The 144179-nt window shown below is 24.3% G+C and overlaps 1 protein-coding gene across 1 annotated transcript; it reads right to left on the bottom strand.

Annotated features, from left to right (window-relative positions):
• Positions 1-34927: 34927 nt before the first annotated feature.
• On the bottom strand, positions 34928-133411 carry LOC129612770 (homeobox protein araucan). Its single transcript, XM_055526531.1, has 5 exons — positions 133285-133411; positions 116902-117372; positions 72816-72922; positions 36840-37132; positions 34928-36682 (listed from the first exon to the last, which is right to left on the bottom strand). The coding sequence occupies exons 1-5, from the start codon at positions 133285-133287 to the stop codon at positions 35655-35657; spliced, it is 1902 nt and encodes a 633-aa protein (XP_055382506.1). The 5' UTR covers positions 133288-133411; the 3' UTR covers positions 34928-35654.
• Between the last annotated feature and the right edge of the window lie 10768 nt (positions 133412-144179).

The raw sequence follows: 144179 nt of genomic DNA, 5'->3' as shown, positions 1-144179 counted from the left end.
TCTTTTTTTTTCTCTCCTTCATTTTCATAATTCTCTTGTTGTCTTTTTGTTTGCTTGTTTGTTTTTAAATCAGCCTAAGGATTGCAACAACAACTTGTTAATAATAAAAATATGAATATTTTTGTGGAGGATGCGTGAAAAATTTATTTAACATGTTTAATTATTCTAATATGACATTTTAAAAGCTTGAATTTAGAGAAGCATGATAGAGTTTTGGGGCACTTTTAGAGGGATAATTTTAAATATGCTTCAAAAAAAATCTGTAAAATCAGAAAAAAATTATGAAATTCTGTAATTCCTGAAATAAAGTTTTCTAAAGCCAATTAGCATTTCACCTAATAAATCAATTTCATTAATGAATGATACTTAATTCCGAAGACATGGGTGATAATATTGAAACCAGCTATTGTTTTTCTGCAAAAATTAAATCTAAACTTTAAATTCAATTCAGTTGAAGCCGAATTTTTCGGCCCTTAAAGCGTATATTAAGAAAACAAAAATATACAATTTTATGTATGAAGCAGCAGTACGATAACAGACTACATATTCAAATGAAAAGCATGATACCATTTGTTTTATCTTATATTAATTACAAATTTAATAATATGAGGATAACCAACAGACTTTGTACTTGTCCAACTATTCTTAAAACAAAACTGAAAATTATTACCACCTATTTTATTTGTTTAAGAATTGGGATAACACTCAATTTTCATGCTAACAATAGCTAAAGTTTAACAATTTTTGGATTCATATCAAATAAATCTGAACGGTATTCACTTTTCCAAAATGACAATGTAGTTTATTCCAAATTTTATAGTAAAACAAAATCACCATCAATAGTGCAGCCTTCCATCATAATATTTATTAATAAAATTTTTGTAAAACAATATTGTAAATTATATTTATTATACGAAATTAAAATATTTCAAAAAAATATAAACTGAAATTTAATATTGTTGAAAAATAAAATAAAATTTCGTTCGTGTAAATAACTAAACTAAAATATTAAATAATTAACTATAAAATTTTGAAGAAAAACTCCTCAAAAATTCTATGACACTCAATGTCAAATAATATTTTGGAAAATTTTCCCCAAAAAAAAAAAAACGATTTCCCGACACCATATTTCCCGCATCAAAATTAATTGCTACTCATGCTGTGAAAAATATTCTGGATCATCCAATTTTTTTTTTGTCTTATGCATAAAAAAATAAATTTACCACTTAATTAATGATCAATGATATGATGATTAAAAAGTGTAGAGCATACACAATCAACACTATGTTATAATAATGATCATCAAAATATCACTAAACATAATTTGAAACTAGCTGCGCATATTTACAAGAAGTTGTTGAATGCAAAAAAGGAGAACAAGAATAATAAATGATTATGACTTCTTCATTCTGATTAAAAAAAAAAAATGCAGGAATATGAAATAAAACTGACAAAATAATGTCAAATCAACACCACATATTGGTATAAAATAAAATTCAAGAAAAAAAGTGATGTATGCAAGGCATGTACCGAGTGTTTCTACACTATTTGTGAATTGAGTCTGATTTAATATTCAATGATAGTGTGAGCCAGAAGAAATCAAAAAAACAATAATTTTAATCGATATTTTAGTAAAATTAGTCGCTTTCTTAAAACTTATTGTGTTGGGGAAGAATAATTTAAGAAGATTCCACTGATTTGAAGAAAAATCCCTGAATTCCTGCGATAATAAATCCATAACCACTTAATACTTTTGTTGCGCACCTACAGCTTTGGGCATTTTGTGCGTAAAATTCCTTCCCTTTGTGAAACTTAGAATTAACCTGTGAAACCAGATAATAAAGCAGGCAGTTGTTTGTGGAAGTTACATTATAGTGAGCAAGCAATAAAGTATCTTTTAACTATATGACAAATTTCGTTTCCAGAAGAATGATAAATACAACTAAAGCATTAAGATAAACACACCTTATCCAAAACCATAAAACGAAATTTTTAATTCTAAGACTTTCTCTATATACTTTTCCATGTATAAAATGAGCACAAGTTTATCCAGAAACCCTGAAAAAGAAACAAAAAAATCAATTTTATATGTAAAGGTATTCGTTTCATTTCTCCAAGAATAATAATAATACTCCTCCATATGATAAATTATTATGTTTGTGTATATTATTCAATAATATGAGTCCCCAGGCGGTGATGATCGTGACGATCATCATTAACTATTATGCTCATAAACTTTATAACTTAATGGGACATCATCAGTAGTATATTTTCATGCCTGCCTGATGTTTTTTTCTTCCTTTACATGCAACTCCATAAACATTGTATTTCAAACGATATTATGTATAGCTGGTATTTATAAAAATATTAAATTAAAAGAAAATCAAAAATTTTCAACTTTTAGCAGTGTTTTGTTTTTTTTTTATTAATTTTTCACGATATTTTAATGTCAGCAGAATACAAATGATCACCCATCATCAACACCACTCTGTAATATTCACTATACACTAGTTTAACTTATGTATTTAGTGTTTGTTTTGTTATTTTTATAATAATAAATGGGGGGATGAGTGCAACTACAAAATTATTACAATTTTGAAGTTGATAACTTATTGAAGGAGAAGGTATTTTTCGAAATTTGATATTTTTAATTGAATTTATCTATAAATTAAAAATAAGAAAATGTTTGTTATAGGACAAGTCATTTAATCGAATTGAATTTAATTTAGAATTTTTTGAAAAGGAGTTTTCAGTAGAAGTAATATGTTAAATATAGAGGCTTATCGATTTTAACTACCTAAGGCGGCCTGGCCTAGAAAATGGAGGTGTTTGCAGATTTTTCAGACAGGACTAGGAGACCTCAATACCCGCCCTGGAAGAAAGCCGAATACTCGCCCATTGAAGAACAAGAAATACTGGGAAACTACGTGCTAACTCCGGCGGAGTAGTAATCTGCCGGGCCTTAAAAATTACTCGAATTCATTAGTGGGGTGGATCTCAAGTGATTGTAGTAAGGTCTTGTCCCACACCGAGTAGGGGGAATAATTAGATCTTTTAAGCTGGTCACGGCTGCACTGTTATACCCCTTCTTTTCAATCTACAATATACAATCTAAACGGTAACACTTCACCCAATGGAAACGGTGACAATTTTTTTTATTTTTGTTTTAAATTTCTGTAAAACGTTCCTTATCTCGAATTATTTTTATCTATTCAATCACACATTAGTCACATTTAGTCACATATCGATCACGTTAAGGTATATACAACTATCTATGATAATGAGTGACTATATATGAATGAATGAAAAATAATTTTTAAATTTGTTGTTATACTCAATTATAGGCTCAATTTAAAGTTTTTGTTTTCAATATGAAACAAATTTTATTCATTATATTTTTGTATATATGTGTCATGTGTTTCACCTTCACTAAAAAATAATAACAAAATGAAATTGGTACCTCATATAGCTCTCGTCAAAAAAATAAAAAAACATTATTTTTTTTAGTTAAAATTGTTTCATCTTGTAATTTAATATTCCCCGCTATTAAAGAGCGTGATAAATTTTTTAGTAGTTTATTTTTTTTTTTTTTGTAAAATAAACATTTTTAAACGCGATAGGCATGTTCCAATGTTTTTTTTTTTTCAAAATATTGGGAGTAAAATTTTACTTTTTTTGTACATTTAATTTTTCTGTTACTTTAATCGAACACGAACTGATATGAGATGGGTGATAAAGTTTTTTTTTTTTCAGTTTAACATCTGCTTCTAATTTTAGGCGATGATGATTGGTATCTCACTCTCTATATCTCTATATGTATTGTTTATGTGATTCTAAGGTAGCAAAATGACAATAATCAAAAATTTTATATAAAACTATAATAATATATATAAGTTTTAGGTGTGGTATTCTATTTCATTCTAATAGATTCTAAGTATTGTCGTATTGTATAATTGGTGTTTGTACATAAAAATTTCAGTTGATTCCATTTTAAATTACAAATATTTTGATTGTCGAGAAAATGTTCAAAAAAAATAAATAATGAGAAAGAACATTTTATGTTTTAGCAACTGTTTTATTTATATATGTAGTTGAATACTATAGAAAATTGATAATGTTCAGTATTTTTTTCATTTAAGATAAAAATCATATAATTTATCATGAACAATAATAATTAATGAAATTTTCAAATTATATTCTTTTTATATTTTTATATTATTTGAAAGTTAGTTTGATGTATTTTAAAAGTACTGTTTTAGTAAGAGAATACAGAATTTCATGATGTCGAAACCATAGAGACAATGCATTATAATGTAAGCAGTCCATGCAAGCTCCTCATATATTGATTGCTCGTGCAAATAGAGTAGTCGAGCTAACAGCTGAAGTATAATACCTATGCATATTACTCGTACAAGGAAGTCTTATTTATTGCTCATGCATGTTGATAATACATACGGGTCATGCATATTGTTCATACTGATTTCTTATACAAGTTGGTCATGCAAATTGGACATGTAAGCTCACCATACTAATTGCTCATAATACTGGTCATTCTATGGTTAATCGCACGATTGTTCGCGCATGTTGCTATTAGAAGTTGGTCATGCAGGTTGGTCATACAAGTTGGTCATGCAGGTTGGTCATACAAGTTGGTTATGCCGATTGCTAAGTTTATCATGTAGGCCTGTCATGTATTGATTGCTCATGCAAGTAGATAATATAGCGGATGGTCGCGCCAACTGTTAATGCATATTTGATATGCAAATTATTCGTGCAAAGAGCAATACACCAATTGCTCATACATGTTTATCACTTAAGCAGTTCATGCCGATTATTTACACCATTACAAGTGTATGATATGCCGTTTTTTTAAATTGCACGTGTAAATATTCAATAATTCTGCCAATTACTATACTGCCATTTAATCAAAAACTTTGATTGGTGTTCTTATAACTTTACTTATACCCAATTTATTTTACATATTTTTTTACCTATACATTTCACAAATGAAAAAAAAAATACATTTTTACAACCTAATAACTCTAAAAGTAACTACCAGAAAAAAAATATTTAGAACAAAAAATTTTAGCAATTAAACAATTTAATTATATAGGATTAAATAAAAATAATATAATGAAAAAATAAAATTTATAAAGAAAACAACAAAATTATTTAAGAAAAAATTTTCAAAAATCTTTTTAAATACTACTATATAAATTATTATACCGTATAATAAACAGGTCATTAACACATTATACACACAGTAGACATATTATTAGGACCATATAATATTAAATTAAGTACAAAATTGTACATACGTTCTGATTGTTTATACATGTGAAATGTTAATGTTTATACACTCATGTACTCATTTTGTTAATTATATAGGTGAATTTCTTTTTATAAATTTAAAGAATTTTTGTGCTTTCTAGTGCTTTCTTCCAAAAAAAAATAATTACAATTAATTTTATTATTCCCTTTGTGAATTTGAAATTTTTTTATTAAGAGAAAGTAGAATAAATTCTAAAAAAACTGTTTTCTTATACATACAAAATATTGTATTTGAAATGAGCATTTTTTTTTGGTGTAAACTTCTTCTGATTGAAAACATTTAATATAGAATTTTCACAGTTTTAGCGAAAATAAGAAGAAAAAGATATGAAGAGGAACAATATATATGTTTATTGTTACGCTTGTCAGATATTATGTCTTAAATCCCTAATTACTGTCCATATTCCTTATCGCAATAAAAGAAGAGAAATAATCTTTTAAAAATTGTGTTTTTTTTTTTTTCATTCTGAATTTTTAATTAAAAAAATATAAATAAATAAACCTACCTATTACTATCATTATAAAATACACGTTTGTTATTCTCTTTTAAGAAGCTGTCTTTCATTAACCTACAACCTAAATTTTAATAATAATATAGAAGTGTATACAATATTTTGTGTGTATAATCCAGAAAATATACGATAAAATCTTGAAAGTATTGATAATTAACGTAGATGAGAAAATAATAGTGTGTTTATTCAAGAACATACTTTTGTAATATCAAGAAAAAAAAAAAAGCGTAAAAAAACCGAATTTTTTCGAATACAAAAGATTTTCAAAATAAACAAAAAAAAAATTAAAAGAAAAACGAAACCTAAATTCACAAAAAAAAAAATTAAATTTATTCAAATTAGCATTAAAAAAAAAATTTTAAAAAATTCATTTTACGAACAGTTTTTTTTTTTCGGAGGAGAAAGAGTCCAAAAAAAAAATATTTTCTTAACACCTTACTGTGTTTTGTATAAAATTATAATAACAATATAATGATAGGACAGTGTTCAAAAATTGAACTGAGAGCGGGCAAAGCATGACCCAAAATTTTTTAAAAATTTATCAAATTTCGGGCTTAATCAAAAATTTCGGGATGGAAAATTTTTGTTTTACAAGGTGTTGAAAAATAAACACAACCTTTGTATAAATTTAAGTCGACAGTCCTTACAGTTAACTATAATAAAGCAAAAATATATTTGTCTTTTATTGACCGAGGCAGACGATATACAAATATAGTACTAAGCTCACTATAACTTGGACTTATGGTGAACAGATAAGAATTTTCATTGAGACAAAGTGCCTATTCAAATGTTTTAACCTACAAAGCATCTACTATACGAGTGTGAGACATTAAAAAGCAGCTCAATTTTATCAGATATGGATGAGGAATGAGAATACTTGCAGCTTTTGCAACTGAAGTTTTAGAGCCTGATATATATGGAAAAATATAAAAACTCTTGTGTGTCTTTGATAGAATCACTCATGCATGTTGGTCATGCATATTGCTCATGCCGATTGCGTATGCAAGTTGGTCATGCAAGCTCATAATACTGATTTGCTTTTAATACTAATCATACTGGTCGGAAGACGATGCAATATAAGACAAAATGCCTATATAGAAATGTTTTGAACTACGGAGCATCTACTGCAAGTTTGAGTAGATGCAGTCTTCTACAGCGAGTGTGAAACAATCAATAATGTATTTGCTGCTTAATTTTATCAGATGCGGATGGCAGGACAGAAAACTTCCATTGCAGCTTTTGCATCAGTAGAGCCTGATATATACGGAAAAAATATAAAAACTCTTGTGGATCTTTGGTGAAAAAACCTAATTATAAATTGACAATAATTCTTTGCGTTCAAAATGGTTGCCTGTATCTGATTTAATATTGCTTTGGCTGGTAACTCTTACATTATTTCTATTATTATAATTTTTACTCTTTTATTTTTTGTTTTCTTAACATAACCATCGTGATAGTAAAAAGATAACACTGTTGTGATGAATGCTGTCATAGCGGAAATCAAGTAGATATGTAAATTTTAACCGAAAAAAAAAAAAAAATAAATAAAAAATCCAAATAAAACAAATAGCTAACAAAAAAAAAAAAATGATTTTTGAAAACATGCTAAAAAACAAAAAGAAAGTCATCAACAATTTTTCTTTATTTTTTAATTTTTTTTTATTCCGATTCTCTTTACTTGCACCCTCGCTCTCTTCTCTAACATTTCTTAAGAAAAATTTAGTTTATAGTTTTTGTTTTTCGTTAGCCACTTTACATATTACAGTTAGTTTCTTTTAAATTATGCAAATAATAGTATTATGTTTTATTTTTCTTTCCTCTCTCCCAAATTACTATCATGCCAGTTAAAGAAAGCTAAGAAATTAATTTTCGAAACAAAAATTGCGGATAATAATTGAAAAAAAAAAATAAGAAACACAGAGAAAATTTTTCGTTGAGGGAGTTTTGATTTGGAAGAAAAAGAAGAAAGAAGAAGAGAAAGAAGAAAAAAGTGAGAAATTGTTAAAAATTCTAATTTTGAAGGTATCATCAACAATAAATTTATACCTATGTGCGCATAAAATAAAAGTAAAAAAATAAAATAATTGTAATACTGCCACCAACACACATAATTTTTAGTATTATAAAGTGAGGCTAACACAGTAAGCGCGTAAGTAGCTGTAGTGTACAAGATATCAAAACATTTTTGAAAAACAGAAAAAAAAAAAATTACTATATATTTATTGTCTACACGAGCAACAAAAAAGTGTTTTGTTATTTGACATAAGATCCGACAAACCATCAACAGATAAACATGAAATTAAAATTTATATACAAATTTAAATTTACATACATATATACTACCAAATCTGTATATGACGAACATTATAATTGTAATACATAATTATATGGTAGCAAGATCTATAGTTAACCTGTATAATAATAGTATAGAATGAGTGATCAGTAAGGTGGAAACTTAACTACGAATACATAAAATACAATCAAAGAAAAAATTGAGATGAAGAAAACAATTAATTAACATTTTGTTATCATACGTTGTCGGATCAGTAATGTTATATAAGACAACACAAATACGATAGGGATATGCGATTAAGAAAAAATACCAGTAGAAAATTCTTCATCTATAGCAAGTTATGTAGGTACATAGTTAGTTAACTATGTTGATTATTTAAAATCTTATTGTTATTGAATAGGAAAATTTCCATAAAATTGTTTCTATTGTAATAATTTCGAATTGTTATTGTATTATTCAAAATTTAGATTTTTTTTTTTTTTAGGTGTCTTGAAGATGATGAATTTTGAACGGAATATAATTTTGATATTCTGTTTTGCCCTTTTGCAGTATTAAATTGATGTTAAAAGAAATTTTGTTTTTTTTTCTGAGTGTAATATACGGAATCGCGAACCAAATACACAACCGTAAGTATATGTGTGGTTTTAATAATAAATTTTAGTAGGTACTTATTTATTTTATTTATTTTTGATAATAGAAGTCATGATTTGTGTGTATACTATGAGCAGGGACTTATTTCAGAAAATTAGAAGACTCTGTGGACAGAATCAGAAGTAATTATTGGGCAGTCCTTGAAAATCTTTGGTAGTCCGAGATCACGAATATGTAAGTGAACCTTTAATATTATACAAATTTTATTTTAATACTTCACAATTATTTAAAATAAACTCAAACCGTAATATTAAATACGGATTAAATAACAATGTCTACTTATCGGGGCCTTGTATCATACAAATATAATTTTGATACAATTATAACCGGAAATCGCAAATAAAATTAGGGTTTCATATGCAAAAATCTCAACAACGAATTGCATAATTATATTATTGCATATAATTTCGGGACAAAACTTATTAACTAGAGCTTATGAAGACTTTAGCAACGATATAGCGTATGACTATATTTGATGATTATATAAAGTACTCTTTGAAATCCTTCTCGGGGTGAGTACCCTTACATAATCGAAAAACTTTACATGTCAAGTCACATTGACGACGTTCAGAAAATATTGAAAAGAATACGAAAGGGATTTGCTCTCTTGCTTTTTCAGAACTACATACCTGTGTTTTTTATACGCCATAATTTGCGAGCGGTTTGTACTCCACCAAAAGTTTTTCTCTTTGTAAGATTTGGTCCAACTTCCAACAAATAAGAAATGTTACAATTAAACAATAAGTTCTTAAAAAAATATGTTTTTTCCGCGAATATTTTGCAAATTCTCGCTCAGCACACATACTTCCTGATAAACACAATGTTACGGATATCCTCATATTAAGTCTTTATCTCTCCATCCTTAAGTCTTTAATTCAACAAATATATTATGTAATTTATTTCTTATACTAAAATCCACTGACTGACACTGACGTATACCACATTTTGTCCCCCTTAATCCATTTCTGTTATTAATTACAGGTTTCAAATGTATTTTAATATTACAATTTTTGATTTTTTAACATTTTGCCTTGTATACCATTATTTTGTATAATATTATGTTTTTTCATACTTTCAAACAAAAAGAAAAAACAACCGACAATGTTAATGTATAATCACTCTTGATAGATTTCAATCTCATCAAGATCTAATTTCAAGTAATTTTTCAGCGTTTTTTTGGTAATTCTTTTGAATTTCAAATTTTTTATTTGTTTTTTTTTTTTTTGAATTTGAAATCTCCAAAATAAATTTTAGGGCTTTTATATTTTTATACAATAAAATGTAAGTTTTAAGTTCAAATGAAGAAAGAGGAAAAGTGTCTGAACGTATACAGGGCTAAGAAATGATTAAAGTAAGAAAAATACAAAAAAAGAGAAAATTAAAGTAAATTTGCATAATAATAGTTTTGGAATGTTAAAGTTACTGTTTCGGGTTTCTTGTTTTCTTGTTTTATTCAATTTTCATCATACTAGCTGTACATTTTAATTTCCTTTCGGAAATTTTTTCAATTAAATAAAAAATTGTATTTTTAAATCGAAATTATTTTTCTCATCTACACTATAATTTTATAGTAAGAAGCTGCGGTATATAAAGCTTTCTTAAATCTAATAATATTGGGTATGAAAACTTTTAATTACAAAATAATTTGTTAATGAAATTTTGAAAACGAAAACGTTTTGTTGAATATGAAATTAAGAAAACTTAATTATAAAATTTGAAATAGTTAAAAATTTCGCTATGTCATGCACTTAAAATGTCATAAGTTGAGATTTCCGATTAAATTCAATTTTAAAAAATGCTTGAGTAAAATCCTGTATCATAAAAATTATGGAGAATTTTTACGAATTTCCTTTAAAACTTAAGCAAGTTTCATTAATTTCGAAATAATATGGTTAGATAACAATAGGAGGTATTTTTCATAATCATACTGATTCCGTCACAGGTACTAAATCTACATTGAGCACAATTTCTTCAAAAATGGCTCATTATAGCTCATATGGGCTTACTGTAAAAAAAATTAACCTAAAACATAACAATAATAGCAAGTATTAATAATTCAGAAATGTCTAAGAGTTTAACATTCAATAAAGGGTGTCTTATATGTTATTGAGCTTAAAGCTCAAATATTTTCGCAATATTTTTAATGTTATCTTTTTGATTAGTAAATATATTGAGCGAGATTAAAATTCGTTGCTTACACAAATTCTCTTTGAAGACAAGCACCGATGTATATTGAAATAGAATATTGTGCAATAAGCCTGTGGTAAAAACAACTTGCTGAATTAATTATGAAGGAATAGATATCGCAAAATACTTCAAGTAAATTTTGATTTAATTTAAAATTAAATAAGAAAATTTGAATAAGGAACAACTAATTGTGAAAAATTCATGTGAATAAAATATTGTGAACAATTCACGTAACTCAAATTAATTTTTTTTAGAAATAAGAAATGGGTACTGTTTCAAATAATTACTGACATGTTGTGTAGTTTTTGCATATGAGTGCAGAAAAAGTAATGTGAAAATTACTGGAAAATCATTTCTTTTATTATAATCTGTGAGAACAGTACTTGTTTTCTTAGGTTCTTAGGTTCAATACCCATTTCTGTAAATCAAAACAATTCTTAACAAAATTTTCTTAAATAAGGTATAAGGTATGAAAATTGAATTGTAACATGTTTGAAAATTTTTGAAATATTTGACATTTTAACAATTTCTCATTTCAATTATCATTCTAAACATTTCAATTATTTTTAAAAATTTTTAGCAATTTTACTTTCAACAAGATTGTTTTCCTTCGTATAATTTTACCCCTACTCAGGGTAAAACACCGGGAAATTATTTTCTCGTCTACAGTTTGTCTGGAGGCTGACGCAAAAGTTTTCGTCAGAAATCCACTATCTAGATCATTCCTATATCTAAATTACTCCGATTAATTTATCAGATATGGGGAATGATTTCTTTTTTTAAACGAAATTATTGCGTATTAAATTGGTAAATTCCTGATAGGAGAAGCATAGTTTCGATTGCCATATTATTATGCTATTTTGCCAAGAACAAACTCTACCTACTGCGAGTTGAAATATTTTATTATAGACAATCGTATCCTTTGTTATAGAATTGTCACGCAGCGGATTTCATTTAATTTTGTTGGCAAGCACCTTGCATGCATTTCACATACAATTTTTTCTCGTGCTAATCAGTTTTGAACTTCTATACTTACTAACATGTTTATTACTTTTTTTAGTAAATATTTATAGTTTAAGTAGGATAAGTGACTACTTATATGCTATTGCAACTCACCTATACTATATACTTAATCTTGCTTACAATAAACACATTTAAAGCACGCTAAACTATTTGAATAAATACAGTAAATAAATATTATAAATGAAAGGGTTATTTGACTATTTACAATATTCTCGTTAAAACGTTATTTACATGGCAGAATTATACCCCTTCCCCTCAACCCCCCCCAGCCCTTAATTCATTTACTTCCCTCTTTGTTTATTCAACTTAAAAGTAGAAAATTATTGCTACTACTATTGTGAAATGTGTATTCAAAAAAATTAATTTATAACGCTAGAATTAAATTACATAGCACTATATAGAAAAACCCCACATCCCATACATTCCATACTATTTAAATATTTATAATATTATATAACAAGTAATATAAAAATATTAACATGTATTTATACTGTTACCTTCATAAATACATGTACCGTTATTATAAAATTTAATTTTCTTAGCATACATTTTATATCAATATTACAATATTAGACTAGAAATATGTATAACAAAATATCCTTAAACAAAGTATTATACAAGAATAAGATAATAATAACGAAAGTATAACATTATGAAAAATATGAAAGGGTGATGATGATAACGATTCACGCTTGTTTTTCAATTGTCATAGCTAATAGCAAGTTAGGTAGGTAGCAGTTAAAAAATATGCTTGGCAAAATGTGCTGTTAATGATATGTCATATTGTATGTTATTATTAAACATTATACAACACTAATTAACATGAATATAACAATAATAACATTTTTGTGTATTTTATTGTTTTGAATTAAATTTTATTCAAAAAAAAAAAAGAAAATAAAATTAAAATATAAAATCTAACTGTTCTACATGTCATAGGTTTTTTGACACAATATATACAGAGTGTATTGCGGGAAATTAAAATATGGAACAATGAGGAACAAAACCAAAGGGGAAATCTGAATTTTTGAGCAAAATTCATACTTAATGCATAAATATACAATATTTTCAAAAAAAGTTTTTTGAGATTCATTGAAAATTTCAGGATTTTTTTGAGGCAAAAACAGGATTCCTTAAAGAACTTTAAAGAACATTATAAACACTTAGCCCGAGTAATTAATTTTTAATCTTAACTAATACAAACAGATAGTGCAACTTAATGATTATGATTTTGAGAAAAATAAATTAAATGTAAATTGGTATACGGGGCGTCCAGGGCGTATAAGGCATCCAGGGAATCCGGGGCGTCATAAATTCCTGATGCCTCAAATTGCGTGCTTCAATAGTATTAAAGAAAAGGATAACAGTTTACATTATCTTTTCCGAAGGCTGACCGAATGACCTTTATGGAATGAGAATTAAATAATTTAGTTCTTTTCAAGAACATGTGAACTTAATAGTAACAATACTTGCTATATTGTTATAGTAAGTTTATACACATTAATTTCTAGACAACCCTGTTCTCCTATCTAATATTGTGTTGTAATATAATATTTTTCTAAAGGCTAAGACAAGATTCAATTTTATTAAAAATATAACTGTATTTAACGGATAAACTTATTATGAGAGCACTTATTTGTATAAAATCAAAAACAACTTATTTTTATGTTCATACATAATATTATTATGTGCTTATACACACACGTATACATATAATATACGTACGTACCTATGAATATAAAACACACGTCTTGTAAATATAAGAATATTTTGACATTAACATAAATATTGTAATTCTTGTATTTTACTCGTTTTATTTTCAATAACTGTTATATGGTGGGAGTTAAAAATACAAAATAATTTTTTAATATAAAATAAAAAAAAAAAGGATAATATTATTATTATGTAGGCTAAATTATAATTTTATAATAAATTTTAGAGTTGCCAATCAATCACTAAAACTATATCACGAAGTATTCCTCATAAGAAAGTGTAATACACATACAGTTATCGTTCACAAGGTGAAGTAATCCATTCTGAATTTGCCAATTTTACAAACGGAGCAAACTCTTTTGAACAAGTACTTTTTCTTTAAACAACTGAAGAGCTAAGGAGGCGACAACAAGAATATATTCGAAATCAGAAAAAATTTCTTTTAATTTTTTTTTTGCTCTGACCGGATTTTAGCCCTTTTACTCCCTAAACTCGCCTAATGTCAAATGCACTATGAGCAATTCAAGAGTCATTTCTAAACTTCAATTTCTACTGGATAATTTTTTAAGATTGCAATAAAATATAAGGGTTTTAATATTTTGAGGGGATTCCCATAAGAGAAATATTCACAATATTATCGAAATCGAATTTTTATATAATTTGATTATCAGATCTTTTCGGATACGTTAAAATTTCCTGGATAGCATTCAAGTAGGAGTATTTCTGTTTTTCTTCAAAAACACTTCAGTAGATAATAAGAAAATTATTCTCGTAATTTGCGCATAACTATGCTACAAAATAACTTCCGTGTAATAAAAATTCTGGCAACACTTATTTAAGAATTTATTTACAAATGTTAATAAACTTTAATGTTACAAAATGCCTGAATATATTGTAAATGTCGCACATGAATTTAATGTTTCATTTACAACAACGTTAAATTAAAAAAAAAAAAAAATTTTTTTTTCTTTCCAATATAGTGTTCATACTGTATGACATAAAACCACCGTGCCATTCTTGCCTTATTTTCAATTCTCAACTTTTTTTTGTTCCATATTTAATTCACGATATTTTATTAGCACAATATTAACAAATAAATATTTTGAGAAATAAAAGAAATTTAACAAATATTGAAATTAAGTAATAATAACATTACAGACCTACAACTCTTTTTATTATTATACGTTACGTTAATGCTAAATATGTGCCAGGAAGGGTTATCTCTGTATTGTAAGGGTTAATAATTAGAATAATCAGAAAAACAAAAAAATATATTGAAATATTGAATGTGCTAATATTAAAGTTTACTTAAGTAAATGAACACATTGGATATAGCAACAATTATGTTCTTACATTATTAGAATAGTAAATTAAGATTTGTTCTAATTTCAATCATTATACTACAAGTATGTACATTAGAAATCGTTTTCCACATTATGTTGGGTGTTAATGTGTAAATCGAATTCAACGTTATAATAAACGAGAAAATAAAATCAAGAATTTATGGCAAAACTTTGGATTACCTTTTAGGTATTATGAAACAAAGCCGGCAAAGCTATTTGCTTACGACAAATGTCGTAAAATTTCGAACCGGTTGAAATAGTATGTACACATTCATATACATTTAGGGTTCACTCAAATATTGGAAAGCATATTCTATTATACGAAAGCTTCAACTTAACTATAACATCCTATTTAATGGTATACTTCACCTTAAACTTATAAAATTCTAGATTCTAGATGAATAGTGCTACTAACTAGACTATCTAATAAAAACAAGTTTTTGGTTGGTTGAAAAAAGTTGTTATGCACATTAAATTCCAATAAATAGCTTAAAATTTTTATTTGACAGATAAACATCAAATTTTCAACATTTGGTTTCTATTTAGTTACTCTTTAATTCCCTGTAATCCAAGATAATTTTAACATTTCATTCGAAACTGTTTCAATTTATTGGAATATAATTATAATCACTCAACTACCGTAGAGTTGTTCGGAGCGCTATTTTTTTTTAATTAGAGGGCATATTTTGAGATAACTAAATTAGAGTAAACTATAGACGAAATATACGGGCATTCCTTGATTAATTGACGGTCAAATTCGTGTGAAAAATTCATTGTCTTATGCAATTAGTAACTAATGTGCCATTTTCCTACTATACTTCATAACTAACAGGTTCGTCATTGAATATTCTATTGCAGTTAGTGAATCTTTTAAGGATATGACCCAATTCTTTCAAGCAATTTGTCTAAAACACTGATATAAATTTTCGATATCTTGTCTGAACCACGTTTTTCTGCTCCATCTGGTCAATCTGATTCTGCTTACAGCCAGAATTAGTGATTTCAAAACATTTACTGTACCATTTGCTTAATTATAATTGATTTTTATCTCTTCTACTTTAGAACTAAGCCATCGTACAATATTCTCATTTTTTTGTAATGAAATTTAATAAACTGACTTGTACCCTTCAGAATGCCTGTTTTAAAAGGACGTGCATTTTTCAAATATTTATTGTATAAAACATTGTATTAGCAATTCTTAACATAATTATTTTTTCTCGCTGGTTCTTTTTTTTCATATAAAAAAATATTAAAATGTTTAAATGACATGAAATTTTTAGTTCAGAAAAAAAAAACAAAGATTCTTGATTTCATAATTAAGTTACAAAATATTTATAGAGTAAAGAACAAGGAAAACACCAAAAAAACAGAACTAAAGAACCTATTAAAAGAAATCAGGACACTTAAAATCCATATATGAACATTAAAAATCCATAATTTTCACATATTTGTAGTCTGTGAAAAAATTCCGAAAATATTTTTTTCCTCTTAACTACCAAGTAATTTTTTTTTTGATTTTTGCACGTCGTGCTTGTTTTACTCTATAATAATTCGTATGTAACCATACCTAATTGACAATGACATAATATAGAATTGTATACAAGGACAAAAAACAAAAACGGAAAACAAGGAGAAGTTGGAAGCTGAAAAACATATTTTCAACAACATAAAATTTCATCTTTGAAATTCTTGCATAAAAATTTAATAACTCATCAACTCTCATAACCTTTTTTTTTCCTTATAACAATTTTTTTTTTTTTATAATAACTGATGTTACCTTTTTTCATTGAAGACTTGAACCCACCATTTATTATATTCATTTAATATTCTATAATACAATAGAATTATTGTCGGTTTTACTGACTACTACAAAATCATTCTGTTCAGCTGTTGCGAGTGCTACTTTAGAGAGTACTCCAATGTACTGCTGAAAGTATGAAAGTATGCTGTACTGATTTTTATGGAATGAAAGTGCTATTTGAAAAAATTTGAAGATAGGTTTAAACGGTTCACTCTTCTTCAAAAGAAGCAGTGCTATTATTCATCCATTTATAAATTTTTTTTGAATCAATTAATATTGTCTCTAATAAAGCTTAAATTGTCTCCATATAACAGTGCTTGGCTTTACAAAAATTTACATAAATTTTTAAAAAATTTTACTATACAATGAAATATCGGAGTTTTTTCTTCAAGCTGTAACCACTCTCAGAACTCTCAGTCACGAAATTTTTAAACCCTTTTTGAAAAGGTTATAAAAATGCCTGAAAAAAATAAACTACAAAATTTTTTTGGCAGGCACTTCGACCTGACAAAGAGTAATTCAAAAATTTCCTCATCGAGCAATTCTTGAAATATAGTTTTATTATTTTGAGAGACATTAGCGCTACACTGGAATGGAAATTTTCTGATTTTTAGATATTTGTTAAAATAGTACACATAAACTTTTTTTTTTCGGACGGCAACTACAAAAAATCGTCGCAGTAGTGGGATGATTTTTTGTAGTGGGACAGAAACCTTTTAATAATTTTTTTTATGGCCGCTCTTTGCAGTAATATGACAGATATTTTGGACTAATCTGGCAGTGAGAATGTATTTTAGACGGAATTAGGCGAAAATCATATGTGATAATACAAGAATCTATTATCATGGGCATAAGAAGCAGTTTTCTGCAAAGACGCTATATAAAATCCATGCATTAACAGCGGTGGTATATGAAGTGTTTGGCAAAAATTTCATTTTCATCAAACTTTCGGATTGAATTACATAAATTTGCTTGGAAGTGTTATTCTCCTTATTCTCTTAGTTCCAAAATCCGAAATCCATAACACTGCACCAGCATCAACACCCTAGTATGTTGACATTGAACAAAGTTTAGTTACTTAACTTTTATTATTCTGTTGTTCATTTCTTTCAGTCAAATACCAAATAATATTTTGTGCGCATTGTGAAAACATAAATTGAACAAGGAATTAATAATACAAAAAAATTATGAAAAAAAAAAATTAAACCACAAAATGTGAAGTTATTATTAAATTGCAACAACTTGAAACATTGCCATTATTCAGACCTAAAAACAACATTTTTTCTTGTCTCTCAAAAACTTACCTCATAACATTTCCTTATTAAGAAGACATTATATAGCAAATAATTTTATGGTTATAAAGTATTTTCAATTTCTATACATTTTTTAGTTTATTTGCGATTTATGTTTATTTTTTTGGTCGTTCCCAACTTACTTATACACACTAAAGTTAACTTTGGACACCAAAACAAAAAATTGTACAAAAAAAAAAAAAAAAACGCGAAAACTCAAGTTAAATTACGAAGTTATATATAAGTTGTTAGGAGTACGCAACTTCTATCTAATTACATGATAACATGGAAAATAAAAAGAAAAAAATGACAAAGGTATACAAGAAGGTTAAAAGGGTACACAATAATAATTACAAAATAAGAAGGAAAAAATTAATATTTACAGTATTTGGAATAAATATTCAATAATTTCAACTCATAATGAACTACAAAAAATATTATTAAATTCAAGAAAAACAAAGCTGATACAAATGACAATAGCAGATATAAAACTCTTCTCATACCCGAGTACCGATAGTATACAATGAGCATATTATAGATACTATCGGAAATATTGCGCTACCCATTTTTGAAAGTTAATTTTTTGTGTTATTTTGTCTGTTTTTCATGCTTATTAATAGCAATAATTATTTTAATCGTAATAATTATGAAGTAGGGCGAACGTTTAGAATCTCGGGAACAAATAATAAGGATTCTCGGAACACAAACTATATGCTATGCGAGTATAATGTCTAACAATGCGAAATTCGAATAACATTAATTGTTACACTAGTAGAATTCTAGAAGTTTTGCTGGAATATAATCTTTAAGTAATAACTCAAATTTTTATAATTTTGACTTAGGATGTCTTACCTTTTTCTCAATATAGGTAACAGAACCTATATGGCTAAAAATTTTCTACCCAAACTAATTCGATACCCAAAAAGAATCATTTTTCAGCCGAGAAACTATAAAAAAGAATTTTAAAAGCGAGCTTACTATAAATGATTTCATCGTAAATGACAACACATACTTAACTCATATATTTTATGTTTCATACCATTTTGTTGTACGGAACAACTCTCATCCATAATATCATGTATGTGTATGTATAAGTTATTCTATTGTTTTTATTATTGTTTTTGTTAATTTATTTGCAAAATATTAAAAATGAATTTTTAATAATTTTTTTTTTATTTTCTTCTGCTTCTTTTTTTTTTTTTTTGGATATTTAAGCGCATCTTTTTATAATATTTTTAATATTTGTTTTGTGTCGCCATTCTATATCGCACCCTCAAATCTATAATATTACTTTATTGTATTTAAAATTAAAGAAATTTACAAAAATTTCATGCAAATTTAGTCAAATTTTACTGGAAATCAATACAATCTCCAAATAATGCAGTGAATACATGTCCAATTTTGTGCAAAAATATAGATGTTTCAAATTAGAAAAGCGATTTTCAATGAAAATTTATAATTTGACATGGAAAAACAAGCTCATGCTAACAATTCATAATCAACGGCGGATTTCAGGAATATTCTAGTTGTCGCATTCAAATTTTATGTTACGAATGAATAGAAGGCCGTTTTATTCTCAAGTAACTTTAAGTGCCCACCTCTGATTTGCTATCATTAGATGTAGTACCTAACTTTCCAAGTAAATTTAGAAAACAAATAAATTAAAATTCGAGGAAATATTAAAATTTATGAAGCTAGATAAATGGACTGGTCGATGAAATCATCAACAGGACGTGTTTAGGGTTACGTGCTTTTGTTTGAAAAACATTATAGCGATAAGGAAATTGGAAGATGGGGAAACTTGCTTCGGTATGGCGCGCGGAATTGTGCAATCCTAGGGGTCCTGTGGCTGAAGGGGAACGATACAAGGACGAGAGAGCTACTGGCACTGTGCATCGAGATTTCAGTTTATTGGGAAAGACGCCTAAGAGGCTGAGCATTTCTTTATCGGATATCTGGATACGATGGACTTTCCACTGTCTTAGAGTTGGGTGACAGCGTTGAGGCTGCCACCTTCCCTCTCTAACTAGCCAACTAGTCGTCTTCATTTTCATAATTCAAAATTGCATACTATTGCGGGTGCAAAATCATATTATTTCTTATATAGCTATACCTAAATATTATTTAGTTTTCATTTTTAAATAATAATTCCTTATTGACTTAAATAATTGCCTTTTGTTGTCTCACATATTATTACAATATCCTTCATTTGTTCATTTTTAACAGGACTTATCAATCGAAATATACTTACATAAATTCTTTAAATATGAAACATTAAACATGATTTTATTTATATACCTATATCTAACCATACCTGTCCACACTAATCATTAGTATATTTTGTATAAATTTAGGTACCTTAACGTACCTTTGTATAAAAAAACTCCAAAAAAAACAAGTCAATCAAAAAATATTCTCGTTCATCAAAATGTTGACCATAAAAATCAATCGATCAATTAGCAAAAATCGATTACTAATTCTGTGATTCTTAAAGCAAGAGATTTTTTTTGGTTTTATGTATTCAGAACACGATCACAAAAGTGAATGATGAATTTTTCAGTTAATAACTTTATAAAAATTCTTATTATTATTTGTAATTCATTGTTGTTGTTGTTGCTTTTTTATTGAAAATATTCTCATAAATAAGTCATCTTAGTTATTCGTATGTCAGTCAGTTGTTTTTTTTTGGTTTTTCTCTTCTGTTTTTGTGATTTTGTAGTTCTCCTTTTTTTGATTCTGGATTTTTGTTGGACTATTGTTTTATTTCAGTGCTCTTTCAGTCTAATACCCAAATAGTTTAGAAGCTTAAGTTACAAGTACAAAAAAGCCCCAAAATTAAACCAATTTTGTGTCTTAACACCATTGGAAACTTGTTGAGGTTTTTATACAATTTTTAAAATATTCCTTTCAAGATCTTTATCTTTAATAGCTCAGTCGGAAAACGCATTTAAAAATGTCTCTCCTTGATGGAAGATGACACGACCGCTATTCGTCACAAAGCTATACAAGGTAACATGGATTTGCTTAAACTTACAAAAATTGCCTTAATTAACTCTTTATCTTCTTTAGTTTAATCGGAAAATGCTTTAAAAAATTTTGAAAATTAATACAAAATTTTTTCAAATTTTTTTTTCGGCTTCTTAAAACACGAAGAAGAAATTATAAATCGAACCTCTAAATACGACTTCTTATTATAAGAACAATCTGAAACTTTTCAACTGCATTCATGCTTGAAAATTTATTGTAATAGCTATCTTTTTCGGTGTAATTAAACAACAATACACCAAAGCGAAGGAACAATAATAGTTTACTTTGCATTTTGCAACATTATACTTTGCTTTCGCTTTCTCAACCTACATATAGGTATCTCTTTTTTTTCCATAATCCCTTCTGTTCATTTTCCCTTCTCTAAATGCGCCTTTTAATTCTTCCGACTGTTAATCAAGTTTATTACAACTTATACACGTCCAAATATACGTAAGGTAAAATGATATCTAAATGTGTTACAAGATCTCTACATCTGTATTTAACATACATCGCGTATACCTATAAGGTACCTATAATATAGTACATGAATATATTCAAGAAATGTATTAAAACATGTACAATTTAATTGCAGAACTTACTTTAATTTTTGCAAAACAAGAAGAAATATCAATAACTGAAAAAACAAAGTGAATAAAAAATTGGAGATCAAAAGCGGTATACGAAAATTTACATAGAAGTACTAAGTAAAATTATAAACCAAAGAAAATTTACAATATTTAAAATTAACAGGAAAAATCTGATGTGAACAGCATATAAGCGATCAGTATGGTTTTGTTTGAAGATTATTTAAAAATTGCATCTACAACTTCTAATAGCTTAGGGAAAGAATTCGTTTAAGAGTAAGTTGATAATAACTTTTGTGTGCTAATTTCAAATTTTAATGTAGACCGTTTTCATGATTCCCGTATTGAAATAATATAAAATTCCCAACAAATACGTTGTATTGTCTTAAATTTCAAAAATTTAAGGGACAAAATTAGTTCCCTGCAGTTGGAATCCACTTTCCAAGATCTAATTTGGCTTAAGAATTGATTCTATCGGAAGGAAAGTCTAGATTAGGTGTTTTAATCAAAAGCTGCTTAAAGTTCTTTGTATAACACCTATAACTGAAGGAAAATATAGGTAGTGAAGATTACCCAATAGTTATTGCAAAAAATATAAATTTTTCTTACAGTAAGAATCTCGAACTTATTGGTATACATTGTATATCAAAAAATTATAATTGAATTCCTTCGTCGGCAAATCTCATTCAAGTAAATTCACTGGAAAAAAAATTCACTGCATAAATTTTCATTCAAATTAATTGGAATATTAGAAACAAGGAGTGCAAAAAGGCGAGAATTCGACAGGCGGCCATACTTAATATAATTTCCTTCTTCGCAGACCTCGAATCCGGCGGGATTTATTTCTACCGCAATTTCAACATGCTAATCTCGATATTGAAAACAATACTTTCCATTTTATAAAAAATTCAGTGAGTGAGAATATTTATGAAGAAATTTCTGGTTTTTGTTTAAATTTTCGAGAATTTAGCGAATATTTTGCATTCAAATTTATTCGCTATTTATTTGCTTGAATAAACTACAAAAAAAACTGCGTTTTTCTTTTAGCGCTACCTTCACGTGTGCAATTTATGAAAATATGTCACAATAAATTATAAAAATATCAATTCGAAGAAATATTATAGTATTTTATGTGATGAAAAAAATTAATTAATGAAATTTTCATGAAATGTTTTTGATCGCAATCTGGAAAAATTAACAAAATAAAAAATAATAATAAATAAATAATAGATGATTAAAAATTATTGGGTCTACTTTTAATACAATTTGGGTTGTAATCAGATGCAAGAAACTATAGGTAGAGTCTTGTATTAGGAACAGACCTGGCGTTCTGCTTGAATAGCAATTGAATTTGAGAGGCTATTGAGGGATGTTATCATACCGGTTCAATATCACTTGCAAGAACTGGGCAAATCGGACTCCCATTTGTGTTGGTTGTGTGGAAGTGATGGGGAGATGACTATAAATATTTTGTGTGACTAATTTTCTCTAAGGTGCGAACGGTTTGAGCGAAGCTTTCTCTGTATTGGGGAGCTCGCGTGCATTTCTCTGGATATCATTTGTAACTGTGGTAGTATAAGCTGGATAGGAGAGAGAGGGACAATAAGTTATGGCTGGCTGCGGTTGTCGGATGTGCTACATATGATTTACATATCTTCTATATAATTCCTCTACCCATATCTCTCTTCAATTATCTAAAACTTAAATACTTACTTTATTTCTTCATAAAAAAAAATTCGTAAATTGGTCTAAAACAGTTGAACAGAAATAGGCTGCGTTGAGTCGTCTAGATTTACCGTTATTAGTTATTGTGATTATTGGGCATTTTCTCTTGATGATCATACTAAGAAGCATATGAGCATAATTAATATGAGAACAATTCTCTTCCTTTTATTATTATTAATAGTATTGAAAATCCAGAATATTAAAATTATATTATATAACTTGAATACTAATCTACTAAAATAATTTACTTAAAAAGTACAAACTGGTTTTTGAATTCGTGATAGAGACTCTACTACTCGTACAAATGCATATTTATTTTTACAAAAAATTTCATTTAAAATTACACAAATAAAATAAAAAATATTATACCTTGACGTCATTACACAATTTACTTTGATGATTTAATCACATAATTTTTGAGGCAATCAATTATAGTAACACATTAATACAACACTTGATCCGAATTAAGAAAATATCAAAAAAAAACAAAATAAAACTATTCTCCCCCCTTTTGGTTTTTCTCTCTATAGGTGTCAAAATTAATTCATTTTTTAATGATCTTAAAATTCATTGCGATAAATCTTCTTATAAAATCTTCATCATTTTAATGTGTCTGTATATAATTTGCAGAAACTGTTTAAAATATTTCATACATGTGTACTAATACAAATTTCTATATTAAATGTTATTTATCTTACCATACATAATGCCATATAGAAATGAGGTGCCAATATATAACAGGTGACTTTTTGGGTCATCTTGATTTGTTTTTTGATCATATGTCTATTTTTGACACTACTTGGCTCACATTTTCCGCAATAAATCGTTCCATGCTGTCATTTTTGTTAACATTAAATCGACTCATTCCGCTAGAAAAGCGACTGGCGCCCGAACATTGGTTTAAAATTATTAGCATTTAAGGTAATACTAATTGAGTATGCATATTGAATTTCTGTATTTTGAGCCAAATTGATAAGGCCGCACAATTTTTTACGCATAAGAGCATGAAATCACTCGTTCATAATATGAATTATATGCATTATTGACTCCAGCAATAAAAATTACTAAATTGCTAGATATGTAAAAGCACCCATTATAAAAGCGAAATGATGCGAATGAAAAATTATAAAAATATGATCCTCTTATGCAATTTCACTGAATTGAACTTTTCATATACGTTTTGAGTAACAATTATAATATAACGTACGCATCTATGTGTATGTGTGCGTTTGTATTTATGTTCTCAAACTGAGTGATTTATGAGTATTTTAGATCTTTTGACGCTTGCATATAAGAAAATTTTTTCGCTTATGATGTGAAGAGCGCCACTTTTTCTCTTCTTTTTTCTTTATGGTTTTGTTGATTATTATTGTACATACATACATTATATTTTGATGGATATCTTAATTTCCGCTGTCGCATTTATATTCAACGGCATTATTACAAAAAGGCTAGATGGATTAATGAGATAAATTGCAGAGAGGAATTATTATTGTATTTTTGTTCTCATTTTACTTTGATCTGAAAAAAAAAATATTACGAGTATGTTGTGCAGCATTTTTATAGATGAAAAAACGTTGTGCTGATGATGATGTTGCTAAATGTTGCAATTTTGTTGTTATTATCAAGTGGAATAATGTAAAACGAGGTCTTTATTTTGTATTTTTTTTTTTTCCTTTTTTGCTTAATTGCGAATTGAGATCATTCTTCTATTTATTTTCATATTTTTTTTTAAGTATTCAGAAAATTTTTGATTTTTCCCTGGTTTCTCTTCTCTATTCCCGTATCTCTATGAGGAATCTAAAATTTTTGACAGATTAAGAATATTGGAATATTTTTATATTCTGATTAATTTCAAAAATTATTTTTTTTGAAATCATCGAATTATTTTAAAATTAATTAAATTTTTAAGACTATATTGAAAAAAATTAAATAAATAATTTATTTGTAAACTTTTTTTTGACGAAATTTAGAATTTCCTTCAAATTACAATAATTTTATTTATTGTGCCAAAATGTAAATACGAAAATATGTTGTATTTGTAATTTAAAAATTTTTATTATTTGATCATTTGAAGGAGTCTCTCTCCATTGTGGTAAAAATTTTAATGATATTATTAGAAAAATGAAAGGTAATTCAGGGAAATCTAACTCCGACAAGGGTATAGCGAACAGAGTTCCAACTCGGTAAAATCAAAATGTATCGAATTTAGAGAAAGAAATGTATCCAAAACATATCCAGCCTCGTAAATTAGAATTATTATATACTAAGTTGTCCTATTTAGTACAAATTAACTCATAATTAATATTTATTTGCTTTATTTAGCATAATGTGAGCGTTATTATTTATGGTGAATTTTATTATTTAACGTATAGGTTATTTTAATTTTAAAAATTTAGATCAGAAAATATATGTTCTTTAACTGCTAAATTATATGCGGTAAAGACATAAGATACACCTTGTAAGCGCACAAATTTTGAAAAATATGTAGAGCTAATACATTTTCTATAACACCTAGCTTACACTGAAATGTTTCCAGTACGTTCTTGTCTAAATGTTGTAGATTTTAGCACACGGAAAGGCAGTTTTCATTTAATATAGTATTTTTCATACTTTATTTTGAAAAATTTGAAAATCGGTTTAGTAAAGCCAGCAAAAAAAATTTCTTTTATTTTTAAAAAATTTGTAAAACTGCTAATGAGTTTGTATGTTTGTCGGTCGTATACAGTAGGTTGATTATTAATTTGTGTATAGTTAACTGAAAAAAAATCACTGCTTATGTTACGGCTGATTCTTGAAATTAATTGAAAATTTTGATGATTTTGACTTAAAATCTATTAAACAAAAGGGGATTTCAAACCCCTATTTCAAATAATATTGAAGTACTGCAAAATTTCATTCGAAAAATTTATTTATCAGTCCAATGACTGCAGGGTCTAGTAACTTTACTGGGGCTTCAATTTCCCACAAAATTATTACTTTAAAATTCAAATTAAAAAAGCTTTCATTTCTTTTCTCTTTTCATTTAAATTTGATTGCTAAATGTACAAGGAGACCCCACAGAAACAAAAATCCTGATAACTTCTTATAATATTTATGACCTTATATACATTTAAAATTAAATTATTTAAAAAAAATATTTTTCTCATTAGCCTTAACATAAATAATGATAACATTTTCCAAAAAAAAAAAAAGTTCATACAAAATGAATACATGCCTCATTAAAATTGTTATTATTATCGTATTTAAAATGACATATAATAAACGTCAAATTGAATGAATTTTTTCTGTAACCATAATTAACTTTTAACTTTATACTTTTTGCTAACAAGAACATACAATCAGTTCATGTGTATGTGCAAACATCATGTACATATATACCTAAATGAAATTATAATGGTCATTGTAAATTAATTGAAAATTCACTTTTAATATTTTTATTAACGATTCAATATAATAAATAAATTTTTTTTTATATGAACATGTGAAAAAATCAGATCAAAATCTTATAATACTAATAAATGATCATGTTTTTTCGAATATCCTTTGACATTGAAATAAATATTCAAGTTAAAATATTAATAATGAAATCATATAAAAACTAAAATTAACCCTTTAAGTAGCGAAAAATTTTTTTTGTGAAAAATTGCAATTTATTTTGAGTATTTTTTATAAATTTTAAAGTCCACAATTGAGTTTGGATGACGCTAAGGGATCAATCTAAAGCACACCGAAATACTTTGACTTTGAATGTCAAACTTGAAGAAAAGAATAAAATTAGAAAACAAATATAGAGAAAACTATCTGGGTGTTTTCCAAGTAAGTGAGGAGATAGGAAACTGTGCAAATAAAACATAGGGCGCGTTTGGAACAGCATGTAAATGTTAAGGCCTCCCGACTTATAGGTGAAAGGGTTTAGAAAAAAAGGATTGGAGCTAACCCGACCTCCCGAATTATCCTTAAGTGCAGTGAGAGCACTTTCGTGTCGTTTTTCACGGAATATAGATAGAAAAACACGATAGAGTAAAACCAATGGTTAGTCAATTTAACTAGTTTTAGTAGTTTAGGACTATTCAGGTTTTAGGTTGGATTAAAGTCCCAAACTATTGATAGGTCTTATGGCTGGTTGGGTCCGCCCATTTTTGCCTTTCGATGATTTTTAACACCTGTATGAAACAAAAAATTTAAAATAGAAAAATGTACAATTTAGTCGGACACTATTAATATTGTTAGTGATTTTACCTACACTAATAGCGACAGAATCCCTAATAATAAGGGGTCAAACATGATCCCTAATAATTAGGGGTCAGACAGAACAGAGCAAATAATTTATAGTTGTTATATTCTGTTTAAGTTTAACCTCCTGTATAATAATATTCCTATTATTAACATAGGCACAACAAACAGTTTTGAAATTCATAATGTTGGCTTTAGTTGTCTAATAAGGCAAGATTAATAAATAAAAAAATAAAATATTATAAAGTATTGCAATGAATTCGAATCCAAGATTTTTTTCCCAATGCATGCCCATGTATTATATTTTTTACCCTATAATCAGTATGTATTAATTTTGTTTCTTTGCAGCAGACAGGCAATCAACCAATAGAATTACAAAATATGAAAACACATACACAAAAATTAATGACAAACGCAGATCATTCTCACAATATTCCCCATATTTCACAATATTTCACATTCATTTACACAATATTCCACACTAAATTCACTCAATTTTAAAGGGTTAATAAAATAACATATTGAAGAACACAAGAAACATTTATCATTAAGATATGCGCTCTTTGGCGGAATGTAACTAACAAGAAACAAGAAGTTAAAGAACACAAATAACAAAAAAAAAAATATAAGTCAAAAGACATGGATTACCCCACATAAGATAAGACATAATCATTATTTTTGAACATAATATGAAAAAGTAACCGCGTCTCATCATCATCGTCGTCATCATCACAATAATAATTATGTACACAAAAACGGAAAATAACATAAATTCATCATAAAACAAGAAAAAATAAGATTCGATCATAACTAGACATAAATTACATTGTTATTCAGCTTTCAAAATAAAAATCAACTGAAATTCACATTATTACAAAATTATATTGGGAAGAAATTATTCCATTATGTATACCGAATCGGAAATCCATTGACAAAAGTTGTCCAAAGAATAAATTTTTTTTTAATTTTGCAACATTCAATATGCGTTCAAAGCAACAAAAAAATTTTTTATCAAATAATGCTATCAGCAGTTTCGAGAGACTCAAAAGAAAAAAAAATATTGTCATTTTAAACCCAGAGAATCTTGAAATAAAGATTTTCGAATTCAGTTTGAAGAAGTATAACAAATGATTTCAGTGAAGAATATGCGATCTCTGAATAATATGAGTGAAGTTAGAAAACTCTAAAATGTCATTCGCATACACAAATTCATTTATACGAAATATGCGATAAATTAAGATCACAGAAATTCTGTTTATAGGTATTGTATGTTTGTATGTATATGAATTAAAGGAAATGATGATGTCAAAGAATTATGTCCAGAACACAATATTACAACATTAATATAAAATTAGTAACATACTCTCTGTCTACAAGCAAATATAAAATTGTAAATTTAGAATATTGTGGTAGCGACAGAAATAATACGAGTAATAAGTTGGGTTTGATGTACAAGAGAATATTGACAACCATAAATGTTATTCAAGATATTTATGTATGTATGTTCCGTTGTCATAAACTCAAAATATAGGTATGAACTTAAAAAAGTTATTTTTAATTCATTATGTTGTTAGTATGGGTGTTGTTTTTTTTTCTTTGTATTTTGCAGCTATGTCAATTATTATTGAATTGAGTTTAATTCCCAAGATTGAGGATTCATTTTAAATGGCAAGAGTTGAGAGAGTTACCATAATACGATGAATAATATGAAAGTATATTGCCATGTAGTTAAGATTTTATATCAGTTTTCGGATATTCGAGGTGACCGTTCTTAATCATTTTATTAATATTTCAACAAATTTGATATAGATTATATTTTCCTTCTAAAAATTTTGGCAAACATAACTAGGTTTTGAGATTAGTACAATACTGAATGAGTTTCGTGTAGCATGTCAACGGAACTCTTGTATGACTAAGATGAAATCTTATATAGAATATAGAGTATACCGATTTTGACTCAACGAGTTTGGTTATAGAACAGTTTATTCCACAAAAATCTGTTGCCTCTCAAAATTTTATGCAAAAAATTGTAATATTGTTATTAATAAATTGTAAATTTTTGTCTTTTATTTTATTAGTAACGAGTTCCGCTTCAATCCATGGTATGGTAGATTATTCAAAAAAATACAATATAAGTAACTAACCAAAACACCATATACAGAATCTATATAATATTATGCAGGAAGAGTTGTATACTGTATACATATATGTATGAAGGAAGAATTCAAGTAAATTAAGTATAGTACTGCTAAATATGTACATAGAAGCAGGGTAAGTGAATTAAAATTGAGTGATTTATGAAGATGTGATCATTTTTTTTTTCCATTGCATTCAATCATCCTTTTTTAACTTGTATCTATATAGTCATAAATACCATACTTGACATAATTACATTGAAAAGTGAATTAAATCAAATTAATGGTGGAATAAATTTGTGACGGTCATAAATGTTCATTCTCGAACTACATGAGAAAATACCTAGTATTGGGTACAATTACTATGATTGTGTAAAACATAATATTAATTTGAGATTTTTTAATTATAATAAAATTATAATTAAATTATTGTTAAATGACCAATAACTTGTATTTGTACTCGAAGAAAAATAAGTTGTTATTAAAGATTTTAATTTTTTATGAATTTTTTTAATGATTCTTAGTAATAATGGTTTAGTAGTTGTAACAGGATTGTAGTAAGACATGGAAAATATCGAAACACAAGAGATTATGTCGCGCAGTAATGAGATATTACCATTATATCTAACCATAACATTCAATATGGTATGGTATTGGAGAAAATTTACATTATATAAACGTAAATTTTTTTTGAAACATAAAACAGTTCTAAATTCCAATTCAATCTGTAATACACTTCATTTTATAGATAGGCGTTTTGTTTTTTTTCGCCTTCGAAAACCGAGGGCCTTAAGCCTCTTTCACGTCAACCTATACGATATTTTGTGATTACCATCCCCATCTACATTAGCCTTATATTCAGGGCCATTGGCAAACCACAGTATAGCAGCCACAATAAGCTGCGAGATTCTGCACCCTTCCCCCACTGCTCTCCCCGAAACACCCCAGCAGTTCCAATATTCAAATCTGGCCTGCTCATCCCAGTCAATTAGAGCAAGCCGGACCGTTGTCCTTGGTACCCCGAACCATGTCTCCGGCTCAATGAAAGGAGCCGCCGCTACCCCACTGGCGAGTCCATCAGCTATCTCAAACCCGTTACAGATAGGCATTATGCAAGATAGAAATAATAAAGAGATGATACAGTAACTTCTAGCAACGGGTTTTCAGAATAATCCACTAGATAAGTGTTCAATGACATTACAAAGTATTACGTAAAACTGATCTCAACTAAGGCACACCACTACCTGTTATTCTGCCTATAATACTTACCTGCGTATCATACAGTTCGAGACGGTATTATCATCAAATTTGTATCATACAATTTATGTTTAATAATTAAATTTTCGAATTCTTAATTAAGAAATAAAAAACGTGCATTTAAATTTTTTTTTTTTGTTCATATTTTATTAATTTTTTTTGTTTTTTTAATTTTCAATTTTATTTTGTCAAAATTGATTTCAATAATTTTTTTTTTTTTTGTTTTTTTATATTTTTTTTTTTATTTTCGTGTTTTTAATTATTTTTCATAATTAATTTTTATTCTTACAAAATATTTTTATTTATTTGCATTAAGTTTTATTTATATATTTTTTTCTTTATTTAAAATTATAATTATATCTACTTTGTATATATATATATATTTATATTATATATATATATAAATGTATATTTTATATAATATTTTTAATAATTTTATTATTTATTTGTTTTATTTTCTTTAAATTTTTTTTTGCTTTTCCAATTACAGTTTACTATAATAATTGTTATTAATTACTAAATTTATTAATTATAATATTAATTTTATTATCATTATTATTTTTATTTCTTTTTACAATTTTCATTTTGTTTATTTAATATTATTTATTTATTTATTCATTTTATGTGTATGTGTTTTAATATTTTTTTTTTTGTTATGGGTAGCATTTACCTAATATTTACATAGAAAATTATTATTATTTTTTTTTTCTCTCATTTATTTATTTATTTATTAATTTATTTATTTATTTACTTTTTCTTTTTTATATTTTTTTTAAATCTATAATTAAAATAAAAAATATTTCACTTAATTTTATTATAATTTTAATAATTTTATAAGTATATATGTATGTAATAATAATTAAGTAATAATTAGATAATATAGGATGATTTAATTTTTTTTTCTGTTTTTTTTTTTTGTGTCTAATAGAATTTATTAAGGTTAAAATTAAAATTAATAGGAATAATAACAAATTAAAAAATAAAAAAATTTTATTTATATATTTTGAAAAAAAAAAAAATATGATTTCAAATTATTTGTTTTTCCAAAAACAATAAGCGACATCTGTTGGTTTCAAAAAACTTTCTAAAATTCATTTCAATTAGAGAGATTTTTGGTTTTGCTTTAATATGGTAAAAATATTAAAATATAAACATTTTGAAATTTTAGTGTAATAACTTAAAATATAAACGATATAGCTGCAAGATATTGCAAAAACTTTACCAAGTTTTTGTTTCATATTCTTTTTTGCTTCGAAAAAGAGAACAAATATTCAATATTCTATTCGGTTTTCACTAGTTCCATATTCGGCTTTCAAATAGTCTTTCACATGTAGAATCTATTTTCCTTATATTATAAAACAAACTGTCTGTGATAAAAAAAAAATTGAGTTAAAATTTAATGTGCCGAAATCATGTAATAACGAAATGTTTTCAACAAAGAACCAAATACAATGCCATTTTTAACTTTGTGGGATGTTTGAGCTTTACTGGTACATAAATGTATATCAGCTGGGTCGAAAGGGTTAATAGAGATAATTTAAAAATTTTGTTCAGTAAAACATTAATTTTTTTTTTGTAAATTGTAAAATAAGAGAGAGTATACAGTATAGTAGGTATTAATAAGAGCAGGAGAGAATATGCTCTCAATTTTCTTAATTAGAAAATTTTACAATAGATGTCACTTTATTATAGTTTATTAATTTTGTTCATCAAATAAGAATAGAATGAGAAATAATTTCAATTTTGTATTTTTAATTTATAACAATAAAATTAAGAATTTAAACAACCTGTATGCATTTTTGAAAGGAAAAAAATTTTTCTTTTCAAAAATTTTTAATGTAATTTTTATACAAAGTGTTCCGTTTCTTTGTTTTTTTTTTTTTGGTAATAAACATAACAAAAAAAAAATTATTTTTATTTATTTTTGAATGTTTTTTTTTAATTTCTTAATAATTTGTTTTGTGTTTTTCTTTTTTACTTTATTTTTTATACTTAAAATTAAATATTTCCTTTGTATTTATTTTCTAAATTAATTTATTATTTTTATGTTTTTTGATAAATTTATAGGTATATATATTTGTAAAATAAATTAAAAGTTTTGGTGTATTGCTAAGAGTTGTTTACCATTTTAAATATTTGTTTTGCTTTTTTTTTGAATAATTTTTTAACAATTTTTTTTTTTGTTTCATATTCTTATTCAAAATTATTTCAGTGTTTATTCATTGAATACAGAGTGTATCAGTTTTATTAATTTTAATACTTTTTCTATGATTATTTTTTTTTTCAATGTATTTTTAAATTTCTTTTTTTTTTCAAAAAAAATTAAACAAATTAATAGAAAACTAAAGAAATTGAGAAAAATTTTCGAAATTTGACAATTTTCCGAAAAAAAAAAATGCTTTTCGATTTATTTAACAAAATTTTTAATTAATTAATTAATTTGAATTTGAAATAAAGAAATTTTTTTTTTTTTCTATTACAAATTTTTTTTTTTTTAATATTTTATCTTATTCTTTATTCCATTTTTTATTTATTTTTTTTTTTTATAATAATTGTTATTTAAATTTTTATTTAATAGATTTTTTTTTCGTCTCCTTAAAGTTATTTGTATTGAATTAAACCGATTTTTTGGGAGGGGGAAATAAAATTTAGAAACGCGCTTTCATTTCTGATAATTGAAAAATATTATTGTGAACTGAAGTGATTTAATAATAATTATTGTGAATTGAGGAAATATTAAAAGGAAATTTGGGTTTAAAAATCAGATTTTTCTTGGGGGTTCTTTATTTTTCATTTCTCTTTTTTATTCTCGTTTTTTTTTTTTTAATTTTTTCTTTTTTTTTATTCAATACAAATAAATCACATATAAATTATTGTCCAAAATAATGCATTTTATATTATTTTTTTATTATTATTATTTTTTTTATACCGCTACAATATTTTCTTTTTTTCTTTTTAGGTGATTATTAAGTTTTTTATTTTATTTTTAAAGCATTTTTATAAATTCAAATAAATTTCCTTGTTTTGAAATTTTTATATATATATATAAAAGTTGTGTGTATTTAATTTTATAATTTTGAATTTAAAAAAAGAAATACCCGAAAAAATCCCAAAAATGAGCGAAACAAAAAAACTGAGCGAAATTTGACGCTCAGAAGCACAGAAACTGTACACAATCAAAGAATTCATAAGAATGTATAAGAATTAATTTATTTTCACTAATCAAAATTCGGAATTGCCATAAAAATGGGAGCAACTTCAAAGACCGGATTTTATGAAGCAACTAATTTTAAGTTTAAATTACAAATTATGGAGGAAAATAGAATAATGTGTTACCTTTGAATACCTTGTGCAATAAAATACTTACGGGTACTTATAATGTAGTACGACATCTATTGTTTGGAAAATATAACAAACGGCTAATATTAATATTAACCGAAATTCAATACATAATTGAAAACAGCAAACAAAGAAACTGAACAAAAAAAATCTACACACAACTGTTATATTTTTATAAATATTTTAATTTATTTATTTTTTTTTTTTTGTTTCTATTTTGACATATTTGACATATTTGACATAATAATATTATAGTAGTATAATATGATTTTGACATTGTTGTGACTGTAAATTTCTCTTCTTGAAATTGTCAAATTTAATATTAATGCATGTGTGTATGTATATACATATAAGTATATAATATTAAGTATATAAAAGAAATAAAGAATTAATAGAAAATTTCACTAGCGTATAAGTGTGAGTGAGTATATTTTTATTTTTAAATATAGAACTCACACAAATACATACACACATATAAATCATTTATACATTTTTTTTTTTTGTAAAGTTTATTTGCAACATAAAGCGCTGATAACGATTTTTTTTAATTAATTTTGCTTAGATTCTAAAAATTTTTTTTTTTTTGCATTTTTATTTAATTTTATTTATTTATTTTATATTTAATTAACTTAATATTTATGTTTATATAATAATATATTACACTAAATAGAATTTACAACATACACGTTCTAAAGAAATCACACATTTTTTTTTTATTTTGTTTACATTGCATCGGCCAGCGAGCGTAACGCCCAAATATTTTATTTTTTTTTCTTTCTTAAGATTTTCTACATTAGATTTGAGAAAATTTGTTTTATTTTTTTTTTTTAAATTTAATTATTTTATTTATTTATTTTATATATTTTTTTTTTGTTTATATAATTAAAAAGTTTCTGTTATATACAACAAATTATTAAAATGTTGTATTGACAAAATTTTGTTTAAAGATTAATTAAAATTTTGAGAATAAGAAAAACAAATTATAAAAAATTAATTTATAAATTTTGTGATTGTAGCTTTTTGTGAAAATATTGATACAAAATAAGAAATCTAAACAATAATTAAAGATAAAATTAAGAACTCACAATTACTTGAAAAATTTTTTATCCCATTCAGCTTTATTTCTATGGTCTCAATAATAATTTTGTTGTTTGTTGTTCACGAAAATTAATTAATTGTGTAAAAGCTGATGTTAATTGTATCGGTCATGGTTTACTACCATTACTACTAATACCGGGTGAAATACGACCAGATGTTGAACCAGACGATGTTGATGAATTACCAGAGATATGTTGTATTGAATTTTGTTGTTGAGATGAACTATTATTATTTATTTGATCATTACCACCAATTGATGATGATGTACTTGATGCTGATGGTGATGCACCCGGTTGTGGTGCTGTATTATTATTATTATGATGATTATTCGTTGTTAAACTAAGTGGTGCAAATGGTGGTGCACCAGCAGCACTACCAGCAGTAACAGCTGCTTTCCATAATAATGGATTCATACTATGATGGGCAGCTAAACTAGCTTGAAATGATCTTTGATGATGATCAAGAAATTCAGCTGATGTTGGTGCACCTAAATGTGCGGCAGCAGCAGCTGCTGCACCATAAAAACCTCTATATAAATCTGGTCTACCATATGGTGGATAATTTGGTATACGTGCTGCTAATGGTGATAAAATTTTACCAGGCGATGAATGTTGAGATGGATGTGTATATAAACTACTTGGTGGTGGTATATTATCACTATTACTATTATTATTTGTATTATTATTATTATTATTGCTATTACTGCTTGATGTTGCATTACTATTTGAATTACTTGAATTTGTTGAACTAGTATTACCATCTTTTGATTCTTTACTAGCCATATCAGCTAATGACCATATTCTAGGTTTATTTATACTTGAATTAGTACCACTTAATGCACTTAATGCACCAACTGTATGATGTGAATGATGATGATGTGATAATGGATGATGTGATTCTGGCGGTGAACCAGTTGGTGGTCGAAAATGTTGCAAGGCAGCCGGATGTAATAATGGATGTCCAACACCAACACCACCAATTGGTCGTTGATGATGTAAATGATGATGATCATATATATCAGGTGAACCATTAGCACTACCTGGTCTTGAACCAGACCATTCACTATTACCTTCTGGTCGATCTAATACATCTAAACGATTTGATTCTGTTGAACCGGTACCAGAATCTTTTGCATCTATTTTAAAAATATAAGAATAAAATATAAATATATTAAAATCATATATGTAAATATATGCCTATCCCCCTCAGAAAGGGTTAATATTTATGAGGGTTAGGCAACTTTCGAAATTTAATGACTTTAATCATAAAAGTAAATTGAAATTAATGTTTACCTAATAAATCTTTATCATCATCTTTATCGTCATCATCTAATGCAGCATCATCATCATCAACACGATTTCTTGGTTCCCATGTCATTTTATTCTCTTTTTTCAGTCTTCTTCTTGCATTTGCAAACCATGTTGATACCTGTGTTAATGTCATTTTTGTAATAATAGCAAGCATAATTTTTTCACCTTTTGTCGGATACGGATTCTTTTTATGCTCATTTAACCATGCTTTTAATGTTGATGTTGTTTCACGAGTTGCATTTTTTCTACGAGCACCATTCAAATCCATACCATAACTGTAAAAGAATCGAAAAAAAAAATGATTATTATATGAGAAATGAAGAAAAATAATTGAATAGAGAAATTAAAGTTAATAAACAAATTCAGCAAAAAATATTTTTTTTTTTTTTTTAATTTTCAGAGTTCATAAAGAGAAAATTTTCATATTCCCTTTCTGTCTTTCATTTTAGAAAATATTCAAAAACAAAAAGGAGCAGAGAAAAAAATTAATTAAAAATCCGATTATAAAGCAAAAGGCTTTTAAATATCAGAGTGGAACAATTATTATCAGTTTATTTCAGTTTTGAAGTTTGATATTTACCAATTAGTTTAATAAGTTGAGTATAGGATTTTCAGTTGGATTTTTCAGTGGTACATTTATTCTACTTCCAAATGGAAAGAGACCGAAACACTAAATTGATTTTCCACATGAAAAGTACATTCGGATTAAAATTTATTAGAACCTTTGTAACAACCTCACTTTTTTAAGAATTTCTTTGAAAATTTGCTAGGAAAATATATTGGTACACCTTGGAATAGTATACTAAAATATTTCTTCTGTAAAAAACAACTTGAGTCAGTACAGTTAATTCAAAAAACGATTCGATTTAGGTCGTAAGAATAATCTTAAAGTACAATCAAAGTCTCTGATTACAGGTAAATTTTTTTTAATGTTAGGCACTCTTTTATTACACTATCGAAAATTTTCGTGTCGAGAACACAAAATATGCTTCTTGCCCTAGAGAAATCTTATGTTTCTAATAACAAACTCCCCTGTAATATTAAATAAATAGAATCAGCATAAAATTTAATTTTTCTTTCTATATTTTTTATGGCAACTAAAAAAAAAAATCTTAATAATGATAAAGAATGGCAAAAAAAAATTAAAAAAAAAGTTCAAAATTAATAATCCATTTTTTTTTCATTTAATTCAGAATGTGAATGAAATAAAATGAGAAAAACAAAATTTGTATAAAAGAAATTGGAATTAAAGCCTTATTGGGAGCGAATAAAGTTAAGCTTTATGTCTACATTACATAACCTACATGTACATGTACTTGTACAATTTTATATTTTATAGTAGCTTAAAATGGTCAGCAAAAAAAAAATAATTTCCAACTTTTTTTCTATTCCTTTTTTTTTTTGGTTTCCATAACATGTTCATTAAATCGTTTCTTATTTTTTTCTATATAGCTATATCATTTACATTTTAAAGCTCAAAAATGACTAGAAATATTTTTTAAAAATGTAAAAAATAGATAGAAAACAAAAAATTTTTTGAATTAATTTTAGAACATTAAAATTTATACGCGAAAAAATGCGAACTCTTAGTAATTTGTAATGTAGGAGAAAAAAAAAATTTTGTTATTATAACTGTTATACAATATATTGTAATTTATATTATAGATTGTTTTAAGAGGTTTAGTAAATTAAAAACATGAAAATTTTCTAAATTATTAGAATATCTTGTTAAAATATCAAATCCAATTTAAGAGGTCACGTAAGTATCGGTAATTTTTGAAGAATGAACGCATGTTTATATTGTACACATTAGAAGTACATTTGGTTTTTTAAGTAAACAAAGTATAAAAATCAATTTATATATGTACAAACCATTCCACAATTACAGTCAACTAATTTATAAGGTAAAAATTTAAGAAGCCTGAAAATATTCAATCACAGAAATATTTACTAAAATGTAATTTTTGCGAATAGTTTTCAAGAATGTTAAATATTCAATTTAAATGAGAGGAAATTATTCGTATTGGAATATTATTTTAATTTTTTGAGCATATAATATCATTTGAATGAAATCATTGCAATTATGGAATTATTAATGTTAGACATAAATTTTTTTCTCAGTGTACCAATGTACCAGTTTTTTTTTTTGAGTAGCATACCGGACGCCCTTCCAAACATACTACACTTTTAAGTTTCACTGATTGTATGCTTTTTATAATTAGATTTTGGAAATAATTTTTGTTGGACACATCTTAAAAACTCGCTAATATTGGTGGATACACTAAGAACAAATTTATTTAATTCTTATCATATACAGGCAATTTTCGTAATTAGTTTCATCATTTTCTTGTTTGAAAATTATAAGAGTGAAGGTGTATAGTTGATCTTGAAATTGATGCTTTAACCGAGTCAATATTCAAACCAAAATGAATGAATTCTATTATACTTATAGGGAAATATTTGAAGATGATGATCTATTATAAATGTAAATGGTACTGATTGCATTCAAGGTGCTGTACAATACATTATTAATATTTTTTTTTAAAACTCATTAATTACCACAGGACAATTGCATTTTTAAGAAAAAATATTTATTATAAATTATTACTTGACCATAATTAAATTTGAATTTATAATGTCCTCAATTCTTATATAGAATGTGATTTTCAAAAACGTTTTCAGAATATTGCATTTCAGTATAACAATATAAAATTCTACTTATTGCAATACAATAGTTTTATTTCTTAATATACAAATTTTTATAGATTAAATTACTTTAATCTATTTATAAAATTCTTTAATTATCAAAAAATTCCATTCAAGAATTTATAAATTCTGAGTTTCATTCTTCCATTTAATTTAATATAAAATTGAATTTTTTTTTAGGAAAACAAAAAATTAATAATTTACGTCAATGTACGATTAATAATTTAATCATAATTATTTTATTCAACTAAAAAAATTAAAAATTCATTGCGAGACAAACTTATTTAAATACAATTATGAAAATAATGACAATGTTATAAAAAATATAAACTAAAAAAAAAATTAAAAAAGAAAAGAAGAAGATGGAAAAAATTTCAATTTAAATAGGAGAATAGGTAAAGTTGATCATATCAACTTTGTGACACCCCCATGAATGAATAATTTTAAAAGTCATATTACCGAACTGTCTCACACGATCTGTTCGTTTATGCAAAATTTCAGAACAATAATTTCAGTATGTAGATTCAATAATATACGGCCAAATATGACTTTCGATTTTGTATGTTGAGTATAACCATGGAAGAAATTTGAACTAGTCTTATCAAATATAACAATTCCAATAATATGTACTTGTTTGGGAGAAATTTTCATAATATCATACCTCCAATAATTTCTGAGATAATGCGAAATAACTTCGGAAACTTTACAACGGTTATTTTAAGCGCTCATTATATCTCTTCAATAGCTTTCACACACAAAAGCTCCAAAAACATATTTGCTTCTGTATAATTTCGATATTTTAGCTGAAAAATTCTTAATAATTCCTGAGAGATAGTCAAATAATTTTTAAAGTTATGAAGCAACTACCAGAACCACTGCCCCGTGATTTTAGTTCAGTTTTTGACTTATCGTTGAAACCGACGAACATATGAACAGTAAGAATCGAGTAAGAATTTGACGCTAATCAAAAACTTGCTTTTAATTCTATATCCCAGACCATTATTTCTAAGCATTACAAACGGTAAGGCAAATTTATAATACACTTCGAATATACGTTCATACGAGTATAAAAAAAAAATTAACTTAAATTTTTAGTCATTATTTCCTTTTACCTTGTGTCATTTATTTTGTCGCAAAAATTATTAACGCAATCAATCCTTTAATATGCTTGCTTTTTGATTGACATTTGAATACTTTCAATTGATTGTCAAATTGTATTCTTCCTTTTCGCGCATTGAATTCAATTGTATTTTATTTTACTGAGACGAACATATATCAAATAATGTTTTCAATGCATTTATGTAAATACCCTTAATATATTGACAACTTAACCAATATCAAATTCACTCATGTACTCTTATAAGTAAGAAATTGATTATTATAAAAAAATTTTCAATCATAAATTTTTGACATTCTTATTACTGTCCTATATTTTTAATAGCAATGATGACAACAAAATGACAAACAGAAAATGTGAAACAATAGCCGTCATTGTATGTCCATTTGATTGTTTTATGTCCGAAGACAGAAATAATAAAAAAAAAAAAAACAGAAAAATAAAACAAATTGCGTTAATTTAAAATATGACGCCGCGTCTTAAATGGCGCTTACAAAAATTAATAAAAAGAAAAACAAAAATTTTTATTCAGAACAACATTGAATAAAGTAAAAAAAGAAAAAAATTTTGAAAAAGTGACACTTTTCGGTTTTTATTTTATTTTTTTAAAGACTATTTATAAAGTGACGACTGTCAACCAGTTACCCAAACTGTCTACACCTAATATATCAAAAAGAAATTAAAATAAAATTTTAATGCTTTTTGGGGAAATTTAACATTAAATTTTTACGTGTAAATTTGATTCTTCGTTCTTGCAATTTTAGAAATTTGAAAAATAGAATTAGAAGACTTCCTTACAATTCCTAAGAGGAATGACCCTTCCTTACAATTTACGATTTCTTATAATTTTGGGTTCAAAAAAAATTTTTTTTTTTGGGCATATACAAGTAAATGATGACATTGATGATTCCGCAAGCAGGTAGGAAAAATGTATAGCCTGCTACGTTTGTCATTGTTGTTGACCCTATTGCATAATAATATCAGAAAGAATATTTTTGTGGCAGCTAGTATATTCTTAGGCCGTATACAGTTTAATTTGTCACGGATCTTATATTGCAATTAATACAAAGCAATTTTAATTCATAATTTAAAATTTTTAAGTTTACTAATTGAAAATATTCAATATTTGAAGATTTATAATAATAATTAAATTTTGCATACTTCTAGGCTTTGCGTGAAAAATGAATTTCTATTACAATATAATGATTACGATAATGATTAAATTGTTATGAGAACCACTTTTAACATGTTAATTAAATTTTAAGAATATAAAAAATTGAAAATTCAATTGATTTCACTTATAAATTTCTATGAGTGTGGACAGAATTTTTGAAATTATTATTCCTTTAAAAGAGCTTGCATTAATCTTACAATTGTGACGTGTTATTATTTTATAAGGTGGACGAAATATTAAAATTATTTTTCTATTTTTAAACGAATCACTTAAAGCTTTGGTCAATTATCTACACTCAAAAAAAAAAAAATATTACAATATCTTAAATCAAACAGTTAAAGTGGATTGCAATTTTTACTGAAATTTTTTAAATATTTTGTAATAATTGACTAAATCAAGAATATTAATTATTTTTCTGTGTGTATACATTTTAGGTGTTCTTTTGTTAAACATTGACACACAGGCACGATATATTAAAAAAAAAGAAGCAAACAAATTCTTTATAATTGAAATGAAAAAAAAAACAATAAAAATCAAAAATTCTTGTAATAAGAATATGGTCAGGTTGTTGTATGACTTTATATTTTGTGTACAATATGGAATTTTTTTTTGTGTGATTTTCAATTTAAACCAAAAATTCTATTTGAGTCATGCCGCGCTTAACTAATCATCAACGATAAAAAGACAAAGAACAAAAAATATGTAGGTATTAAAAATCGAAAATTGAATACAAATTAAATTTTTTTTTTTTTTTTTAGGATACAAATTATGGTTCTCGTTTTGGTTCATGCACATTATTATAACTACAATTTAAATATCAATTCTTTCTATATTTACGATAATCTTTTAAAATATTTTTGCATTACAAAAAAATTGGAAATTATAAATATTTTGTGCTTGGTTTCTTGATTCTGTTTTGCTACTCAAGTATAGTTACATACCTATGTACGAGTAGTTACTTTTGATCATAATGCAACTCTGATTGCACATTCAAAGAATTTGTAATTAAATTTATATTGTAAATTTACGCATTAAGTTGAAAGAACAAAAATAATATATGAGAATAATAAGCGGGAATAAATAATTCATAAGTTGCATTTTCAATAAGAGTGGAATTTTTTTTTTTTTTTTGTGAAAACAACAAAATAATTATTCACTTCCATTTAATTTTGAATTTCAAGAATTTTTTTGTTTTTGTAATTTTGATTATTAGAATTTTAAATTTTTGGTTGGTTTTTTTGTTTTCGTTCTCTTTGGCGTTAATATTTTCATAATAGAATTCTGATTTGATCTAAAAACTTGAATGGGTAATCTAGGGGTTATTGTCAAAATTAATATGGTATGCCAAACTAAATGAGTTCCATGGCTTGATATATACAATTGACTGGGAGTTCGGAAGCAAAATATTTGGCATCAACTTATTTATTTTTTGGGAATGCGTCGGTCTAGGAATTATTGCGTAAAATTACCTTGGTATATCCAAACTGAATAAGTTCCATAGTTTATTATATACAATTAACTGGGAAATCAAAACAAAATTGCTGGCACCAACATGTCTATTTTTGGGGAATGCATTGTATATGAGTATATGATTTAGATCTTTAACCTCCCACTAAGTCAATTTTATAAGGTTTAAATTGTTCAATTAAATTTTTCATTATTTTGTTCTTAAATTGCTTAGCTTAACAATAGATTAATCCTGCGATTATAAATAAAAATTAATTAAAGTAAAATTTTACAGATTACTGTTCGAAAATTCGAATGTTTTGTATATGGTTTAATCTAGTGTATTTTGACAAAATTTTACTAAAATATTCCGAAATTATATGGGCAAAAAATGTTAAGAATTTTAAATTAACTTAGAAAACCTGTATGTACAAATAGTTTACATTTCGGTTCTTACAGTTTTGCGTATTTTTTTCATATCTTTATCATTGTTACGCTTGTAGTTCCGTAATTTACTTCATTTATTACTGTAATGCAAACTCTACTTAGTATTCTTAATTCTGTAATTATTTAGTGCTCTAAATACAAAATAAGGTAAAATTCAAAATTTACCATACTCATAGTAAATCTGTAAAGATCACAGTTTGTGCGAAATTCGCGGTTTTAATTAACACGTCGATTAGCACGAGTATAACAGATTTTCTGAATTGTTCATGGATTGACCCTAGTTCTAAAATCATTTAAAAAATTTTGTTTTCTTATTATATTAGTTGCATAATACCGGTATTCTATTGATGGTAATGTGTGATAAAAATTTTTTTTCTTGAAAGGTATTCAAGTACTGAAATTTAAGTGCCATTCTAACCATTTAACTAGTATACATGAATAAAAAAAAAAAACAAATTAAAATTTCATTAAACGTTCCGTTTTTTTTTTTTTTTAACTGATTGTAATCTTTTTCAGGTTCTTACAACAAGGCGCCAACATTACTAATTGAGCATTAATTTCTATGTTTTTTTTTTTGGTTTGCTTTTTTTTTTCTACGAAGAAATTTTTTATTAGTTTTTATACTATTAACTTTTCAATTTTCTTGTTAAACTCATGTTTTATGGTCGGAAATATTCAAAAAAAAAACACTAGAAAGAAGATTTTTGTGCATGAAATACAACCATGTAAATAACACGTAACAACACCAATAAAAAAAAATTACAATATTTTTTTGCAAAATAGACAAAGAACATTAAAAAATTATATTGCACACATAACATAAAGGTGTAACAGTTTTCCTAAGTAATCATAAATAATTTACACATTTTACATAATATTATGTTATGTAAGAGTAGTATAGATAAAATAGGCATGTCCGAGGAATGGTATATGTAGGTAGGTATACATATTATGGTGTTATACTACAGTATAACAATTTTTTTTTTGTATTTAATTTAAATTCATTTCCAAATAAGGCGACATATAAATTAAGGTAATCAATTATCAGTTAATTTATTTTAATAACGTATCTGAAAACTAATTAAGCCTTAAAGAATTGTTAGAATTCAAAATTGGTTTTTTTTATTTTGTTTTAGTAATTGTAGTGAAGAAGATTATATAAGTGATTCATATTAAGTTTTAAGGTGTGCCCCAGTGGTTTAATGTGAATAAACAACTTAAAAAATAATAATATGATTAATGCCATTTAATATGAATTTTGATTTTAATATTATTATCTATAGATGTCGTCTTTGTTTTTTTTTATAAATATAAAATGTTATTGCATTTTAGCACTTACACTAGCTATATTCACGTATATATAATAAAATATGTGTGAAGTAGTCAAATAAATTTATTTTTCGCCATCTATTGAAACTAAAAATTAAATTTCATTCATTCTTCTTTAAGAAATCTATAAAATAGCTGCAAAAAAAATTTATTCTCACGAGCTGATATTATTTGTATACAACTTAACATGACAACACTACATGTTACTACAACTAATTCTAGAATACCAGTCTCAAAATTTGTTATAATTAAAATATTTCCAAAACGATATTTTAATACGTGGTCAACACTCTCCTCAATTTCCGTGTTTTGCAATATGTTCTTCAGTTTTTTAGTTGTATAACAGTAGAACAATTAAGGGCTAATATAACAGTAAAGGATGCGATTTAAGAAATAAATTTCTGTAGCTTATTCCAAATTTAGAAAACTCTACAGTAAAATGCAGGAAATTACAAAATACAAACGTACAAAAAATTATTCATTCATTTAAAAAGTTATTCAGTAACCAATGGGTATATGTATTTGGAATTATCTATAGTATTACCTTTTAGAGCCAGCGTATATTAAAAGAATTACAATTTTATAGCATTACAAATTAAAGCGCACGCTGCTATTTTGCGAAAATATTCATAATTTTAGGTTCGAAATTCAATTATCGCATTATTTATATGGAAAGCTTATGAGAAATAAAACAGTCTGTCCCACATTTCGGCATAATTTTAAAAATTTCCAAACTATTATATTTTAATTACTATCCTATGAATCGATAATTATTAGCCCATGTAATACCATGCATTTAGTCTATTAATTGCAAAATATTACAAAATGTTAAAGGATTATTTCCCCATAAGCCCTCAATATGCATTCAATTTCAATACATACATAAAAAACTTCGTTTTAACTGTTAATCACCAAATATTTGCGAATTCAAGTTGAATCATTCTTTGAGTACGACATTTTCTTAAACAATTTATATATGGAAAAAATTAAAGAAATATAGAAATAAATATACGATATAACAGTGGTCGTAAGTGAGTAGATAAGTATGTCAATTGAATTCTAATAATTTTATATACCATTGTATACTGTAAAATCCTGGAATTTTTTCACAATATAATAGAAATCAAAGAGGTTAAGAATTCTTAAAAAATTAACAATAAAACATCAATAAGAATCATTAATAGATTTTAATTATTATTAATACTAAATTTGAATACAAAACAAAGGATTATGAACAAAAATGGAGAATTTATTGATTAGATCGTGAAATATACTATTTTTCTTTACTGTTTGGCAGTAAGATCTCAGTCATTCTTCAATTAATTGCTAGAAAATATTTTACAATAACACGTAGATGATAGACTTCTACAAGACTCCAATGTACGCATAAATATTTTAATAATGATTGTTTTGAGATAATTATTATAACTATATTTAATCATAAGATCAGTGTAATTGAATTTTATAAATAAAATTCACAAGAAACATTCAGATTTACTGGATAATGCAAATAATTGAATAGTACGTATTTAACAATTGAATCCTTGAATCAAAAATAATGAGTTATTATTAGATAAGACGTGATAATATTGTAGAAAATTATGATTTCTTTATATAAATTGAAAATTTTATGTATTATTTTTAATATTGTTGAATTAAATAGAAGGTTTTGTAACAATATTAAATTAAAATTAAATTAATAAAAATTGCATTAACTTATTAATTTCATTTCATTTATTGATCAATGCCCTTTTCAATTATTGATTTAATTGATGCTCCGCTTATTTTTTTCAATTTCAGTGAGCCAATGATGCGGGCGTCTAAGGACATCTTATTGAAACAATATTTCTTCTTAGTCAATGCGATTATGTTTATAAACACAAGTTATTAATCATGGCCTAATGATAGGAATAAGGAGTATTCCAGTAGTCTCAAAATTTATAAAAATTATCCAGAAAATCACTTAATTTTTATTTCATATCATCAACGTACTTACTGGTTACTACAATTCACTTAAGTTTTTGATGAATTTACTATCCTTATCTTATAGCGTCTTATGCAGTCTACTCGTATTTCATCTCAAATTTATTAACCACTCATATAATATATTCACCTGAGATTTCTAATTTCAGAAAATTTTTAGTACAATTTTTCGTATTCTTCTTCTTCGAAATGAAAGTAGAATTAAATGAAAAACAAAACTTAATAAAAAATATTTTTTTTTCTTTTAATGAAATCCTGTCAATCATTTATAATTGTAACATTCCTTTCGTATATTTACGTAACGAATACGTAATATAGGAATATACTAAAATGTCCTTGTTTTGAACAATCTCTCATTCTAAAAGGAAAAAGCAAAAAAAAAAAATGTTTACATTTCATAAGTATTCTCTTATGTAATCTTTTGTATAACAGTAAAAAGTATTATCCTTCCTGATTTCTACATTCACAATTGATTTCTTTTATCCTCCTTTTCACATAATAAAATTTAAAAACAGGGAAAAAACCAAAAAATTGAAACGCAGTGATAGTAATTGACATATCCATTAAGTGAATTTTCCTGCAACACATAATCACATCAACAATTAAAAATAAAGGAAAACAAGAAAAAAAGGGAGTTGAAAGAAAAAAATTAAAACACATTCAAACAGATAACTAAAGACGTATATGTTTTTCATTATGACATTTTATAATTTTCAATACACTGAAAAGATTTTCTAATTTGATTTTTAATTTCAATATTTTTGAAGGCATTCAAGTAAAGGTAGAATTTTGAGTCGACAAGTCGTATTCATAGCAATAATGAGAATTATACATTCTAAGAGCAAGACAAAGGGATTTTATAAGGTAGTTAACCAAGATTATAATTTATTTTAGCTGGAGCGCATACATCATCGCACATTTTCTCAATTTTTATGGAATTTTCAGGCTCTTTTAGTTGGTCATTGGTTGGCTTTCTAATTTCTTCATCAAATACAATTCAAACAAACTTTCAATCAAACAAAAACAAGCTTTGAAAACATCAAACACTAACTTTCATAAAATCTTTAACAAATCAAACAAAACTCACAAAATTTGTTTGATTATAAAATTTATTTGTCTATAATAACAAGAATTTCGAACGAAAAAATTCGGTTTTACAAAATTTTACTCCGAATTTTTTTATCCGAAATTCGGAGTAAAATTTTGATTTGGATTCCAAACCAATAGCGTAAATGCCATATAGTCGTCAAGACCTCTACTACATATTGATACTTTTATACATTTCCTTTTGAATATTATTACATTTTTCTCTCATCCCTATTATATGCATACAAACAACAGGAATTCCTAAATTGATATGTATAACAATATGTTCGGATATGAATTGTCTACTAGATTTTATTATTTTGTTGTTGTTCATTTGCAGTAGAGCAGCACACCATAAAACACACCCCAAAAAATTGGAAATATTTTTTTTTATTAAAAATATTTTGTATGGGAAATAGAAGAGAAAGAAAACAAATCGCTGAGAAATCGATTAGAGGGAAAGGGAATGAATGTAATTTTTCTTTTTTTTTGTAATATTATAAAACAGGATTTTGCTATTAATTTCTATTTTATATTCTTTATATGCGCTTATACATATATTGTTCATGTTCGGAAAAACACAATATTGATTCCTTTGCTTTTACAATTTGTGTGTGTGTATGAAGTAGATGTAGATTTGTTTATAAATTTTTTTTAACACTAATGACAAATATTGTACACAGACTTTTGATGATTGATGGAACCAAATATTATTTTGTATGCTTACATTATGGAAATATGTGGTAAAACATTTTGTTTTCATTTTTAATTTTGGAAAAATTATTTTAAATGAATGATTTTTATTTAATTAAAAAAAAATTAAATATATGTACATTATGATTTCACAAGTTAGTATTCTGTTGTCCTAGGAATTCATGTTTTGTTCTATACATTATGGTGAAGCGAAAACTTCAAATTTCATTCAAATTTTACTGCAAATTTAGTGAATACGAGTATAGTGAATATTTTCTCAAACTTCTACGAGTATCATACTCAAAGCAGATTTGCAAGCTGAAATTTTTATTATATGTAGAAGTTATTAGATCCGTTGTATATCATAGCCTATATAATTAATTGCAATGCCACCATAAATTTACATTCAAAAGAATTGCAGTTGTAAGGAAATATAACCTCTTTCGCAGCGCTAATTAATAAAGTAATTCAAATAGTTTCCAATTCGAATTTCAGCTTAATTCGTGAAATTTACTTTCGATATAAGCTTTAACCCTTCAGTTCAGAATGTTCTACTCTAAATTTAAATTCTTATATTAATTCCAAACTTTTTATATATTCTATAGTTTTGAAAGACTCATTAATAAATTGCTTCTTCAGGTCAAGCACAAGTAATTGACACCGTTAATTTTCATAATTTTATTAAAGAAAATTTTTTGCCCCTAAATAAAATCTTTAAACCATGGATACCTTTGTTAGTCCTATAATAATTTTATATACTCTTCTTGTTTAAAATCATAAAAGTTTCAAAATTTTAAATTTATTTATTTTTTATTATATGGAAATTTTATGCGTTTTAAGTTCTCTTCCCCCTCTCTTTTAATTATTAAAAAAAAAAAAATTCAAAAAATATTAATAAAATTTTTTTATTTCAAAAAATAAAGAAAAAAACGCATGTCGTGTTCGCACAACTTTTACAATTTTTAAAATCTCAAATAACAAATAAATAAAATGAAGGCAAGGAGACAATGAATAAGTCAAACTATTTATAAAGAATATGTCAAAAATGTCTTTACAGAATTTTTTTTCAAGGTCAGGAACACATAAATTTTTTTTATTCACTCTTTTCCCCCTAAATTTTTTTCCAAAATAGCTTAATATAAATGAGTTCTCAAGAATTTTTATTAGAAAATTTTATTTTTATCCAGATGTAGTAAACATTTTTTTAAATTAATGTCTAAAATTGATTACGAGCCATTTACATTGAGGTAGTAGTAAGGAGTTAAATTTTAATTGCCTTTAAATTTCGGAATGGCGACTATACAGGAAGCCTTGGTTTTGATACTTTCTGAAAAAAACCAAAGTTACTATTTTATTAATGGCAGCAGAGTCAATTTCCATTGTACAAGAGTACAAGAGTTACCAATTCAAAATTTATTAGGCTAATAACATTATAGTAGACGACTACATTTTCCGACTATGTCTTTTTTGCGGCCAACTTGCTAATGTCGTTAAACATTAAAGGAGCTGTAAAGTATTGAGTTCAACATTGGAAGCACAATTTTTGACCACATTTAAATTTAATTTTAAAAACTGCATTGTAACACTGTACTGCTGTAGTTGTTACTTTCAATACCACAACATTTTATTAATTTTCTTTCTTCTCAAATGCCATTATTTATAGGTTTTCAACCACTGACTTATATTATGTTACATAATATTTTTATTTTATTGCATTACTAAAACAACATGTAAATAGTGAGTAATTATTAAAGAAATTAATCCCAAATCAGTCATCAAAGAAATTTTATAGTTTCTTATGTTTCTTGGATTTTCTGATGCGTGTTCATGTTTCGACGGATCTTTAATAAAATCATAAACTAAATAGACACAATCTACAAGAATATTATAAGAAAACTCATTTTTGTTTTTTATAATTTATTACTCTAATTTCGTGAAAATGACATTTAAATTATATATGCGCCAACCTACATTATTATGGATGTAAAATAGGAGCATAAAACATAAAGTGTGTATATTTTATACGGCACACATTTTCTCTCATTTAACATCCTTTTTCCGGTTTTTCGAATTCCGGTGTCTTATTTATAATGTATACATGTATTAGATAGGTATATATATGCATATATTGTAAAAAATAAGTGTTATACTCGTATATTTCTGTATAAATTTTTAATAATAACATTTAAAATTCATGTAGTACGTGTATTTTATTTCCATGTTATTTCTTAATATTATTTAAGATTATTGGATTTTGTTATACTTTAATTTTATATATGTAGATATATTTTGAAATTACGAAATTATTACAAGTTTTCCCCAAAAAACAGAAACTATAACATGAAAACTAATAAAAAAATTCTTGTTTTTTTAATGAAGAAAAAAAATATTGTAATAATTTTTATGATATCGTGTGTTTTCTAGTTTTTAAGAGTTGTAGTAATATTTTTTAACATTATGTTTCATGTTTTTATTAAAATATATAGAGATTGTTGTGTTCTTATAAAATTTATTAAATCTTTGGTCTAAAATGATTTTAAGTAAATAAATAAAATCCATTTTTATAGTAGTAGTAGTAGTAGTAAGAGAGGGGGGGGGCTCCAATCGTACACCCGCCCGAAGCCCATGCACTAGGCCGACAGAAAAGGCCCATCGGCAACCCCCAAAAGACCAGACCCGCTATCCAAACAAGCCAACCTAACCGGGCGAAGTTCAAAAGCCGTGCAAGAGACACCCCGGAAACGTCCTCCAGGCCATCTTAGAAACAAGCCCCGAAGACACGTCTTCTCTTAAACAGACATAAAACGAACAGGCACAGAGGACATACTCTACATCCTCTACCTCCGCCATATCCCGACATCCAAGAAATAGATCCGTCATAGCGACCCCAAGCCTCCTGGCCATTTTCCCCAAAAGGCAAAATCCTATCAGGACCACTACCAGTGTGCTGAGATCAGGCCTACCATACGTCAAGAGCATCCTCGTCCTGCTTTTGTCCCTGATAGGCCGCATTGTTTTGGTCACCCTACACGTGTGAGTCTCCGCCCACAAGACCCCGCTCCTCCTCCTACACTCACCATCTATGACGTCAATTAGAGGCTGTTAAAATTTTGAATTGAAGGAGTAAGGGGAGGAGAGAGAATGGAGGAAAATTTTATGGTGTTAATTAATTGCAAATAATTAGCCCGATATTGTAATAATGAAGTCTGCCTTGATTTCACTTAACATTTTAAAATAAGATCATATTTTGAGCTCAAAATTGCAATAATAAAATGTTTGATTTTATTCAGCTTAGGAGTTATAATTGCTGAATAGTATAACACTAGAGTGTTTTTAGAATTTTCTAATTAAATATTGCGTTCCACAGTCCACTATAATGTTCTCGTATTTTCTTTTCTAAATGACCTATAAATTATGTGAAATACGAATTACTGTTATAACAGTGAATGAGTGCTCTCGAATGAGAGAAAATTTTTCATACTGAATCCTATGATTTCGTAAATAAATGTTCAACTCATGTTAATTATTATTTTTTCAAGTTCACAATGTTAATTTAAAATTGCATTAAAATATTGTAGAATTCTTTCAGCTTCCTAACAAAACATACTCTGCAAATAACATTTTATTGATTTTTTTTGTAAAAAATTCAACATGACATGCTCACGTATGCAATATAGGCACTTTAAATTTTATATATAGAATTGCACAAACTCATAAAATTTTATATACATACAAATTTTTTTTTTAAAATGACACACGAACCTATTAATAATCGAAATAATTTTTCACTTTAATATTCATTTGCAACATTCATACCATATTTTCGTAATGACTCTTTTACGCATTTAAAATTTGTCTGAAATCCTCAACTTTATATGATTCAATATTTTTGTTTTTGAATAATTTCAATAGCTGCTCTTGTACGCACGGAATTTCCTGTGTTATTTTATTCTTTGTCATTGTTATATTATTTGTGTTAAAAACACATATTCGATATAAAAACATGAAAAAGGACACTTTTCAAGGCTATAATGATATAAGCGTGTGCGAACATAAAATTTTATTAAATTTGTTTTTAAGAAGAATTTGAAAAAAAAAACATCTTTTTAATGTTCTTTTTAAGGTTCTTTTGAATAAATTGCAATGAGAATGACTAATAAAATATGAAAATGTGATTTTCAAAAAGTGATTTAAAAGTGTTTGTGTATGTATAGAAAAAAAATTATTTGATTATTTTAAAGTATTTAGGAAGTATTAAAAAATAAACATACCAATAAAATATAAATTTTTTATTTTCTTCTCATTTACACTTCGAATTCTACATTGTTGTTAGATTGTTAAAGAAAAGTCAAAATTATTATAAGGTTACATGACGAGTAAATGGATTTGTGCAGAGCACTGTGGATAATCCAGTTTTCTTTTTTACTGATAACTGTAGAACAGTGTAATTTCTGTTATTGCAGAGGAAATTAAGAGCTCCTACTTAAAATTTTGTATCAACAAATCCCTAAACGGATTAGATCAGCCTTGAAATCCTATTGTTTTGTTCCATCCGAACTGAAGCTCTCTGGTATATTAACTCAATGCCTGGAGGACATATTAACTCAAAGCAATATGTCTCAGACTTAATGATATGCGACTATACAAAATTTGTTCCGCCATTTTCTCTCTCTTATATTAAAAGTTATCGCAATCATCTTTTTTTATTGAAGCTTAGAATCATTACTGGAATTCTGCGTTCGTCAGTAAGTTGTTAAGTTATTCCCAAATTCCTCCATTGTCAAAACAGTTTATGTAGCTCAAAAATATATAGCTCAAAATGCTCTGAGAAAAAAATCATACCACAATTTTCTAAAATTTCAATAACTGTTCTACATAATTCTTCGCGGTGTTGTTGAAAGTCTCTGTTAAGAACCCACGTTGGGCGCCATTTTCTATTATGAATCTTTCATGATACGACATAGCCCATAACAATACAGGAAATTGACCTCAAAGATTGCCCCAAACTAACGTTAATTTTGTATAATACACACACATATATAAGTATGTACATACAAGTACATAGAATCATATTGTTTATATTGTAATATTTTGTTGCATTGTGAAAATTATCATAACATTAAAAACAAAAAAAAAAAAAAAATAACAAAAAAGTATAAGATAAAGAAGCTATTAAATTGAATTGGTTGTTGACGCAGCAATAATACGAGAATATGAGAATTACATTTGTATACATAAATTTTTACATATTATATATGTATATCAACAGAGTGAACAAGATTAGATGGTTTTTTTACCGAAGCAAAATACAATAATTGTACCCAAAGCAAAGAGAAGTACAACCAAAAAATATTTAGTGAAATTTTCTTTTATTCAATCTACTTCCCTTTAGTAATTAGTTGCTTAAGAGGGGGATCATGTACAAAGGAATATTGGAAATATTATAGGTGGGGCGAACTTAGTTAATCTACTAAAAAAACTGATGATAGTATTCTCTTTCTATCAGCAAGATGTAAGGGATTCAAAAAAATTTTTTTTAAAAATTCGATCTTTTCAGTTAAATTCCGTAAATTGGCTTGAAACCCAGTTTCCCGAATTTTCTGATTTCCCGAATAATCTGATTCATAGAGAAAAATGTAAAAATCCGGCATTTTGCAGATATACATGGATCCATTTCGAGATAAAATGTCACCAGAAGAGGGGTGAATTTTTGTTTTTCTTATAATTTTCTTTTTGCTAAATTTACTTTACAATTCTGCTGTGGTAACATAATCGACATTCTGGGACACCCTTAATATATATTATGCATATCATCATATCCATAAGTTTTTGTAATATTCATTTTAACAGTTTCAAATAACAGGATATGGAAGTTGTTATAATTATAATGTTTTTAATAATTTATAATTTAAAAAAAAAAATCTTTTTATAAATTATAAGTATGTATAATATGTTTATATCCTTAATTTGCCCTTTTTGTCTATAATATTAATATTGGTGTGAAATTAAATAAGTGTAAAGGGCAAAAATCATTAAAAAGTGGCAACAAACACACTTAATTATGACAAAACAATTAAATTAACAATATTATGGAAAGAAACATATTGTTTTGTAATTTGATAAGTTCTCGTTCGCCCATACACATACAGAATCCTAAAGAGAATAGAATCTTAAGTGTAAAATAAGTATTATACATATATGTATTATAGAGCGCAGCATGGTACAAAATTTGGTATACATGTTTCCTTATACAAATAAACACTTCATATAATATTTCTATAATTTTTTCCATAAAGTACTTTTACTAATGTTTTTACAATTAAAGAAAATAAAGAAACACTTCTTAAGATAAATGTGATTTTATTAAAAAAAGAAAGATTAAACTCATACATGTACAATATTTTGTGAACAACTTTGTGTTTATAATGTGTTTATTATATTTTCCGGACTTCATCGGTTCCATACAGAAATACTGAGGCCCAACACAAAATGAAAATAGAAAAATCTCATAAATTATTGCACTTGACATTTTTGTAATCTCTAAAAAAAATAAATATATTTTAAATATTTTGAATTATTGATATTTTGATCCCTTTGAGAACAAATTCTCAAAAAAAAAAAATAAATAATTGAAAAAATAAATGTCATTTTTTTGTCGTGTTTTGTTTTGAAAACTAATTATGGTAATTGAGAAAAAAATATTTGAAGATAAGAGGAAAATATTTTATATTTATGAAATATTATGGTCAAAAAGTTAATTTTCAAAAAAAAATATGGATTAATCCTACATTAACTTGAGATTCATATTGGAATCAGTTTCATAAAATTGAAAATTTTATGACCCTGTACCTCATAGTGTTTGCAATCTTTTTTATCAGTAATAATCTAATACAATATGGGAATGTTCAAATTTTTACGATCTCTTAAAACTTGTATTGCTTTTATAAGAAATTCATAATATTCACTTAATTTTTAATAAAGCCATTCAAGCGTGCATTCTAGAACTCATTGCAATGCCACACAACAGACCCACAAATCATCTACTCAAATATGCACCACAGACTTCGTATCGTAATAACAATTATTGCTGCAGACCATCCGAGTAACTTGATTTTTACGACTACAGGCTTGAATCTATAATAATTTTATTTTTAAGGAAACCATATGTCATTTCCATTCAAATTCCACATACTTATAATAAATAATATGCAAAGCATGTTATTCTTTCACCCAAAGCTACAATTTAACCTCTATTTGTTTTTAACTTCTTATCAAGTCCATGGTTTCGCAAAAATGAGGTCTCAATTCTATTAAAAATTTGAAACATACTAAAATACAAAATTTTTTCGGTCCACAAAATCTTCTTAAACTTAATCTTACATCATTTAAAGAAACAGAGCCTAAGAATTAAAAATCTTAACATAATTATTTTGTAAGCATAAAATTCAAGAATAATGTCAAAGTTAAATAAATGGAGACAATAGTAAAAATGTAAATTTCTTATCCACCAATCAATTATATAAAATAATTAATATTACTTAGGTACATGGTGTTTAAATTCAAAAAATGACAAATAAACATGGCATGTGATTTATTGTTATCTTCTTCTCTCTCAATGTCGAAAATCATCAATTTCATAAGATAAACGTTTTGTATTTTAGTTGTTTTTGTCTAGTAAAATGACAGTAAATTAGCGATATTCTTATATACGAATATCATACATGTTGTTCAATGTTTTAATCTATATATGTAAATATTTTGTAAACTGACATTAAACTTTAAAATAAAATTTACAATTACAAAATTTTACGTAAAATATCACAAATTTATTTTTTCAATCTCAAAGATTTTTCTATGGAAAAACTTTTGAAATTTGTCTTCTTTTCTAACTTAAAATCTATTCATACACACATTCATACGTTTATCATTCATACCATCTGTGTATTCACACATTTATTCATTCATACATCTCTACACGTTCATACATCTATATAGTTTGATTAACATTTAAAAAATACAAAAGAAGGTATGAAAAAAAATGTAATACGCAAAAAATTTATTGTGTTATTATTGTTTTTAGTCGGTGACAAAATTTCTTGTACAAAAATACACTGCAAAAAAATATTGGTATAATTTAGTTTTCTCGAAATGGTACAGTCAGACATTTAATTTTGCAATTACAGTTTCATTCCAAATTAATTGTGCGCACACATAAAAAACTAAAATATTTAAAATTTGTAGATTAGAATAAGTTCATACAAAATTAGAATTTGTTTGATTACTTAATTGCATGTGTGATCATACAGTGCATGTATGCGCACTTGAATATAAACCCATAGAATACAAATAAGCAATTAAATGGTGGCAAATCTAAAAATAGCATTGCTACCAGAGTCCTAAGAATCAAAATTTTCAAAATTTTATTTCAAATTTGGTGTGAACAGACCCTTTCTATAATATTAACAATTTAATACCACTTTTTTAGCGTATTGATTAATTAGTCACTTGAACTTACATAAGCGGTTCAATCCTTCTTGAAATTTAAAACTATTTTCTGAATTATTTCTAGAAATTTTAGGCTGTGTTAGTAGTAAAAGTAAGCGTGAAATGCAATCACATAATACAGATACAGTGTCGAAAAATATCCTTCGCCTAATTCGATTATTTCGTGTATAGCGAATTCGCTCAAAAATTCGTATTATTTTTATCAATTTTTTTTCAGTGTACCCATTTATAAACTAAAATATTATTTAAATATAATATAAAAGTTACTTAAGCATTTTACTATATATATGCCTATTACAACATGATGGGAAAATTATCGGCAATTTGTTAAAATTTATAAAATCTAGTTGTTTGTAACATGTTCGTAAGTGAGAAAGAGGTTCCAGTTTTTTACCAAAGTTAGTGAAAAGAATTGAAAATTGAATAAGAAAAAAAATGTGAAAATAAAGTAAAAAGATGTTAAAATGTTAAAATGTCTTGTAAAAACTAAAGTGATTTTTTCCTTTTCGGTTTTCTCTTGAATTCAATTTTCAATTGAAAACAAAAAAAATAAGAAGGCAAACAAAAATCTTTGCGATAATTTTCAAAAGATATTTCCGCTAAATTTTCTTGTATTTTTATTTTTTTGCTATTTTTTCATCTTTTTTTTTGCCATTCCCATTCGACACAATTTAGTCAATGTACTGTAAATTCATTTTAATCGTATGTGAAAAAAAATTTTAATTTCCTTTATGTTATATGTTGTTGTTGTTGTTGTTGTTGTTGTACAATTTTTATAATTTAGTTTGCATACGAAACATGATTTTTTAAAATGATATTTTTTTTTCTCTAATTTTTTTACCATTTAAAATTTACTTACTCTATAGATGTGAGTTTTCACTATTACTATTAAAATTGCTGAGAAAATTTTTAATTATAGACGTTAAAAAATAATTATTTTATATATACAAAGGTATATAACGTTGCACTAACAGTATAATTGGTTTGAATCTGTGATGAAACCATCTAGCGATTTCAATAATAATTAATAAATTTATACAAGAATACTTCAACAGAGCACTCATGTATAAGAGCTGCAGAGACAATTCTATAATAAATTCAATGCGAATTAGATATTTCATTTGTTGTAGCAATCTCTCAATCATTCTATGTAATGTATACAATAATTTGCTTTCTATGTAGTAAGAAAAGCGCTCGAACAGATGAGAATTTCTCTATGATGATTCTAGTATAAAAGGACTGATTCAGTTGTATATTCCTCACCAAATTATAAATTATTAATTTTTCGAATTAAAAAATGCATAGCAGAGCATTCAAACCACATCAGACCATTTTAATAAGCAATAATTATTAAATCATCTCCACATAATTAGTATATATACCATTTAATATTCAATTAACAGAACTGTTAATACTATATAGACATTATACAAATCTATTATAAAATTAATTGCATATTTTTCGAAATAATATATAGTTATGAGACAAACTTAGTATTTTAATTACCAATATAAATTTCAGTAAAATTAGTATATCATTAACAAATTAATATTTATATACACATAATAGTTTTGTATATAAATTGAATTCTGTGTAATTAAAATCAAATAAAATTTTATTTATGAAATCTAGTTATTTTTTTCTTAATTGAAATTCAATTTCAAAGAGAGACTCTAATAATGGTTGTTATGTGAATAAATTGAAAAAAAAAAAGTAAGTGATATTGAATAAAAGAAAATTGTTATACAGAAAGAGTTTTTACTAATAGAAAAGAGTTGCCATCGGGCTATGATGAAAAAAGTTTTGTAATACAACTAGAAAATTTTTGTGTGTGGAAAAAAAACATCTACTCCGAATAAACTGTTAAAAATCCGAATTTTGTAACAAAATTAACCAAATCCAAAATCGTAATAACAACGCAACAGCAAAGACTGTGCTCTTGCGTTATGAATGAGTTAATCTATAATATCTAGTATAAAAATTTTAGTATTAATTTTCAAAAAATTTAATTTAAGTGGTGAAGTATGCATGTGGCATTACAACAAGATTACGTATAATTTTCACAATTAATTGAATTGTTATTCTTTGCAAAGCTGACATATTTTTAAGTGAATTTAATTGAAACTTCTCTAATATTTTCTCCCGAGACTTGCATTTCTCCAAATTCCATCAATATAAAATACATAACTCCTTAATTGCTTATATAAAATAGGAAGCGAGTATTTAAATTCAATAGTTCAATAATTTTGAATTAAATCAAATTGTTGAGTTTAGCTTGGACGTGAACCCCTCAATTCTGCTCAATCGTAAATATTAATGAATTAGATTGCAAAATTGTTGTTGCTGATAGAATTCAAGAAAGCCAATTTTCGACAATATTACTTTCATTGTTATCCAATTGTTAATTTTTCTCCTCTGAATTCATTATTCACTTCAAAAAGATGGCAACACTATTTTATAATATTTACTTTTCATTAATTGGATATTATTTATTGTATATTGGGAATATAAAATCTTACCGTTCATGTCTAATAATTTTTCCATAATTAATATTGCATATGAAAATAATCAACAAAATATACTAGTATATTATAGTTATATGACAATATTAATATTATAATGACTTAAAACGGATGTAAAATAATTAAAAAGAAAAAAAAACAAGTAAATAAATAATTTGCAAAAGGTAATTTTTTTCTGTTTTCTGAAATCAAATCAAAGAAGGAACAGGATAGAAAGATTATGTGTATAAAAAAAAAAACAGAAAATGTCTTATTTAAAATTTTAAAAGAAAATCTGGGTTACCTTTAAGATAAATTTTATACAATTTTTATCTAAATTTCTAAAACGAAATTCTTTTGGTTTCCATGTAATTTAGTTCAGTAGACCATAAAAGATTAAATAATTTTATTATACATGCTTCAATTTCCAAACATGTCCATACATTATGTGCGCATATTATGTGACAAGCTTATGTATAGCAAATGAATGGTTATATTATAAAATTTACTATCTTAATTGGTCACATTATTTTGCCATATAAAACGAAAATTGAGGAAATGATTAATGACTTTTTTTTTCATAAATTAAAAAATTATTAGCAAAGTAACGATTTTGGAATTAAAATTTATTCGTTAAAGGAATTTAAAACTTTTGGTTAAAAATTTCTGATCTTTTCTGATTTTATAATAGTATTATGGGTATACAACGTTTACTTCATAAATAATTGAAACTACTCAATTAGTATGTATAAAAATTTTATGATTTCATTTATGATTATGATTTGAATATGAGTGTTGCCGTCTTTAAATTTTAAGCAATTGAGCAACCAATTGAATTTATTACTATAGAGATATAGGCAGTGATAATCATAGTATCGGAATAAATAAACTGAGTCTGTACTTAACTATCTTAAGTTAATAAAACTTTTTGTTTAACAAATATATTTGTCACGTCTTATTAAAATTGCTAAAGAAACCATGTTTCTGTTATAATTTGTTTTATAAATAATATGCAGAAATAAATGTTTTTGTATCTTTAAAGATAAACGGCAAAAATATTTGCTGTGTGTTCCTAAAGAGTTCAAATCTTTAGAATATGACTTGCAATGCATTGAAAATGATGAATCAAAACCACGCTAAACTCATTCTTTCATTTAGCCAATTATTCCATTTTTTAATTCAATAATAATTTTTAGCATTATTATCCGCTAATTTTAGTATCTTACAATATAATTGTGCTTGCCATAATGTGTATACACAGAGAAAATAATTCAATAATTTTAAATTATTGAATTATAATTAATTGAATTTGTTCATAAACAAAAAAAAAATGATAGATGCGTGCATACCCTACCCACGTTTTTTTTTATTATTATATTCTGTATTAAAACATGTTACATAACAATATCAACTATTTAACTTTAGAATTTATTAAAATGGCTATCTAAATATGCAAAAATTTAATCGCGACCTTTTAAATACAAAAAAAAATCTGATTTTATAACAAAATGTCAATTATTTTTATCGAACATTTTTTTTTGCTCATTTTATAAATAACATTAATTTATTATATAGTAAGAAAGATAAAAAATGATAAATGTGAGCGATTTAACTAATAACACATTGTATTTTGCAAAAAAAAAACAAAAACGATAATAAAAATAAACATTATATTGAAGTTTTATTTTTGATTTCAAATTAAAATAAAAAAAAATTAACCATTTCAATTTCTCGATATTGTAAAACTTTTATATAGTTCAGCTGGTTTTAATGATTCTATTGAACAATGTAATATTGCATGACAAAGACCGATAATTGTTGTGGTGAATGAGTACAACTTATTAGTATTTTTCTCAGTGTATAAGTGTTAGCACAGATTTTAAGGCAACAAAATATTTCCAAAAAGTTGTTCAAGAAGACTTTGTTTGATGTAATTTAAAAATGCATCCTCATCTGAATAATATACTGGACAAAAATTGGAAAATTTCTATACATATTAAAACTGTTATACTGTAAAATAATCCTTTTAATTATAATTCAATTGACGTAATCATAATTTCATTTAATTTTGCCCGATTGAATAGAAGGATAAACACATAGAAAAATCGAAAATAAATACTCTATTTTAGATTACTTTTAAAGAATAAACTGTTATACGAACTCAATACATCGCGCAATACAAGAGTTCAATCTAGCCTTTAACTGCTTTGTATAAAATTATAACAGAAAACATCGAAATAAATTATGTATATGATCGGGAAATTTACGAATTATTGTAAATTATGATTTTGTAATAAATTTGACATGAACAACATATGTGAACATCAAGGAAAAAAAAAAACATAGTAAGCAAAAAAAAAAATGTCACGTATACTTTTTATTATTTTTATACTATTTTTATGTAATAATCAAAAGTTCAGACATAATAGATCACCATATTGTTGTACAAATTACACAGGTGGATATTAAAAAAATACAAAACTTTCATCAAGGTATATACATGTTATATACCAGCCTACGAGTATATTAGTCTGGGTTTTGTTTTCTGATTTTGTTTTGTTTTAATTATTCTAGTTTCTGAGTACGTGCATATATTATTATGTATATATCTAATTATATCAGAGGCTTGCAATCATCGGCAACTGGCTCTCGTCGGTGTTAGTTGTGGCCTAAATAACTTTTTCGCCAATAGTTATAACATTAATTATTTTAAAATGAAAAACTGGGAAAGGCGACATTTTTTAATAGTGTGAATTGCACTATTCGAGAAATTCGAAAAATTATTATACATTCGAAACTGTTATACATATAACAGTTAGTTAACTGTTATATATATAACAGTTAATTAACTGTTATACATTAAGAGTTCGTTAATTCCTTAATTTGCCTTAAGGAATCAACGAACAATTCTTAATTATAGTATGTTTCTTTTACATGAACTTAAAACTAAGAATTGTTTAGGAATACGTAGGAGTAAAATTGTAGGACTGATATTTTATGTACGGAAATCCTGTAATGCTACAGTAAAAACTAACCTATAGGCATAGATTATAGATGATTTGATGTTTATTTTCCATATACAAAAATATAGCCATTCACCGCAATACATTTGAGCATAATACTTGTCTAAACTTCCGTTTTGTTTTGACTATTGTGGTTGAGAATGATATATTAGTATTAGAATGACATACTAGAATTCAATATAATAGAATGAAATAGTATTCAGTGTAGTTTATTTCTAATAATTTATGCATAACCAATAATAATAAAATTATTACTAAACATCATGATTTCAATATAACAGTTTCTAACCTCAGTATTAGAAATATTACAGTTTTCGGCCTTGTTTTCTAATAAATTAAAACTTATTTTATGATTCATACACCTAATTTTTTTTTACAGCCATAAAGTAATTTTGTATTTGAACTGGTTTTCAAAACCAAAGAAAAATAAATTTTGTTATAATCTTAAAATTTAATCTAAAGTTTTTTATTATACCTACTGTTAGAGTATAACAAATTATAAATTACTGTTCTAATAATATTATTAGCTATTAAAAATTTTATTATTTTTATATTACTCAATAATCGTATATGTATGTGTGTAATTTTATTATTTGCAATATCTAAAACAATAAAGCAAAAAAAAATTTATTAATAATAAAGTCATGTAATTTTTATTCAGGTGTAAAATATGTACTGAACACATTAAAATAATTAACACCCTAACATTCATTTTGTTTTTTTTTTTAATATGCTTGTATTTTTTTTTTCAAATGATTGAGTAAATAATTGTTAAGTATCATTTTGTTCGAATAAAAAACTCTATAATACAGCCGTTGTATTTGTTTTGATAATTAAAAATAAATTATTAAATTTAACATATATTTGTATAACACTTTTAAATGTATTTAAGAGTAGTATAGGGTTCTTCATAACTCATGAATTTAAGTTAAATATTTTATAATATGAAATCTGTGAACATTGTCATTTTTGAAATTTCGAATAAAAAATAATATAATTGGAATAGCTAATAAGGATTCTTGTCCTAATGTAAAATTTTTATTCCTCTTTCGACTCAATATAACAACGTATTATGGTATAATAAAAAAAGCATTCATGTATATCAGTTGCAATCTAATTATATTTGAATAAAATTCAAATACTTAGTTATAAAAAACTTAAATTTACATTCTTCATACAAGCTCCATACAAGCCAACAATAATTAAAAGAGTATGAGAAAAATTTCAATGTTAATGTGAAAACCATCAATGACACTTGTAGGCTTATCCTAAAATTATGCCACTGACAAAAATATTTTGTATGATAATAAGCTTCATACCAAACTTCTTCGTTTTCATACAATACGGCTCTATCATGTGTTAATACATGAACATGGAAAAAAATCGGGAAATTCCCCAATCTGAGTAACCCTATATGTCATATATGCTTCAACAAATTGTTAAAAAATACAATAAGTGCACCATACATTACAAAAAAAACAAATATGTAGTTTTTTTATTACAAGTTTAATTTTTGTCAATTATTATTGGTTTTTCCGATTCGTTTCATACAAAGTGCACAACCATTATAAATTTTGTCAATTTGAACAAATTATTTTTTTTTTAATTTTTATGTTTAATATAATAATTGTTACTATTATTGTTATCTCAATAGTTTTACACCCATTTTGTCATAATATACTAACACAAATGTAGGTATACAATATTGTTTACATAAATATTATTCGATTAATTTTTGTGATTATACAATTAAGTATATAGTGGGGTTTGATATGCGATTATAGGGTAGGTAGGTAAATAATTGTGATTATGATTTTAAAATATTGCTCATAATATGATTTATTTATATAATTTAGATGTTGTAATACTCGTAGACATTTAAAATATGATTGTATATGATTTTAAATTTGAATTGTTTAAATTACTTTAAACTTTATGTAATGTATAATAAAATTTTTTGTACCATAGTTCGAACCACAGTGTAAATATTATTTATTGCGCTCAATTTGAGTCTATAATACCCTGAAAATTTAAAATTTTTTTTTAAATATTCAACAGTCATAGCCATAGGTCTTTGTTCGGTTTTAGTTTACTAAGTGCAGAAATAAAATTTTTAACAGTTAATAGAAAATTTCGTATAATTGCTTTAGAAGTTGTTATAAAAAGACAATCAAAATATTTCAGAAAATAAGAATTCTAAACAAAAAATAAAATCTTATATTATTAATTCAACACAACTCTTGTGTACAAACTATTAAAAATGGGATTACATTCATTTAGACTGTCATATAACTATTCAATAATTTTTCGAGAACTACTGTAAAATAGCTCATCAGTATTATCAATTCGCTCAGTATTTTTACTAGACGCTCGATTTTCAAGTTCATTTACTGTATCTAAATATTTGCATAGCATCGACATAATACTTTCATATTTATTTGGATATTTTCGCGAAATATCTTTGATGACAATAGCTTCAAGAATTCAACATAATCTAATTTTGTCTAAATTGAGTATAATAGGATTGATATATGATTGAAACAGAACGCTCGGTAGTTTGTTTATCTTAAATAGCAGTAAATTATTCGCTCACTTTATGAATTTTTCTATAACATTATAGCATTGCCTATCATGCAATTCAGACCTTTTCATACATAAGTTTCCTCTTAAGAAACTTGTATTTTTCTGTTGTAAATTTGTTCTTGTCCTCATGAGTATTCGATTTTCAATATTGAGTATTATCAATAGAATGAATAAAATTAATAAGAGAAACTAGAGCAAAACAAATGTAAAGTTTTCTTAAAAAAAATAATATAGGCACTAGTTAGTGCAACAATTCTTATTTTAAAACGAATACTTTAATTTAGAAAATATTAATAAAAAGATAATAAATTTTATAAAATATAGGTACTTTTTAAAAAATTTTACAAAAATTAATTCTTGTTTATTTCATCAAAATATTATATTTTGAATTATTGTTCTTTAATATAGCTTCTCTTCTGAATATAATTTATAGTTTCAGGTTATTGAAGAACTGGCACAAAACAATATTTTTTCTTATTAAAAATGCATATTAGCTATGCCTATATAATCTAAAAATAGGCTAGGCCAGATTATAAAAGAAACATAAATCATTTAATAGTTTTATAGTATATAGGATCGGAAGTGATTGTAAGCACGCATTCTCTTTATTATATAGGTGCATACAAATTATTATTATGTGCGTGTATTGTAATTTTTTTTTAATATAAAATAAAATTTTCATAATTTATATTTTATTTTTTTTTTACTACTTTACACTTTTTAACAATTTATTCAATTCAATTCGGTTGTTATGTGCCTCATATGTACAAACTTACGATTTTTTTTTTTTAACAATCCGTGACAGGAAGCATAGTATTGTTTTCAACAAATTCTTGTTAAATGTAAATTAAAAACTTGTAATTTTTTTATTTTCAAAATTACAATTCTATTTTTTTGTTCTTCTTATTGTTGGTTTTTTGTTAAATTGCCATTTTTTTTTTCTGAACATACTAAATGATTATATTGTACACGCATTCGATAATGTATTAGGAACAAAATTGGAAAAAATGTGATCATCAGTTCTAATTTGCCCGTTTATCTGTCCGTGTGTTTGTTAACAAAACTTGAACATTATTTTAGAGAGGCGTATGAAGTTTTACAATAAATTTTTCTAGAAGAAAATTTTTACCTACATCTCACATTCTAAAAGTTATGGCGGGTCAAATTTCTAAATACGCCCTTTTTCTTTTAGAAAAACTGCTGTTTCGGAAAATCACAACCATTTTTGATTAAAATGTAATTTAAATTTTGTCCTTCTAATTCGAATCAGCTTAGTTAACGTCGCAATGACAATATTAACGCTGAATTCAATAAAATTAACCGTTACGACCTTTATGCAAGTTATAATCCTAAAAGTATGCAATAATTATGACCGAATTTTCTAATATTAAGTCAGTTACAGCATTAGATTTCTGAGGAACTCGGGCTGGTTCTAATGAGGGAGAGGGGCAGGATCCGGCGGCATCACAAATTGACCCTTGATGGCCTAGGTGTACCCTTTAGGGGCCGTGCAAGCTAACCTAACCTAACCTACAACATTAGTCTCTGTCGTTCTTTCTTTTAAGTTTATTATTCATTTGGAAATGTGCTATTTTACAAAACCGAGTTTATAAAATAAACGAATGAACAACGAAAATTTATTTAAAATTTATGACTGTTTTAAAAATTATTGAGAACATATAAGACTCATCCAATATATGTAGTATAAATTTCTTGTACTCATATAAGAATTTTGTTTATTCATTACTCTTCTCTTTTAAAGAAAACATAACTTACCTGTCTAAAATCATACAGAAAAATATGACAATAAATTTTGTTGTACGGGTAAGAAAGCTAAACACTTTTTTAAAGTGTTCATATTCAATTCTTTTATATTTCGCATTTTATTCTTTTATTCTGATTATTAATTTAAATTTATATATTTTTCATAAGAAAATATTATTATTAAAAGATGTATGTTTGTATATGCAAAAAAAATGTAATTGTATAAATTATCTATCTACATCTAGTAAACATCAATTTTAAGTACACAGTAGGTATGTATAAGTAGCTGATTTATACAAATCATTTTCATGCATTATTATTTTTGTTTGCCCATTACACGGTCATCACTTCTTATACTTAAGAATGGTTGTTTAAATGGTATATTTAGAAGAGATTAATAGAAGGGAATTCAATAAATTCTTTAAATTAAAGAGGCAAAAAAATGGGGGGCTGACATGATGGGATCTTGTGTTTCGGTAATATTTTTCAAAGTTGATATTCATAAAAAATGTTATTTTTATAGTTTTTTCTTCCTAACGATCGCTTCAGGTAACAGCTCTGTGAAGAAAGAAACTTTTTGACGTTGAACACTCTTGAAATTTACTGAGGCCTAAAAGAGATAAATCCCTTAACGGGTTGACTAACTTTAAGATTTGCATTTCAGAATTGAAGGTCAAACATGAAATTTATAATTTGCATTTGCATTTGTGTTTCTTGACTCACTGTGCATTTGTGTTTCTTGACTTTGAACAATCCCGTATCCTAATAACAACCCAAAACTTTTCATCTCTAATCCGTTTCGGAAGTGACAAAGCATACGCTTAAAATTCACAATTTTTGCAAATTAAAACATTTTAATTTGCTATAAAAAATATTTTCAACCCGCCCTTCGTATAAAAAAAAAACATTTAATTTAAAAATATCAAAAATATTTTTTTTTTTCGATTTCTTAATATTTATTGGTGATAATAATCAAGAAAATAAAATTTAAGAGAATTTATTTTTCTTATTCTTCTCCTTTTTTGTACCGACCGCATTGCGTACAATAAGGGAGGTTATGTGATGGCACCAAATTTTGTAATTCGTCTTTTCGGCAGAAATTCATTTTTCCGTGCTAAATTACGGTATATTCGTGTGGACTCGTATATTTCGATTTCGACTGAATCGATTTGAATTAAAAATTTATATTAAATGAGCTTAGTTTTTGGTTGTGCGACAAATTGATTAAGTTGTGGACTATGTAGCGTTTCAAGAACTCGACTTTTACAATGGGAATATTCTAAAATTTTGACTATTTTTAATATAATAATTGAGGAATATTTTTTTAAATATTATGTGCCTATTGTAACCTTCTTGTTACAATATGATGAACACTCTACCTCTTCAAAGAAATCTGTTGCCAGCAACTGATTATGCAACGGGCTGAATTTATATATTATTTGCCTTCATATAGTCATAAAAGAAAATCAAATTTTTTTGTTTAAAATTTAATACCATAATATTGCAACTGATATAATAATGGATAATACAAAAAATGAAACTCTTCTAAAATCCAAATTTACATTTATCTAGTTATATTAACCAATATGTTACTAGCTTTCATTGAACTTGAAATAAGAGTTCACAGCACACTTTCACAATTCCATGCAACCTTATCGTTTGGCGTTTAAGAATAGTTTAAATAAGGATTTCTATATTATTCTAGGAATATTATTGTTCGAGAAATACACATCGCGGCCGATTATGTGCTGTCCCCAGAACAGATTATTTCTTTTTGCATGAAAAGACGCACCACAATTATACCATACTGAAGACACTTTCAAATAACACTACATTAAAGATCCAAAAATAAAATGAATCGAAAGTATACACAAGAATAACAATAAAAATAATAATGGAAGAAAGAACGAAAATAAAATGCCGAATGTTAAAGAACAGAAAAAGAAAACAAAACTAACATTATTCACACCTCGAATTAATTAAGTGTCATGAACTTGTCATCATGTCCAAAGTATCGTGCACTAAACATAAATTTATGATAGTTTTTTTTTTTTTTTAAATATACATGTTAAAAATATTATCATTATTATTTTTATAATATTTCAAAAGAAAACAAAATTGAAAAAAAAAATTAAAAAATTCTTTTCTTATTTTTTTTTTTATTAATATAAGCAAACCATAAACTCGTCATCGGGCTGTGGTCCTCTTCGCTTCCCTCCCGCAATTACTAATACGAGTATTGAAAAATTTCCTATCATTAAATCATTTATAAGTTATGTACGCAGTGTATAACTTCTTGAATTGAATTGAATTTTGACAATTTCTTGTTCATTTAAATGATTTTCTGTTTAAACACAATCTGAATTTCAATTACGATATTTCGTAATATCGTTTATACGTAAGTGAATTAAATTTTTATGTGACAATGTTTTACAAAAAATAAAATGTGTAATAACTAATAAATAAAAATACCGTGAAAATTCAATAGAAAATTTTATTTTTGCTTTTTTTTTAATAATTTTATACCCGTACCATCGTATGCTCGGAGGCTATACTAAATTTGCCTTACCGTTTGTAAACACGGTAATGTAAATAATAGTCTGGGATATAGACTCAAATATATGTTTTTAACCAATGTCGAGTTTTGGGCCGATTTAACCATGTGTGTCCGTCCGTCTCAGTGACTCAAAAAATATTTGAAATAACCTGACCAAATTTTTACAAATGATTTTTTATAGTAAATGCTACAATCCTATTTAAATTGGGTATAATCAGGTAGCTACGATTGTTTTTGATAAAAGTCATTAAAATTGGTTGGCTCTTTCTGGTACCTCAGATATTATTCAGAGTATAGTTTTAAAAACAAGTATTAGCCCTCTTATGTTCGATAAATGCCGTTGAAATTTCTCGACTACTTGTGGTAGATTCCATAAAACTCAGTTGTTTGATCATAACTCAGAAACTATTGAAACTACAAAGCTGAAATTTTTAAACTAACGAAATCGGTGATGTGACCATCATTTTCAGTAAAACTCTTTTAGATTGTATGGGTTTGTGTGGTAACTACTGTAGTTTCCGTAGTATTACATGTATAAAAGTAAGAGTTTGTATGAAACTCACTTGTATATCAATTTTTAAAATCATTTATTCGTACGGGTATCACAGAGTTGACATGGTCAACCATATCTATTCTCGTTTATTTTATTCTTTCACTTGTATATGGTGTATAGCCGTTCGTATATGACAAAATTAGAATAATGTAAAATTGATTTTTATAAATTCATAATGTAATCACTTTGTATAATAATATTATTAAAATTACAATGAACATTTGCACGATGTGAATAAATGGCTTGTATACATGAAATTGCGTGTACACAATTTTATAAGAAGTTAGGTATATGAAATAAACATGATCTTTTTTAATGACTGTGATTGAATATTAGGAGAAAATAATAGAATAAATGGTATTGATTTAACGTGCTGAGTTTAAATAATATTATTAAATTATTATAATTGTATTTATACTTTAAAAATTAATAAAATAAATTGTATGCGAAAGACCTTTATCTTTGCGGAGTAATCAAACAATTTAAATATTTGCTCTTATATACCATAGTGCAGAATTACAATTGTAATATAATTTAAAGTTAATTCGAAATTTTCTAAAGAAAGTTTAAAATCTGATTTCTTAATTAATATTTAAACTATATTTAATTATTGCAGGTTTCGCAATTAAATAAATAGTACAAAATGTAATTGAGTTTTCAATCCAATGTAACTGGAGTTTTCAATCCAATTTTTACACACGCAATTAAATAGTGGAACATGACCTAGAAGCGTCATTCCATGCCCTCTTTATAATCATATAAAAAGCAGTAACCATAAAATTACACGCTTTTCCTGGAAAATTAAAAAAAAAAAAATATCTTTTAATCCTTATACGCGTCCATCTTGAACATAAATTTAATACTATTTTCAGTAAATGTTGAAGCTTCCTTAATAATAATATAAAAAATTCCCATATAGTAGCATAATTTTATACTAATACTGCCCACTTTATTCAAGATTGTACTAACTCAAAATATTTGAATTTTCAAATTTACAAAATACTGAAAATATTTGCCACCATTTCAAAAATTTTAATTACAAAATATGTAGTAAGTTGCAGTTCTATATGGATAATATCAAAATATTTAATATTATAGGGAGTGATTTAAATGTGGTTATGTGAAAAAACAAGCATTTTAAGGTAGCATAATTAATAGAGCCCTCTTACCGTCAAAATTATAAATATTGAGACTAATACTTGATATTCGATTGAAATTGCCTAATATTTCTAATTTTATTGTATTCAACACTTGAACTGATATTTCATGTGTTAAAAAAAGTGTATGAAACCATGAGATAAATAAACAGAATAAAAAAATTGCTTCATCTCTTCTCTATTTAAAAATTATGAATGCAATGCTTGAATATTTTCAAACAAAACCAAAAATTAAATGTTTTGAATTAAAGCAATTGGGTATTTATTGTCGCACATTTGATTTGTACACATACATATTTATATCACTATTCATATAGACTTATTATATATAAAAATTTCTAAAATTTTATTTTAATAAATCAAAAATTTTAATAAATTATTATAAATTACATAAAGCATCTACTTTATCTACTTGTTTTGAATGTAAGTTTACTTTACTTAAATAAATTTTTGGTTTTTTTCCTATCTATATACTTATACAGTCTATGAGGGCTATTTTAATTATAAAATATTAATAAAAAATAATTTTTGACCATTTACATTGTTTTATATACTTAAAATACATAATTTTAACGTTACCACTATAAAACAATTAAAAACATCAGGTTCCACAATTAATTTACAAACAATGTTGTATATATACATACATAGATATGTATATGTGTTGAACTGTATAAGCAGTATGTAGTTCAATATTACAACAGAAAGCATTCATTAACTCTATATAGTGTTCTATACCGATATTTTATGTAAAATTCTCATATTTTATCATTATGCACACACCCAAACTCTGTTAATATTTTAACCGAATTAAATATATTTTTTTGTTATTACAGCTATATGCATAATTATATTAACAACTTGGTGTTGTTTTCAAAAAAAAAAATTAAAAAAAAAATTTTTTTTCCCTGTACAATGTTCCTAGAACCCTTGAATATTCAATTTTGTGGTTTTTTAATACAAAATTTAACATTATATTAAAACCACTAATTGGCCATTTAGTAAATGTGATGGCAATATATTGGTAATAATAATTGGTATTATAAAATGCCTTAATAATAAGTTAATGATCATTAAAGGTTATGTATTTTTTTTTTTTGCTGTTCTCTTGAATAATTTTTGTCCTTCACTTCTATTCCAATATAAAGAGAAAATTATCCTTAAAATATTATTAAATGTGCACAAATATTATGTGTTCTTATAACAAGAAATAAAATGTACCAATTTTAATTTTCATATTATTATGTAACATTTGAAATATTGAAAAAAATTGCATACTTATAGGGGTAAAATTTGATATTTCATGAAATTAATAAAATTTATATTACACTTACCTATTAAAAGGATATGCAGCAAATGCTGTATCATAAGGATGATATACTGATGGATATGGCCATGGTGCCGCACCAGCAACTAAATTTTCTTTAAGATCTAAACCAGCCTGGAAATAAAAGAATAGAAAAAGAAAAATGTAAGTATAATATAATTAATTATTTCAAAAAATTTTCTAAAGTATTTAAAAATATTTGCGATTATCACAAGGGAACAGTGTCGGAAACAAAACTTTGGAGGAGTCAATGGAAGGAGCCGAAAATTGGTTTTATTCAGCCATGGTTATGAATGCTGGGTTTGCATATTTCAATTGGGAGCGCCGTAGTGTTGTAGTACATTTTGATAGAAAAATTCGTTTCAATAAAATAAATATTAAAGAAAATTAGCATTTAAATGATTTACTCATATTTTATGTAGTTCAATTTAATTTACACAACCATTCTATTGTTTGAAATTCAACTATTGCCTATATTCTTTCTGTAAGTGAATGGGACTGGTCACCCTCTATATTGTATTTAATATATACTTAAGTCCCTCTTAAACTGTTGTATGGCAGAGCCTGTATATTACATATTAATAATTACAAAATGTTCCAAACCTCCTATTTTAGGCACTTGACAGCTATTTCAAATAATATTTTAATTGCATTTCATCGTCTATCTAAAGCAATCATACACATAGAATGTTACACTTAATTTAATCACAAATATAATTTTGTAATTTAGTAAAATTCATTAAAGAATGTGTATTCAATGTTCAAAAATTATGATGGCGTATTAGTTGCTTGAAATTATTGATTCCATTTATGGTTTGTGATCTAGAATTAACACTGAAAACAATATAACAGTAGAAAATGGTGATTGTTTAAGGAAAACAAAATTTAAAAGAAGTAAGAACTCCAAAATTTTCTTATGAATAACAAGAGGCCATTCTTTACCTAGAGAACATTAAAAGATAAATGTGAACACTACAAGACGATTTGACAATTTCTAAATTTTTGAACTTACTTGACCTCTTAAAATTATTATTAATTAATTGATACTTGTCAGAAGCACTTGTCCAATTCATTTTAATATTATAATCAACAAAATAATATTGATTTCATATTTTAAACTCCCACAATCGCAAGAAGCTAGACAATTAATTTAGTCTGTTTTTTTTTTTAAGGTTAACATACCTTTTCATTTTAAAAATTTAAAGTCTATATTAAAATATTGTGTAAAATTGATGCATTTCAAAGAAAAAACAAGAAAAATTTTGAAAACAACTGCTAATATAAATCACCTATAATAACTCAATTTTATTATGACACTAAAAGCAAAAAAAAAAATATTTGACATGAAAAAGATTTCTAGAGTCTAGTGACCCAAATTTCTTAATTATTATTCGAGGATAAATTAAAATATTGGAAAAAACAACAGAAGAAAAAAAATGGTGACAAAATTAATTTTCATAATTTTCATTTTTATTAATAAAGAATATTTGATAAATTTTCCATTTCAGTTATTGATAAATTTTACTCCTGAACAGGGTGTCAGCAGTATAATGAATTGACTGAGTTCAAAATTCAAAAAATTCAATATTTTTTAATAAAAGAATTATAAAACACAGGAATTTTCAAAAAAGATGAGAAATCATAAAAAAATTTTCATTATTTTTAAGAATTTTATATTGCCCCGAAAAGTATGCAATAATGGAATTTAACAATATTCCACAATGATTCATTATATTACCAAAAAGTTCGTTCATTTTGTGACACTCCGATTAATAATAGTAACTAGAGGAATACGAGTAGCTGCTGTTAACCAAAGAATATATCGGAGTTGTCAATTGTTAAAGAAAATTATTAAATTGAGAAAACGATATGCGACAGTTCAATAATCTTTATTGGGTGATCGCGTATATATTAAATCCTAATTTCTATATAATATCAATAACTAGACAGTGGAACATTAAAAATTGTTCAGACTGTATACATGTTCACATACATACGTATACGAAATGTTAACAACAGAAGTAATACAATGTAGAAATATTTTGCAGCATTTGTCCTGTCAATAAAATAATTTCGAAAAATTTTCTATAAATTTTAATAAAAAAAAATTTTTTTTTTTTTTGTAAATCTTAAGAAAATCGATTTGTCTACTTGTTTTATTGTTGTTGTCACATAAAATATTTTCAACAAAACTAAAAAAAAAATTTGCGTTTGCATATTGTATTTGTTATGTTTTTGTTGTATATTCCGCTTGTTAGTTCAAAAACTCCCACTTTTGTTTTACATTTTTATAAGACTTAGGAAAACAGAAATTTACAAAATAAAAACAATAAAATAATCATCTAAAATGAAAATTGAGAAGAGAAAACAAACAGCAAACAACAAAAATCAAAACAAAAATGAAGAAAAAGAAAGAAAACGTCAAATGTCTTCCTTTCACGTCAAAACAAATTTTCATATTTATTAATGTGTTCACAGGCATTTGACATTTGCTTGTCTATATTATACAGTTACTTTGAGAATATTTATATTTTTTTTTTGTGTTTTAATTTTTTTTTTTGTTATTAAAATTTTGTACAAAGCACTCCTTTCCTATTACAATTTTGTCTGTATTTTATTAAAATAAATAATAAGAATAAAATAATGGAAGCTGATTATAACTGATAATAGTGGTATGTAGTAGATTTTTGACAAAGGAAACCACATCTGCCAAATAATTGTGATTTTTGTGATTCCGACAGATTTGTTGACAGGAGTACGGTAATAACGGTACTGTTGTTGACAGGGAATTCTTTTGTGGTTGATAAGAAAAGAATAATCAATATTTTGCTCAATATTGAGCTCAATTTTGAGCCCTTTTAAATTACATTCACTTTACTATTTACTAACTATTTGTTGCACAATAGAAATTAATTTGGTAATCTATTTTTATAGGAGTCAATATTTTAGATATTTAAAATTGATCGGAACTCTAAAATAGATCATTGAAATATCCCTGTTCCTAATAGCTTGAACGATTTTAATTCAAAGCCTTGCTGCAAGTAATATGTTTGTGAGAGAAATCTTTTGCTATTGGATAACGTGTTATAGTCAAGAAGTGACGTCAGCATTCTATAAAATAATATTGGTTTACTAAAATATTTATTTATTTAAGCCAAAACTAAATTTTACTATAAATGGCGCTGTCATCGCATTTAGTGAGGCGTTGGAATTGTACTTTGTGCCCTTAATGGCCGGAAAAACGAATTATATATATTACTTTCTTAGCATAAATTCTAAAACAAAAGTGGCATTTGTATAATAATATCAAAACAAAAGTTAGAATTGCCACCCCTGTATTATAAACGAACAGAGATGGGAAATCAGAAATATTTATTTGCTTTTTTTTTATTCTCTCATCTTATAATATCTTTGAAGGCGGTGTTGATTGTTCTATGAATTTTCCAATTTTTTATCCTGTTGTTTTTTGTTTTTTTTTTTGTTTTTGTAAATTTTAAAATATACAAAATGACAAATGAGGTTAAAGTCATGTTGACACAACCAGAAGTTTTCTTCATTTGAGAATTCTGTTTTCTATTTAATAATTTTCTATTTTTTTTTTGTTTTCCAGATAATTTTTCATTTAAAAATTGGAAAATTTTTAATCATTTATCATTTAAAAATTTTTTTTTTCTTTTAAAACCCAATAATTTTTTTTTCGAAATTTTCCCCTTTCTTATATACTTTATTTTCATTTCTTGGAAAAATATTCTCTTAAATTTATTCTAGCAGTGACTTCGATGCATGTGGGGACGCGGTATTCTTTCCTTTATTTCTTAAAAAATAAGACTAAATTATGATTTTAAATATTGAAACCAAAAAGGGGTTAGACATAAAAGGGCAACTATATAATATATTTATAGTAAATTGTCTTTTTATGTCATAATTTAATAATTAGTAATATATGAATTTTATTTTCGAAAATAATTAATCTTTTTAATAAGAATTGCATTAGAGAGGATGCAAGCAATATGCAGTGCGACTAAAAGACATTAACCTAGACATTAAATAGCATATTAAATGCTTCATTAAGATTTAAACTCAATTTAGACTACATAAACAATTGCATTCTTTGAAAATTTTACTTGACGCCTCTAACTTTTGTTAAGTTGGTCAAAATTAGACACTGATTGGTTTATTTTTCTAAAAAATATGATTACATTTTTTGAGAGGCCTTGTAATTAAATTGAATAGCCTTCAATTTGCTGGATTATAGATTTATACAAAGCAAGTTTAAATATTGTAAAATTTTACGAGAGAATAATTACGTTTCAAAACTGCTACAATTGTTATAAATGTAAATGATAAACAACTTGTATTCTAATTTACATTATTAATATTTATAACGTACAGTTTTCAAATCATAATTAGCTACACACCAGTTTAATCAATGTTCAATAATTATCTGCTACATTTTCTACTGCATCTATGAATATGTATGTACAAATACTCCACACAAATCATAATTAATTTCAATTATTCAAGTTCATTACGGAAATTAAATACTAATAAATATTAGCAACTTACGAAAAATCACCTTCAATTTTAAGAATTTTAAAGTCGTTGTAAATTAACGTATTTAATTAATAGCGTAACGTGCAAAATTAATATTAAAACTATGCTCAGCATTAACGTCGCAGTTCATTATTGAAAAAATCAGAAAAATATTAAAAATTTTCAAAATTTTTTCAAATTAATATTAATTTTTAATTATTTTAAATTACAGTTCCTATGATAACGTAAATATTTACAAATTTTTTACTTATATGCACTCGAATTGTTGAACAGAATCAAAGCAATAAAATAACTGTTATACATATGTAGTTGTTATACGTGCGTATATGAAAAAAATTAATAATTATTTTTTGTGGTCTTTAAATTTCATTTATGAGCTTTTCGTATACGATAAACTTGCAAAAAACCGAAAATAATCATTATACAACGGATTCAATTTAAAATTCGCCACTGTTATACTACTGTTATAATAATATTGTATTGGTTACTCTTAAATTTAATTCGTTAAATACTTATCACGAAAAAAAAACGAAAAAAGTCAATTTTATGGCCAAACATTAAAATTATCTTAATGTTTTTTTTTCTGGTTTATGTTTGATTTTTTCGAATTTATTTTTATTTTTAAATTAAATCGTACTCGTATTATTGTAATTGTAAGAAATGAGAATAAATTTCCACAACCCCCCCCCGCGAGTTTCTTTCAGTTATTCAAATTTCATGTGGCGATTTGAAAATTTTAAAGAAAAATTTTTCTATGGCCTTTATATAGATTGCTTTATATTTACATCGTATATTTTACGATCATTTGATTAAATTCCAATAATTTAGTCACCTTAAATTTTAACATTTTACATTCAATTTAGAAAAAAAATTAAGATATTTTAAATAATATTGATATTAATTGAGTAGCTAAGCTAAAAAATTTCTTCGATTTGTGGTATTGTAAAAATAATTATTGTGGAAATGTTATACGGTAATGAAGGGCAGATACGGATATGAAGAATTTAAATTACGAGATTGCATGAATTTGATATTCATGATAAAAGATATAAGTTAAAAATTCTTAAATCAATGAAATGTTTACAATATTATTAGAGGAAGAAAACTTGTTCTTAATTTATATTCCTGATCATTTTAGATCTAAGGCCATAATATGAGCACATTTTTGAAAATAAATTCAAATTTGAACTATTTATTCAGTTTTACTTCTGCATTATATCAAAATTTCGGGAAATTCGGTTCTAAATTGTTAGAAGTACAGAAATTTTAAAATTTTTCACAAAATTTAGGTCAAACTCTAAGGAGGATAGTGCAATTTCTGATTTTAACATACTCAATTAGCTTTTAGTTCTTCTTCTGTTAAAATTATTAAAATTCTGAATTTACATCAATTTCAGCATTAATTTGAACTCATTTTTTCTGTTTGACCCTACCAATTCTCAAAATTTATTATTAACGTTGCTAGATTTTTTCCTAATTCTTTTAATTAACTAATTTAACTACCTTTTAACATTTAATTTTAACAACAACCCAATGATTAATCGGTAATCATTATTATAATTATTATAAGTAATCATTAAATCTCCTAATAATCTATTCCTTAAAACTTTAATTTTTTTTCTTCGAACATGTTGTATTTTATGACATACTTGTGTTTGTTTCATGTATAGTGATTCCTAAATGTAATTTTACATTATTATAGAACATAGAAATGAACTACATTCACATCAAAGTATATTTACATTGTTCTATTTTATAACGAAAATAATATAGTTTTAATAAAATACACATATAATTATACAACGTATATTTTAATTTTATGTAATACTAAAATTACACAAAATAACTAAAACAATTTAAGACTGAAACCTTTAAAGGTTAAACTAAAAAAAAATACTTAATACTCATGTTTTTTTGAACACAAATAATAGGTAAGTATTGATTAAAATAGAAATCATGTTTTTTAAAAGTTAAGAAGGTTATAGTTACCTTAAATAATAAAAAAAAATAATTTAATGATTTTTGAAAACATGTAGATTTTATACTTAAAAAGTTTATAATTAGAAAATTATTTTAAATGTACGTTTATTATACATTTATTTTGTTTCCCTTATGTCTGCCAATGATGAGCTTTTTTTTTTATTACAAATTAAAATTAACTTAAAATAATAATAAATAATAATAAATTTCAATTAATATTTTAATATTTTTAATAATAAACATATTGAGTCATACAATCGAACATTGCATACTCAAACTTATTGTTTATATAGCTTGGACATCGAATCAAACTTCTCTTCAAATCAAACCACTCTCAAAATAATTTATTATTTTTATATTTAAACTTTCTCTTGTTCAAATTCTGTATATGATTTCTACAATAATTGTATTATATATTAATTATTTTGCGTTGCTTAAATTCGAACTTTGCCTTACATTTTAGTTTGACATTATTATACAGTGACTTGGTTCAGGAAAATAAATCTTCTTAAAATAATATTAATATTCAAAATCTAATCTGTTATACAAAAATAAAGATTATAATAATAAAGAATTTATGTAGTCTAATCGAATTTTTATTGTATAATTTTAGTCAAGCAATCCGAAAGACGTGGGTTTTATTTTTATACTCTATAGTTAATATGATGTAGCTCTTTTTATAAGGAATTTCCTGTAATTTAATGTTTTTAGCAAAAAATATTTAATAAAAAAACAAAAATTATTTTTCTTTCCGATTTTTCCTAAGAATGCAAAGTGATGACACACTAAATGTAGTTATTTTAATTTGTGAGGGCAACCATTCCAATGTACTGAATGAATTCCGAATTCAAAAATTTTAATAGTAAGATGCGTGCTGTTTGTATGTAAAAATGACTTTGCATTTTGTAGTAGATTAAAATAAATTTTATTAAATCAAATTAAAATCAGTTAATCAATTTTAAAATTCTAATTACATTTTGAGTACCGTTCAAAGTACCGATTACTTTTCTTTCGTAAAATGACAATGACATTTAAAGCGTAAAATGTATTTGTCAATTTTTACTAATTACTTTTAAAAATATGTGAATTATTATTAAAATTATGGAATTTTAATGGCATACTTTCAAACTGTAATTACTTATGGTTTTAAGGCTTTGATCTTGTAGCAGCGATGTTAATCAACTTATGGTTACTCCTAGTCTCAAAATTCATAAATTATTATCAAATAGTGTTGTAGGTATTTATAGTTAGATTATTTTCAATCACAAATATTTAATATCGTTACATGCTTTAATTACTTTTCATTCGTTACTCTTAAAAATTAATTTGTTTCAATTAATTACTTTTTATAAATTTAACATTGCCTGCCATCTTCCATTTTAATAAATAACATGAGCAATATTGGACTATCAGTAGTTAGCAATTCTTTTAAAAATAATATTATTAATTAAAATGAAATCTCATAATTACTCAAAATCAATTTCAAAAATTTCAATTTCAACAAAATAATTCGTCATTGTACAAAAACAAAAAAATAAATAAATTTAATCTTAAACCAGTTGCTGCCTTTTGTTGTTATTTTTTCTCATGTTTTTTTATGAATTTCAAATTTTTCATCTTATTATTATTTAATTGTAGGAATGTAAATGTCAAGTAAAAAAAATTATAATAATAATAATGAACGTAATAAATGTGTATACGTTATCATTTTGTATTTATAATAATTATTAATTAAAAATAAATATAATTAACATCATGTTTTAACGCGTTTTTTTTTTTTTGAAAAATAAACGACGTATTTAAAGTGAATAACAAAAAAAAATTTGTTCCAACAATTTTTATTTTTAGCACTTTTCTAAAAAAAATTGAAAAAAACAAAAGTGCTTATTAGTTTCACTCTGTCCGTCCGTCCGTCCGCCCATACGTCCGTCTATACGTGTGTATATTTACAAAAACTTCTACACCCTTGAAGATAGAAAGCTGAAATTTTATATGTACATAGATCTTTACTAGAAACTAATTTTCGTAGAACAAAATTTTTACCTATCTCCCCCCTTCTACAAGTTATACCCCCTCCACCTAAAAATCTAAAAATGCCTTTTTTCAGCAATTTATTTTAGAAGAACCGTATGCATTTTTAAATTTTGCAAAAGCAGAAATATAGCGGCTGGCTTCTTCTATCGCGAAACACCATACTAGAACTTTAAAAAAACAAAATGTCCGTTTAAATTTACCGTTATCTCAAATTCGTTTTTTCCAAATTTTTCATATGGTTTTTCTTCTAGGCCCCAAGTTGTGGAAGCCTGAAATTCCAATTAGCAACTTTTGGACACTAACAAATAGTTCATCTCGTTAGAAAAAAATTTTTTCCCATCTCCACTTCTCTCAAGTTATCGTCTCTTGAAATTTGTAAAATTTGAATTTTTGACGCATTATATTTCCGAAACCGCAAGCTTTTTCAAATTTCTATAAACGCAAAAAGCTAACGGTAAATTCCATGACATAAAAAAATATAATTATTTTTCTTAACTCACACAATTAAACCTTAAAAAAAAATCGAGCATTATGTTAACCCCTCTTTATATTAATTTTTACTTTATTTCAAAGACTGCATAAATCGTTCATCCTAAATATATGCAATCCTAGAAATAGTTTCGTATATCAATGAAAATAATTTTTATAGTGTAGTAGGTATACATCTATTGTATTTAAAAGCAGTATTTTCACTTGTTGAAGGGAAAATTGCTACAATACAAACCATTGGTTTTACCCAACTTTATTATTATTACTGTACCTTTACATATGTATAAGTACGCCACATAGTGTTGTCACAATAATAATATTAATATCAATAATGAAAAATAAATAATTTAAGTACAAATAAATAAGAAATAATACAAAAAAAAAATAATTAATTAATTAAAAATTCAAAATAATAATAATAAAAAAAAAAAAAATGTTATCATTGTGTATTTGACCTGCAAACTTTAACAATTTACACTACACATACATTTATGTACCTATAAATTGTCGTGAGTGTAAATAAAAAACATTTTTTGTTTTAAAAATGTTTTTTTTTTGTTTTTGTAATAAAAATTTAGTTCAAGTGAAAAATTGTTATGAAATTAAAAAGAAAATAATTATTATATAAATAACAAAAATTCAGTAAAACAAAAAAATTAATTATTAAAATCAAAATGATAAAGAGATTTTTAAAAATATTGAATAAGTCAGGCATGAAAAAAAAATTTTTTTACAATATAAATTTTGTATAACAATTTCATATGTCATCGAAAAATATTATAATTTTTCTTTAAATCACAAATTGATTAACTTCTACCTCCTTGTTTTACAGAAATTTGAATTAAGTTGACAAAGGTCTCTCTATATACTACATTATTTGTCGTATTAAGTAAAAAATTCTTGAAAAATTTTAATAGAGTTTAGAAATTTTAATGAAATCTGACCAATTTTTTAGTGGTTATAGCAACCGCAGTTCTTCAACTGAAATCTCTCAAGTTAATATTAAAATAATTGCCATATGCATAATACACCTATAGTCGACAATATTGAAACAAGAATAGAAAATTATTATGACGATAGCTTTCATAAAGAAAAACAAAGGCAGCCTACTATTCACCCGGCTATTTAATACAACACCTAACAAATCTGAAGTATGACTTTATTATTATATGATTTTTAATACAAAATTGGTGACTTAATAGTGTTGTAAGAACTGCGTTCACTTAAGCAAAATCTCGTTTTCTATTATTATTTATGGCAGTAATTTTGACGAGGCATTAAATTCCTATATAGTGTTTAAGATTCGTTTTAAATGCAAGCAGAAAGCACCTCAAATACTATGCTTTTTTATAAACATTAATAGAATGCAATATTACAAATTGGTTAATATTATATTTTTTAGCCATAAACTACATATACAAATCTGGATAAATTGTAACAAAAGTTGGTAATTTTTAAGAAGATTGGATAATACAAATTAAAAATTCGTACTTAAAATGTAAACACAATATTTTATAAATCTTGTACCTCTTATGCCTTGCAATATTTAAGAAAAAATAATAAAATTTGTAGGCTTTCTAAGGTTCAGAAGCGAAAAAATACGTTTTGCAAATGCATATTGAGAATGTCACGCAAAAACAAAAAATAACCGAGATAAAATGGGCTATATCTTAAAAAGAGTTATAAAAACAATTTGATGAAGCAAAGAAGTATTTGAATTGAGGACAGCGTATGAATAGTCAAATATTGTCAGAATAAAAAATTTTGTCATTTTTCTCGTTAAACTTGTCTCTATAAATCTATAAATCTGTATGCTCTATACAATTTTTGTTTCATTCAAATCTAGAACAAAACTGGTAAATTTCAATTAATATTATTATTTATAATTCTAAATTTTTAATACTCTGTTCGAATAATAAAATATTGTAATAGTTTTTGTTATTTGAGCCTTTATCAATTATCTAATATACTTGTATACAAAAATTACAATTTTATTAAAATATTATTATTCATTTGCATGTTAATGTCCAAGTTTAATACAAATTTTTAAAAATAAAACTTTACAGGAATTTAAAAATAAAAAATAAAATTTAAAACTAATTCCAATTTTAATTTATTTATTAACAAATAGCTACATAACATATGACAAATTCAAAAACAACAATTTATAATTTTTATTTGTATTTTAATTTATTTAAAAAAATAAAACTTTTCTTCTATAAGCAATGTAATACCATTAAAAGTACATGTGTTTTTTTTTAATAATTGAATTTAAATACAATGTTTTTTGAAACAAAAAAAAATAATATTTATTTTAAAAACTTTTCCGAAAAAATATCAAGTAAAAGTTTAAGGTTTATTTTTTCGATAGACAATTTTGTTGCTAACCTAAAATATAATTTTAATGTTAGAGTTCGTCTATTCCATTCACAGGATATCAAATTGTAATAAATTCCAAAAATATTTACGGCCCTTTTTACCAAGTACTGTAATGACAACGGTAACAGTTTTCAAATTCCTGGGTAGGTACTCAGTAAAAATATACAAACAATTTGAATTGAGTAGTTTAATAATATGTATAATTCAAGCCCCAATATTTTCCGATTCTAAATAATATTTGATCCTATATATATATGTAATAAAAGTAGCACGCATAGAAAATAATTAGTATGCCTTAAGTAGGCTCTTCTTAGATTATGAAAAACGCCATAATTAATCACATATGAACTCATATATACAATATATGAGTTCATAGTATGAACCTTAACATAAAAATGATATTTCACTGACTATTCACAAGAAATCCAATTGAACTGAAGAATTTCAAGTATCGGAACACAATTTGAATCTGTTAGTTCTATGCTAATAGAACGAGTATACTACTGTAATAATACTATAAATATTGCAATTACAATTGAGTTGAGTTCATAACAACTCAAATATAACAGCTCAAAATTACTGTCACTCATTGAAATATTAAATTTTGCTAAAATTATAGAATAATTTGAAAGCCAGCAACATTTAGCTCATCAACATTACTCAAAAATTCACCAAAATTTTGAATTCATTGAATTTTTCGAATTTTTTACAGAATTCTTCCCTTATATTAAGTTATTTTTTATGTATTAACTTTTATATTAAATTTTAATTTTAAATTGAACAAATTTTTTAAATAACTCCTGTGTAAATAACAGAGTTAAAATTATGGTAAATGAGAAAACAAGTTTAATTTAATATAGTTAAAAAAATTTACATGAAAATTTTAGGTATTTAGAGAGAGAGAGAGAGAGAATGAAAATATAAAATCATGTTTAATTGTCTTCAAAACAAAAGTGTCAGTCAGATAATGTAGTCTAAAAAAAAGAAGCATACCCATGACTAAGCAAAATATTTTAAAAATAGCAAAAGTAAATTAAGGATGTAAGAATACCAATACCATATAAAAAAAGGCAAAAAAAAACAAAATGGTATATTTTGTGTCCATTGTGTTATTTTTTTAAAATTTTTTTCTTACAATTTTTTTAATACCTTAAAAATATTCTAAAAAATGGTCTAAAAACTTAATTTACTTAAACCATATACACATGTAAAAATTTCTATATATTATGAACACAAGAATTACGTGCACACATAAATTTATTCATTGATAAATTAAGGACATTTTTTATTCATACATCATTTTAGTGTAAAAAACATTGTTTTTCCTGAAAGTTATCCTTATTAAATTGGTAGCATACTCTTAAAGTTGAGGAGAAAAACTAAAATTTTTTTGTTTTTGCTTTTATCTCATGTCCTTTCGAATTTTTTCTGGTTTTTGTTTTTTTTTTTCTGTTATTCGAAATTAACATGAAACTCACATATTCTCAAATCCTTATTTTACTGTTTTAAGTCTTTAAAGGACATTTCTTTTTTTATGTTGTTAAGTATTAAATTTTGTATTGTGTAAAATGAATATGCACAAAAATATTTTATATACGAAGGATGGTTGATAATTGAAATCTTTTTGTAATTTCGCTAATTTAAATTATAAATTTTGAATATTAAGACTATATTAGATCAATTGAGCACACAATCTTAGAGTTCTAAGCTACAAAATGTTTCTGATTTAAATATAATATTCCGAGCAAACAAATGACTCTTCATTAATTAAAACCGAATGACAAAATTAATTCGTTCCCAAAATTCAATTGCGCATTATTCCGCCTTATTGCGCTTTACAGCGCCTTATTGCACCTTATTCCAATACTTGCTCCCAGAAATTAATTTAACCCCATTGATTTCATCAATTAACACCTTTGATTTTCACTCAAGTTCTCGGATCCAAAATATTCTACAATCTTACCAATTTTTTCGTATAATTTTTTAATTAATAACCAAATATTGCAGAAGGAGTCCCGCAGAAAATATTCGACAATATTTTGAACCCCAAAGTTTGTGCATATACAAAGTATGCACTTGAATTTTTGAATCATTTTTTCTAATAAATAAACTAAATAAGAATAAAAAATTGTAAATTTTATTTCTAATAGTTTATACAACCATGTATAATGGAATATTTTAAAATTAAAATTAATATAACAAAAAAAAAAAAAAAAAACAAGAATAAAAGGCATTAAGAAACAAGATTTTAATAACTATGAAAAAAGGATAATATTTTTAACAACATGACATATGTAATAAATCTATTTATAAGTGTATATATCTCTACATAAACTCACATAATACAATGTATTTCAACTCCTATAGGTCAATATGTACACAACTTTAAAGTCATAGCACATATGGAACTACATAAAATATAAATTTTCAATACACAAGAAGACCAATTCATCTTTTCTCTACCAATTTTCTTGTTTTTCTTTTCTTTTCTTTTTTTAAACTTCTTTATTATTATAATTTTTATATAGGGTGTCTACAATCTATCAGAATTCATGTTTCATGAACAGTAAGAAAATTTTATTAATAAGGAATTTGGAGAGTCTTTAAGGTCTTAGATTTTGTTAACTCTTTAAGAAAATTATCTGGTCATAGTTGTCTTAACACTATAGAAAACTTTAATATCCCGATTAGGAAATTGAGTGATGACCGGTTATGAAAAATTAATTTGCAACGAGTTATGTAATTATGGTTTTATAGAATTACGTACTGTACGAGCTATACATGATAAATACTAATTTATGTGTAATCTCCTTACTTGCAAAATATCTGAATGACGTCATGTTTTATACAACTACTCGGAAGTAATGTAATTATTTCAATTGTTCAAATGTAATTAATTGGTTGCCTGCTAAAACATTATCCATGAAATGTAATCCAAGAGTTACATTGTGGGTAATCATAAAGATAATCAATGACTGCTTTCCAAGAACTAGTTGAATAACTGTCTATGTAATGACAAAATTTCAAGACTGCAATTTCATTCTGTTTATTCAAATAAATTCTGACCAATAAATTTGCAATACCCTGTAAACTTTCCCATTTTTATTGTCTTTTATCTTGAACATCTTCAAAAAATTATCACTTAAGTATATTATACAATAATTGGACATATATAAATATGTAAATGCATATGTGCATCCTCTATTTCCACCACATTTATAATATGTATAAGAATATATATCTAAGTATACCATTTATAAGTATAATTTAAAACATGTAACACACAACACAAAAGAAAAAATCTAAAACGAACAACATATTCAGTTTATTATTCCCTTAGCACTTTCCATGTCACCTCAGATGTCATTTTTTTTTTTTTACTAATATCCTGAATTTGCAAACAAAACATAAAATAACACAATAACAAGAGAATAGTAAACGAAAAGAGTAAAAAAAGGGGACCCACAATCGGGTACTTTTTTTATATTAATAAAATTTTGTACTCAATCTCAATTAAAAATGAGTGAATAGCATGGCCCTTATTTGCCATCCTTAGTAGTTTCGTTTTCCCATACTAATACAATAATATAATATTGTGCATATAATAGATTTGTTACTTATGAGAAACATTATTTTAAGTGTTATATAAAAAGAGAAAATATCAAAAAAGTCTTTTCACCCTTTTTTTGTGTTGTTCGTTTGTGTTTTTTTTTTTTGGCTGTTAGGATTTCTTTAAAATATTATAAGGATAATGATATAATCTACCAAATTTTAGAGTATGCGATAGGTACAGTGTCTATAAAATCCGTTCGTATATATTCTATGTAGTAGAATTAGCTGTATTAGCTATATTCAATTTGAGAAACGTAGTGTGTGACAATGTTTTAAGGATTTCTTTCATATGTCTTATCTATACAAGTATATTAATAATTACATATACATGAATATAGAATATATATGTTTAGCATATTTATTGTTGTTATATATTGTAAGTAATTAAAATTTTTTGAATAACAAGGATTGCACTGAGGCATTGTTCTTTTTTGTTTCCTCTTAAAATTATCTTTAATATTACAAATTAAAATTCAATATTATATGACTATTACACTAATAATGTGTTATATTACAATTCAGCAATTAAAGCTTATAAGCTGAATTATGTGTAAATATACCTAATTGGTGCAGTTTTGAAATCAATGATTCAATGTGACTTAAGTGTCACGATATTTAAAATAATTTTTATTAAAATTCCATTTCTTTGAAAAAAAAATCAGTTCTTAACCCAATATAGTTATTCAGCTATACAATTTTAATTGCTGAATATAACATATTTCAAATTAGCTTAGAATTTTGTTTCAAACGTTCTTAAATTAACAGATTATTTATTTAATTTCTTATGAATGCGGTCCTGTACATTAATGCATTTATTTTTGCAATAATTTTAAACGAAAAGGAAGATGAGTTGATTTGAAACAATGTAAAAACACATACATACTTTTATTTTAGGGTATAATTTTTAAAATAACATTATTTTTAAGTGTTTTTCTTTATGTTTCTTATTTGATAAACACATTTAGTATGAGACTTTATCGTTTATACAAAATTTTGCTCCTATGTCTGCATAACAATTAATTGTCTTCAACAAACACATACATTCGTATGAATATTAAAAAACATGATATGATGGGCTGAAAACAAAATGAAAATTAAGAATTGTAACACTATATACTTGCTATTATGTTCCGTATAATATGGTGACAGTAATTTGTTATTTTGTCGCCATTAAGAAATTGATAATAAATGTTTTCTTTTAGATATATGAATCTTAATAGGTATATGAAAAATAAAAATAGGTACAGTATTATGACAAAATTTTCTGGAAAATTCTTACCGACAATATTGTGTAAATGATATATATTTATATTGTTGAATTGTAACAATGTATTTATTAAAATTTGTTTCGTTTTATTATGACTATTTCATACATGTATTGTATAACGCTGAATGTGTTTAATTATAAATTGTTGCTATTGAATTACAAATATGTAATAATTTCTATTGATTCTAATAGCTTAAAAGAAAAAGCATTTCATAAGCGAAAGTGAAAATGTCTAAATGGGTATTGCAACAAATTTTCAACAAATTTCCAACAAACATGCTCTAATCATACAAATTGTATTATAAAGCCCTCGTCCCTTTATATTTTTCTTTAAACATATTTCAAATTTTTGATATATTCTATTTAAACATAGTCAAAGCAAAAGTGAAACACTAAAAATTTATTTTTAGTTCAACACGTTTTGCTGGTGGGATTTAAATTGACATTATTTATAATATTATAAAAAATCAATTAAACTCTTATAAGAACACATAAAATTTGTAGATAAATTTAAAAATTCATTTAATTTGTCTTAATTCAAATTAAGCAGAGTGTAGAATTAATTTGCGTACTAATATGATATGAAATATTTAAATAAAAATTACTAGTATTAATGCAAATACAACAGAACAAGATCATGTTCTAATTTGTATGATAAACATGTTTTATTAGAATCTGTCAAATAATCAGTAGTTAAAAATTTTGTCAAAAATGTTTTATTTAAATATTTAGCTTATGGCTATTTCAATATTTAGCTTATATTTCAATATATTATGGCTTTCAATATTTAGCTTATGGCTATTACATTATCCTGTCAAAGCATATGTATACATTATGTTTGATTATCATATCATACAATCATATTAAGTGTGTAGGTATATTAATTAGTTTTATAAAAATCTGATACCCCATTGTCCTCATGTTAAAGAAATCAAAGAAAATGCGTTTTATCTGTATATAGTGCATAATATTGTTATATAAAACATTTCTATAGTTAAAAAACAAATAAAATTTCAATCTAAAACCAAATATAAATGTCATACCATTAATAGCCATTGTAGATTGTGTATACTATTATGGATAAAAGTACAGTACTACATTTATATGTTCACACATTCAATATTGTTCATGTAAAATTATTTTCTGTTTTTATTTTCGGTTGCCAATATAATTATGTCAAAATGAAAATAACAAAAAAAAAAAATAACGAAAAAAATATTTTTTGAAATATCAAGTTACCCAATTACAAGGACTCAATATTTATATTTACCTACATTCATACCTATAGTCATACCGTATAGATGCATATGTTTGTTTATTGCGTACATTTTAATTTTATAACAATAACCATAGAGCATAAAAAAAAAGACTAACAATCAAATACAATGTAACTAATATGTAAATAATTACAGAAAATCATGTTATTCATCTGTTAAACGTAATTTTGAATAAGTAATTTTTAAATTTGTTAGCATTTGTGCATACATACATGTTGTAATACAAAATTATATGTGTAGGTATATAGTATGCACGCAAACAATATTTGCTATTGTGCTTTTTAGAAAAAACAAAATGTCAACTTGTATATTGTGGGTTTTTGACAATGTTATTGGTCAATTAAAAAAAAAAAATGTTATATAAAAAAAATTATTTAATAAAAATTATTTAATTTTTTGTTTATGTAAAAATTTTGTAAAACATTTTATTTATTTTGCTTTGCTGTAATAAAAAATTTGTTAAATTTTATTTGAAAATTAAAAATTAAAGTGTAAAATAAAATTTCGTTCAATCTGTTGAGAAAATAATAATGTTTTAAATTCTCTCTAGTAATCTCAATTTCTAATAACACTGATTTAATAATCGAGTGATAAAAAACATGGGAGTAGAATAGAATTCTCATTTTTGCAATAACTCTGTTACTTTACAAAAAACATTGTGTCAATTTTCGCAAAAAAAAATCCGTTCATTTATTGAACGAATTTGAGTATTATTTAAAGAGAAATTCGAAGAGAGAAAAAAATTAGTGACATTACCTAAGGCTAGGCGGCAATAAAATGAGTTTGGTGAAAATTTACAAAAATTTGGTCACTGTTTTTGTTATACTGTTATATTACTTGTTTCTTTAAATTTCTCTTTGTGAACGATAAACAAGAATTTGTGAGAAAAAAATATCAGATATTTTTCTCTTATGCCGATACGAAGGTAAGAGAATTATCAGACTAATAGTGTAGTTATTATGTCATTGGCCGTTTAAACGAAGGGTGTCAGGCACAAGTCCCGGTCAGGTCAATATAAAATTTATGTACATTTAATATTCAATGACTGAGACTTGACTCATGTGAAATTCTTGCTACTTCCTAAAGGTGAGTAGAAGAGAAAATGAGAAAATTAATTTAAAATTTTTATTTTTTTTCTCTCTTGATTTGTTCTATTACAGTATTCAACTCACTCGCTTTCTTCCAATTCATTGCGTTTTAAAAAACTGAGCCAAAACAGAATGAAACCTTTAAGTTTCTTACTCAAATGACTTCGTATTCATATGATTTAATTATAAATTAATATAAAAAGAAATATTGTGATTCAATAATAATTTTTTAAATATTAAATTTGCATTATCATTGCTGTTATATATAATATAACAGTATATAATATAAATTTTCTAATATAAAAGTTAAGTATATTTGTAAGTCATTAAGTAAACAACTATGTACATATCAAATCAATATTAATCTCTTCATGTGACAATTTTAATTGAAAATATTAAAAATATTTTAATAATTTTATAATAATCATAATTAATTTGAATTCACAAATGTTCACACCTTTTAAAAAAAAATTATTATATTCTATGAAATCAATAAAATTCTAATAAACTTAACATACGTATCACTAGGAATTTATCTATATTACATATTATGCATGTTTATATACATATATATATATATATATATATATATATATATATATATATATATATATATATATGATAATTAGACTTCAAAAGAAAAATTTTAATTACTGAATATGTTATACATTATATAATTTTAATTAATTAATTAATTTAATTAATATACGGATTTGTTTTTGGTTTTTTTCTTAATAGAAAAATGAATAGGTGTTTTGAATTTCAAATTTTAAATATTAGTAACTTTAAATTTTTAGATTCTACTCAGTATACGTAGGTATGCTCAGTAGTGTAAGTTTGATTTTAAATTTCATAATGTTATATACAAAAGTTTACCTAAAGTTCCTTCTTCTTAAAGATGTATGGGTACAGTTTTGAACCCTTTTGATTTAATTTCAATGATGAATTCATGAACAAGACAATTATATAGTATAACATATAAATCAAACAAGTATGATATACAACCTCAAAACTTATTGATTTAAAAAGTTAATTAGTAATCACTTAAATTATTAACTATAAAATTGTACACACTTAAAAAAATAATTGTTGATAAATTACGGTATTTATTACCGTAGCTATTATGTAATGTAAATTTTATATAAAACTATTCAATATATTAATATGTTGGATTAATAAGCTAAAACTGACTAAATCAAATTTAATGAAAATTGAGTTAATATAATATTTTAATTATCCGTATAAAATTCTGCAATATAACAAAATTTTATTCAATTCGAACAACTCTAAGGTGATAAAATTTAAATTTTCGAAATTTCTTCAATTTCGTGTTTTCTTAAAAACATACCTATTACTATATAATTTCTTGTTAGATTTGAAAATTTCGATAATATTATACTTAATAATTCTAGGAAAAAATGGAAATTATCAAATATAAATGTCGGCCTAATTGTCTATAAATTCGACTTATTTGACTTCAATATACAGCCTTTAAATTTTATTACTAGAAATTAAAATCTTTAAACCCAATTTACCGAAAACCATCAATTTTGATTCATAGACAATTTTTTTCAATTTCGATTAAATGATAATCTTAATAAATAAGATACCCATATAAATTATTATTATTATACTTAAGATATACTAAAAAGAACCTATTTAAATTTTACACATAAATAGAATCTATATATTTAGGTAACTATAATTTATATTATAATTAAAAACATTTACGATATATTAATGTAAGTAATTGCTAACATGACATATTCCCAATGTAGTAATCACTCATTTTAAGCAACAGATATTTATCTTCCATTTAAGTATACAAATATATTATAATATACAAATACATAAGTATGTAGGCATACATGCATACTCGTATTATTTAGGAGCAATTATAAATAATAATAATTCCTTATTCTTTGCATGTATACATATATACAAACTAAATATTTATCAGGGTATAGATATATGAATGATAGAAACTATTATGACATTGTGTCAAGAATAATTGTGTAAATTAAACTGTTTGTATATTATATAATAAAAGACAATAATTTTATGTATTAATTGAAGTAAAAGACTTTCTATGCCTATCTTATATTTTATAGAAATTTTCTATTTATTATAATAAATAATTGCCTTAAAATTTTACAAGAGAATTTACTATAAATTTTCTTCTTCTTTAATTTAATGAATAATTGGAAAAATGATTAATTGTATATTAATTTTAAATAGTTTAAATATTGTTATATATGGGACTTTTATTATACACTTACATGTACAAGAACTTGTATAAATGGATATAATATATATTCCCGTGTAAGATTCTAAATAAACAAATAAATTATATAAAGAATGCGGATTACAAAAATTATAAATACATTAAAGAGCACTTAAACTCATTTCTTAGCGGAATGAATCACTTTCAATTTTAGACTAAAATTAATTCGAATGGATTTCTTTAAATAATTACTATGTTATATTGTTTAATATTATATTTAGTATTAGGAGTTAAGAGAATTTTATTTCTGAATATTTAATAGCAGCTAAAATATTTCTGAATTTGTTTATTAATAGCAGCATTTTATAATTTGATCATTATGAAAAATTATTGTAATTTAAAATAGAATTTAATTATATAAAACTTAGTATAATAAAATGGATGGATTAAACAAGTTCGATGGAATTAAAATCATTAATCAAACATTAAAATTTGTATAAAATAATTAAAAATAATGAGATTCGAAAAAATAATTTTGATTATCGAAAAAAAGAATCCAAAAAATTACTCTTCAATATTCTAAAATATTGTTCTTGAATTCTGTTTGATTTGATTAAAGTTTGAGAGTAAAACATTTATGAATTTGTTTTGTATGAAAATAATTTTTAATATTGCCTTAGTACCGCAAAATTATTTTAATTATATAAACTAGATATAATAATATAAAATAATACAATTTGTATTCAAACAATGTTCGATTTATTGATAATCATACAATTTAATTATCAAAAAGAGAGTTCGAACAATTACTCTTCAATATACTCAAATATTATTCTTGAATTCTGTTTGATTTGATTAAAGTTTGAGAGTAAAACATTTATGAATTTGTTTTGTATGAAAATAATTTTTAATATTGACTTAGCACCGCAAAATTATATTAATATTATATAAACTAGATATAATAATTTAAAATCATACAATTTGTATTCAAACAATGTTCGATTTATTGATAATCATACAAATATAATTAATATATTAAATATAATTAATTCTATAAAAAATATTATTTATATTGGAATTCAATATGAAAATATCACAAAAACCATATAATTTCAAAATCATATTAATATTTGTATGACCTTTTAATGAAAAATTATGAGATCTTGGTAAAGAATTAAAAATTTAATAATAAATTATGATCAAATTTTTCATATTTTCAAAGTTTAAATCAAAAATTATTCTATTTAACCTTGACATTTATTTAATAATTTACAAATTTCATTGATAATTTTACATTCTATATACAAAATATTTTAAAAGTGTTAAATATTGAATATATAACACTGATAAGCCTAGTCTTTATAATACGGTTTGTCGGCTTTAAATCAAACAAATTTATAAGTTGATATTGTAGTGAGATTACGAACATATTGTGAATATGAGGAATTTAATTGGTTTTAATGGACCGAATAATTTATGAATTTCCCCAAAATATTTTTATACGATTGTTACAAGATGTTTACAAGAAGGCGCGATTCAATTGTATAACAGATCAAGCATATATTTCAAATTTTATTTGGGGTACTTATTATTATTGTAGATTAAGTCATTGATCTTATATACAATATTACAACAAATTATGTTATATTCTATAGAAAATGTTAATATATTCTCTTAAAGTTCTAAATGTCATTACAATATTGAAATAAATTTAATTAATGTTGTCTTCCCCGTTTAGAATAGTATAAAATAGTATATTTTAAAGACCGATCATTGGCCCCTATTAAAAACAAACAAAGAAAACCAAAACCGAATATTTTTGAAAATAATATTAAAAATTTTTTGACTTTTGTTTTTTTTTTAATTTATTTTAACAAATTTATTGTCAATTAATTATTCAATTTTCTTATCACTAAACTATTGTACATTATGACTGTGTATATGAGTTCAATTTAATTATTATAATTTTGTTTTTTGATTAAAAAACAAAGGGAAAAAAAAACTTTTATACTCATTTATTTTTCAATAGTGAAGTTCAAGTTTATCAACTCATTATGTAATGAAAATTTATTTTTTGATTTGTTTATCATATGACCCATTAATAATATTTTTAATTCTAAAACTAGTAAAATATTACCGAATTTATTTAATATTAAAAAAAAATACCATTATAAAGCTGTTAAGCATGAACTATAGTAGTTTTAATATTAATATATTACAACAATATGACTTAAGAAATAAAGCATGTTAAATATGGAAGTAATTTTGTTATACAAAATTGTTATCGCAGAAAATTAAAGAAAAAATAATCAAAAAATTTACAATATTAACCCATTAAATACCCGTAGAAAAGTAATTTTCTTATCAGTAACATTTGAATATTTTTATATTATTTATGATTATTATTATTAAACGACTGGTGACTGGTTTACTAGTATATTAAATGTAACTTTAAAGTGGTAGAAAATTTAAGAATTGCCGCAAAACGAATTGTCAAAAATATAACAGTATTTTAAAATGTGAATTGTCAAAAATATAACTGTTTATTAAAATGTGAATTGTCAAAACTATAATTGTACTTTAAACCGTGACTGTATGTGTTACAACAGTAAAGCATATACACATACTGTATATACTAGATACAATAGTAAAGCAGCATTAAAATAAGTACTACACAACATATTTTTGTAATAATATTAGAGTAAGATTATATAACATTTGAGATATCATTGAAATTTTCTTGAAAATGACAAAATATTGACTTTAAATAAAAATTATTGCTTACAGCAAAAATATTTTGATTCATTTTATCATCGAACCTAGATAGTATTCTTCTTGATTACAAAAAGAATTACCGTTAAAACTGAAAACTTCAAAACCGTTAAAAACACTTCAGGTCGTCTAATAATCTAAATTTTAAAGGACAAAATGGAGCTATTCAGTTTTGGCTTATTTTCACATATATTTTGATCTATAAGCTTTAGTTAGTATATTGTTATTTATCACAATTTTAATTATTAAACAATGTTATACCAATTTTTTATTATTATTAGATTTATTTTTTATTATTATTAAATCTAGCGGGACTTCCAATAATAAGGTAAGCCCATATATTTATTTTCTTTTAATTATTTTTTGTAAATTTTAAACCATAAAACTATACTATTAAAATAATATTATCTAATAATTATATATTTAATTATTATTTTACATAACCATTATTATAAAGGTCATATATATTATATCATAATATTATAGTATGTAATTATTTTTATTATTAAAACTAAATTTGAAAAATTTTTTTCTTTCGGTAAAATTTCAAAAAGTGTATATAGTGAAATGGGAAGAATTAAAATTTATTACCCGTAACATTAAAAACAAACAAACTACATAATTAAAACTTAAAAATATTTTTAGTGTTTTTTTTTTTTTAATAACTTCCATGTTGATATTTACATTATTATCTTTATATTTAATAATTAATTAATGTTAAGATATTTATTAAATTAATTAAATTTTAATATGGATTATTAAAAATGTATACTTATATATACAAAATATCTTTATACAGTATAGGAAAATAATAATAATATTAAAGGTGTATAACAATATTGATATGAGTATAACAATATTGAAATGAGTATATACTCGTAACAGTATTAATGTTGAATATTATAAAAACAGTTGAATTAACTTGAACGAATACATTTAGTATTTAAATTAGCTTAGTGAAAGCTATCATGTATTCTCAAAATAATGTTGGAATTTTTCCAGAAACGTTTTCAGAAACCTGTTCCTAGAGATTCAAAGAGCAGAACATTTGATTAGAAGATTAATTTTGATATTGTTTATTTACAATTTGAGAAATTTTTTTATAAAATCAAATATGTATTATATTTAACACAAAATTTTTCATTTTTAGGTTTTAAAGTTAAACTTAGTTAAAGTTTACTTAGATGCTAGCCTGTCCTAAACAACTGTAAAATAAGAGTTGATTTGAAGATCTTTAAAAAGGACATTTTCTTTAATTTTATTACCCTTTTTTTTTTTTGGATCAGTTTTGAGCTAGATTTTTTAGAGACACGAAATTGGTATACAGAGGCCTGCTCTATATCAAATATTCAGGAATTATTTACGTTTTTTCCGAGTATTGGAAAAAATTAAAACAAGCCAACCCCTTGTCCTATACCAAAAAAAAAAATGTATAATCGAGTTTCATTTTAATAGTTCCAACTGTATTTTTAACTCCATATGAAGTTAAAATTTTTTTTTTATTATACGCACTTTAAATCTTCTATATATAAAAATATTAAAATAATTTTTAATCTACACAATAATGTGATAATTGATCATAATGTTAATGTTTTACTAAAAACATTTTCGAACATTATAGAAAAACACTTTACCTTGTAGTCTAAATTCATTAATTAAATTAATTCCCAAATGATAACAAGATTATTTTTTTATTGAAAATTTTTTTTTTTAAATAAAATCGGTAGTAAAAATAACAAAAAAAAAAAAATTTTTTTTTTTCGTAAAATTATTCTCTTTTGATTAGTGATTTTTGCTCTTTTCTTTTATTAATAAAAAGTATCAAATACAAAAATATTCGGTTACCCTACTTTATTTACACAAAATTATTTTATATACTGCATAATAAAATACATACATGTATATGTACATAAAATGTTCATAAATAGTAGATATATGTATAAATTGTATATACATACAAATAAAAAGTCACAAAATTGATAATTAAAATCTATTATACTTAATTATTTACATTTAAAAGGTTATAATTATTTTAATAATTAAAATAAAATAAATATTTTTATAAAAAAAAAATCTACAATCTATAATCATTGCCATATGGTAAAAATAAAATGGTAATTTGCTTTATGCAGACTATTCCATGAAAAATTGCCGAATAAAATAATTTAACAAAATTTTATGCCATAAACTATGAGAATTGTTCTGCATTTCAGATATTTAAAAAAATTTTATGGTCCATACATAAGAAGACATAAGGAATGACATAAGGGAACTTTGTAAAGTTTTATATTCTTATTGTAGAATCGAAGTTTTCAGATTCGGTGTCTCAAAGATTTTAAATAACTAAAATTGTGATTGCTTTAACCCGAAAAATTGTATATAACAGGGTCGAAGTGAGAACCGGAGTTAAATATTAATGTCAATATTAGTGTTAGAATCAGAATTACAAAATCAGAGTCACAGTTAGAATTAGAATCAGAATTCTATTTTTACATAACTGAAAGTGTGATTGCTTTACGTCGAAAAATAAATATATTAATTTATTATATATTCTGAGTCGGAGTGAAAACCGGAGTCAAAAATCAGTGTCAATTTTCGTGTTAGAGTCAGAATTACAAAATCAAAGTCAGAATTAGAATCAGATTCGAAATTCAGATAATGAATTCGAATCAAAATCATAATTATAATCGGAAATACAATTAGCAATTTAATAAAAATATTCTAGTCGAAAACTCCAGTTCGTCTTCTTAGTTTTTAAACGATTTTTTGTTAGAAAATCCAACTCAAACGAAATTAAAATGAAAAACTGAAATATTTTGGACAAACATAGATATATACATATATCATTACCGTTTTTGCAAAATCCAGATATCAATTTGAAATAACAGTATGTAAATGCACAATATATATATAAGTAAATATAAAAATTCTAAATACTTATGTACCTACCCCCGATTAATCTAAAATCCCCCGACTTCTAAGCTAATTAACTAATGATTTGCTTTATTAAAATGCGGCAGCACTAATTTATTTTTTTTATTTTGAGCATCTATATTTAATTAAATTAATTATAAAAATAAAAATTAATAATATTTTAAATTAAAATTAAAAATATAAAAATTAAGTATGCTAATTATTTTTTTTTTTAAATTTAATTTTGTATAAAAAATTAATTTTTACTATTATAGTAAAACTTTTAATATCTATATATATATATATATATATATAAATTTGATTCCCACGTTGCCTAAATATTTTATACTTTCATAATATTAATTAAGTAACTAAATAATAAACCAGAAAACAAGGAAAAAAAAAAACCAAAATTATAATTAAGTTTTTTGTATATTAAATTCCAAATTATTAAAAATAATAAAATTTTACGCTTGTCAAGTTAAACAACAGTTTCGAGTGTTGTACTATTAGATGTTAAATTTTACCCTATTGAAAAAAAACAACAACAACAACAACGATATAAATTCGAAATTTATTAAAATATTTAAAATTTTTTTTTTTTTAATCTCAATTCATGTTTTTTTCTTTCTCTTTCTCTTCCTCTCTTTAAATTTATTTATTTAAATAACAAAATTATTTTGTATTACACATGTTATATTTCTTGTTTTTGAGTCCGATACACTCATACCTACATAGATAATAAATTATTTACATATATACATAATGTCTACAAATTTAAATAAATAAAAATTTAATATACAAAATTTAATATACATATATACTCTGATGAAATAAAATAATTTAATTAGTTATTTTTCTATTTTAAATATGTGCCATTAACAAATATTTTATTTGTTAAAATGTCACTAAAAACTCATAAACCACAAAAAAAAAACAGAAACTGGTACATCCGAGATTTTTGTGTTTATTTATTTTTTTTTTGGAAGAAAATAAACTATGAACATTCATTATGATTAAATTTTATTTTACATACCTATATACAATTTAATATTATTAATTTAATCCATATACCTAAGTATATATATAGAAAACATAATAATAAAATTTAAATACAATGATAAGTGTTATCGTGTTTTGCGTATTTTTATTGTGAATATTAACATAAGAAATTATTTCATCTTCATTTTTCTATCCTGGAAATTGAAAATTTCGTAAAATAAGCAAAATGTTTATTGTAGCGAGCAAGATACAGTTTTCAAGTTCGTATTTGATAATTCTTAAATTTACTGCAATTTCTGTCAAAATTTGATCAATTTACGTGCCCAAGTTCTAAATACGAGAGATTAATAACGTAAACTTTAAATTTATTTTTTCTCGAAATAGTTTTTTTTTCAAATTAACTAATTTTTTCGTTGAAATTGCCTTTGTGTTAATAGACCAGTGTGAACTAACAATAAGTTAGTTTAAACTGATCTGTTAGTTCAAAAGCTAAAATATGTTTCAAACTCATTAATTTGTCTAAAAAGTTTTTCCCTGTGTTTATCTCTCCCATCTTGAGTTTACAAAAGAGATTGTGTGATATTTCCTCCTCTCGTAGTGCCCCTTGTCGTGTTTTTGAATTTTTGATAGACCCCTTTATGATACTTAATTAATTAAATTCATATTTTTTTGTGGACTCCTAGCAGGTCTTTATGAACTCCTCGGGGTCTATAAAGACCACTTTGGGAATCACTGGTCTAAAGCATTGAAAATTTAAATCAGTGTAAATTGGTAGTTAGAATGAGTAACGCTTTTATAAAATGTTTAATTTAATTCAAATTTAGAAATAATGAAAATAAATTTTAGAAAATTAAGCTCTAAAATTTAGAATCTTTAACTCTAATATTCTAATTAATATTCTAATTTTTAATGAATTTCAGTAAGTGTTACAAGTATTAAGAAGTGCAATATTAAGAGGCTACATTAAATCGCGAATGGATGCAGTGGCCCGGGAAATACTCTTGCCCCACTCGGTTCCCTTACAAATCTTAGAACTAAGAAGTTACTGTCGAACAATCCTGTCGAAATTTTTACTAAAGAGTCTAATGATTCTAAGAAGTACCTAAAATGTTTCTTGACACGTTCGCGACCGATAACCAATGCATTACAGGTGTTTTACGCACCAATGCGCTACGCCTAATATGTTTTAATGTCCAACTTCAAGAAGTTTGTCATTTATTGTACACCCCGAATAAAATTAGCAACTAATAATCCACTTTAAAAATTCACAATAAATTATAAAAAATAATAAAAAATTAAAAAATTTTTTGTTTTGATGTTCTAAATTTGTCCCCCGCCATTATTCTTCGGTTTATTTTTTATTTATTTTTTTTTTCCCTTTTAATTTGTTTTTTAAATATTCTTTTAATAATCTAATAAAAATTAATATATTTTCATAATAAAACATATTTAAAACAAATTTTTTGATTTTTGTTTTTTTTTTTATGGAAAAATTATGTTCTTTGCTTCTGTTATAATTTTTTATTAATATTTTATTATAATCAAAAACATGAAAAACAAAAAATAAAATTGGAAGTAAAAAAAAACTGGAAATATTCAGATTCCTGCAATAATCATGAAATTATAATACAGGGTAAGTACAGCAAAAAAATATTAAAATAAAATTAATTTTTCGGAATCGAAACTGTTTTGAAACCTAGTTAATCGAACTTTCTCTTGATAATAATATTGAACGAAAACAATGCTATAAAAATACTTAAAATTTGTGAATTTACAAAGAGACTTCAAGATATAAAGATTCTAACATTTTGTTAAAATTCGAACAAGAGTTCTGGGTCTGTATGTGAAATTAAAGGCAATCTTTATCAAAACTATTGAGATTCTTTAAAATATGTAAACGGAATAGAAGTGTAACATTTAAAAATGAACTTAATTAAAATTAACGAAAATAGAATTTTAGCATTGTTCTGCTATTGAATTATTTTTCAGTTGAATTCGAATATAACTTTACACAAAGAGCATTCTTATTGTACCACTATCCAGAGAGCGTACCGTTCGAAACACACTCTCCTCTGATTGCCTTTAAAATTTGTTTTATATTTAAAATATCAATAGCAGTGTTTTTTTTTGCGTTTCCACAGAATCCCGAACGACCAAGCATATTTATTATACGTATAATTTATACAGTTATTCTTTCAATCGGCAATATCTCGCCAATAGACCTATAAGAATTCTCCCGTCACAATATTTTTCCACAAGGAAAATTTAGCATTAACTTCAAATTTGTAACTTTTTTTTTTTGGGAGTCAACCTGTAAATATAAAATGCCTTTCCTACATTATTTTTTGACAAAAGAAATTATTATTAAAGAATAAAACACGAATTTTGTTTTTTTTTTATTGCAATTTTTTTTTTTAAATATTAAAAATTTGTTGTTTTCTTGTTTTAATATTTTAAAATATTCTGATAACCTATAATACAATTTTTTTTACTCCTATTTATATATGAATGTAGGTTTGTATGTTTATGTATATGTTAACCTATATTTGACGTATATAAATATGCAAATGGCCTCCGAAATCATTCTTGTATTTATAGGTATGTGTGTATGTTGTTTTTTTTAATAAAAATAAAATTTAAAACCAAAAGAATAAAAACACAATTTTTTGTGATTGTTGTCTGTTTGTGTATACGTATATATACATATTATGTAAGTATATTTTATAAAAAATTTTTTAATATGCGCAAATTATATTTTTACACATACATATAAATTGAGTATTTTAACATGATGTTTACATTATGTAAAAGTCAACATAACTCTATGATGATGAAAAGACCGCGTATGTCCAATTAATTTTTAAATACACACATATATAATTATGTATATACGCATATGTATATATTTACGTACATACTGCCCATAATAATCATTTGTTTTTTTTTGTTTTAACATAATATGCTCTTATAATTATGGTTCATGTTTAATTTGTGCTCCTCTGGTTTTTTAATTAACTTTTAAATTATCATTATTATAGTTAATGAATAATTTAAAAAAAAATGTTTAATGTTATCTTAACATTTTATATATATACATAATGCTTGTTCATACGTATGGACATATGTATGGTGTTTGTACATAAGTGTTATACACACATAATTATATTTTATTATAAAATAAATTCGGTATTTTATTGTTTATATTTTTAATCACAAAAGTAATTAATTTTATAGAAAATATATATTTTAATTTTTTGTATTACTTATTAAAAAAATATTATATATTGCGTATAGAGTGTATTATTTCGCCCAAATCATCATCTGTTATTAATTATATATGTATAGATAATATAAAATATTAATTAATAAATAATTAGTTTACGCTGTATTAATTTTGAATTTAGAAAGCAAAATTTATATAAATATTGTTATACAAAAAAATTAAGTTTTGTTATACATATACATACATATACCACAAATTTGAGTATTGTTTCACAACATAAGGAGTTAACAAAATATTTAGAAAATTAGCAGCCCCTATTTTAAATATAGGGTCTTTTTATAGGTCACGAACAAAGCCACGTAAACCTGAATACTTAAAAAACCTGTTTTTCTATAGAAATCAAAATAGTGTTTGATTCCTGTATTTATTAATCCCCTCTTTATAACTTTACACTCAAATAATTAAATTCAAAAGTTGAATTAAATTCAAAGAGTTTGAGAAATTAAAGTTAAAGTTGTAAAATCAAAAGTTTTTAACGCTTGCAGTGTGTATGTATACAATATTTAGCAATTATAACAGTAGCAAAATGATAACTTTAACAAAAATCTGAACATTTAATGCGATTTTATAAAATTTTCAAAAAGTTTTGCCAAACAAAATCAATTGTAATCGTTAAGGTTTTTTCTAATATATCTACTTTCTAATAATTTGCAAGTGGAACGTAAAACTTGTGTTAAAAGCAGTGTTCGAAAATTTGTGTTATTTCCCCCTTAAAAATTGTAATTAAAATCCGAAAAATTTTATATTTTGTATCTGATTTCTCATCTATAAAAGAAAAATATGCTTTTCATTTTTGGAAACTAGTTTATTTCAGGTTTATTACAAAATTTTCAAATAAAATTTGTTCCATTTACATTCAAATTATCTACTTGTTTAATAAATTTTGGGAAAATAGAATATAAATTAGTTTTCTATCAATATAGTTAATAAAATATTCAATTTACTACTCCATTTTGTTTTTTTTTTTTTTTTTTTGGATAATTCACCTAAAAACCTAAATTACATTATTCTATATAAATAGAATAATGAACACTTTACTCTATTATTAATTTCAAATAAAATTTTATTCAATTGTTAGCTATCACAAATTGTACAATTACCGTGAATTTTATTATACAATATACATGATTTCTATTGTTTTTACTATTACATTCCCTCTCGATTTCCTTGTCACTCCCCTCCACAAATCAATAATTTTCATGAATTCCTAATTTTTCCAGCACATACATAGAACAAGTGATAATTTTTTACCGACCGTATTGTGTAAACAATAGGTAGGTTATGTGATGGCAACAAATTTTGCATATCGAGTTTTCGGTGGGAACGTACTTCTCCATAGTAGGGAAGTGTAAATAAATTATTTTTAGCAACCTGTCGGTCTGTCGGTCTGTCGGTCTGTCGGTCTGTCGGTCTGTCGGTCTGTCCGTCTGTCGGTCTGTGTGTGCACGCGTGTATCTCAAGTTCGGCTGAACCGATTTTGATGAAATTTTATATGTAAGTTTGTTTCCACCATGGCACGGATCGATCAACTTTTGGTATATATCAGGCCTCGGGAACTGCACTTTTTAGCGGGCCTGTTTTACATTTTTGAACATTTTGAAGAAAGTATTCAACCAATTTACTTGAAATTTTATATATAAGCTCAGCTCGACCGTCCGCAAAAATTCGTATGTTTTGGAAGAAATCAGGCATCGGCAACTAGACGTTTACTACGGGCCAAATATACATTTTTGTGTATATAAAGAGAAATAATCAACCGATTTCATTGAAATTTAATATATGAATTCCTCATATTAAAGCAATGAACATATAACTTTTTTGGAAAGATCAGGGCTCGAGAACTGATTTGCGGGCCGATTTTACATTTTTCACCAAATCCACAGAACAAATTGATGGAATTTCTTGAAATTTGATATTTGAGTTCCGGTTGTTACCCAAACTAACTGGCGAGCATTTCAGGGAATTTGGGTAGCACAAAGCGAAACTCTACTAAGAGCCAAATTTACATTTTTCTAAGTATGTTAACTATAAGCTTACTAATGTCCTAAAAATTGGAAAGAAGTATTTAAAAGACATTTTTATAATATTCTGTAAAACTTTCATTTAACTAGACAATACACAATGCGGTCGGTTATGTGCTGACCACATCAGATTTTTTTACTATACACTCATTTTTAATTGTTTGACTTTCGTTATTATTATTTTTCAATAGGCAATTGTTGTTCTTGTAATAAAAATATTTATTTTGCGTGTGTACTTGTTTTTTTCTTTTGGTTTTTCTATTTTGTTTTTGTATTATTAATTTAAAATTTCAATAATGTTGCAAAATATCAGTAACAAAATATCAAAAACATTATATAAGATAAGCTAACAAACAGCAGTAGTCAATCAACCAAAATGTTATATTTTTTTTTTTTGAAAATTGTTATATTGTATGTATGTATGTACACTGTTATATTTTAACTTATATAATTATTACACACCAAATAGTATGTTATATACTCAAATAGACAGATATGTATGTATATAATTTCTGTGTGCTTATATATTTATAATTGAAAATGCTGTTATTTTCTTGTTTTACATACACACATTGTATATATATATATATAATATATTGTGTATACATAATGTATATACATATGTATGTATATAAGTACAATATTATTGTTTCCTTTAATTTCATTGTTTTTTGTTTTAACACTAAATGTAACACCATCATCAACACTATCTATATCATCAACTAATCATCATCAATTATAAGTCTTGTAAAACCACACTAGGACTACCGTGATCAAAATTTTATGGAAATTGATTTTTATGTTTAATTTTATTTTTTTTTTGCAAAATTAACATGAAAAAAATTACAAAAAGTGAAAAAAATGGGGAAAAAAAATTAATAAACTTTATAAATGAATAGACTTGCAAAATATTGTGTTTAAAGTTACCAAATATTCGCAAATATTAAGGTTCAACAGAACAGGTCGCAAAAATTTTTGGTTAAATTTTAAATTTAATATTCACCCCTTGGGGTGTTGGATTATTATTGAAAAAAAAATTTCTTTTTCAGTATAGAATTTCGAATTTTCGAAATTTATTTTATTTAGAAAATTACAAGATCTTTGAATAACAACCCTTAAGTCCTTTGAATAACGTTAAGTGATTCGGCTAAGAGAATATAAGTAATTGATTTTCTTCCGCATTGCATTATAAATTTAGAGCAAAAACGTAACTCTGTCAAAATTGAAAGTGAGTATTCAATAAGTATGCAATTTATTTTTTTCATTATAAAGCATTCATTATGTTCGTATTCGTTCTTCCTCAAGAGTTCTAAAAGCAATATAAAAGCCATGATATTATTGAAAATTATACGCAGAGTGATTGTGTATATCGTTCCAGAATGAAATAAAGATAAGAATTTAAAGAGTTTAAATTGCGAGATTTTCATGTTAATATTATTTAAAAATTTTGGAAATTATGGTATTTTTAAAATCATTTTTCGATTACTTGTTCATTATTATAATCAGACAGTTATTTCAGTTCTTGCAATTGTTAAATTTCTTTTGATTATTCACTGACGTAACATTCAAGTACCGTGATCATTAGTGTATTCCTTAAAAACCAATTCATTGTATATATATTAACATGAATGATTAAATGAAATTATGAATTTTCTTCAAAGTTAATATTTTATAAAAGTTGTAAAGTCGTAAAAATATTCATATATGAAAAACTTAATGTTATTTGGAAGAGTTTATTAAACTAAATTCGGATGCCTCAACATACAATAATTTTGATTGTCCTTAGATTATTTTTTAAAAGTTTACTATAAAAAAAATTTTTTGTAACAAAACTTGGTAACACTTTTCCCAAATATACCAGTAAGCATTTTGTTGTTTTCTCATACAAATTTTGTTACTTTTTTTTTAATTTTTCTCTTGTGTTTTTAATTATTTTATCACAATTTTATCAATAATGTATATTAAAATTTTAATAAACAAGGTATTTTATACTGGAAAAATAAAAAAAAAAATAAAAGAAAAATTGTAAAAATATGATTTTTTTTTGCACTATATTTTCACCGCACACCATCCTTCCCCTTCAAAATATAAATTACTCTTTTGGAATATTTTATTGGTATAAAAATATTTACGTATACATAAATGTATGTGTTTATGTACGCTAGCAAAAAATTGAATTCGAGTAGAACAACTTTAATAAAACACCAAAAGAAATTGCAAAAAAAAAACAAAATTAAAACAGAGAGAAAGAAAAAAAAAATATTTGTAATAAATGTGAAAATTATCAATTTAATAGCGAAATATGTACCTATGTACGAATGATTATGTGTGCAATAATATAGCCTACCTACATACAAACTCACATATACACATGTTATGTACGAATGAATGAATGAATTTGGATGTATACCGTATCGCGCATAAGAAGGAAAACAGAAAAACAAGGTTGCATGTGCGAGATAAACGTGTTTTTTTCGTCGAATTTTTTTTATAATTTTTCTGTGTTTTTTTCTTTTTTAATTTTTAATTTTGTCATTTTTTTACTTGTTTGCTTCTTCTCATGCCTGCTGCTTTACAGCTTGCCGTTTTGTTGCCCCTGTTATACTTTTTCGCATATCTTTTTTTTTTATTGTTCCTTCTCTTCCTATACAGTCCTACACTCAAAAGCTAATATACTTAAATAGGTACAACGACGACAAGCAGTTTACTTCACTATGGTTTTTTAAAAAGTAATTTAAGATAACAGAAAAGTTACACATTTTTTTAGTTTTCTCGACATTTTTTTTTTTTTTATTTTATTTTTTGATAAAAATTTAAAATTATTAAAAAAATATTCCCTTTCTTTCCCAACATTCATTCATTCATCAATATACATATGTGTATATTTTTGGTATATACATACATATAAGTATAATGAAATCAATGTTTACTATAAAAAATGAATTTAAGCTTACAAGTAAAACTAATAAAACTATAAAGCGATTAGATATGAAAAAATTTGAATGAAAAAAATGTCATTTAATTGGAAACGGGTATAAAATGAAATAATTTAAAAAGTAGAAAATATTAAAATAAATTGATAAAAATTTGATATATCATGTTGTAATATCATTAAAATTTTAATATGAGTGATGCAAGAAAAAATTTTTTTTTAAATATATTGCATATATGTAGGCGTTGTAAGTATTCTATGAATTTGTGAGTTGTAAGTATTGTGAATTTGTAATATGATTTGTGAAAAACGAATGAATCATTGGAAAGTTGGCCGTGGCGTTTTCCTTCTTTATTGTGTTTCGGTATGTACTCTTGGGTCGTCCAACTCTTCTTCTCACTTGCCGGTTCCACACTAATTGTTTCAGATGCGGTCGTCGCAATATGGGGCCTAATTATCCCACTCTTGCGATAGACTCTTGGTGTCAATTTAATAGCAACATTGAATTCTGGTTAATTTAATCATTTCTGCAGTCAAATTTTTTAAATAGTAATACTTTGACAGAAGTTTTTAGTCAAAAGCTAAATGTCATTTTTATGTCAAATAACAGGCGAAATTGAATAATGTGTGCTCATTGCTATTATTTGTTATGTTTTTAAAAATTAAAACTATTTGAAATTTTATTTTGTTACAAAAATAAACCACAATAAATCAAAAAACAAATTTTTTCCGTGTGATTTCTAAGGTTATAATGGGTTAAACTGCCCATAAGTAAATTTATCACAAATATACATACCACCATATCAAATCCATAATTCTTCAATGAAATTTTATTCTTATAGTCTGAAAGTAAAAGTATGGTTGCACCTTTCGTTAAAAATTTCATTGTTTTCCCAGATTAACAGATATTGAGCATGTTATAACTTAATATGACCCCATACTCGAGAATATTCAGTTTGTATTAAAAAGTATAAGGTGATTGGTCATTAAAGACTGTAAAATTATTATTCAAAACATTTTTATTAATTTTTCAAATTTTTAATTTTAATTTTTAATATCTCAGGCCATCCCACTAATTTTCGATGACATAAAAAAATCACCATTCTTAAATAAACACTATTTGTGTGTAATTCATGGCGAAATCTACCAAATCAGACGAACTCATAAAAAATTATTTAAAATAGAAATGTCATATGGACACATATATGCATAAATTTTTAAGGTGTTAATGCGGTCGCGAGCAATATTATAGTGGGTGCCTTTAAAATAAAAAAATAAAAAATGTATGCATGATAAAATACGAGTATTTTTTTAATTTAATGTTTCAAAAGTAGAATATTAAATTTTATTTAAGTTAACAGATACTAAAAAAAAAATGTATTTAATGGGCACGAGTATAGTATGACTGTAAAAATAAATTTTTTTTTATTAAAAACTTAATATAATTATTATTTTTCTATATTTATTTCATTAAATTTTATTAACTCCGTATAATAACGCTTATCTCTTAATAAATATATCTTCATTTTTTTTTATCGGTAATAAAAAATTAGTCATATTAATTGAGTGATACTAACTTAAATGTCGAATTTTCAAGTTTTCTGTTAAGTATTCTTCAATGATTCTTATATGAAATTAATAATAATGTTAATTGGGCATGAATTTTCTCACTAATTTGGGAATAAATTCGAGAATCGAGGTATACTTATGCAACTAGTCTTTCTTCAAATGGACCTATTTATAATTATTACTTATTGTATAAGAACGCTTATTCGGGAAATCGAGTCTATTATTGTGTTATATACTCGATTTTATTTAAAAAATACTTTCACATGTGATTCTCCAGTTTCATTTTCAAAAATTTCACTAAACATACTACTTTCTTTTACAATTTTTATTAAAAGTTCGCCATTAATATTGTGTTTGGGTTTTAAATTCACTTTTTAATTAATTTTTCATAAAATTGATCTTTACAAATAATATTTTTGACCCGTAAAGAGTATAATACTATCATAAATTTAAGTTTTAACCCCTTCACTTCCAATTTTAAAAACTACACAGTATAAAAAAAAATATTTATATCTGTTTTTTTATATTCTGATGTATCAGTATCTAATATAAATTTTGTATAAAAGAAAAACACTAAATTATCGGAATCAGAGCAGATTTTTTCATATTCGGAAAATTTATCGAGTATTTTTACCTAATTATAAAAAATTATTACTGTCACAATATTTCCTACAATTCTACAATAATTACCTTGTAAAACTTAATAATATATTTCTTAATTCGATATAACACCCTGTTTTTTTTTAAATTTAACAAAAATTTGATAAGCTTACACTCAGAAATATTTTACTTTACTCCTTACTTTGAAATTGAAAGATTTTTTAAAATGTTACTTTCTTTCCACTTAATATTCAAATACCTTTTTCCCTACATTCATATCGTTTTCCAAGTAAAGATTATAAGTATATAACAGTTACCTACATGAAACAACGAGAGGAATGAATAGGTTAATAAATACTCTAATGATCACTCAAAAGCAGAAATGCATTTATTTCTTAATTCAAAGGCAATTAATTGTATAAATGTACATTTAATATTATTATATATACATTTCCTACAATATTTCTAACAAAATGTATAATATTTAGAAATTTAACCTATGTGTACACATAGTCATAAGATATTTAATTATATACTATAAACGATCATTGTATAATAAAATTTACAATAATCAAAGAACATTAAATAAATCTATAAAATTTTGTAATAATTTATGAATTAAATATGGAAAAAACCTCTATAGAAAAATATTTAACAATTTTTCTAACAACATTTTTATTCAATAATTAAACGCATTAAATTTTCACCATAGTAAGGTGTTGAAAAAGTTGTTAATTTTTAACAGTTTTAATTATACCAAGTAACAATGTTATTTTCATTATTAATATTAAATAAATTTTTTTTTAATTGATCTGAGTTGAATACACTTACGGCGAGATACCATCATATAGGTTAATCTCCTATATTCCAAGAATATTCAAAGTTTATATAGTGATTATTATAGAAGATTTTTTTCTTTAACATAAAATGTTACAGGTATTTAAAGTTAAGTTAACATTAGAGTTAAAAGTGTGTGGTCAAAATTTATTAAGATTAATGTTAGAACATTAATAATTTTTTGTTCATCAATATTTTCTTGTAATAAAATAGTTAAAAACGTGTTAACTATAATTATATTACATAGGATGAAAAACAACAACAATATGAGAAAAAAAAAGATTTAATGTTGAAAGCTAATGTTGTTAATTTAACAACTATACTGTTGTTGTAGAAAATATTTATTACAATACTTAAATAATGTAACTGCTTTTTTTTTGTCATCTTATTCTTAACAACTTTTCTTTTAGTTTTTGTATGATTATACTTTTGTACTTAGAATGAAATAAAGAAGTTTTGTTAACAATATATGCCACACCATTATAACACTAAAGAAAAAGCATTTTATTTTTTATATTATATTTATTTTTGTTAACAAAAGGATGACTGTTTGAATATTAAGGCGAAAGCAAGAAAAAATAATCTACTCTTGATAAATTACGGAAATCTGTATGTCTTTACTAAATTTCCATAAAAAAAAATGCTCTTTAAACCTTTAATAGCCGTAGTTTTTAGATGGAGATTAAAACGGTCACAAAAATTATTCAAAACAATCTACAATCTATTCAGAGCAATGATATACTCTTGATATTGCACAACCTATTCCAAAAATTGAGAAGTTTTCAAAAAAAAAACTCGCTTCGTAATTGAATCAATTAATGCACCAAATATCAAACTATAAAAACAGTGTTAATTTTATAGTTGTTCAGTTGGTATACAGTTCTCCAAAGAATATCATGACAACATGGTCACATTTGTTCAAATTTGTTAAATTTGCAGGAGAGTTATTTGATATATTTCTACAGATGACCAATTTGAAAATTTGTCACATTTAAATGCATTTAATTCAAATATGCCAAGGAAATTCAATAATTTGTATCTTATTCAGTTTTGGACAATTTTAGAAAATTTTCCAATGTGTGCCTTAAGCTTTTGACTTAATTTTTAAAATCGTACAATTTATAGTAAATTTTTTGTTTATTATTTGATATTGTAAAGAAAAGTCTGTCTTTTTAAGCCTGATTTTTAATACTACCTTAAATTTTGGGAAATTAATATATTTATTACTATAATATTATTTGAATTTTAAATAAATTGCTTACAATTTAATGTTAACGCGTGCTTTCACCTCTAATAACATAAATATCACAGAAATTGTGCGTATAAGTATGTATGTAAATAACGTATGTGCCTAAAAAATTACAGTATATTGGACACGCAAAAATTTTGTTATATTATGCCTATCCTATGTATTTATGAGTACGCAAGCGCGTATGTACATAAATACGCATGCGTGTTCGTATTCACAAATACGCATGCGTGCTATGTTTAATTTGTATACTTTTCTGAGAGGTTGTGTCCTGTAATATTCGCTTAAAGGAAATTTTATAGGAGGATTTTTCTTAGAATAACAAAGTTATTTTTCTTAGAATATATTTTACGTTTTACATAAACGTAATACACTTCTATAATTAATTCTAATTAATTATTAAAAAATATTTCCGCATCTATTAAATCAAATGCAATTTATTTAAGTTAAAATAACAAAAACCCTAATTTAAATATAATTGTCGATTTTATGCCACACATTAGATTGTACTTATATTATAAAAAAATTTACTGTCTAAATAAGTCATTCTGTTTTTTATTTTGCAATATTTGCTGCATATTACCGCACTTAACATCTTTATGTACAACAATTTTAATTTTTTTCAAAGAAAACATTTTTTACTTCATTTCTGACTTTTTTTTCTTAAATTAGTTATATTGTATTTTTGACTTTTTCTATATAAAAATGTTGAATAAAAAAAAATTTTTTTTTTGAGGTCTATTTTAAGTTGACCACCCTAGATGAAACCAACAGTACTATTATTTAGGTATACCCAAGCATATAATATACAACATTCAATTTTACTTTGTTGTTCAATTGTGGTATAATTTGTCTTTCTTAACTATTCATACATTGGGTACGCTAACAAAACATTAAATTTTAACATTGAATTGTTGAACATTTGAATTGAAAGTGAATAGTTTTGTTTTGCACTTTTCCTTTACAAAAAAACAAAAAAAAAAATCATTTGGAAAAAGAAAAATTGTAAAAAGAAGTAAGAAAATATCAGTTATGAGAATGCATTCACCATTAGCTAGTAAAGTAATAATAGTAATAATAAAAAATGATTGTCTTGTCTTGTATAAAAACAAGTAAAATTGTGGAGTAGTCATAGTACTCGTAAAAATGTGTTTTTTCAGTGTACGGAAATTGTACTAAAAAAATTGTACTTGAACGAAGTTAATTTGTGGTTAAGTTTTGTAATTTATAATTCGAAAATTTACAATTATTCATAATAACAGAAAACCTATACTGAAAATTGTACTTCAATTCAAGAAAACGAAGCCCTAATCTATCTTTGCTTTTCTAGTCCTTAAAAGTGGCCCTGATATGAACGTAATCGTAGCAAGAAGTAAATTTATTTCATAAAGAGGCTCTAATTAACTTAAAATTATTGTAACACTAAATTCAAAACAGTGACTTATTAAAATTCATAGGTTTTTGAATTTTCATACAAAATTTTCGTCCCAACTGATTTTTCATTGATACATGAACTTCCATGTGGGGTTTTTTTTTTAATTTGTATTAAATTAATAGTATGACAAAATCACTGTAGTAATATCTTTAACACGGATTGTCGATTTACAGTCTGCGAGTGAAATTTCAACTGAAATTTGCAGAAATTTTTACTAACGCCAATTACTTTCATACAAATTCATGAATTTTGCTGCTTAAAACACAAGAAAACTGCGCAAAGTATAAAGTACTAAACAATTGTACTGCAAAATAAGTTAAAGCATTCCTGTCACAAAATTTTCGAACACATACATGCAATTTTAAATTTTTGTTCTTTTATCGTATTCATCGTAAATATACACATATGAATTTTTTGTTTTCTTCATTTTTTTTTTTGACAATATTGCTGTGAAATATGACATTTTCGTGCACAATAAATGCAAGCAAAATACACAAAAAGAAAGAAAGAAAGGAGCATTTAAATAGCAACAATGAAAAAAGAATCATTAACCCATTGTCTGTATTTTTTTGGTATTATGCAGGTTTCTAATCACAAGAAAATCAAAGGAAATGCCAAACACCAAAAACACCAGTTTTTTTTGTTAATTCTTAAGACAGAAATCTTGTTAATAACAGCGGGTGGCTAACATGGATATCCCATGTTGTTGTAGTTCTTAACAAAATGATAAAAACAAACAAAAAAAAAAAACAAATAAATTTCAATGACTTTTTTCTTCATACCAGGATTTTTGTGTGCTTTTTTTTGCTGTTTTGGTTACAATTTGTATTGGTTTTGCATTGATTTTCTAATTTATTTTTTATAATTCTTAAAAATTTTTAAGGAAATTGAAATATATTTTTGCAAAAAGAGGACAGACAGTTATAAGCTATTGTTTTCACATAAAATAAGTAAAAAAAATGAAAAATATGTGATCTTTTTTAAAATATTTTTTTTGATTTTATTTAAGGTTTTATTGAAGTGACACACGTTTTGGCCAAAAAAATCAAAATAACCATAATAAAAAATTGTGTACGAAGATGTTTCATAGCGGGTGGTAAAAACCTGGTATACACTTTATACAAAAATCATGTTTTCCCTTTAATTATAAGGAAAGCAGTTACAGAAAAACATTTTTTTTTCTAAATTAAGAATTCAATTTCATTTTCTTATAAAGGATAGAAATAAGGATAACAATTTAAAATAGAGTCATACAATTACAATTATTGCTGGCATTTAAAATATTTCAATTGCATATTGTTTATAATATCTTTGTTAATTTGGTTGTTATTCTTAATGTATAAAAATGTTATAAAATACTAATAACATAATTAATTGAGTGAGTACATACTTAATAATAATTGTACTAAAAATAAAGACTTATGTGTACTTAATATGATAAAAATTGAATTGAATCTGATAAAAATTGATAAGAATCTGGTGATATATGAAAACATCTTGCTATTTTTCATAATTAGTACATATAGTAATAGCTTAGAATATTTATTATAGATGTACTAAAAATTAGTACAAATATACTAAAAATTTAGTACTGTTGTACTAAAAATTAATCATACCATACTAATAAAACTCATTAATATAGAGAATATTTATAACAAATTTTATAATAATATTTTCTCGAATCAAATTTTTGTTAGAACTCTGATGTATAACAGATTATAATACAGTTTGAGCAAAATTTTTCTTCAATGAGGACAAATTAAATGAGTAAAAAACGAAATAAAAAATAAAGCCTCAAATATTTAAATATAAATACAAGATCCTCATCTACGATTCCAAATTCTTTAAAGTTTAATTTTAAAAATAATTTCATTTAAATCTCCGATAAATTTTATTCAAAATTAACAATACAATTAAAATATTCACAATTCCAATCATAAAATTATTCATTGCTTATAAATATTGTTCTAAAAGAACGCTCTTGTAACACAATGCAGACGCGTTAATATTTTAACATCGATACAAAAATTAAAGATCTTATATTATTGTTTACTTTTTTTGTTGCCACAATATACAATTCTTTTGGAAATACTTAATTAATAATCTTTGCACATTGTTATTGAATGTATTTTAATAATTAAAAATTGAAAAAATAAATTAAGAATCAAAAATCATTGGGTGGTCAATCACTTTAGTCGCTACATGAGTTTACAATTTTGCATTGCATCATACATTATTTAAGAAAACAAAAAGAAAGAAAAAATAAGCAATTAAATTACGAATCGAAGTGTTGACGTTATCAGCGGTAAAATTCTGAAGAGATTCAAATATCAAAAAGAATAAGAATTATCGAAACAGTCGGCAAAAAGTTCTTTGAAACTTGAATATTTTAATCAATTCAATAATATTCAACAATAAGACAAATAGAATTATAGAAATTAACAAATTAAAATTCACAAAATCACTGATAATCTCGGCATTGATATTATTTATTTAATTCCCCCTAATCCGCCCCACATACATATGTATATAATATATCAATTATAAAAAAGAAAAACATAAAAATTAAAACTTACCGGATTTGGATAAAATGGCGGTTGATCAGCTCCCATACTTGATAAATATGCAGCAACACCTTCTGGATATACACCTAATGGTACACCACCTGGACCAACTGGTATACCAGCACCAGCTGCTGCCAGTCTTGGATAATTTAATAAATCATATTGACAAGAGCATAATGTTTGTCCAGTAACTGGATCAGTAAATATTGTTCTACCTGTATCACAGCATCTACCTGTTGATGTTGGTGTTGATGGTGTTGGTTGACCATATGGTCCACCAGCGGTTGCAGCTGAACATGGTGATGTACTACGTGCACCCGGTGGTACAGTTGATGTAACAGCCATTATTGTTGATGATTGAGTTGTACTATTATTACTACTACTACTCAATGATGATGATAATGTTGATGGCGGTTGTTGTTGTGATAATGATGTTAATACAACAGGTGATGGAGAAGATGGAGGATTTGATGAAATAGTGTTCTATATAATATTAAATAGAAAAAAAAAGAGAAAATTTAAAATAAAATTTAATTAAAATTTTTAATATTCTGTATAACTTTGTTTTATAATTTGTATAAAACTAAAAACAAAGAATAAAGCGGTGAGAATAAAAACTCTAAATGTCATTAAATTTTCAACTACTCAAACAGTAGCTCAGTAGAGCTGTTAACACGTTTTTTTTTTTTAATTTCTACAAAGGCTCTTTTATATCACCTTTTGTATTTCATGGTATATTAGAGAAAATGAGTAGATTTCCTTATTTTAATATCATAATTATTTTAGTTGTTCTAATGAACTAACCTCAAAATTTTCCCCATAAAAATGTTATTATTTTAAATATGTTACTCTAGAGAAATTTGGTGATCTTATCACGTGGCAACGTTAATAGCACGAGTTTAAACTTATGATCTATAATGTTTTATTTCATAAGGAGGAAAATTATTATTACTATACTTAAAATGTAGACATATTTTTTTCTTAATAACTGTTAATTATACAAATAAATGACTTATGTAAACTTGTAATTAAATGAACTATACAAACTTTATTGTGTTCTTTTAGAGTTGTGTTTTTATAACAATATTTTTATTAACATTTTATAGTTGTTAAAATGAGTTTGTGTTGGGTATGTAGATTATAATATAGGTAGTTGAATTTCTTGTAGTTAAAATTGTGTTGTCTTAAAAGTTATAAAACTAAAAGAATATGTTTAACAACATTATTAAGATTTGTACTTGATATTTTTCTTGTAAAATAAAAATTTCTTAAAAAAATTTACAAGAAGAAAGAAATTTCTGTTAATGAATTAAAATCAACTATACATTTAAGGAAAATTTCCAATTTTGAAATATTTAGAATAACATTTGACTTATAAACCAAGAGAAATTATACATATGGGCTTATTTTTCTTATAACCAGAATTTTTATTGTCTAACATTTGATTGCTCATCTTGTGTGAATAAAATGAGCTTTGGGAGGCCCGTACTTTAGTCTAGAATATCGAATTTTTAAAAAAACTGTCGAAAATAATTATGCGAAATCTTAAAATATTTGAATCATTCTTCCGATTCCTTCATTTGCCAATATTTTCCTAAATACATTCAATTACTCAATTTTAAATGAATATTTGTTTGAATATTTGCGTAAATTATGATATAGCGAAAATATGTTAATATATAATATAGTATACAAGCAAATCTAAACATTATAATCTAAAAAAAAAATTATAGATAAGACGAGAATATTTATTTTATAATTTTCAGCGAATAAAGAGTACAGTCCGAATAATTTATAAACACTCAATTTAATATATACATAAAATACCTTTTTTACGGTGTCAAATATTCTTCTCTAATATACTAAAATGTAACAGGAGAAATGAGTTGCAATCAATGTTTCAACAATATTGTTGAGATTTTTACAAATTGCGAAAAATAATAAATAATAAAATAGTTAAATGAAGTTACATGATTCGACAGTAACTTAACAGATGAAGGCAATGTTTTTGAAATATGAAGTCTGTAATTTGACACATGAAGATCACAATTTGATAGATGAAGAGAAGTTGTTGACAAATCGCCATTACGCATTTATAAATTAAAGCAATATTTTCATAATAGCGTATAAGCTTGAACTTAAATATATGCATAATATGTCAAGTCCATTGGTTCATATCTCACTACCTCAGCCAGTCAGTTTGGTTTTCTTCTTTGAAACAAATTCTCCTGGGGTTTTTACGAGATTCTTAAGGATCATATAATTAGCACAAAAACTAGTATTATTTCATCACACCAGATTAATTAATTAGAGAATTTTTTCCTCTCTTTTATTTTTAATAACCGACATATTGAAAGGACTGATTCTCCATTAATTTATTCTAATACCATTCAGTTCATAATATAGTAAATATCGTATGAAATCTTTATTGATATTTTGAAAAAGAAAAATATAACAAGATGTACTTTTTGTTCATACTTTTCCTATCACTGTTTACTTTCGAATTACTTATATTATACCACTTAAGGTATGGGTACTTTTCCATTTCCCTATTTAAACATTTCTTTCAACAAACTCAAATAGCACTAACTATTACAATATTTATATATACACATAATATATCGAAATTTTTGTATTGTATAGTAAAAAATCTACGGTAATATATTTATAATTTCGTATATCTTAAGCTTATATTTACTATACTTAATACCATTTAAAATTATCTTAAAAATTCAAAAATATTCAATGAAATTTAATTTGACATTTAATTATATTTAATATTTTCCTATATCATTTCATGTATAGTTAAATGCAATATTAAGATTTTAAAAAGTTACAAAAATCAAAAAAAAAAAGGAAAATAGTTAAATGCTTTTAAGTAAATATTATTTTAGTATTAAATAGAATAGTGCACATTAAAATTTTAAAATTCAATATTCAAATAGTATTCAACATTAAGTATATATAAATTGAGTATATATAAACGAGTGAGTAAGAGAGTAAATACCTAATAATACTTATGTAAATTTACCCATTGACTATGGGATTTAATATATTTTATGAATAAACTCATGTATTGGTAACAGAATGAATATTCTACATAATTAATATATTAAAACATCTACAATTATAATCGTTTAAGTCGAATTTAATTGAATACTAAATGGCATAGGTAATTCAGTCTTTGATTCTAATGGAGCTTATTGAAAAGTTAATTATATTTTTATTAATTGCAACCGACTCTTATATTTAATATATGAGTTAATATTTTTTAATAATATTACATATTATCATATACATTAGAGTTAATTACATTAGTAAAAGCTTCTATATATAATATTGAAATACGTAAGCAATAATGCACTTAACATGAATTAACATAAACCATTAATTTTTTCTATGCGCAATGTAAAAGTGTTTCGTGTAAATGAAAGCCATAACGCTAAGTAAACTTAAAATAAATATTTCGCTTTAATCAGAAATATCACTTCGAAGCAACTACAACGGCACTAATAACAAGATATCATAAATAAGAAATTTTGGAATTTGTACCAAGAGTGTACCAAGCAATTTTCCACTAACCTGAAAATTTTCATTTTTGATATTTAAGCTATAATTTTAGCATATACTAAGAAATAATATGGCATCAAAATGAAAACAACAGAAATTTCATTTGAAAAAACCATGGTACTCCAAAATCTTTTATATGGGTATGTGCTCTAAATGCATTGTGGTACATTTAAAATTTTTCAAAGAATCGAATTGAAATTCTAACTAAGTTGCATAATTGGAATTGAAAAGTAACCGATTGTCGATTAATCAGTATAGCGAATTGTATTTAAGCGAATCGAATTGTAGGTATGTCTGCCTTTATCGCAATCATAATTTACGATATACGATAAATAAATTACGATATATAATTATATTCTAATCTTCTTAAATTGAAATGAATTATACATTACTGTTACTGTTATTATTGACTTAATAAATAATATTAATAAAGTGCCCATATTTTAACATAAAAACAGAATATAAAAGTTGCTTTCATTTATGAACTAACCGCCGCCGTCGTATACATATATAAATCTAATGTGAATTTCTATACTTATTTTTCAATCAATAATCAATGATTACACAGACATGTTGAGCCATTTTTCTATTAAAACATCTCATAACTAAATTAAACATTTAAAATTACACTGATCCAAGGAATTACTAATAGAAAATTGTGATCTTTCTTAATACATATGTTTGTTCTCTTAAATATTCACTCGATAAATGGGGAGTACTTACACAGAGAGAAATAAAAATGAAGAATAAATATTTTCTTAAATGATTTTTCCATGTCAATTGCTTTTTATTTTTTTCATTTTTTAAATAAATAAAATTTTAATAAACTGTAAATATACAATGGTTTCCAAAGAAAATTAAATTATGTATGTATATAAATATAAAATATGTGTTTAATTTTATAACAAATAACAATGTTATTTTCCCATAACATTTTTAAAATACATATAAAAATTTATGTAAACTTTTATTGTAGATACACACATTACATATCTACTTACACACAAATGTACTCTTATATATGAGTAAATAGTGTATATGTCAATATACACAGTTATTACATTATGTACGTAATACTTGCAATAGTATAAAGTGTATATAACGTAAATTGTTTGAATTTACACAAGTAAATTAAAATATACATGATTTACCTTTGAATATAGACTACATATTTGACGGCTCTTTACAAAATAATTCAACCATATCATAAGTAAATTATATACATACATATATAAATAAATATTTGGCAGAAAAAAAATGAATAATAGGAATTATTACTTAAAAAAATTTAACTCCTCTTTAACCCTAAACTGAATACTAAATTTTTTATTAGAAATATTCTAACATTTTTAATTTTATTCAAATAATAATGGTTTTTTAAATAATTAATAATATTATTTGTTAAACTTAATTAAATATAGGTACTTTATAGAGATTTTAATAGTTTTTTGGTCTCACTTTGAGAACCAGGGTAATTAACGGGTTAATACAAAATAGTTTAAATGTAAAAATGCTAAAATGAATTTTCTATGAGTCTTGAATGATAATTATATAAAAAAAAATTAAGTTTTTTTTTTAAATTCAATTGCGAAGTGGAATCGAAAATGCTCATATAGGATTAAAACTATATAACAGTTTAGTTTATAATAACAATAATCGATAGTTAATTATTCTTGGCTAACACATTTTTGGCATGACGATTATACCAATTTTGTACAGAATTACTTATTTCCAAGAAAATTATTTTAAGTATATGAAAATTTTCAATTACTTATTTATTTTACAGAAAATGATTTTAAAATACTAAAAACGAACCCTTATTCCCTTTCTCTCCGGAATTAAAAAAACTACTTTTTACCAAGAGTGTCTTACCACCATTTTTAAGTTTTCGATGCCTTATGCATCTTATATTAAGTAGCCGCTTAATATAAGATGCATAAGGCATCGTATAAAAAAATCCCGTCAATCTTGACAAATTACAGCAAACTATAAATTAATTATTTCGAAAAAAAAAATCTGCCGGACTGACTTAAAAATTTTCTTTTAGTTTTAATAAAGCAAAACAAAAAAGTATACTCAAGATAATTTTTTAAGGTATTCAAGCCACCATTTGTTGCAGTTTTTTTAGAGGTCCAGATTTTTGGCTAATTTTTACAAAACTTGAGAATAAACTTAATTAAATATCATAATATTTTTCTTATGATTTAGAATTTTACAAAATTAATTAAATTAATTTTTTTTTTCCTTCTTCACTCCTAGGAGGAACTTATGGCTAGTGCATGATATGATGCCCTAGTTTCATAGCGTCATAGAAATCACTTAAATTAATTAAGTATTTAAAAATTTTCTAATAAATTAATATTCAAAATAATATTAAAATACTTCTTCCATTATAACATGTAATGATATACTCATAAAATCATTCGTATACTTACTTACATAACCTATACAATAGTACAGTGCAACCAATATCATAATCTGAATGAAAAACATTAAAAATTTAAATACGTACATAACTAAGCTCAAACATAATATACTAAGTATAATGTATAATATTAATACAACAATATTCTTACAACATTAAAGTAATATAAGAATAATACAAAAAAAAAAATAATAATAAATGAGAAAAAAAAAACTAACATACTTAATGATAGTTTAAACATACAACTAACATAAGTATAAAGCATTAAATAAGCCATGAAACGAGATTTTAAAGTACTCAGTTACCGAGTATACAAACTACATATTATATGTAAAATAGTTTGTAAAGAAATGAATGCGGCTTAAATTATTTGATGTTCTATTAAATGATAAAAAAACAAATAAACTAAACGAGTATGTCAACTAGGTATATGTATACAATTTAAAAATTTTAAAATTTAAAATACACACATGTACGTGTATACATATGCATAATGTATACTTGTATATGTTACGGGTAAATGTAAATTTTTTTTATGCCTTCGAGCGGGAAGGTAATAATATACCTAATTTCACCTGGACGACAAAAAAATATTGTTGTTGTTCTTGTTTTTGTTAAATTTTTTTTTTTTTTTTTAGTTTTCCTGCCTCTATCTAAATGTGAAAAGGAAAGATTTGAAATGTACATGAATTTTATGAATAAAGAGATCGAATTTATTATGAGACAATAATTCGAAAATTATAGATTTTTTAAATTAGAAACTTAGACGTAATACCAAATTAAATTAATTAATAAAATTATATTTGAAAAATAATGAGCTATACAATTATAAAGTACTTTTACTTTATGAATTGAATTAAAAAAAAGTTAACAGCTATAGATACCTACTTTAAGTATTTTAAAAAAAATATGAGTACTTCTACTAACACACAAATTATTAATGATTCAATAACAGTAAGTACTCATAATTGAGTGTGAGAGAAAATTGTAATAGTTGAATAAAACAAAAATTTAAAAAAAAAAAATTGGGAGGGAATTAAAAAATAAGGGTTGGACTTGTAACATATTTGGTATTACAGATTTTAGAGAATAAATTAGAAATAACAATATTTTTTGTTAAGTATCAAACTTATTTTGTTTGATCCAACAAATAATATTTTAGTAATTTTAATTTTTTGTGAATATTTTTTGAATTTAATTAGTACTCTAACACATATTATAACACGTTGAGCTCCAATCTATCACTGGTGAGAAAGTTTTAAAAGAATTAATCAATGATTGTGTATATTTTTGAACATCCTATAATCTGAATTAACATTTCCAATATTTTATTTTGTTCTCAAACCTTGTATGATCGAACAATTTGTCTGTTTGAAAATATATTTTCAGTCGTCTTATACAATAATGATTTTTTTTTTAAACTTGACAATTAAATAAAACTAAATTAAACAAAAACCTTCATATTATTATTTTAGAGAGCTGAAGGGTGTTGTATTATATTAGCATGCATGTACGATAAGAATAAGCATGTTGGACGGAAATTAAAATTCGATTTTTAGTACTTAATTTTGAACAAATTATATAAAACTTTTGAACAAACTAATCAGAACAAAACTTGGATTTGAAGTTTTAAATAATATAGAAGAACCTCTAAATATTAGGTATAGAACATATTAAAATTAACCGTTTTATAACTAATAAATTGAATATTGAATTTGACTGGATTGAAATTTTAAAATGTAGCATTTTTTTCAAAAATTTTATTGTCGAAAACTTTTCAACATCAATATCTTATTTCTTATATGTACTTAAAGAGTAACACATTTAATTCCAGCCCTCACTTACGCAACTCTATAAATTTTTCGTTCACAATTTCACCATTATATACAATTAGTATAACATTATTATTTAATCAAACTGACCCACTACTTATAATGTTATATATTAAAGAAATGTACAAACTTCAATACATATATTTAATATTATGACTATTATACGGAAAAATTTGAAATTAAAATATAAAAAGAAACTTTTTTTTTTCCAAGAGGGCGGCTTTTTTTTTTTGAATTTTTGAAAGATTATCTTATCTTTAAAATTATAACAGAAAAAAAAAATTAAAAATAGAAATTAAATAGAAATTTTTAACATTTTACCAATAAAGTTTAAAGTTGATAAAAAAAAAAAAAAAAATATTAAGATAAGAAAACGCTTGTCTTTTTGTTAAAAATAAATCTATATTTTGAGCAATGAATAACAATCGATTGCTGATTTCACTCAAGAAGTACTTGGCTACATTTTATAATAAAAATTTTTTTATAAGAATAGACTTAAGAATGGTTTCGTTTGATTTGGATCATACGTCAATTTTTACGTACATTATAATTTATAATTTTTGTTGTTTTGAGAAAGCAGCAATATCATGTTGCTCTACAGCTCGGGGTTAACTTTGGTCTTCTTTACATTTTCTCTCCATTGGTCTCTATTTTGTGCCGCTGATCGTGACATTTAGAACTCTGGTGTCATTTTCTATATTGTCCATTCATCTAGTACTTGGTCGACCATCAGTTAAGACAAATTTAATGACAGTGAAAATAGAAAAATTCAATTAACACAATTACTACTCATAAATTCTAGGGACTTATGCAAAAAATTATATTTCTAAAACACTAATGAGACTGAAACTTTTCAATATTGTGTAGCTAGTTTATTTTCAAATTATAAAGATCATTTACATAATGTTATACAAGACAGAATGTAAAATGAAACCAAATAGTGACACTTATATGATCCAATTCTAAGAAGTCAAATTTATAAAGGTACCTAATCGAAAGTATACTTGTGTATATTTTTAGAACGTTATACGTTTCTGTATTGTGAAAAATCTACTGAATATATTTAAGTATTGCAAATTATATATTGTTTGAGTTTAGGCTAGTAAGTAATGTAGGCTGATTTCATGCCCCTTCCCCCAATTTTGGAACTGCATTTAAATTTTAAATTGATTTTTAGTACTTACAAGAAGAAATACTAAAATTTTTGTTCTAAAATTACAGTTAATTGTTAAATTTTCTTATCATTCTTATTTTCTTAGTTCAGTTATTTCAAATATCAGTTTTTTCTAGTACAAAATTTTAATGAAATTTTAGAATCAAAGTACTTAAATTAAGTATACTTTAAATTTAGGTAGGTATAAAATATTAATTTAAGAAAAAAATTATGTATAATAGAACTACGAAATTAAAATTCATATGTTTATTACAGTACTTAGTACTAAAATTATTTATTTAATTACTTTCATAAGGTAAGTGTCCCCACTACTGACAATAGCAGTAATACTGACATACTTGTAATCTCTTAAAATAATTAAGAGATTTTCTCTATACAACATATAAGTATACATATATTTTTGCTTATTATTCATTCTACTTATTAATAGTAGAAAGACGTATTTAATTATTAGACATAAACAGTACAAGAATTATTTTATATTGAATAATATTGTATTGATTTATCATGTACGAATGTATTTTGTTGTTTGTAAAATGTAAATGATTTGTCATAATTTTATTATCATTACTTAAGTATATATAGCAATTTAATTCGATTTCTAATTTTAAATATTTAATATTCTTTATTCTTTTACAATCAATTGTTTTTTGCTATAATTATTTTAATTATCATATTATTTTATAGCGTAAAATTATTTTAATAACCATACTATACACGCATACATGCATGTATAACACATATGTATTTACATATTTATATACATATTTCAATAATTATCTAGACATACTTGTGTATTATATTTTACAGATAATAAATAATATTTACACATTAATTTTTTTTTATAGATTATAGATTGTGTGTATTATTGAAAAAAAAAAGTAAAAAATTATTTAGTATTTTAAGAATTCAAAAGAAGAAAAAAAAATTTTTTTAATAAATAAATTTAAAAATTGTAAAAATATATTTTATATACATACATACAATATATTTATATATCATGTATGTATATATATTTATTTTTTTACAGATTGTGTATGTTTACTGTCATATTGAACATGATTCGCGGTCCTTTTGATCATATCAATATTTTAAAGAGATACTTCAAAAAAAAAAAAAAACAGCACAAGAAAAAAAGATTATTTTCAATAATGTCATGGAAAATTAAATAAAAAATATTGTGTACATACTTATGTATTTAACACACACACACACACATTCACATAAACAAACAATAAATATGATCATGATCATTGGACGTTTTATTATACTCTTCTTCTCTGTATATAGTTGAATAGATATTATATATACATATATATACTTAGGTAATTATGTATGTTTGTATAAAAATTTATTTTTTTGATATTATACATGCATAATATACTTTAAGATTATTAACAATTTTTATAAATTGAAAAAAAAAAAATTATTGTACATAAAAATAAATAAAATATGAATTCCAGCTATAACTCTAGGTCTAGCTCTATGTATGAAAACGAATAAAAGAATTAAAAAAAAAAAAGAAAAAAAAGTTTAATGGGTTTTGGCCTTATCTACTATACACACTATATACGAGTAGTTAAAAATAAAATTAAATAGGAAAAATAGAAAAGAAGAAAAAAAAAAAAATTTTGATGTCTTCTTATTTCTCGACAATTTAATTTTTTTTTTCTTGTGTGTATTTTTTAAGATCTACACGTAGGTTTTCAATCAAATATAACTATAGAATAGACAGTACTTACGCGTATAATGTGTATAGACAAAATAAAATTTAAGGAGCCCCAAAAACACTGTTCAAATGTAATGATTTCAAATGAGGAATTAGCAAATAAATTTTTTGTAATTATCTGTTGCAAATATATTAATTTAATATATAAAAAATATAAAATTTTCATATAAAATTTTGAATTTGATTTATAACAAATCAAATATTATTTTGAACACAATAGGAGTAGTGAACTCAGCAACAAAAAAAGGAGGCTTTATATGTACATATATGTAAGCGTCTATTTGTAAAGATCTTAAAAATTTTCTATACTCAATAATTTTGAGTCTTGTAATTTCAAAATTGTTATATAAAGTGTTATATAAAGTTTTATATATAAACTATTGTTATATAAAGTGTTTGAGCTCATCAGCAGGGTGGATTTCGAGTGAGTACCGTTGGGGCATGCCCCGGAGCGAAGCAGGAGATCTATGCGCAGGTTGGATGAGGCACAATATAGATTCTTATGTGCGGTCATGGTGCAATATTACTCCGGTTGTACAAATCTACAAGCTATTATATCAGAAAAATTTCTTAACAATTTTAAAATATAAATAATGTTTGGATATTTTAAAAAGAAATTATATTGAAATTGGCATATTATTTGCGAAAAAAATTTTTTAATATGAATAATTTTTCATTAAAATATAAAAGTAGCCACACATAAGACAAGAAATTAGATCTAATTGAAAAATAAAATCTATTTCCACCATTATTTTTTTTAATAAAAAAAACTCTGTTCTGTAAAAACTGGAATGACCCAATTAATATTGTCAACATATATTAAGTATGGCAACCTATTTTATATTCTATATTAATACTGAATATTCTAATATAACTTAATAAATTATTAATGAAATTCAGCTTGCAAAATCATATTTAATTGTATATATAAGTAGTATAACACACATGTACTTATATGTAATACTAAATTTGGCTTAAAAATTATTACTTTATAACTAGATTTGCAATTCAATTTAATGTAATTTAGGAAAATATGTAAAAAATTTCTCATTATACCAGTTCTGAGGTTTGATAATTCAACAAATTCCATAAACCATGGACCAGATACTAATTAGTATTTACTATTTTCGTATAAAAAATTATACTCTGTTGGAGCAAATGGGTTCATTGGAGGGAAATATAATTAAATAAAAAAATTCTTGTCGATATAAATTGTAATTAAGTATAAAAATTTTCGATAATTTTCACGCTACTTCAATTAATTTTCAAATATCGAGAAGTCACTGTATAATAATCTAAAATATCTAAGTATAATTTACCTTGTATTTATTTTACTCATTCAATTAAGTAATATTAGGTATGTAGATATACATTTAAGTATAATTATGTTGTACATATTTATTTTTATCCAAAAATTAGAAAAATTTTCGATTTTTATTTCAAATCTCATGACAGATTAAACGATATTGTTATAAAACGAAAGTTATACCGAAAATTCATAACAAAACCATTTTCTTAACAAATCTAGAGACCATTTTTACTTTATTTACTAATAACAAAATCAACAATAAAAAACAAATACAATCATTCAATTTCATTGGGTATATTTAAAAAAACTTAATTGTCAATTTAATAATTTTGATATTTGTATTTACAATAATAATTTTTTAAAATGACAATTTTACAAATACAAAAAATTATTTGACATAGGGAATGTCAAAAATCATTTTTGTTATGTAAAAGAGATTCCGACTTCAAAAAAAATTTGTTTTTTTTTTATACAAAATGTTTAAATATTTTTAAAGAATAAGATAAAATATTGATTTTTCTCTTATCAATTAAATTTATAACAAAAATTTTTTGATTTTTGATAATGATTGTGTGATTATTTGAATATTTCATATAATATTTTTGTTAAACCTAGGCCCACAATGAATACATACATACATATGATTATTTGCTTATCAAATTTGTTTTTAAATAGAAACATTAAAAAATTTATTTATACTATTTTATATAATAGTTTGCGGTATCGTATAAGTTAATTGACAATTAATTTTAATTCAATATTCATATAAGTTCTGTCATATAGTAAATAGAATTTAAAATGTTTTGTCATAATAAAACACATAAGTTCTGTCTAATAATGTTCGGATTGCTTGTTTAGTATAATGTCATAATAAACCATAAAAAAATTTTTTACCTTCAAATTAATAATTTATTGATAAGAAATTTATAGAATTTTGTAAAATGTATAATACTTATAGCAAGGACATTATAATCATTGATATTATGATAACAATTATTTTAAAGGGACAAAGCAAAATATGAATTCATACTCTAGAATTAAAGACGGTTTTAAATTAGAAAATGTAGATAATGAAAATGTAGAATTTCAGGTGCCGAATTTTATTATAATAATTCTATATTTAGGATAACATTACAAATTCTGTGATTGTAAAAGAAAATTTGGGCTATGAGCATAATTATTTCGACTTGAGCAGCTTTATATTTTATTTCTAATTAAAATTTTCTGTACTATGGTCAGAATTTGATTACTAAACCCGAATACCTTCCGTCAATTCCGGAAATTGTATGAAATTCCAACATTTTTGAAAAAATTATATTTAAATTTTCAATTCAAGTTTTTTCAACAATACCAGATTAATTTTTTTTTTTTTGGACACAAATTCAAATTTGAATCATTTAGAAAAATTTTTAAATTTATTGAAATTAAATTTAGTCCAAGGAAAATTAGTGTATTAAATATCGAAAAACATAAAATATTTCAAATTAAAGAAAAAATATCTCCTCATTCGCAAAACAAATACGACATAAGAAAAGGAGGGAGTGGCAAATTAGATTAGAGCTCTCCATATATAAAGATGAGTGGACGTCTCAAACTGGATTAGACCTTCTCCACATTCTAGAAGCGGATGCTCTTAGAAGAGAAGCAAGTATGATTTACAAACTGAGGTTAAATACTTAATAAATTTTAATTTTCTCTTATATTCACTTCTACTGATTATATTTCTTTCACCAATGCATGATTGCAATTATAATTGATGACATCACAAAAGTAATTAAATTTAATTACTTATGACATCATAAAATACTTATAAAATTTATAATACATTATCAGTTTAATTATACATGTAGCAAGTATAATAACACTGACTATACGAGTATAATAAGAATTTAAGCTCAATATTATTTACTTAAGAAATTAAATTACTCAATGTACAATTTAATTTATTTACACAATATTTTTTAAATTAATTTTGTAATGATTACAAGTTGTTACAAGGCAAATAATGATAACAATTACATATAAGTATATAATAATTGTAAAATTAATTAAATATTAATTTTATTTTTCATTATCTTACAATTTGAACTTCTTCTACTCATTCTATAATATTGTCTTCGCTATATCTACATACTTGTATAGTTTTTGAATATGAAGTCATTTTCGAATCTGTTATACATTTGTAATGAATTCAAAAATGATAAATTTAGTAAGTAAAATTTCTTTTATTAGAAGATATTGTAAAAAAATTAATAAAATTTTTGAAACTTTTCAAAATTTTCATAACTTAGAGCTTAAAAATTATCTGAAAAACAATAATATTGCCTTATTTAACTAAAAAAGAGAATAAAATTGAGGTGAAATTAAGTATTCATGTAATTTAATAAAATGAAAATTTATTGACGGCTTTTCATTTAAAAATCATTTCTTTCTTAAGCAAAAATTAGAATAATTTCTAATTACATAAAGTTTCGAATTCAAAGCCTTGGGATTCTTTCCATATTGTAAACAAACTCATGTTTTAAACTGCCTTTTAACATATGTTTAGTTTTATAAATATACTATTCTTAAAATTCTAAGCCTACATAAAACGATACAGCATTGAACCTAAGAATCTTACTGTACAAAATTTTATAGACTATTGTGCTTACATTATGGAACAAATTTGAAATTTAGATCTTCAAAATCCAAATTTAATCATCAATACTTGCAGTAACGAACATGTACTTGTAAATATATTGAAAACTTACTTGCGCATCTGCAAAAGATAAATTTTTATAATAAGCGCAGATTTTAACTATAACAAATCGCAATTATTTTTTGAAATTCAAAATTTTATAAGCCTAAACTTAAGAAAGTACATGCATATTACATGAGATATTTTGTGTTTCAAATTACATTTTACTAAAAATAACAAAATAAATTGCATAACGTTAACAGTTACAAGGTATTTCTGTAACTGTAATACAAATTTTGTTTACAATCTAATTCTATTTTTTAACGATTACTTCAAGATTTCGTTCAAATTTGGAAAATTCATTTTGAGATGTTCAATCCATTATAAAATTGCATATTATACGAATTAACATCGACTATTATTTTGTAGTTAAGTTTTATTAAATTTAATTATTAAAACTTAAAAATCACAGAGTTTTAAGTAACAATTAAGTATTATGAAAACAAGTTTCAATATGAATTCATTTTTACATACAAGAAAATTTCCGGTATGAAAGAAACACCGACGGAAATTTACAATTGTCTTTAAGTTTTCTTCGTTCTGTTTTTCTTAAAACTAGATTAATAAGTACAAATCCAGATTAGGAATAATTTTGTAGCTGTATGAACTTCTTAGAAAATAAAAACATACTTAAGTAGATATATATATATATATATAAAAATTTCCATTATTCTTATTACTTAAGTATATTAAATCGGAAAATTTTAAAAAAAGAGGAAAATTAAAATGAAATTTCCTGAATCTAATATTGTGAATATTGATCTCAGAGTAATTTCATCGCAACTGAACATATTATGTTTATAAAAACGAAGTGTTCACACTTGAAATCACTAAGAAATAAATAATTTTTTGTCTTACGAAATAATTTCGCGAAATTATGAATAATTACAGCGAAATTTAACATTTTCCTTTAATAATTGGATTTGAAGAAGCAAGACTAATCAAAGCCAGACAATTTCAAAGCAATTTGGCATTAAGCTTTTTGTATATAAGTACCAATTTTCTTTTTAAAAATTTTGTGTCAAATTTCACCTGAACCTGATTCAATTAAAATAATCACTTATAATTCTTATTAGTTACTATTTAGTGTATCACAAATTAAGTAGGTTGTGTGATTTGAAATGCAAATTTCATTTTTATTTTAACAGTCAATGGTCACTTGTATTAAATATTCGCATAAGTATAATATTTATAAATTGAAATTTAAAATCATAGAAATAAAATTTTAATTTGCATAGTTTCAATGACAAGGATTCAATTAACATCTATACTAAAATGAATGAGTTTTATATAAGTAAAAAGTCTTTATATTTTTGTACAATATAGTATTAAATCAATTTCTTCTCGAAGCCTAGAATCATAATGAAAGGCGTACCTAATAAACAATAGACTTAAAGACCATTTTGTCGAAAATTATTATTTAATTCACCAATAAATCACCAATATCACCAATAATTATCAAAAAATATAACTACATAGTCAAAAATATAACAAAATTCCTAATCAAGAAATAGTAGTTAGCGTAATTCGTAAACCTAGAGTCCTAAACAATTGACATGGCATAAGTGAGTATCTACACTTAATTAGGAATTTAAAAAGAAATATTTTTTATTACATACCATGCACTATGAAAATATTTGAATCCTTTTGTTAAAAATTAATTATAAAATTTATTTTAATAATTTATTTTTTTTTTGAATTATGCTTCTTAGTTAATTATTAGACCTTAAAATAAGTCGTTTTTTTTTTTTTGTTATACAATCAAAATACCCAAAAACGAATAAAAATTAATAATTAAATTAAATTCATTTTAAATTTTATTCAAAATTTTTTTTTCACAAGAAAAAACTGAAAAGTATATTACAAGTATTTTTCACTATATTTGTAATAATTTATTCATAATTATTGTATAATTTTTTTTATATAACAATTTATCAAATAAATTCAATATTTTTTGTAATTATCATCACTCTTTTCGGGTATTTTTTTAAAAATAAATTTGATATTTTAATTCAAATAATTAATTTTTATTAAAAACATTGTTTCACTTTATATTATATTTTAGCATTCTTAATATATTTATTATTATATTTAATTTTTAATTAATTATTTTCTGTTATATATATTTTATTTTATAATTATACAATTTTAATTAGGTATGTGCCAATTATTTTTCAATTAATTTCTGTTATATTCATATTTAAATAGCACTTTTTCCAAAAATTTTCAATAATTTTGAATATTTCGTTTCATAAATATTTAAATATTTTGTTTAATTCTTTTATATTTTTCCTTATATTGTTATATGCAATATTTGTAATATTATTGATTTAAATATTTAATTTTTAAATTTTAAAATTTTGGAAAAAAAAAATGATTCAAATGTAAAATATAGAAAAATGTACACATGTTTATTATTTTTTAAATTATATAAGTTAAAAGTGTTATACAATTTTAAATTTTTATAATTTAATTGCTATTATAATAATTTTTTGCACACTTTTTTTTTTTTTTATTATTTTTTAATAATTTCTTGCTCAATCTTTAAAATCAAATTCAAACATCTGTATATCTTTATTAAAAGTTCCTACAAACTTTATTTTTGTATAATAATAAAAATTTTTTTTTCTGTTATACACAAAATTTAATAATTAATTATTTTTGTTATTTTTATTTTATTGTCAAAAAATATTTAAAAATTCATTTCGTAAATAATATTGTATTTTTCATTTTCTATAAAATATAATTATATTTGTTATACTACGTTATTATTTTTTTTATGACACCACGAGATGTTATACGATATGTAACGTAATAATAATAACATTTTCTCTTTAACATTGTAATTATGACAATATCAATGCAAATAAACTGTAATAATGAATATTGTTATTTTTTTTTCTCTTTATTAATAAACTGGTTTCAATTATAATTTCAATATTAATATTATTCAAATTCCAATTGAATAATAAATAATAAAATAAAAATGAAAACAAAAATTTCGAAAATATTTTTTTTTTTTATATATAAAAATTATATTTATATGTACACATGTGTATTTATTATTAAAATAAAATAATAATGATTTTTTTTTCTACTATATACCAGGCGAACAAACGATACAATCTATTTAACAGTCGAAATAAGACTAACATGCAAACAAATGTTGCTGACAAATTCAACCCGACAGGCACAAAAGATTAAACATTTTTACTTTTGTTTCAAAAACCAAAAATAAAAAAAAAACACAACACAAAAATATAAATCCAGCAACATAATGCTAGCAACACAAATTTTTTTGTTTCTTGTTTTTTTTATTTTCAAATAATAAAAATGTACATGAATACATTTTGTATAACTATAATAATACAAATGTACATACCTTCACAACAAAAATGTATGCATTTCATTTAAAAAATAATAAAAATCAAAAAATAGTAGAATAAAAAAAAAAAACAAGTTTTCTCTTATGTAGTTTTTATTAAGAATGACAACACAATTTAATGTAGTAGTTATACATACGTATTTATTGTTATACATGAAAATACATACGGTTATATTCTACATTTTTATTATTTATTGTACATATTATAATATCTATGTTCATATACATATACAAAATGCATATAACAATAAAAACAATACAATAATAATGTATACACAAACACACATAAATGTATAACAATTATATAAATTTAACAAGAACAATAAAAAAAAAAAAAGAAAACCAAAAGGCGAAAACAGCAGGAGCAGTAAAAATGCACCAACAAAAATTATACAAGAAAACAAGAAAAAAAAATGAACAACCATAAATACAAATAAGGTAACAACACCATCAACGAACGAATGATGGCATAAAAACGAGGAAAGAACACAAGTATGACAAGAACAAGAAAAATAAAAAACATAAAAGAAAACACAACCCCAACAAAATATAATAACGAATACATACAGTATTACAGTATTACACAAATAGAAACAACAAAAAGAAATGAAACGTTATTACAAAAAAAAAAAACTGTTATACTCTTTTAACTGTATACTTAAACAACAATATAAATGTTATTTCATATATACTACATTAAATCAATATTAGATAGAATGAATAAGAAAACCCATATAATGTAGAGAGAAAGAGAGAGAGGAAAATAAATTTTCATTTGAAAATTAAATGGTTATAAAGAGAAAAGGAATAGGAAAGATTATTAAACAGAGATAAGAAATTTAATGTTGAATAGAAAAAGAAGTAAAATATTTTGTTCAACAAGAAATTAAACAAAATAAAACAAAAATGACAGAAAAAAAAAAACAATTAAATAAAAAATAAATGAATGAATGAATGAACAAAAAAAAAATAAATGAAAAAAAAAACAAGTTAAAAAAAACTATAAGAAAAAGAGAGAAAAAAAAAACGACGACGACATAGAGTACAACAATATTGTACAATATTATTGTGTTTTGTATGTATTCATCATTTCTGATCATCAATATCAATTTATATCAATATCAAATATTATCAATTATAATGAATATCAATCATAAAATGTTGGAATTATTTTGTGATTGTAGTTGTAATTTTAAAATTTTTTTCTTTCCATTTCTCTTCTTTATACTCTCATAATAAATTTTAATAATAATAATAATTACGATAGTAGATTAAAGTTTTTATTGAATTGCATTCTAATAGTATAACTAAATATATAAGTATATACATATGTATACAATTATAAAATATATATATATATCTTTTATAACATTAATTTGGTTATAGAAAATTGGAAAACATTATAATTTCATATAATATTGTTATGTGAACTAATAATATAACAATTATTATACAATTAGTAGTATAACAATTAATATATAAAACTGGTATAATATAAAAAAGATTTTCAATAAAGAATTATTAATATTTTAAAGTATAATAGATTTAATTAATTATGTAGCCAAAGTAGTAGAAAAGGTAGAAGCGATATGGTATAACAGATTACTATTCACAATGGTCAAATGAGCTTGATAAATTTTTCGAACTAGGCGAAATATCAAAGATCGACATCAGAGACATACTCATCAAAAGAACTCATTATTTATTCAGCTATAATTAACTGAAACGGACACGTTGACAATATTTACTATACAACATGACAGTAGTATTACTAATTAATTGCTTGAATTTTTTTTTTGTGTATATACAAGAACACAAGTCACTAGGTGTAAATAATCAATGATCACTCAATAAACTACAACTTCAATTTATGAGAGTGTAATTTTAATGTTGTCAAACTTCAATTTTCCTCTTCTAAGTTATACTGCCTCTGTTTTCCTATCAATTAATATTCTCAACTTAACTGCTTTGTTATAGGTTTCTGTAGCTGGTAGTTTCAGCGTATAGTTTTAAAATTTTCTACACTTGGTTACGAATATTTAGGATCTTAAGAGGAACTTACTACTATTCCAATTTTGATAAAAATATAAAATTTGTAAAAGCTTAAATTCCCGTCGCAATTAAGTTAGTTTTTGCTTTTATATTCAATAGCGTCGTAATAGTTTGCATAAATGTTATTGTCATGTCACTTAAATTGATACGAGTAATATTTTATTGTTAATTAATAAATGATTAGGTATATATTCTTTAAATTAATTATAAAAGTATATTAAGTTAATTTCAAAATCAATTTTTTTATAACAATAATTATGCACTCTAATATACGTCAATATATTAATCTTCAATAGTCATTAAGTATTGTCCAAATGTACTCAAATATTTTACGATATTATGTATTTTCTGATTTACAATAATTAGTTATTTGTATTTTACTACAAATGTAGCCATTTATTATAATATACACTATTTTAAATTGGGCTGTACTATTTTACTACATATATATTATAATAACATGTTACATGAACATCCATATACATATGTACTCGTATATATCAATTCTTTTATACTTATTAATATATGCATGTATTTATTCTCGCCAACAAAAGTGTGATAATGTTATACAAATTTTTTCGTATAAAATTTTTTTATATATATTATATACACATCTACATACATATTTTATATTCTTTTACAAAATCTGTAATATTTTAACGTAATATTTTATAACTGTTATACGCATATAACATTATCTTTTATATTATTTCAAAAAAATAGGTACATATACGAATGAAGAGAGTAAAAGAAAATTCAAAAGATACACTAATAATAACGGATGTTAAAAAGGATAGAAATATGAAGAAGAAGAATAGAAGAATGAAATAAGAAGAAAAAGAAGAAGAAGAGGTTATGAGCTGAAAAAGAAAAAAATAATAAAAATAATAATATGTAAGCAGTGTATAACAAAGTAAGTAAAATAAAAACCAAGAAAAACAGATTATGTACAACAAAATAAAAATAATAATAATAAGAGAAAAAGAAAGAAACAAAATATAGAGAGACCTCACGCGATAGTAGTCTCTTCGGTGGTTTTTAACTTGTGTTGTATCTTGTCGATACAACATATTTTTAACTAACATTCATCTTTCTGTTAATTTTTCTGTTTTGTTGTTACTTTTTATGCTTTTTCATTTTTTTTTTTTGTGCTGGCTGTTTTGTTGCTAGTTATTTTGTAATAATTTTTTTCTGTTTTGTTATGTTATTTTATTTTTTTTTGTTAAGAGAAGGGAGTGGTGTATTTTTTATGTTTGCTTTTTATTTTTTATTCTTTTCAATTTTCTCTACTTATTCATTTAGTCTGATGTTCAATTGTATAGTATGATGTTATTTTTATTTTTTTTTATGTTATTTGGTTGTTTTTTTTTTTTTTAAATTTTTTGTTTTATTTGTTTTTCTCTTCGTAAGTATTTTCTTATAAATGTTAGTTGTTGTGTCGTCGTTTGCTGTTGTGTTGTTGTTTTTTGTTATAATTTCTGCCACTATTTTGATGATGTTGATAATATTTCTGTTATATTTTTTTCTTCTCTTGCGTTATTTTTGTTTTGTTTATCATTATTCTTGTTGTTCTCGTTATGATTATTGTTGTTTTCGTTCTTGTGTTTCTTCTTTTACTGTTTAGTTAAAAAATATTTAAATGTACATATATTTTTTTTTATGTTTAGTATTTTATACGATTATGTTTTGTATAATATTATACAAGAATTATGTATGTTTGTATGTATATATAATATAAAATTTTTATGTTATGCTGTATATATGAGATAGCAAGTAGTAGAGAAAAATGGTAGCAAAGAGGAGGGTAACTAACAAAACGAGAAAAAATAAGAGAAGAAAGAGAAGAAAAAAATAAATATGTAAGAAAATTGGGATTTGTTTTTTATGTTTCTTATGTTGTTATGTTGTTGCTATTTTTTATTTTATGATTTTATGTTATACATTGTTATATTTTTCTCCCTCTCTCTATCTCTTTCTCTATTACTTATATTGTATTGTTGTCTCTGTCTTTCGTTTTTTATAATAATTTGTGTTTCTATATTTCTCTTTTCGTTATGTTGGTTTTTTTTTTAATTTTTCTTTTTTGTTGATATTTATTTTGTATTTTTTAATGTTATATACTAAGCAGCAATTCTCAATTTTCATGTATACATTAATTTTTTTCATGTTTTATTATATTTTTTATGGTCGAAAAGAAGAAGAAAGAAAACAACAATAATTTGAAAAGAAGTAGAATAATAATATATAAATGATTTTTTTAAACGATTTTACGTACAAGTACAAAAACACACACAAACTCATTTTAACTTTTATATGAAAATATATGGATTTGAGGACATACCTTTTTTCTTCTTCTATTAAAAAAAAAAAAAAAGAAAAATTATTGTACAAAATAACAAGAAAGAAACAAAAAATATAACAAGTACAGTACAAATGAACATTAGGTACCCAAAATATTAGAAATTAATACATGTAACCTATTATAACAATGTTAAATGAAGTAAATTTTAGGGATAAAATTTATTTATATAAAAAAAACAAAATAAAACAAAAAAAAAAGAAAACAATTGTATACTTGTTATATTTGTTATACTAAATGGGTAGTATATGAAATTTTTTTTCAGATTATTAAATGATAAAAAAAAATTATAGATTATAACAGTACGTACATATGTATATGAGTTTTATATTGAGGAAAAATTAAATATTACAAATGTAGCGAGAAATATTTAAATTTTATACTTTAAATATTATTATATTATAATATTTAAAGATATGTATAACAGATAAGATATATATGTATATAACAGAAATATATGCGAATTAATAACAAAATATTTTATATTAAATAGCTATTTTATAAATTTTAGAACGTGGAGAATTTTGGATCAAATACTTCCCCCTCATCAAGCCTACCAAAATATAAGTTATTTCTGAACTTTTATATTGTTACCTATATCTGATATAACAAATATAAACGTATATTTGTTATATTATACATAAATACATGAGTTAGTATATCAGATATTTTAAAAAAATCAATAATCTTAAATATTTTTTGAATTTTAAAATAAATTTATTGAATTTCTAAAAATATAGACTATAAAATGAAATTGTTATTCAAGGGCAAAGTAATTTTAATTATTTAATAAATATTATGAAATTATTTGAGTTTTTCGATTCGAAATTTTCCTCATTTCAAAAATTGATTTTGAAGTAGAATGCAAAATATAATATATAGCAGTATATGGTGAAAAATTCTGGATTGAACAATTTCAATTCAATTAAAACACATAGTGAGCGTAGGTAGATATACATTATTGCTTTTATACTAATAATTTCATTTCAATGTGTATAACAAAAATTTTAAAATATTTCAGTCCTACAACAATATAGTTTCATAAAAATTGTAAAATTTAATTTGAAAAAATTTTTTGGTACTGTTATTAATTTATCACGTAAATATCATAGTCGTCTATATTTCAAGTGTAAACTGAATTAATTTTAAGTTTTTGTATATAATTAAAGTTGACGACTATAATTTGACTGTTATACCAGTTATATATTAATTAGGCATAATTAATACGTAATAGTTTTCAAGTCTAAATTTTAAATGATTTCCTTAATATTAGATTTTCTAATTAGTCTAACTTTATTCAAATAGCTATATAATATTCATAAATGGCAGTACAGGTACATTAGTAAATTTAGGAAGTATTGAAGATATTTTAATAACCAATATTAACTTTACTAAATATTCAACTAATATTTTGCTTACTAACGTATATGTTTGTATTCGAGAAGTAGATAGTACAGTTATAAATTTCATATTATTATTTTACTGATATGAACTTACTATTGAATGGGGAAATATAAGACGTATCTTTAGAATTAGAAAATAAATCTAAGATGCACCTGAAGTATATAAATTAAATTATTGTGATTTTCAGTGGGTAAAATCAAAATTTCAAAATTAATTCTATAACTATAACTAAAATTATAAAATTTTTGAAAAATACCCTAAATCACTTCTATATAGTCTTAGAGACAGGCGTCTTAGAGAACATGAATGAAAATTTTATTACTCTTATTATTATTTATATATGAAAATATTCAAATTTAGAGATTTTATAATAAGAGTAACAAAATAAATAAGGAAGGTATTTAAAACAAAAATAGGGTAAATTTAAAAAATTGGGTAAATAAGGTAAACAGCGTGCTCGCTTTAATTTTGTAACCTAATATGTGCAAATTTTAGAAAGCATAAACGAGCCAGTTTCATCAAGAGATAATTTTGCTGGCTTATAGAAGAAATATAAAATTTTCTTCAAATAATTCAAATAATTTAAAAATGGGAAATTTTTTTATTTGCTACATTGTTTTTCTGTAGCAAAGTTAAAGTGCAATAATATTTCTATACATTTTATAAATTTTTTAAAGTAATTTCCAGAGTCTGTTTTTTAACAAGAAAATTTTACATACGTATAGTGTAAATTTTTAAAAATTCTATATTATACGTGCATATGTATCCATACAATTACAAACATTCTTATATGTTTTGAACACATAATTTATAACAAATACAAATTCATTCAATTAAAATAATTTTAAAGGAAGGGAAATTTGTTTTATTTTCACCCCAATAATAATTGTGATATTTTCAAAATTTTTTCGAAATTCTTTTTTTTTTTTTAAGCGATATTGCTCTGTTTCTCATCCCATTATTTTTTATACATAAATATTCAGTAAATTATTGTTATACGTATAATTATATTTGAATTTTGTTAAATATAAAAACATTATAGTTTGGGATACATTGGTAATCTATAATGATTTTTTATTCAAAAGATAAATCCACGTTAAGGTTTTATTATATAGGTTTTTTTTTTTGGGCATTTGAATTTTGTATATATAACACATTTCTTGCCTATATACAATAGGAAAATCGCATGTAATATTATACGAAAGATAAAAAAATATTGTCCACAAACATCTAACAAATTTTTACTTCGGTATACATAGTTAGTTACGGCAAAACTGACAAGTAATATAACTAAATATGACAAAATATTCAATAAAATTGTAATTAGTATTGTTAAAATTTCCATTTTGTCATATACCGAAACTATTGCTGATGCATAAATAAAAATTCTCTGAAATTATTATTAATAAAGAGAACATTTTGACAACTCTCTTAGATCATAATTCAAAAATATATATAAATTTTTCTATTAACTTGTTATGGAACAGTGGCCATTCTTATAGTCTATTATTATTTTAATATCAGTAATAACTTATATTATACCTCAGCTATACAACCATTTATAAAATTTTGGACTGTTCCTCAACTTTAAGAATAATTCAAAAATTCTTCTCATATTACCGACATTTTAACTAGTACGAGTAGTTAAATTAAATATGAAGGTAGGAACATGCTTATAGTTATAATGATTACTACATATAGTTTTAGTAACAGTGTGTACACAACCTTAAAAAAAAATTTTAAATGTTTTGTCATTGTTTTATTACTTATCTTTTGTTTTTTTTTCCAATGTTATTACAAACCAGCAACAAAATGACAACAAAAACAATAATATATATTGTTAGAGCAGCAGTAGCAATACAGCAGCAGCAGCAGCAGCAACAGCAATCAAAAACAGAAAAGGGCGTGGTTTTGACCATCTTTTATTACCCATTATCATAATAATCGTGAATATATTGTGTATCTCTTTTTTTTTTTTTTTGAAAAAAAAAAAAAACAAAACAACATGTAGTAGGAATTCTGTAAAATCGTTTTTCTTTTTTTTTATTAATAAAGAATAAGAGAAAACAAAAAAACCTTTTGCCACAATGTTATAATATTGCCATTGCCATTGCTATACCATATCATGTACCATGTACCCATAAAGCGAAAGAATGATGAGAAAGCAAAGCGAGAGTAAACAATAAAACTGTTAAAAGAAATACAAGGAAACACAAAAAAAAAAAAACATTTTTATTAGATTTTCTTTTTGTTTTTGGTCCTTTTTATCACCTATTTAGGAAATTTACTATTATTTTTTTTTTTTTTTCTTTTTTTATTCATTCAGCGGGGTATGGGTTTTAACTGGTGTATGTACTCATATTCTTCCTTTCAATCTAATAAAATCTTATGTTTTTTTGTGTGTAAGTGTGTAAAACTTTTTCGATTAAATCGAAAATAATATTATATTATGAAAACAATTTTTACCATCCAATCTCGAAGGACAGATTAAAAATACTATATTAATTCCAGTTCCATATAGTTAGCGTATAATTAAAATAAATCTTTGATATTTTAACTGAATGTTTGAGGGTAGTTTTCTTCTCAAATCGGAAATATGGGTTTTTAAACTTTACTCAGAAATTTATAATATTCGCAAGCTGAATCAAATTTGGAGGCCAATATTGTTGTCATTTAATATTATTTTCATTTTAAGTGATTAAAATCTAATCTAATAAGAAATATTATGGGCAATTATATTTTAATTTCGATTCAAACTCTTGGAATCTGAAACTGAATGCAAAGTAAAAATGGTATATACTTGCATTCAGTCTAGTCTCTTTAAAGAACTAATATTTTGTATGAAGACTTTACTAATTGTTTGAAGAGTGACTAGATTCATTAATAGATTAAAAATGTTCTTCTTCTTCTGTACTATTGAACAGAGCATAGATCTTAATCATATAACGGCATTTGACATTAATTTCCGTTTTCATACTTCATTGTCTATTGGATGGAATAGCTATGAAATTAAGAATTATTTCTTCATATTATGTCTCCGGGGGTTATTAGATATTAAGTCGTGTTGTGTGGAACTGGATGAGCGAGCATCATTTTTATGTAATGATATGAAAGTGAAGGCGCATAATATTATTAAAGCTTTTCTTTGGTAATCTTAAAAGTTTTATTTTTTCGTGCAGGTGTTTAAATTTTTAAAGAGTGGTTAAAGGTCATTTGTGTGATAGTTGTGTACTTAGAACATACGAACCGACGAAGCCTGTTAATGGTTTTTGTATTGAGAATAGTACAACCCCTTACTTCATGTGTAATGAAAT

Source organism: Condylostylus longicornis, unplaced genomic scaffold, assembly GCF_029603195.1.
Source record: "Condylostylus longicornis isolate FDR11 unplaced genomic scaffold, ASM2960319v2 ptg000077l, whole genome shotgun sequence".
In the NCBI taxonomy this organism is placed as follows: domain Eukaryota; kingdom Metazoa; phylum Arthropoda; class Insecta; order Diptera; family Dolichopodidae; genus Condylostylus; species Condylostylus longicornis.
This window is presented reverse-complemented; position numbering and strand designations above follow the sequence as displayed.

What these genes read in the sequence shown, in the direction of transcription:
- LOC129612770 (XM_055526531.1), bottom strand. An exon ending in CGCCATTTTATCCAAATCCG is followed by an intron (nt 72,923 to 116,901) that starts GTAAGTTTTAAT and finishes TTTTATTTCCAG; the next exon opens with GCTGGTTTAGATCTTAAAGA. An exon ending in GCTGCATATCCTTTTAATAG is followed by an intron (nt 37,133 to 72,815) that starts GTAAGTGTAATA and finishes ATTCTTTTACAG; the next exon opens with TTATGGTATGGATTTGAATG.